At 38.2% G+C, this 132,905-nt stretch overlaps 2 protein-coding genes and 1 non-coding gene across 10 annotated transcripts in view; all 3 read left to right on the top strand.

Moving 5' to 3' along the window:
• Window positions 1-11,799: 11,799 nt before the first annotated feature.
• On the top strand, window positions 11,800-112,750 carry SENP6 (SUMO specific peptidase 6). 5 transcript variants are annotated; one of them, XM_087944493.1, is made up of 24 exons: window positions 11,934-12,658; window positions 37,298-37,391; window positions 54,581-54,644; window positions 55,954-56,093; window positions 60,611-60,706; window positions 64,201-64,221; window positions 70,169-70,239; window positions 71,577-71,722; window positions 72,419-72,776; window positions 73,353-73,582; window positions 78,761-78,922; window positions 79,672-79,705; window positions 83,321-83,506; window positions 84,438-84,664; window positions 93,083-93,165; window positions 93,242-93,358; window positions 94,143-94,265; window positions 95,258-95,350; window positions 96,267-96,691; window positions 100,853-100,956; window positions 107,124-107,212; window positions 109,492-109,560; window positions 109,656-109,806; window positions 110,489-112,750. In XM_087944493.1, exons 1-24 carry the CDS (start codon window positions 12,589-12,591, stop codon window positions 110,687-110,689), a joined length of 3,354 nt encoding a protein of 1,117 aa, XP_087800619.1. In that variant the 5' UTR covers window positions 11,934-12,588; the 3' UTR covers window positions 110,690-112,750. The 5 variants fall into 5 exon arrangements, with proteins under 5 accessions (XP_087800614.1, XP_087800619.1, XP_087800606.1 ...); XM_087944480.1 differs by having other exon boundaries at window positions 93,059-93,165; XM_087944488.1 differs by lacking the exon at window positions 64,201-64,221 and having other exon boundaries at window positions 11,800-12,658; window positions 93,059-93,165.
• On the top strand, window positions 47,265-47,370 carry LOC113410647 (U6 spliceosomal RNA). The gene has a single exon (XR_003370692.1). It is a non-coding gene; the product is annotated as a U6 spliceosomal RNA (small nuclear RNA).
• An 11,116-nt stretch (window positions 112,751-123,866) lies between the features above and the next one.
• MYO6 (myosin VI) overlaps window positions 123,867-132,905 on the top strand; it is a 120,683-nt gene continuing 111,644 nt past the window's right edge. For all 4 annotated transcript variants that reach the window (XM_026665191.2, XM_026665190.2, XM_026665189.2 and 1 more), the window contains exon 1: window positions 123,867-123,985. The gene's annotated coding sequence lies outside the window, so the exon portion shown is untranslated. The remainder of the gene's footprint in view (window positions 123,986-132,905) is intronic.

Here is a 132,905-nt window from a genome sequence, read left to right as displayed (position 1 = left end):
CATTTTGATATGTAGGAGCTTACAGACACCTTTTTAGGTATATGTTAACAGTTTACTAACAGTAGTAGCATTAGTAAAAAAAGCTGATAAAAATATTCAAAATAATATGCATCTAAGACTTTAGACTTTCTATAATGTTTAATTCCAAAACAAAAGCAAAAACAAAAAAGAAAAACAGAATTGATTTATTGTCTTTCTTGGAAGCTAGCCTTTCATCCCTTGTCTACTGCCTGCCATTGGCCTAGTATAATTATTGTCCGTCCCATCTGTCTTCTTATTTTTTCAAACAAATTTTCTAAGTGTTGTAATGGTTTAAAAGCAAAATGTTGCTCAGCTTTCTATCCTATAATGCTCCTGTTATTGTTGTTTGGTCTGGATGAAACAATGGATTTTGTGAGAAACAAGACTTTTAGAATTTGGAAGGTCATAATTTGAGGTTTGAATGATATGGATATTTATGGTATAATAAAGTTAAAATTGAACTGGATTTCAAAAATCACTTTATTAAACTAGCTATGTTGAGAATATGGAATAGATATAAAGTTGTGACTGAAAACTCTTCTATGGATTTCAATTCAAGAAGTATACAGTAGAAAACAAACAGGAGACAAGGATAAATAGTTGAAACATTGGGAATTATTGGAAAAACATTGAGGGAAATTTAAAATTAAATCAAGAGAGCAGTTAATAGCAGACAGATGTAAGATGTCTATTCCCATTAGAGGTATCAAATAGTCTAAATAGGCAAAAAAAAAAATCATGGTATTGTTGAAAGAAATATCTTTCTGGGTTCAGTTCCAAGTGGGGGAAAAAAGACACTGGAAACATGGAGGCTGCTTGGAAGGTTTAATGGTAGACAGGACCACATGGCCTGGAGCTCCAAAGTGAAAGGAAGAGATCAATAAAAAGGGCTGAGGTGCTGAGAGTGCCTGGGTTTTATAACCCCTGTTGGGATTTGAATTTGATTGGTTGTCAAACTCCCATGGGCAACTCTGTAGGCTGTCCTGAGTTCCAGACTTGGTCTAGCCTTGCTGGGTGATTTATGCCCTTAAAAGGGATTTTGACAATTGTTATAGCTTTACCTGGAGATCTTTCTTATGTAAAGTATTCTGGCCCAGGCCTTAATGACCCACCCATTAACAAAGGTGGGGGTGAGATTCTGTTTCTGGGGTGAGATTCTGTTTCTGGGGTGAGTTTCTGCTTCTGAGTTTCTACTCTTTTTAGAGGAAATATTCTGCCTTTTTAATATTTCCTGCTAAAATGTTTAAATTTTTGTGGAATTTGAAACTGAGAAAGAGCAAATTAAAGAATGTATAATAAAATGGGCTATGAATTTTAGTTATATTATACAGATGAACCAATGGGAAAATATGTGGTTAAAATTTAAATTATGATCTTAAACAGAATTTCTATAAAATGATGCATTGTTGATACATGATGCAGAGATGAAAAGATTCAACAGTACCCTCTCTATAGAAGAATGGTAAGTGAAATTGACAAATTGTGCTGAAATGGATAAATTAACTTCTTTGATTACAGAAAAAACATTCTCTACTGTGACTGATAATCTTGACTGGATATTTTGAGTAAAAATAAATAAAATGAACTTGTGATTTATGGATTTGATGATTAGATAGGATTAGAAAAAGTTAAATATTATGATGTAATTGTGCTTATAACTGCTGTGAAGAATATCAGAAGTAACTTCTTCATGTTTTTTCGTTTTATTTTTCTTCAAGTTTTCTTTCATTGCACTTTTTGCTTTCTGTTTCCTTTTGTTTTTTCTTTCTTTCTTAGTTTGCATTAGCGTTCATCTTTTTAAAAACCTTCATTAAAAATGATGTTTTTTCTTAAAAAAACCCCCAATATTGCTGTTATCAGGTAACTATGCTTGGGGGTATAGGTGAGGAAGAAAAGGACAAAAGGGGCATCTACTAATCTACTTTTCTCACTTTGGTGAAGAGGAAATCTGCCAGTTGCAGCATCTTCACAGGACTTTAAATGGCTGTAGAACCTGGGAAAGGGCAAGCAAGGTTTAAATCCCAGAGAGTCCTGCTGTGTGAAGGGGAGGGAAAAGTTAATATATCAATAGTGACCATGCCTGGCCTGCTGTATATTAGAATGTGAAATATTCCTCTGCTCTGCTCTGATAGATATGTTCTTGAAAACCAGCCTCATGTAATTCTACTACCCTTTTCTTTATGTGTGCTTAGAATACCAAGCAAAGCCAAAACCCCCATTTTTTAAAATTCTTGCAACATTTTCAATCTTATTCTTGCTTTTTCCCTTTGCCAGACAAATTTCAAAATTATTGTATTCAGCTCATTAAAAAAAATTCCTATTTTTATAGGGATCGTTTGAAATAAAAAAAGTATCTTCGGCAAAATATTCATTTTTATAGTTGAAATCCTTCCTAACATTGATAATGCATTTCTCCAAATCTGCTTTAATTTGTTGTAGTAGTCTTATATACTAAGTATATTCCCAAGTATTTTACTTTCTTAGTATCTGAAGGTCTAATTTTTTGTCAATTCCTCTGTTTTTCTGTGAGATTTTTAATTAATATGTTTGTTTTACCTTTATTTTCAGTCCCGCAACTTTTCCATATTCTTCTATTTTTCCCATTAACTTAAGACCAGATTCCATTGGCTCTTCTAAAATAAATACTAGATCATCTGCAAATGCCTGTAATTTGTATTTTTCCTTTTTTATTTCCATGCCTTTTATTTCTGGATCTTGTCTGGCATTTCTCGTTAACACTTCCAACAATGATAGTATAAATAGTAATGGGGAGACTAGACATCTCTGTCTTGTGCCTTTTTTATATTAAAATTCTCCATATCGAATTTAAACAATTACTGGTACCTCTTATTGATATCAACAAAAACAAATTTGAGGTTCCCACTTTCCCTATCTATAGTCCTTCACAATTTTAAAAAGTTTTTGTGTACATATCTTCAAAGATAAGCATTTATAGATTATTTCCTATAATGTATTCATTTTAATGGACATATCCTCCTAAGAAAGTCATGCTGTATACATTTTGGATTAGATAATTGCATATCAAGAATCAAATAAATGTGAATACTGAAGGATATCTGAATTTCAATTCTTAAATATATTTGGAAATCTAACAGGCTTTTACCTAACCAAAAATTAAATTACTTTCTTCTCTATAAACAAGGAAAACAATACTGCAGTTAATGACTTTAATCCAACCTATGACAATACAGGTTTACTGTAGCTTATTCTATTATTGTAAGAAGTTATTTCCTTCCTTCAAATGTTATATAAACTACAAGGAAATTGATTATTTTAAATTCAGTATTGTACATTTCATGCCACATAAATTACTTTCTTCTCCATATACAAGTAAAACAATGGTGAAACTATAGTACTTGAAGCCAATCGACTACAATATAAGTTTATTGGGGGTTGTTCTATTATTGTAAAATCGTTCCTTCTTTCAAACATTATATAAACTATAACAAGGAGTACTTGTTCAAAATACAAACTGTACATTTGATATTTCCCTCAAAAAATCCAGGCTATTAAACATATGTATGTATGTATGTATGTACCGTGTTTCTCCAACAATACGGCCTCCACCAGTAGGAAGACCCAGCATGTTTTCTAGGCATAAAATCAAATTAAGCCCCTCCCCCCAAATTTAGGCCTAGTTTAAAACATGCAAAATAGGGGGAAAGGTGGGGGGACTTGCCATTTGGAGTGCCGTTGGAGCTGCCACCGCCGTTTGGAGTGCCGTTGGAGCTGCTGCCGCCGTTTGGAGCTGCCTCTGCCGTTTGGAGCCGCCTCTGCCGTTTGGAGTGCCGTTGGAGCTGCCTCTGCCGTTTGGAGCCGCCGCCGCCATTTGGAGTGCCGCCGTCATGTTTGAAGCTGCCGCTTCCGCGTTTGGAGCACTGCCGCTGTTTGGAGCACCACCGCCACTCCAAACACGCGGCGGCAGCTCCAAACATGGAAGCGGCAGCTCCAAACGTGACGGCGGCACTCCAAATGGCGGCGGCGGCTCCAAACGGCAGAGGCAGCTCCAAACACGGAGCGGAGCTGCCGCCGTTAGGAGCTGCCACCGCCGTTTGGAGTGCCGCCGTCACGTTTGGAGCTGCTGCTTCCGTGTTTGGAGCTGCCGCCGTGTTTTGAGTGGCGGTGGTGCTCCAAACAGCGGCAGTGCTCCAAACGCGGAAGCGGCAGCTTCAAACGGCGGCGGCGGCTCCAAACGGCAGAGGCAGCTCCAAACGGCGGCAGCAGCTCCAACGGCACTCCAAATGGCAGCGGAATGGGCAGAAGGGAAAGCAACAGCGGCAGGTGCCAAAGGTCTTGGGTCTGCAGCAAAGGTGTTTAGTGGGAGTAGGGAGCTCTCTGCGCTTCGCCATGATCGCCCGTTAGGAGCGGCTGGTGGCGAGGCTGCCCACGGGGCACTCTAGATGAGGATGAAAGGGGGGAAATTAAGTTACCCCCAAAAAGACGGCCTAGCTGTTTTTTCGGGGCTCAAAAAAAAATAAGACCCGGCCTTATTATGTGAGAAACACGGTATGTATGTATGTATGTATGTTTGTTTGTTTTCTGAGGTTTTCGCAGGTATTTGTATGTGGATCTTTGGTTATTCAGGTTTTCTCCCGCATAAAATTGGAAGTATCTAGGCGATGTTTCGATGAAGTCTCATTCATCATCTTCAGGCTTGTGTCTTTGGCTTTGTGCTTCTCGGAGTAACGAGATATATTCTATATATACTCCGAGAAGCACAAAGCCAAAGACACAAGCCTGAAGATGATGAATGAGACTTCCGGCGCCTAGATACTTCCAATTTTACGTGGGAGAAAACCCGAATAACCAAAGATCCATACATATATATATCCACACTTTTTCTTTATTGGTAGTTCTCAATTTATGACAATTTAGCCCAGAATTTTGCTCTTAAGTTGCTGTGATCATAAGTCATATGACCAGACTTAATTTTATGTCTGTTTTTATAAATACTGTGGTCATTAAGCAAATCACATGGTCATTATGCAAATCATGTGGTTGTAAATCCAAATCCAACTTATTGAATGGGCTTTTTTTCACAAAACATGATCATGTGACTTTGGGATGCTGTAACTGATCATTAAGGTGATCTGGTTGCCATGAACTTGAAATGTGATCACATGAGCATGGGTGTGGTATTGTAGTTGTAACTTCAAGGACAGGTCATAAGTAATGTTTTTTTTTTAGTTTGCTGTAACTTTGAACTGTTGTTAAATTACCACTAATTGGGCAAGAACTACCTGTATTCTTGTAATTTCTGGATAGGATAGAATAGATTGAGAAAAAGTAACTCACCAAATACAACTCCATGTTAACTACAAAACTCATGACACGAAAATCCATGGTTAATCTACTTCAAATAAATGTGATATTTGTATAATTGATAAAAGTATGCTTTTAGGAAATTGTTTATGCTTACCTAATTATTCCTTCTTTCACATTAATGTATTGTTCTGTTCCAAACTCAGATTAGTTACCGTATTTGCCGGCGTATAAGATGACTTTTTTGCCCTGAAAAACATGCCTCCAATTGGGGGGGTCGTCTTATATGCCGGGTCATCTTATACGCCGGCAAATAGTAATTGGGAAGCACTGCGGCTGCCCGCGGCTGAGGCACTTTTGCGCACCATGGAAAGCGATCCCGTGAAGCCGAAAGGAGCAGCCAGCCTTCTCCCAGCTCCCAAGGAAAGCAGGCTCGCACCGCCCGGGCTCCGCTGAGGTATCCGGCTGGGGCTGTCAGAAGTTGTTACCGCTGGCGCGGCTCCGCGCGGCTCCAGTCCCGCGTTGCCTCGGGAAGGGAAAGGCAAAACCAGGAGCCGCTGCTGCCATTGCAAAGTGCCGCCGCGGCTCTTCCTTTTGCCTTTCCTTCCCGAGGCAATGCGGGACTGGAGCGCGCGGAGCCGCGCCAGCGGTAACAACTCTGACAGCCCCAGCCGGATACCTCAGCGGAGCCCGGGCGGTGCGAGCCTCGTTCCTTGGGAGCTGGGAGAAGGCTGGCTGCTCCTTTCGGCTTCACGGGATTGCTTTCCACGGTGCACAAAAGTGCCTCAAAAAAAAAAAAAAAGTGCAAAAGTGGAAGGCGTGCGGAAGAGGGGGCGAGTATATAACAAACTATATTTTGAGTGGAAATGTTGGGGGGTCGTCTTATACGCCGGGTCGTCTTATACGCCGGCATATACGGTATATTCAGATCACATCATTGTTATACAAAGTGCAAATATTTAAAATTACAAACATTCTTTTCTTCAGGGTGTAGTCTTGAAAGCTAGATATTTTAATATTCTCTTGATTGTGCTGCATTTTGTCTCTATTAGTTTGGGATGTGAGCCGGGGCGTTGGAGTCCAGTACAAAATAAAATTATATGGCTATATTTAGTTGGACCAAAGATTCCATTGGAACTTCATTTACTAGATTATTCCATTCGACAAATATTACTTTAAATCTAAGTTCTACCATTGATTTCCTAACATTTAGTTAAAAAATAGAACCCTTAGTCCTAATCCATTTATTTGCCATTTGGTCAATCGATTTTGTATTTGTGAAAACCAACAGATTACCATAGCAATCTGACCACAAGCAGTAATATTCAAATAAACTAAGAACAATTAAAGATAGATAAATATCCTAATGTTCTGCACAGGTTATATATTTTAATTTATTCCTGAGATCTATCTAGCAAATTTCTGCAGATTAAAATTTACAGCTAATTCAACCTGAAATATTATTTTATGCCTATCATTTCAGGAAAATACTGATCAGTGTATCTAACTTACGGATTTGATATTCAAAATGCAACATCAATTTATATATGTTTTTCTTATATAGTATCTCCCTAATGGAAATACATTATTTCTCAAATTAATTTTGTTCTAAAAAAATAATTTGTCTTTATAAATGTTCAAATTCTTTGTTATGTGTAAACTTACGTTTTGATTAGGAAATGAACAAAATTTTTCTTTCTCCCTTTTTTTGCACATAAAAAACATGTTCTTTGAAATTTGCATCATCATCATCATCGTGTAGCTTGGCCAAAGCCAAAATACTGTGCAAGTTGTAGTGCAAATTAGAATGCATTACTCTTATTTACTTAACACATACTTCTGAGAAAACATTTCTAAATGTGTAATTATACCATATATATAGCTCAAAAATTGAAATAACATCTAAATCTCTATTGCCGTGATGGTGGCACGCAGAGCCATTTGTACGGGCACGTGAGCCCCAGCCAAACCTACCTGCATTACGCGTGTGTGTGCCTCCCAGCTGATTTTTGGCCTGTTTGAGGCCTTGTTTGGCCTCCCAGAGGCTTGAGGGAAGTCTCTGCAGCCTTTGGAGTCTGAAAAACAGGTATTTCCTGTTTTGGAAATACCAGAAGTGATGAAGTGGGCCTGGGAGGCCGAAAAAGGCCTCAAACGGGCTGAAAATCAGCTGGGAGGCACGTGCATCTGCAGTGCAGGTAAGGAAGTGGCAGGGGGATATTGCGTGTGCATGTGCAGAGAGGGTGGGGTGCATTGTATTGTGGGTGCCGGCACGTGCACGCTTTCGGCACACCACAACAAAAAGGTTCGCCATCACTGATCTATTGTGTCTTTCAGGACATTTTATAAACTTTTGGTATCAGTTACTTAATATCACCTAGATCAGGGGTCCCCAACCGCCGGGCCGCAGACTGGTACCGGGCCGCGGAACAAGCCTTACCGGGCCGCTGGTTGCTGGGCGCCGCCATCTTTTTTGGTAAAAAAGCAATTTTTCGTCAAAAAGATGGCAGCGCCAGCGCTTCGTGAGCTTTTCCGGGTAGAAAGCCATTTCTACCCGAAAAAGCTCACCGGAAGCGCTGGCGCTGCCATTTTTTTTGACGAAAAAAATCGCTTCCGGTGACGTCACCGGAAGTGATTTTTCGTAAAAAAAAAATGGCGGCGCCCAGCTGACGCCGGAACCGGGCCGCGGCGCCCAGCTGACGCCGGAACCGGGCCGCGGCGTCGAAAAGGTTGGGGATCCCTGACCTAGATGAAAGAACAATGAAGATACACAAACTCATTTAGTTGCTGTAATTTTTCTTCATTTATATATAATTTGCAATTATTCACATTATTTTTCTGCCAAACATAACTACCTTTATTTTTGGTACATTAATTTTTCAAATCCATACTTACTAAAGAAATCTTAGGAAGGACTGGCCTTAATGGAGCAAGCAGTTAAAAGTGGCAGTGTGGAATGTTTACACTTTCAGACTTGCAAAATTGATATCAGCCCTTCCAGGTAGACAGGAAACATGACTAGATGAACTAATTCTTCTTCATTTTAAGACTATACTAACAGAATCTATTTTTTTCTCCCTCTGACGGTTAAGCCACTGCAAAGTTCTCTTGTCCAACTGTTTCCTAGGCAGCATCTCTTCCCCTTGACCCCCAAAATCATCCACACATCAGAACATCAGAACTGAAGAAGCTTCTTGGATGAGAAGCAAAACATCTTTAAGGAAAAACAAAATAATTCCAGTTGCCTCTTGAAAAAGCACCTTTGGGACAACCATGACCTGGATGGTTGAGAATCTCCATAGACATCCACATATTCCATTACAGATATATAGTTGGATATCTGTTCTGATGATATCCTACTCTATTAGCAGTGATGGCTAACCTTTTCGGCACTGAGCGCCCAAAGCGTGTGTGAAGTTGCGCATACCTACACAAACCCCCAAAATGCAACGAGTGCACATCCCCTGCACATGTGCCCCACGTGTCCCCCCAGCAAATACACCCTGTGTATGCGTGCATGTCCCCGCGCATGTGCGCAGGTCCCCCCGCATGCTCCCCATCCCCTGCACATGCACAACAGAGACCCAGCTGCCAGTTGGCTGGCAGCAGCACGCTTGCATGCTTGGGCTTGCACGGCATAGCTGAGCTGGGGCAACAGCTTGCGTGCCTGCAGAGAGGGCTCGGCATGCCACCTCTGGCACGCATGCCATAGGTTCACCATCTGGCTCTATGGTAATGGATGAGCTCACCCAGCAGCCTCATGTAATGTTAAATAGGAAAGCACTGAACATTGTGGTAGCCCACATAATAGGGGCAGAGGATGGGACATTTCCCCCCCAATCACCACCTATTGGAATCGATTCTAGAGGAAGGAGGCAAATCAGCACAACACTGTGCTGCCAATTCCCAATCCTCTCAACTGATCTAGGATACCATGGTTGATGGTATTGAAAGCTACCAAGAGGATGGATGCACAATGCCATCTCGCTCGTATCAGAGGTCAAAAATCCACCCCATATCCAGGTCTGAATCTTTACTGAAAAGGTTTAGATAACTGACTTTCCCCACAGTCCTCAAAGTCTGTTGCGTAACCACCCTTTCAACTACCTTTCCCAAAAAGGAGAGATAAGGTACTGGGTGAAAATTGTCCAACACGGTGGTTTCAGAGATGGCTTCTTGAGCAGAAGCGAATCAGGGCACAACCTTAATCAAAGAATTAACTACTGCTAGAACCCATACACACATACATGCACACACAAATATGTACTGTATATAGCATACATGGAGACCTATTTGTGTTTTCCATAAGAATTCTGGATGGCACATTGAAATTCTGGGACAAATTGTGTTGAAAATATTGCTGCAAGTACCTAATTTGCAAATGTCAGGTGCAGGAGAATGTGCAAATTATTGAACCATTGCACCAGTTTTTCACATAAGATTTTGCTTAACTTTTTATGAAGATTAGAGCCATACATGAGAAGAATGCTAAATGACTAGGCACTTAAAAAAGTGAGATGTGAGATCAGATACTTAATGTAAGATGAATAATGAAAAGAGTGAGAGAACACAAGAAAGCTCATCTTTGCTTCACTAATTATAGCAAGACCTTTAATTATGTCATTTAGTCCAAAATATGGAATGTATTAAACCTAATACCGGTAGGTATGCTGTACTACTACTATGCCTCTTCCTTTTTCTGATCATGGAAATCTGTTCTAAAAATTGAATTTACAAGTATACTGTTGTTTTGAATATTGAAGACAAGTATATTGTTTTCATATTTATTTAACTAATGTAGCCAATAGAAGAAAGGCAACATCAGAAGTGAATTTGGAGAGCAAAACGTTAACAATTTGAGATGAGCAGGGAATACCTCTACATTAGTCAAAAATAAAAAATAATTAGTCAAAAATAAAAATGAATTAAAAATAGAAATTGAAAAAAATCTTGGTTAATGTTAAATATCAAAAAGGCAAGTATGTTGAAAAAGAAAATAGGTTAAACCTAAGGAGGAAGAAGTCTAACTGTAACAAATTAGACAAGATTATGAATGGCAAGGACAGTTAAATGATAATAAATATTGGTGTGGCTAGTCTTTCCAGTTTCCTGTGATAGTATGGCTATGAAACTGAGATACAAAAATAGTAGCCTTCAAGTGATGGGTTTGGAAATGGTTAGTCACAGCACTTTGGGCTGCAAAGTGAACCTGAAACAAATAAAGTTTGACTTTTCTCTTGAGAATAATGATCAGTAACATAAACTCATATATTCTGAATGAGATACTAGAAAAAGCACTAGAAAAAAATATTATGCTTAGGAAGGTTGAAAATAAGAGAGAATGAATAAAAGAGATTTTGAGACTGTCCTTGGAAATTATTACCCAGGCAAGAAAAGATAGGGATGATGAGCATTATTTTTGCCATTATCAGTAATATGAAACTTCCTTGAGAGTACATAAGTATCTATGCAGGGATTCTGAAGAAGAAGAAAAAACATCGCTACTATGTACTCATACTGCATTACTACATATGATTATTTGGTTCCTGTACTATTATTTTTGGAATTTTCTAGTAATCTTAGCTTTTTCTTTGGCTAGTTGGGATATAAAGTTTGTTTTGCTTATGAACATTTTGTTTTTATGTTTTAAATTGAAATAAATTATATTGGAAAATCAATATATACAAAGTTCCCAAATAAAATTTACAAGCCCTATGGTATAACTAAATAAAAAGTAGCAACAATTAGGGCCCTTGCTGACTATATTTAACGTTGAATTTCAGGATTATTTTACTTATTTACTTTTGTAACTCCTATTAAGTGTGGTCATACTCAACTACAGTCAGCTGCCAAAAACAAATAAATAATGTCTCTAAACCAATCCAACTGCTTATAAGGTTGATCACACAACCAACGTATAAATAGGAGGGAATTAAAAAGAGATACGGCTTTTAAAGATATAATAGAAATGCCAAATGTTTTCCAGAGTTTGAATTTAATAAGTAAGGGATAGCAGGTGTTGGAATACCATGGGCCCACTGTGGTAAGTTAAGATCCCCCAAAATGTCTGGTAAGGTAAGTTGAAAGATACTGATAATGCAGCAACAATTACACTGAAATCACCCCAAAATTAGGATTCATGTACCTCAGGGTCAATTATGGCATGTGTTGGTCATTACATTTGAAACTCAGCAATTTCCTTTACATATATATCATATTTTTACATATCTATTGTCAGAAAACACACCAACACTTTCCTTTGGAGGACAAGGAAAACGTTAAGCTATCCAATATATTCATGGTAAAAATCATAATTCACAGTTGGATTTTTTTTTTTTACAAAAAGTATCCCTGATCCTAATGACTTGAGAAGGGGGCTTAAAAAACATTTTAACATTATTTAAACATCTTTAAATAATTTCGAAGTCAACGACCCCAACTTTCTCTCATTCCCTTCGGGGGCTTTCTCTGGAGCTGAGGGAGGGCAAGAAGGCAGCCGAACAACCAGGGACACTCGTGCAACTGCGGCCATTTTAAACATGGGTGCGAGGTGGGGCGGGAAAGGGGTTGGCAGAAGTGTTGGGTTCGTTGTCAAAATAGCTACACCTTCTTTTTCTGTGGGGCTGGCCTCTGGGAAGAGCGAGCCCCCCAAAAGGCCGGCAAACAGGCTGTGGTGGGTCGCGTACTGATCGCCGGGGCTTGATCTCGGGGCACCGCCGGGGGATTGAGGGGAACGCCGCAAGGAGGGGGAAGCGTTGGCCGCCGTACAGCCGCCACAGCCCACAGCCGGGAGGGGGGAAGGGTGGTGGCGGCGGCGGCGAGGAGCAGTCTGGCTCGGTTGGGTTCATTCGTTCTTACCGCCCCGCCTTTAGGTGGCAGGCAGCGCAGCGGCCAGAGCGAGCCCGCCGGCGGGACTGCAGAGGCCTTTTCTTCTTCCCGCCTGCCGCAAGCGGCCGAGAAGTTGCTGCTGCTTCTGTTGCCGAACACAATAAAGGGAGGCGGGTGAAAAGAAAGCAGCCGGCAACGTTTCCCTTTCGCGCTTCGTAGGCCCGACCCGGCTGAGGGGCCCTTGAATAGCCATCCCCCATCACACCCGGCGCCTCCAAGCCAGTCGCTGGGAAGTCGGCCGGAGGAGGCAAGGAGGCGGCGGCGGGCGCAGGCCGAAGGGAGAGGCCTAGTGTGTGCCGTACCCTGCACCTCTGAGACGGCGCCTGGGCCAGACCGAGGCGGGGGGGCGAAAGGCTGGTCGGCGCGATGGTGTGAAACGAAAGCAACGCCTGAGCGAAGATGGCCGGTGGTGGCGGCGTCGGCGGCGGTAGAAACGTAGGGAGTATCCAGCAGTCGGGTTTTCTCGAGGGTAAGTGGATTTCGGTGGCAGAGAACCGCGGGTGGGGGGAGGTTGGAAGCCGAAGCCAATTTCCGCGAAAAGAAGCCTTTTCCCTGTGGATTGAGGGCGTCCTACTTCCGAGTAAACCTATCTCGAAAGGCGGCTCGGGAAGGTAGCAGCTGGATCCTTCGCGTTTGGTTTCCACGAGTGGGGATTTTATATCCTATAGGTTCGGGAAGTCTTATGGGAGTGAGGTAAAAGAGGAGCAGGAGCGGTTTACTCTACTTTTTTTCTTTTTATAAAATCCGAACAAAAGCAAGAGGAGAAACCTGCATGCTGGGAGGGGAGCGGTGTTAGGAGGATGGCTGGCAAAGGTTAATATTTCGATAAGAGATGAAGCTAATTGAGTAAGACTTTTGTGTGGTAGTCTTCATTATGGCAGCTGCTGGCACCCCTTTTACTTTATTTTCCTTTTGCCCCAAAAAGAAGGTTTTCCTTTTCTGCATTAATTGTTTTAACGATATCTTGAAGATACTGAGGCAGAAAAATCAGCTGATAGAAAATGCTGATGTGAGAATTACTATACCTGGTTTATATGGTTACTCTTCCCCTCAATTTATGTGCTTCTTTTCCATATCTTGCTGGATATCAGTTGGTAAAAAAACAGTTTACAGTGCTATCATAGATACCTTTGCTACCAAGTAATGGCTTATTCTAGGAAGGTGGGCATGCCTTTACTACCTTAATTGAACATCCATATTAGAAGAAATACTAACTCCAGGCCAACTCAGAAGTCACAAAAATGGGTGGGCTTTCATCTTTTTTATATATTCTGGTTAGAACAAAATATGAAAAGTACCTTCCAAAGTTAAGCATAAAATGCCAGAATAATAAATTCCACTTGGTAATTATATTTTCTTTGATGACTTAAATAGCTTAATATACTGCTTTTCTCTTCAAAAATAATTCAGTGTTTTTTTTATTTATAAAAGAGATTCTAAGAATATTTTTTAGGTGTGTGTTTAATTTTGAGAGTAGGATACATTCATATGTTGAATGTGCTGTCTAACATTGATAATTTTACTTTCAGTGTGTATCCATGAAATGAGATAATAAGGTTTCATACCAGCTCTTCAAATTCTATGAGGAAGAATGATATGAAGGCAGAGTCATATGTTAGTTACTTCTTTGGATTTCTGTGGAAATGTACTGGATTTATTATCAGAGCAAAGATTAAAGATTATCTTTTTCCTATTATGACTATATGTTGAATAGCATATATGTATACATAATTCAGCAGCAGTGCTTACAGTCATCAATGCATTTCCTACCTGCTTTTTATACCTAAAAAGGAAAACATGAAGCATTCCTGAAATTTAGTGGTATAGGGGTTGTAGCAGTGCAGTGACAGAAAATGACACTGCACTATCAAAGCATGCTGAAACAAAAGGAATACATTGACAGTTGTCTTGTTTGGAAAGTTGTATACATGAAACAGTTTTTTGTGGTTTGACAGTTTTTGCCGCATCATAGTAATAAACTCTTCACAAATGTTTGTGAAATATAAATGGCTATAATGTCGTATGAAGTTGTTTCATAAATAGTGGTTTCTCAGGCATAGAAGCCCCTATGCAGTTTAGTCTCAAATTGCTATTAATAAGTATATTTTAGTGTGCTATCTCAGTACAACCACAGGGGTGTAGTCCACATTAACTAGTATCCCACTTAACATGTCAGATAGATTTGTAATCAATATTGAACCATTTATTTCATTTTTATTAATACATTAGTAATAATTATAAAATATTAGCATTGTTTTGGAACTTCTCACAAGTAGATAAATGTGTTTGTATATAAATGTGTAGATACGTGAATTATTGCTTGGATTGCAGGATTATTTCATTCAGCTTGCTATTTAAATCAAATATGGGGGTAAAATTCTCTGCAATAGCATGGAAAACAAGGCTATTTTGACCCTGAAGGGCAATATTTCCTAAATATTATTTTCCTATATTAACATTTGAATTGCATGTATAATAGTTTGATTCAGAACAATGATTTCAGAACAATTATGGCTAGTGTACCTCCTATTTTTGTTGCATAATTTAATCCAGGTATTCCAAGCTTCATTTTCCATCAAGATTTTAGAAGCCACTTGGTTCTTATTTTAATATATTATCTTTCTAATCAGTTTGCAGTCTATAACTATCCTCAGGAGCTAGATAATTTAAGACTGAACTGGGCCAACAGAGAATAAGGAACAAGGAAGAAGCATTGAATTATTGGAATATACTGAGAGGGCAAGATGAACAGGATAGGGGTGTCTTCATTGATGTCAGAGAATAACCATGGTATGAAATAAAACAACAGCAGTGACATTTGTAATTTTGAATAGGTATCATAGATTGCTACGGCGACAGTCACAGAAAGACTACCATAAAAAGGAGGAAACACAAAATGGCTGTTGTAGGTGAATGGCTAGTTTACAGTAGAATAGCAAAATCTACATAGGGCAAATAGAAAGTGGCTCTTTTAATAGACAATCATGGCTTATATGGGGTCACCTTCAAATATAATCAAATTAATACATGATGTGTATGACTTTGTGCAGTTTCTATACTGATTTTTAAAACATTTTAATGAAAAATTAAATATTCTGTATTGGTATGATAAAGATAGTTAACATATCAAAGCAGAATTTGCACCAAATCAATATCAAATAGAAAAATGAAGCTTGGACCATTCCTTGCTGCTATAATTTGAGTATTGTATTCTACATGTTACTTATGTTCATTACACCACAAGCAGGAGCTTGTTATATTAAACTTATTAATGATACATTGATCTCATGTTGTTATATCTCTAGAACAGGGGTCACCAACCTTTTGGACCTCAGGGACCACCAAACTCATAATTTTTGATCCCAGGGACTACTAACTGGTTCTGTGGGCATGGCCTAATTTGTGGGTGTGTCTTGGTGGTCATGTGACTGGCTGGGCATGACTTGTATGTAAAATATAAATATTTATATAAATATTGAATTTTTTATTAAAAAAGAGCAACTTTTACCCAAAATCAGGCAAAGCAGGCAGGCAGGCAGATTGAGTTGCTCACATAATCACAGATTCATTCAGAAATCTATCTGCCATTGGCTAGCTCAATCTGTCACATAAAATTTGCTTGCAAGCAAACTCACAAAATTAACTCACAACACACCATGTATGTAAATATTGAATTTTTTATAAAAAAGAGCAATTTTTACCCAAAATCAGGCAAAGCAGGCAGATTGAGTTGCTCACAGAATCATTCAGTGATCTATCTATCTGCCATCGGCTAGCTCAGTCTCTCAAATTTGCTTGCTGTGAGTCTGCACTGAATTTGCTTACAAGCAAACCTTCAGTCCGAAGGGAGGTTTGGCAGAGCCAAAGATTTAAACTTTCTAAAGACTAGCTAGAAAGCAAGAAATCCAACCATTTCCGGCTTCCTAGCTAATCTAAATCTCCTGGCACAGCAGAACAGATGATGGTTGGAAAAAGGAAAAATAGCAATTTTAGCAGTCAAGTTTTCCGGGTAAGTGAGTGGGAGGGGAGCGTTCCTGCGGGCCATGTGGGCAGCGCAGCCTTGTATTTCTGTGCAGCTTGGATTAATTGCTTTGTGGGGGTGCTCTGGGGGTGAGATTTCTCTGCGGCCCACCAAAATTTTCTCAACGCCCACCGGTGGGCCGCGTTTTTTAAATCGATTGTTGTATATAATTGCAATCAGTTTATGCTAATCTCTTTATCTTTCTAATGTTTTCCAGATAGGTTGTAGCCACATTTATTTACCTACCGGTATATATTTATATATCATCCCAGTTGAATAATAGTTAAATATTTATCAGCATGATCAATGGCTGCAAGATGGGAGAGATAGTATTCATTCACAATACAAAATTGAGAAAAAGCAACTTCATGGAACTGTTGGGAATTGTATGAATACATTCTGATTGTGGCTATGATACATTATGTATCATGTTCATGTTTACTAGTCAACATGTATTGCATGAACCTAGACCCGTGATGGCGAACCTATGGCACGTGTGCCACAGGTGGCATGCAAAGCCATTTGTGCCGGCACACAAGCTGCAGGCAAACTTACCTCACTGCGCATGTGCGTGCCTCACAGCTGATTTTTGCCCGGTTTGAGGCCTTTTTTGGCTCCCCAAAGGCTTGAGGAAGGCTTCTGCAGGCTTTGCAGGCCAAAAACTAGCCCCATTTCATCACTTCCTATTTTTCCGGAAATACCGGAAGTGATGAAACGGGCCTAGTTTTCAGCCTGCAGAAGCCTTCCTCAAGCCTCTGGGAAGCTGAAAAAGGCCTCAAACTGGCCGAAAATCAGCTGTGAGGCTCAGTGCAGGTAAGAGGGCAGTGGGGGGGGGATTGCGCGCCCATGCGTAGGGGTGTGGGGGGCGTACATTGCCTTCTCGGTGCTGGCACGCGAGTGTGAGCATGCAAGCACATGCACAATTTTTGGCACAGGCGCCCAAAAAGGTTAGCCACCACTGACCTAGACACTAGTTTGAAAAAAATAGTAGATTTGCTACTTTTATATACACTGCTCAAAAAAATAAAGGGAACACAAAAATAAGACATCCTAGATCTGAATGAATGAAATATTCTTATTAAATACTTTGTTCATTACATAGTTGAATGTGCTGACAACAAAATCACACAAAAATTATCAATGGAAATCAAATTTAGCAACCCATGGAGGTCTGGATTTGGAGTTACACTCAAAATTAAAGTGGAAAAAACACTACAAGCTGATCCAACTTTGATGTAATGTCCTTAAAACAAGTCAAAATGAGGCTCAGTAGTGTGTGTGGCCTCCACGTGCCTGTATGACCTCCCTACAATGCCTGGGCATGCTCCTGATGAGGTGGCGGATGGTCTCCTGAGGGATCTCCTCCCACACCTGGACTAAAGCATCCCACAACTCCTGGACAGTCTGTGGTACAACGTGGCATTGGTGGATGGAGCGAAACATGATGTCCCAGATGTGCTCAATTGGATTCAGGTCTGGGGAACGGGTGGGCCAGTCCATAGCATCAATGCCTTCGTCTTGCAGGAACTGCTGACACACTCCAGCCACATGAGGTCTAGCATTGTCTTGCATTAGGAGGAACCCAGGGCCAACCGCACCAGCATATGGTCTCACAAGGGGTCTGAGGATCTCATCTCGGTACCTAATGGCAGTCAGGCTACCTCTGGAGAGCACATGAAGGGCTGTGCGGCCCCCTAAAGAATGCCACCCCACACCATTACTGACCCACTGCCAAACCGGTCATGCTGGAGGATGTTGCAGGCAGCAGAACATTCTCCATGGCGTCTCCAGACCTTGTCACACCTGTCACATGTGCTCAGTATGAACCTGCTTTCATCTGAAGAGCACAGGGCACCAGTGGCGAATTTGCCAATCTTGGTGTTCTCTGGCAAATGCCAAACGTCCTGCACGGTGTTGGGCTGGAAGCACAACCCCCACCTGTGGACATCAGGCCCTCATACCACCCTCATGGAGTCTGTTTCTGACTGTTTGAGCAGCCACATGCACATTTGTGGCCCGCTGGAGGTCATTTTGCAGGGCTCTGGCAGTGCTCCTCCTGTCCCTCCTTGCACAAAGGCGGAGGTAGCGGTCCTGATGCTGGGTTGTTGCCCTCCTACGGCCTCTTCCACATCTCCTGATGTACTGGCCTGTCTCCTGGTAGCGCTTCCATGCTCTGGACACTAAGCTGACAGACACAGCAAACCTTGCCACAGCTCGCATTGATGTGCCATCCTGGATGAGCTGCACTACCTGAGCCACTTGTGTGGGTTGTAGACCCCGTCTTATGCTACCAGTAGAATAAAAGCACTGCCAGCATTCAAAAGTGACTAAACCATCAGCCAGAAAGCATAGGAACTGAGAAGTGGTCTTTGGTCACCACCTGCAGATCCACTCCTTTATTGGGGATGTCTTGCTAACTGCCTATGCTTTCCACCTGTTGTCTATTCCATTTGCACATTTCACCTGTTGTCTATTCCATTTGTGAAATTGATTGTCAATCAGTGTTGCTACCTAAGTGGACAGTTTGATTTCACAGAAGTGTGATTGACTTGGAGTTACATTGTGTTGTTTAAGTGTTCCCTTTATTTTTTTGATCAGTGTATAAATCTGAACAATTCTGGCATTATTCAACAAACTGGAATCCTTCCCAATTTGAAAATAAAGGTAAGTTGATACTTCAAGATTTGTCAAAATGTGTCAAGTCAGGAATATCAGGTAACTGACTAACCACTTAGAAACGAGAATGTTGGAATATTATTTAGATTCAACAAAGTTTTTTCTTAGTTTCTAAATAATATAAATAAATAACAGGAACAATTTTTCTAAAATCTTTGTTTTGGGCAGTGAGCAAGAACAGAATACATGATAAATAAAACAAATAAGTAGGAAAAAATAAAAGCAATATCCTTGTTAATGTATTGTTTTTTAAGCATAAAACTTATTTTGGAAGCGTTTTATTTTGCTTGAAAAAGAATTTGAAGTTGCATTTGTATATTTAGTTTTTCTGATAACGCATTCCTTTATTGGGAAGAAAAAACTATATTTGTGGACAATGTTGAAGTAAGTTAAAGTTGAGTAATCATTTCAATGCTGGGTGACCTTGTTCCTGTTTAGTGGTATCATTGGCAGACATAACAATTTACTGTAGTCTTCCTTTAAAATTGTGGTGGAAGAGATTGGTTTTTGATACTGCCTCATCATCAGAATTAAAAACAAGTTAATAAGATAGGAGTGGAGGAATAGAATGAAGTCTTTTCATCATCTATGTGATCATTTTGCTCACTTCATCAAAACAAGAATTATATTTAGAAAAGCAAGGCTCTGGAAATCTCAATGAAGTAGCTGTGGATAATATGCATATTTGATTATGTGGAATCCCAACAGTTGGTAGTGGTAGGTTGATTGGATTTATTTTTTGCATTTTTTTCTTCCTTTGTCTCTATACCTCAGTTTCTCCCTTCCCCAACTATCTTACTTTTTGGAGAACTGCCCTTTCACTTTGAAAACTATATACTTCTGTTCCATACACTTCTGCTATGAAGCAGTGCTGATACACTTTGGGCCAATTCCAAAGAGAACTTATAATATTCTCATTCAGTAATTTATTTCAGATTGAATTTAAAATATTTATATTAGCATTTATTTTCTAACAAGTTTTCAGTTTTGTTAACTCAACAGCGAACTAAAACTTTGGATTCGTCAATATGAGAATCCCAATAATAGAAAGGAGGCCTGTTTTATTAAAATTCATAAGAGATTATAAAAAAACTTTAATTTTGAATTAGCATGGAAGCAATTCACAAAATTATTTAGTAACTTTAAATCAGAATTTAAAATGAAAAACGGCTAGTATGTTTTTTGGCCCTTTCTATTTTTAAGATTGAACAGAATTGATAGTAAAAGTCAAAACTTAGGTTCCATTAGGTCTCAATTTTAGAGACCCAGTTTAGGATAAGGTAAAGGATAAGGCACCAGGCTAGAAATCAAGAGACTGAACTCTAATTCTGCCATAGGTACAACCCCACTCACTCTCACCCCTAAGGAGTCAGTGGCAAACTATTTCTGAAATCTTGCCAAGAAAAACTGTAGGGACTTGTGCTTAAAAAACAAACACACTGTGAACAACTATTTTTTTTCTGGAAAAAAGGGGAAATCCCATTGTTAATACTGTACAGAGTTGTATGAAAAAATAAGTCAGTCAAATTAAACCTAACGTGTTTTTTTAGAAATGTAAATAATGCTTATGTGAAATTGTTCACAGATCCACATGAAGAAGAAAAAGGGTAATATGGCAGAGAAGTTTGAAGCCCCTTTCATTCAGTTCTTTGTAACACTAATAACTGCTTCCATATATTTATTATAGGCAGCTGAAAAATCTTTGTACGGTATTTCTATTTGCCCCCACTCTTTGCAGAACTCATCAAATTCAAAAATACCCTTAGATCTATTTTTGTGCACGTCATGTTTGAGATTTGTCCAAGATTTTGAATACTTAAATCTGAGGTTTGTGAAGGACATTTCAAAATCTTTGTCTTTATAAGTATTTAATAGTTCATTTGGAGATAAATTTCAGATCATTGCATTGCTAAAATTCACAGTTTCCTTTCAGGTTTAATTTCTGTAGTGACATGAAAAAAATGCAGAAGCAAGAAGAGAAAGATTCTTAGCTTCATACAAGAAACATTGGAGGCTTTTTTTCTGCCAAAGAAGTTGTTGCAAAGTAGCAACTGGAAGGGTGTCAAACTTCTGCACTTGCCATGTTGTATGATATGTATAACCAGATAATTGGCTATTTCTGTTTATCCTCTACTAAATTGTTGCTTGTAATAAAGTATTCATATAAGTAAAACCTGTGGTATTTTTCCATAGTAGGCATCCTCATCCAACGTGCATAGGACAATAAGATTGTGAAATTGAGTACTGTAAACTAAATAGGAATTGGTTTTATTCTAATATTTATTCATAAGAACACAAACAAAAGTACTAAAAGCAAAGACAACTTGTAAAAGAAAAACGAATTTTAAAATAAGAATGTTATCAAAACAATAAGGTGGGGCTAAAAAAAGTTCTTAGTCTTGCATTAATTCTTTCATTTTAAAGGAGTATATAATTGCATATGTGCATATTTTATGTAGACAGCCTTTATTTTAATATTTTTCAACAACTACTTAAAACTGTTGTGGCAGTGTGATGGATTAGTTCTTAGAATCCCTGTGCACTATTTAAAAGCCAATAGAAGAAAATATATGTAGTTCAGGGTTGAACTATGCAGTCTCTGGTGTTTTCTGAGCTTGCTTGTTTGTTTGCAGAAATTTTATTACCCAACTAGGTAATATACTAATGAGTGTGGGGCTTGTTCCTTGTTTACATTCAATAGTGGGCTTTTCCTTGGTAGTCTTGATTGAGATATTCTTTTCTGCTTGATGGTTTGCCTGGAGTGTATTACCTGCTTATTTGGGTATTGGTTATTAGAGGGGATGTATTCTGGTCTTTTTGTTTCTTTCTTAATTTCCTTTTTATTGTTCCTTTTGATAGTGTCTAAATATGGTTTATTTCTATGTATCTATTGATGTCTGATTTGTCTGAATGCCGAGCTTTCAAGGAATCCCTTAGTGGTTTTGGATTTAGCTTGATCTACAGATGCACAGTTTCCTCGTTGAAATTTGGTTGAGTCTGTTCATGTGTTGTGAAATTAAGGATCATGTTTACTGATTGCTAATTCATATTCATCAATGTGCTCTGCTATGATAGTTTTCTGCCTCTCTGTTCTATGTTATGGTTATTGCTATCCTTATACTGTATGTTGTTGAAACTCCTAGTTTTTCTTCATTTTTCTTCTTCACTTGTGGGTTTACTCAAGATGTTTTGAGGGTTTAAACTAGTTTGTATGGTGCAATGATGGTGCTTGGTTGTTTATGAGATTTAGATATATAGCATTGTTATCCCTTTCTTACCTTCTATTGTTATGCTGTGGTGAGTTGAGTGATCAGACATTTTTAAAAGTTGCATGGGTATCCATTCTGTTGGGAGAAGTTGTGTGGGTGATCTGTTTCCTTTTTCTGTTGTTCCAGGTTGCTGCACTGAGTTTGAACTTGTCTGAATAACATTCTTATACAGCTCCTTTTGTGGGAAGTTGGGTTGTTATTTTGGTAGTGGAGCATTTGGTTAGTGTGGGATGTTTTTTTCTGCAGCAATCCGGAACATTGGGGTTCACAGTTATTGAAGGCATTCCACAGATACAGTGTTTTGACCCCCAACTCAACTTGCCTTCCAAAAGCTTCTAAAAAAGGAGTTTTTCCAGGGGGTATACGTGGGTTGATGCCAGATGCTATTTGAAAAGTATATTTGTATATTTTTTTCTATTAGCTTTTATATTTTAACTTTTTATTGTCATTACTGATTGTTATGAGATGCTAAGCATTACATATGATTGAAACAGGATATATATGTGAATGATAAGTAAATAAAATGGAGAAATACTAATTTTTGTTACCCATATTTTCAGTCAATATTAGTAACAAATATCTAAGCACATACTTCCAGTTGTATTTGATGTTTGTTTTTTTTGCTAGTATTTCTCTAAACCTTTTTTTTTTTGTATTTTACTTCATTTAGTACAGGGGTGTGAAACTCAAGGCCCGAGAGCCAGATCTGGCCCATGGGGTGCTTAGATCTGGCCTGTGGGGCCGACCTGGAAACAGTGAAGGACCGGCCCACAGTGCCTCTGCCAGCAAAAACAAAGCTCTCAAGGGTTGCGCGTGGCCCTCGCCAGATCCATTTTTACAAGAGTCCATCATAGCCAAAAATGGAACTCACAAGGCTGCACATCGACCTCATGAGCTCCGTTTTCACTGGCAGAGGGTTGCAGGAAGCCGTCACAGCCAGGAATGGAGCTCCGGAGCCCGTTTTCTCTGGTAGAGCACTCGGGCCACCACAGGTGCCCCCAGCACAAGTGACATCGAGCTGGTCACGCCCACCTCGGCCTTCTGAGGTCAAACACAACCCTGATTTGGAACTCAACGAAATCTTGTTTGATACCCGATTTAATACAATGCTATGTGCAGTGAATATGATTTTGGCATATTGTTTGTGTACAGAATATAATGGATGACAGTGAAATAGATGCTGCCTTGCACCATTCAAAGTATACTTTGTTCTCCGTAGAACTGCTGCGAGCATCCAGAGAGTGGGAGGTGCTTCAGTCCTTCCTTCTCACAGGCTGAGTTATAATTGAAGAACGCTCCTCCTTCCTCCACGTGGCTCCTCCATGCGTTCTCCCAGTTTTCACTCAGCCTTCGAGAAAGCAGGCAGCGATCTCTTGTTCCTTGGCCGTTTTTCAGAGTTTTTTGCTTCTAAGTGTTCAGGTTTGCCTTTATTCCTTTCCTCCTTGTCCCTGCGTTGATAGTGTGCTCTTAAATTTAATTGGTGAGGCGTTTTTTTGCCTGTAGGAAGGGGTTTAAGGGCTCGGAGCTTTACTTCGCCCCCCCCACCCCTCTTCTCTTTCTCTGCATTTCCGAGCGTGCCTTTATCCAGCCGCTTGTCTCCGTGCCTTGATTTATTGCACTATTATCATTCCCCCCCCTAGAACGCTTTAGAGGAAGCAACGCTTCCTCTCCCAGCCCTGGCTTTTCGTTGTTCCTGATTGCCTGGTAAGCGAATAGGGCTGGTGCGCCTCTGATTGCCTCGCGTCGTGCCGGGCGGCCATTTTGGAACCGCCTCGTGGCCGGCGCCATTTTGTTTTATTTTAAATAATATTTTTTCCTGGCTGTGTGTAATTTTTGTTTTTTGGATTTAAGCTGTGTGGATTGAGGCCCTAAGCGGGACCGTCAGGCCGCGTGGAGCCCCCTTTTTTTATTGGAGGACACTGTGGTTCCGGCCCTGCTGTCTTTCCTTTAGAGGTTTTTTTTTCTTGTTGGCTTTTTCTGTCTGTATCAATCAGCTTGTTCAGAGGCGCGGGCACGTACTTCCCATTGTGTTGGGAGGATGCCTAAAGAGGCCTACCTATTATACTTTTTTTGCTTCCCTTATTTTTTGGCCTCTGCGTTCATTCGGCTCATTTGGATTTGTATTTAATAAATTTTATTATTATTTTCTCCTTGTGCCTATTTGGCCCTGTCCTTGGGCCCCGCCCTTAAAAAAAAAAAAAAAAGAGAAAGATATTATTATTAGTTATTTTATAATATATTCCAGCAAGCTTTTGTGTAGATATTTTTGGATAGTTTTCTCCTTGTGTTTTTTAGTACTTGGTGTTTTAAAAAACAAATTCAAACAAACAAACAAACAAACAAACAAACAAATAAATAAATAAATAAATAAATAAATAAATAAATAAATAAATAAATAAATAAATAAATAATAAATAAAAAATAAAAAATAAAAAATAAAAAAAAATAATAAAAATTTTTTATTCAAAGGGGGACGTGATCTGATTTGGGAAAACCGGTTTGCGTTTGTAAGCCGAACTCCTAGGCGTGCCAACCGCCATATTTGTTGTAAGGTTTTTTTCCTTGATACCATGGCAGAGAACAATCCAACTGGCTCTTCCCTGAAGGCCAAATCGAAGACGCACTATCTTCGTAAGAGGGACAAGGACTCCTCCAGTGCTTCCCAAAAGGACGCCTTAAGGCGTCACAAAGCTCTGGAAAAGGAGTTCAGTAAACGATCTAAAGAACTGCACACTATAACTACCCCACCTTCTACCTCTGCCCATCCCCCTCCCCTGCCGAGTCGTTCTTCCCCCTCCAGGTGCAGTACATCCACCCGGAGCCGCCAGCCATCCCGTACTCCAGAGGCGACCTTCACGCCAACCGCTGCAGGTCTTCGCCCTGAGGAGCCGCGTCAACCATCATCCCTGATAGTATCAGGGAATGGATGCAATTTGCTATCCGTCAGGGTATAGCTGATGGAATGCAGCAGCTATCCAGACCTGGTTCTCGAGGGAGGACTTCCGACGTTGAATCTTTATCTGGTCGATCTCTCTCCGGGCAGGCGCCCCAGCAGGGTCAGGTACCTTCTCATACGGATGCCCCATCCCCAGGAGGGGAGGAGCCTCAGGAGGTCTCGCAGGAACAGGAGGAAATGGGCTTTGAGCCCTTCGGGGAGGAGGAAGGCTCTGAGAGGGGTCCTCGCAGTATTCTGATTTCCTTCTCGGGGACCCTATGGAGGGGGAAATGTCAGAGGACGAGGGCATTTCTCCCGAACAACCGACGGTTGTGGGCCTCTTTAAACCCCAGTTATTTAAGTCCTTATTATTTAAGGCTAAGAATAGCTCAGGCCTGGCCTCTCAATCTCCTTCTGATCCACCGCCATCGACTTCGGAGGATCCAGATGACCTCATGTTCAGGCAACCGATTGTGGAAGCAGAAGTTATTCCGGCCCCCAATCTTCTCAGACTTGGTTGCGAGGCAGTTGGCCTCGGTGGGTCCTACACCCGCCCCCTCTAGTCAGGATAAGAGGATGTTTAATCTGGACCCAGCATTCTCTTCTATGTTAGACACCCCGGAGGTAGACGATCCAATTGTGAGGCTGACCTCCTCTTCCAACCCTACGGATGCGTTGGAGGCGCTGAAGCCAGAGGACAAGCGGGCGGAGATGGCTCTTCGGCGAGCTCACCAGTCCGATGCCTGGGCCATCAGGTCGGCCACGGCCACCTCCTTTTTTACCCGTTCCTCCATCAAGTGGCTCAGGCAGCTCAAGCAGCATACCCCCCCGACTAATACCAGGGCCCATCAGGATATTGCAAAAATCACAGCAGCGGCGGAGTTCGCGGCTGATGCCACCTTTCATTCGGTTAAGTTCGCTTCACGGGCCATCTCCTCCCATGTTACAGCTAGGAGATTACTTTGGCTTCGGCATTGGCAGGCCGATGTTAAAAATAAATCCAAGTTGGCTTCAGCCCCCTTGGCAGAAGGGAAGCTGTTCGGGCCTGCCCTTGAACCCTTGCTTTTGGAAACTCGAAATAAGAAGAAGTTTCTTCCTTCGCTTTTTCGCAGGCAGGAGTCTAGAGGGTCCCAGCCCTTTCGGAGGGGCTCCTTGCGCCCCCATACCAGTCGTCATTCTCCCCTAGATTCCAGGGTTCCCCGTCGTTTCGGTCATCCTACCACGACCGAGGTGATACAGGAGACAGGAGCCGAAGAGGAGGCAGCTTTAGGAGACCCTTTAGAGGCTCCGGTCACAGGGCCTCCCGCCGGCCCAGATAGGGCCTCAGACCTTCTCCCCATAGGCGGTCGTCTCAGGCATTTTGCAGACCTCTGGGAGAGGTCCACTTCGGATGCCTGGGTGAGGAGTTCCGTGCGTTTTGGACTCGTTCTACAATTCCTCTCCCCCTGAACATTTCAGGATTTCACCTGTCTCTAGGGATCCTACAAAGCGGGCTCTTATGGATTCCGCCATTAAACATCTGGCTGACATTAGGGCCATCCAACCTGTCCCATCCTCTCAACGAGGAAGAGGTTTTTATTCTCTCTTGTTCTTGGTGCCTAAACATTCAGGGGTTGGAGACCTATTTTAGATCTCAAGCGACTTAATCGCTTTGTCAGGCGCCAGAAGTTCAAGATGCAGACTCTACAGTCTATTTTACAGGGTATCAGGGAAGGGGACTGGCTCACGTCAGTTGACCTGTCGGAAGCATACCTCCATATTCCCATTCATCCCTCATACTCAAAGTATTTGAGATTCTGTTATAATAACCAACATTTCCAGTATGTGGCCCTCCTTTCGGCCTTGTTTCAGCCCCGAGGTCTTTCACGAAGGTGCTGGCAGCTCTGGCGGCCCATCTTAGACAAGTTCCCATCCGCATCCATTGTTACCTCGACGATATCCTTATCGTATCCCCTTCCCGACAGCAGGCCGAGAGGGATACTAGTGTTACCCTTTCAGTGCTACAAGATCACGGGTTTTTAGTGAATTGGGAGAAGAGCCAACTTAGCCCTTCCACCCGCATAGCTCACCTAGGAGCTGTAATTGACTCTGTTAAGGGTAAGGTCTTCCTCTCCCAGGAGAGGCTTCATAGTATTCATACTGCTATCCGGACTATCAGGCGAACTGGTAAAGCGTCCTTGCTCAGTTTATCCAAGCTTCTGGGGAAACTTGTTTCCTGCATTTCTATTATCCCATGGGCTCGTTTGCATTCCAGATCCTTGCAGTGGTTCCTTCTGCCGTACCAGCGCTCGGGAAGGAGCACATCAAGTCGAGTGGTAAGGATACCTCCAAGGGTTCTCTCATCCCTTCTTTGGTGGACTCGACCTTCTACCAACAGAGGTCATCTATTCAAGGAGCCCCAAAGGGTCACTCTTACGACAGACGCAAGCCTTTCCGGATGGGGGGGCCCATCTGCAGTCTCTGTCAGCCCAGGGAGTTTGGTCTCCTTCGGAACGACGACACAACATCAACTGGTTGGAGCTTCATGCGGTATACCTAGCCCTGCGAGCTTTCGCTCCTCAGGTGAGAAGGCACCACATTCTGGTCCTTACGGACAACACCACCACCAAAGCCCATATCAACCGTCAGGGAGGCACCCACTCCATCATCCTCATGAGAGAAGCCGAACGACTCTGTCGGTGGGCAGAGACGCATCTTTCCTCCATCAGGGCAGAGCACATTTCCGGGGTCTCCAACGTCCAGGCAGACTGGCTGAGCAGGGCCACGTTGGACCTAGCAGAGTGGCGCCTGCATCCGCGGTTGTTCAGGGAAGCAGCAGACAGGTTCGGGTCTCCTCTGGTAGACCTCTTTGCCTCGCCGCTCAACATGCAGACACCAAGGTTCTTCTCTCGGTTCCCTTCCCACGGGGCAGAGAACCACGACGCCCTGCGTTGCCCGTGGCCTCCCGGCCTCCTGTACGCCTTCCCTCCGCTTCCGCTGATCCCCAGGGTAATTCGGAAGTTGCTGTTCGAGAGGGCGGAGATCCTACTAGTGGCCCCATATTGGCCCAGGAGGCCGTGGTTTGCGGATCTTCACGGTCTATCGGTGGTTCCGCCGTGGAGGATCCCGCTGGACCAGATCTCCTGTCACAGGGACCTCTGCTTCATCCAGAACCACAGTGGCTGCAGCTAGCCGTCTGGAGGTTGAGCGGGAAACGATGATTGAAGAAGGCTTGTCTACCCAGGTCATAGATACCATTCTGGCTGCCAGGAGGCCTTCCACTACTCGAATTTATGATTCAACTTGGAACAGCTTCTGTAAGTGGTGCCGAAAATCCTCTGTCAATCCTCGCTCTCCTTCTATAGCACAAATTCTAGCCTTTTTACAGGATGGCCTAAATGAAGGTCTCTCTCCCAACACGTTGAGAAGACAGGTCGCGGCCCTCTCAACGGTGGTGGCTGGCGGCTCCTTCAGCTCTCTTTCCCACCACCCTCGCATTAAGGCCTTTTTAAAAGGGGCTTCTAATTTGCGCTCGCCAGTAGTGCATAGATATCCAACATGGGACCTTAACAAAGTTCTCCTGGCCTTGACTAGGCCTCCCTTTGAACCTCTCAGGGAGGTACCACTCCAGTTTCTCACCTTTAAGGTGGTCTTTCTTGTAGCGATCACCTCAGCTAGAAGGATATCTGAAATTGCAGCTCTATCCGTGAGGAAGGACTTGTGCATTTTTCATTCTGATCGAGTTGTCTTGAGACCAGACCCCTCCTTTTACCAAAAATCAATTCTGCTTTTCACAGGGCGCAGGAGTTGGTCCTACCTAATTTTTGTCCAAAGCCTCTGCATGATAGGGAGAGGCAATGGCACACCCTCGATGTTCGAAGGGCATTGCGTATTTACATATGTCGCACGCAATTCATCAGGAGATCGGAGTCCCTGTTTTTGTCATTTCAGCCTAAAACGCTGGGTCAAAGGTACCACCATCCACGGTAGGCCGGTGGATTAGGCGACCATTTCCAAGGCCTATTCAGTTCAAGCTCTTCCAATCCCCAGTGGGATAACGGCTCATTCCACCAGGAGCGCAGCTACATCAATAGCTTGGGCTACTCAAGCCTCGCTTCTTGACATTTGCCGGGCGGCCACTTGGGCCTCTCCGTCACCTTTCATACGCCACTATAAGATTGACACTTTCGCCCGGCTGAAGCGTCCTTTGGCAGGCGAGTCCTACAGCAAGTGGTTGGGGATCCTAAGGAGATTCCGATCCAGACGGAGTCCGCCCGTAGGACAAACATGCTTTGGTATGTCCCACTCTCTGGATGCTCGCAGCAGTTCTACGGAGAATGGGCGTTGGTTCTTACCTGATACGCCTCTTCTCGTGGAACTGCGAGAGCATCCAGCCCCACCCTTCTTGGTCCGTCTGGTAGGGAATTCTGTTTTTCGGCCAATGATCGTTATTGTATATACTTGAGTTGTTTACTAGTTCAGTTAGAGGATTGTGGTTGTCCTCTCGTCTTCGTGAAACTGGGAGAACGCATGGAGGAGCCACGTGGAGGAAGGAGGAGCGTTCTTCAATTATAACTCAGCCTGTGAGAAGGAAGGACTGAAGCACCTCCCACTCTCTGGATGCTCTACGCAGTTCCACGAGAAGAGGCGTATCAGGTAAGAACCAACGCCCATTTAATGTATATTTGTAAAAGGATACAATAATTGGTGTACTATATTCCTGAGGACATCATTTTTCTATTGGGTGCTAAAATGGCATATAATAAGCTGTCTATTTTTCAAGCATTTTGTGCAATAGTATTAATTTATTAAATTTATTGGCTACCCATCTTAGCATTGGATAACTCTGGGAAATTTACAATATTAAAAGGATAAAAATATACAAAATGGGTGTTGGTACCTACCTGATACGCCCGTTCTCGTCGAGCTGCGTAGAGCATCCAGATAGTGGGAGGTGCTCCAGTCTTCACTCTAACAGGCTGAGCTATAATTGAGGAACGCTCCTCCTCCTCCACGTGACTCCTCCATGCGTTCCCCCAGTTTTACGAAGACGAGAAGACAACAGCTATCCTCTCATGTCAACTATATTACAAGACTCAACTCTGAACTATATACATCATTGGCCGAAACAGGATTCCCCCCCCCCCAGACGGACCAATTAGGGTGGGGCTGGATGCTCTACGCAGCTCGACGAGAACGGGCGTATCAGGTAGGTACCAACGCCCATTCTCCGTGGAGCTGCTGCGAGCATCCAGATAGTGGGACATACCAAAGCCTGGCTTGTCCTACGGGAGGAACTCCGTCTGGTCCGGAATCACCTCTGGATCGTTTGCCACCTGTTGAAGGACTCGCCTGCCAAAGGAAGCCTCAGCTGAGGCGTAAACATCAATTTTATAGTGGCGTATGAATGGAGATGGAGACGCCCAGGTAGCTGCTCGACATATGTCCTGAATTGACGCCTGAGTAGCCCAGGCAGCCGAGGTGGCCGCACTCCTTGTAGAGTGAGCGGTAATGCCACTAGGGACAGGAAGAGCCTGTGCTATATAGGCCTTGGATATAGTAGCCCTAATCCAACGGCCAACAGTAGACGGGGAAACCTTGCAACCCAGCGTCTTTGGCTGAAAAGACAGGAATAAGGATTCTGATTTTCTGATTGATTGAGTACGGTAGATGTAAATACGAAGAGCCCTTCGCACATCAAGAGTGTGCCACTGCCTTTCCCTTTCTCGAGAAGGCTTGGGGCAAAAATTAGGTAGGATCAATTCCTGGGATCTGTGAAAGGCCGAGTTGATTTTAGGTATAAAGGCGGGGTCTGGTCTCAGGACCACCCGATCAGCGTGGAAGACGCATAAGTCCTTTCTCACAGATAGAGCTGCTATTTCAGATATCCTTCTTGCTGATGTTATCGCCACCAGGAACACCACTTTGAGTGTGAGGAACTGAAGTGGCGCCTCCCTGAGAGGCTCGAAGGGAGGTTTAGTTAATGCCATAAGAACTTTATTAAGATCCCAGGTAGGATATCTGTGGATCACCGGAGGGTGCAGATTGGAAGCCCCTCTATGCGAGGGTGGTGGGAGAGTGAGCCAGAAGAGCTGCTAGTGATCACCGTGGACAGGGCTGCGACCTGCCTTCTCAGAGTGTTGGGGAAAAGACCCCTATCTAGCCCGGCCTGTAGGAAGGCTAGGAGTTGGGCGATTGAAGGCGAGAGCGGATCCACGGACGACTTACGGCACCACTGACAAAAGATATTCCAGGTTGCGTCATAAATGCGAGTAGTCGAAGGCCGCCTTGCTGCCAAGATGGTATTGATGACCTGGGCCGACAAACCCTCATCCTTTAATCTTTCCCGCTCAACCTCCAGACGGCTAGCTGAAGCCACTGCGGGTCTGGATGCTGAAGAGGACCCTGGGACAGAGAGATCCTGTCGAGGGGGATCCTCCACGGTGGGGCCACTGATAGATTGCGAAGATCCGCAAACCACGGTCTCCTGGGCCAAAACGGGGCTATCAGGAGGACCTCCGCCTGTTCGAGGATCAATTTCTGAATCACCCTGGGTATCAGCGGGAGGGGTGGGAAGGCGTATAGAAGCCCGGTGGGCCAGGGGCAACGCAGGGCATCGTGGTTCTCTGCACCGTCGGCAGGATAACGAGAGAAGAACCTCGGTGTCTGGGCGTTGAGAGGAGATGCGAACAGGTCCACCACGGGCTGACCGAATCTCACTGCTGCCTCCCTGAACAAGGAGGGGTGCAGGCGCCATTCCGATTGGTCCAGCTTGGCCCTGCTTAGCCAGTCTGCTTGGACGTTCGAGACCCCCAAGATGTTCTCTGCCCTGATGGATAAGAGATGTCTTTCTGTCCATCGACAGATTCGCTCGGCCTCTCTCATGAGACGAATGGAATGAGTGCCCCCTTGACGGTTGATGTGGGCCTTGGTGGTAGTGTTGTCTGTTAAAACCAGAATGTGACGGCCTCGTACCTGAGGGAGGAAGGCACGTAGAGCCAGATATACTGCATGCAGCTCCAGCCAGTTGATGCTGCAGCGTCGCTCGGTTGTTGACCAAGTTCCCTGGGCTGAAAACGACTGCATGTGAGCTCCCCATCCGTAAAGGCTGGCGTCTGTTGTGAGAGTGACCCTGTGGGGCTCCTTGAAGAGATGGCCTCGGTTGGTAGACGGTCTTGTCCACCAGAGAAGCGAGGCGAGAACCCTTGGGGGGACCTTCACCACGAGACCACTGCAGGGATCTGGAATGTAAACGTGCCCAGGGAATAATTGATATACAGGAGACCAACTTTCCAAGCAGCTTGGATAGGTTTAGTAACGAAGCCCTTTTATTTTGCCTGATTGTCTTGGTAGCTTTTTGTATACTGGTGAATCTCCCTTGAACCGAATCAATTACAGCTTCTAGATGCGCTATACGGGTGGAAGGATTAAGCTGGCTCTTTTCCCAGTTAACGAGGAATCCGTGAGCCTGAAGCACTGAGAGGGTAATCTTAGTGTCACTCTCAGCCTGATGTCGGGTAGGAGACAGAATAAGGATATCGTCAAGGTAGCAGTGAATGCGAATAGGGAAGTGTCTAAGGTGCGCTGCCAGGGCCGCCAACACCTTGGTAAAGGTCCTCGGGGCCGAGGCAAGACCGAAAGGAAGGGCTACGTACTGGAAATGTTGATTGTTATAGCAAAATCTCAGATACTTGGAATACGAGGGGTGAATGGGTACATGGAGATAAGCCTCAGAGAGATCGATGGAAGTGAGCCAGTCTCCCTTCCTAGTACCCTGTAAGATAGACTGAAGTGTGTGCATCTTGAATTTGTGATGAACAACATAGCGATTGAGCCTCTTTAGATCTAAAATGGGTCTCCAACCCCGGAATGCTTCGGGACCTGAAAGAGGAGGGAATAAAACCCCCTCCCCGCTGTGACAAGGGTACAGGCTGGATGGCCTTGATATTGGAAAGATGAGTGATAGCGGCCGCCATGAGAGCCCGCTTAGTCGGGTTCCTGGAAAGGGGAGAAACCATAAAGTGCTCCGGAGGAGGCGATTGAAACTGAAGAGGGAGACCAAACCTTACAGTATCCCTAACCCAGGAATCAGACGTGGATAAGTCCCACTGGTCGGCAAAGTACTTAAGGCGACCGCCAATGGGATAAGAAGTTGAAGGGCTACCTGGGACGGCGGGGAGCTTTATTCCCAGCGCCCCGGAATGGTCTCCTGTAGGAGCCTCCCCTTCTATTTCTATCCCCCGAGTCGCTCCGGTCCTGATAGGCTGACCGGAACATCGGGGAGCCCTGATACCTGGGGGTGAAGGCCGGTGGAAAGGAAGATCGAAAGGAGCCCCTCCGAAAGGACTGAGACCCTCTAGACTCTTGCCTTCGAAAAAGAGATGGAAGGAACTTCTTATTCCGGCTCTCCATCAGCAACGGATCAAGTGTTAGGCCAAACAATTTTCCCCCTGACAAAGGAGCTGAGGCTAATTTGGCTTTGTTCTTGACATCGGCCTGCCAGTGCCGAAGCCATAGTAACCTACGTGCAGAGACGTGCGAGGAGATGGCCCTAGCGGAAAATTTTACGGAATGAAAAGTGGCATCGGCCGCGAACTCTGCTGCGGCCGTTAGTTTCGCAATGTCCTGATGTGCCCTAGTGTTTGAAGGGGGGACATGCTGTCTTAACTGTCTGAGCCACCTGATAGAAGCTCGGGTGAAGAATGATGCGGCTGTGGCCGACCGGATGGCCCAAGCATCTGACTGGTGCGTTCGCCGTAAAGCCATCTCAGCTCGCTTATCCTCCGGCTTCAGCGCTTCTAAAGCGTCAGTGGGGTTGGATGAGGATGCTAACCTCACTATTGGATCATCTACCTCCGGAGTGTTTAGCATGTTAGAAAACTCCGAATCGAGATTGATCAACCTCTTGTCTTGACTAAAGGGAGCAGGAGGGGGGCCCGCAGAGGCCCATTGTCTAGCGACCAAATCGGAAAAAATTGGGGGAGTTGGAACGACCTCGGTTTCGATGACTGGCTGTCTGAAAACTGAGTCTTCTGGTCCCCCCGGGATCGCCGGTGATGGTTCAGAAGGAGCCTGGGGAGTCAGGCCCGAGACATTCTTTGCCTTGAATAACAAGGACTTAAACAAGTGAGGCTTAAATAAGCCTACGAATACTGGCTGGTCAGGGGAAATGCCCTCGTCCTCGGACATCTCCCCTTCCATGGGGTCTACCTCGAAGAATGGTTCTGAATACTGGATCGACCCCCTGTCTGAACCTTCCTCTTCCCTGAAGGGTTCAAACCCCATTTCTTCCTCTTCCTGGCTCACCTCCCCTTCTAGGAAGGGGGCTTCCACTTGGGAAGGTACCTGACCGTGATGTGATGGCGGTCTGGAGAGAGATCTTCCGGACATCGACTCAACCTCGGGTGCCATCGTTTGGGATCCAGTTTTGGACAACTGTTGCATGCCCTCTGCTATTCCTTGTTTGATAGCCAGCTGCATCCACTCTCTAATGCTGTCCGGAATAATGGATGAGGATGGGTTTTCTGGATGCAAGCCTGCAGCGGTTGGTGTGAAAGTCGCTTCAGGCCGGGTGGTCTGGAGGCTTTGAGCGGGAGAACTGCGCCTAGAAACAGAAGGTTGTTCTGGCAAAGGAAGAGGGTGAGTAGAAGTAGAGGGGGTAGGGGGGGCTGGTGGTACAGACTGAGATTCCCTAGAGCAGTGATCCCCAACCTTTTTTATGCCGCGGCCCGGTACCGGCATCAGCTGGGCGCCGCCATCTTTTTTTGATGAAAAAGTGCTTCCGGTGACCTCACCGGAAGCACTTTTTCATAAAAAGATGGCGTGTGCGCTCGGTGAGCTTTTCCGGGTAGAAATGGCTTTCTACCCGGAAAAGCTCACCGGAAGCGCTGGCGCTTGGAAACGGCAGGCACCAGAGTGAGGGGGATGGGGGGGCGAAAGGGCCCTAAACCCCCCAATCTCCCCCTGAGGGGCAAAAATAAACGACCCCTTCTATATCCCAGACAATCCAAATGCGCAGGGACCGGAGGAAACAAGGAAAAAATCAAACCTGAACAATATTAATGAGAAATCCCAATTCGGCCAAGGAGCGAAGTGTTAAAGCTGCCTGTCTCTGCGAGGCTGAGCTAAAACTGGGGGAACGCATGGAGGAGGAGGAGCGTTCCTCAATTATAGCTCAGCCTGTTAGAGTGAAGACTGGAGCACCTCCCACTATCTGGATGCTCGCAGTAGCTCCACGGAGAACATATATACAATATGAAGAAAATTGGCTAAAAGATGGGAAGGGAGGCAGGGAAGGGAATAGGATGAGTAGGGGGGGTAAGTGGGATCTATTATTTATCTATATTTGTCATTTAAATTCAATTTAAATTTAAATTTAAATTCACATGGCAGAATGGGGAGATAAGAAAAATGCTTCTTGTATTCAGCTATTGGCTATCCAACTGACTTATCCACTCCCCTTCTAGCATTTAGTGGGTGGTGCTTGAATATGCCTCTTGAATTAAGGCAGCAATGGCACCTCAGGAGAGGTTGTGAAAGAATTATGCTAGAAATCGTAGAAGCAGGTTATTGTTGAAGCAATATGGAGAAAAAGAAGAAAGAGGGATGAGGCACATCAGAAGCACTGTCAAAAGTTGGATGGAGCTTTTCACTCCCTTTGTGTATGTAGGCTTCTGTGGCATTCCCAGACAAAGAAGGAACACCCTGATAGCGCTTCCACTTTGCCTGTGCAGTGTATTTTTTTTTAATTGTGACTTATGTATTTTTTTATTGTAACCTCTTCAGCCGTATGTTGTCTGCTAACCATTTCCTAAGAGCAGTGGTGGGATTCAATTTTTTTTACTACTGGTTCTGTGGGCGAGGCTTGGTGGGCATGGCCATGTGACTGGGTGGGTGTGGCTTTTTTTTTTTTTTTTTTGCTTTTTTGCTGCCCCCACCTATTTTTGGGAGCTTCCTAGCCTCAGAGGAGCCTCAGGGGGGCGTTTTTGCTCCCCAAAGGCTCCTCTGAGGCTCAGGAAGGAAAAAAACAGCATGGGATGTGCATGCAGCATCCCTCCAAGTTCCGTTTTGGGAGCTTCCTAGCCTCAGAGGAGCCTCTGGGGGGGCATTTCCCTAAGAGGTAATGAGATGTTTTAATTATTTATTTTTTTCAGACTGCAATAGGAACAGAATTCAGAAAAGAACTAATTACACTTCAGATTTCATTTACACCAATGAAAGTGGGGAATGTACTATAATGGGAATTTTAAGTACCACACTCTAGTAGATGTGATTGATGTCTATTCCTGTTCGTATTTCTGTTAAGTTTCTTCCTCATTCCATTTGAAGTCAAAGTACAAATAGTGTTCACAACTAATGCAGTAAGGAACATTCATTTTTACGGAGTCAGAAGCAACCCTTTGCCACAGTTAGTGAATTTATGATAAGGCTATACATGAACAGTATTTTTGCTAAATCCTGCAAGTATTTGTTTTCAATAAATTTCTGACTACTGAGTGGGAATATGGTGCACTCATTTTTGGAATGTTGTTATATTTGCTGGCTAACCTACTTTGAAATCATCATTGTGCTCTTCAACTTTATAGGACAGCACTGTATTTAAAATAAAAATATGAAGTAAACTACTACAGCAATATTAAAAAATAAATGAACTTGTGTATAAACATTGCCTAGCTTATCAATTTCACCATGAGAACACAATTTGAGTCTTCAGAACTTCATATGGATTTTTCATGGTCCCCCAGAATTCCTCCAGATGATAACACATACACACATTTCCTTTAGTAGTAAACAACATCAAGCAAAAGGAAAAAAAAAAAAAAACAGAAAAAGAGAGAAATACAGTATACATATCCACTTTCCATTGTGATATTTTCAATCAAAGCTTACTTATAATGCTTTTTAGTAAAATAAAAAGTGTAGATTAGAATACTAACCTTAGTTGGATCCATGCTATTTTTATTTTATACTCATGCTATTTTATGGAATGGTACAAACTATATAGAGACTGCCTTACAAGCCTGCATCCCACTATTAGGAAATACATACATTAAGTGCATCTGAACTGCATTTAAATTTAGTTTGGTTTTGTCTACTCCTTTCCCCCAGATTGAATGAACCTAAATTATACTGTGGATTGTTCATTATTAAAATTACTTTATTTTATATATAGATATATATTTATGAGTTTCTTGGAACCAGAACTGATCCTAACTTATTTCTTTTCAGCTTTGGATAAATCACAGTCCAAACGGGATGGAGGTTTTAAAAATAGCTGGAGCTATGATCATTCAGAAGAAAGTGAAGGAGATACAGAGAAAGAGTAAGGCTATTTACTCTCGGCTATTGAAAAATATATAGTAACAGAAGCCTTGAATAATAATTCATTAGTAATAATAAAATATTCTCGTTCTGATTTTCTTACACACAATTTAAATAAAGAGAAATTAGATTATTTTTATATACTATGCAGTACATTTTCAGTCTAATCTTTTTCAAAATATGCTGTTTTTTATTCCAAATATAGGTATAAATTAACATTTAACATTCCTAAAATTTATAATAGAGGTATGAATGAATTAAGGACTGTACTTAATTTAGATTTTAAAAATGACATTCCCATTTTAGAAATACTGCAGAAATAATATTTCCAATTGTTCATTTTGTGCCTTCTACATTTTATTTATGAATGTTTGAAAACTATAGACCAGGTAGAAACATCATCAAATGAATGCTATCTAAATTTACTGGAAAGGTGTTTTTTCCCTTTTTGCCTACACATACAATATAAATTAACAAATATTGCCATGGTTATAAAGTTTGAGATTCAATTAAGAAAGGCGTGATCAATTGAATTGTCTTAAAACCATAAGTTCATTTTCTGTAATTAGATTTATATGGGACTGAATTGCGTTTTATTTTTATTTTTTAAATTGTATTGATTTAGAATAGAGGAACAGATTAACACACTTTTCCTAATAAGTAGACTGGTGTGATAACAATTACTAATACTTTAAATGTTTAATAAAATAGACTAACAGTTTTGTTACTGGAAACCAAAGGGAGATAGTGGCATCTTCAGGGAAATTGTAGTTGTAGGTACCAAAACTTAACCAGATGAATTGTGTGTTTGTTTGTGCACGTGCAATCATTTGAAAAGTCATGATTAAAGCTATTCCCATGTGATGAAGCTCTGCTCTTTTATATGTGAAATACATGTAAAAAAAAGGGGGGGGGGCTTTTATTCTCATGGTCATGGCTGCCATTTTGATGTTTTTTTGCCATTCTCTGCAGATGCCCTTGACTTTCTTTGCCAAAACCCTTGAAAGGCTCAGGCTACTCAATAGTCATGAAATGTTTACTGCTTGTCTGTGTTTCTGCATATTTAGGGAGCGGAGCAATATGTAAAATTCTCCAGATGAGCTGTTCAGAGCATCCATTGAATGATTGGGATGATAGGCTGGGAGGTTGAGAGGACGCTCCTCCTCCATGGGACTCCTCCCTAGCATCCCCAGTTTTTGGTCAGCCTTCGTGGATAGAGGCAGCTTAATTTCCTTTCCCTTGGCCGGAACAGCAAAGGCTTCAAAAAAGAGACAAAAAAAGGTTTGCTTTTAAACTCTAAACAAATCCTTTAAGGCTTTTAGTTTCAATGAGTCAAGCAGCTCCCTACAGCATATAACTTGAGCCGAGGAAGCTCACCATAGCCCCCAGGGCGATCGGAGGCAATAACGCCTCAGCCGCATGGCTAACAACTCACATTTCTTAGCCTGTACCATTAGGACCTTTTCAAGCCGAGCTGCTGCGATCGCCACCGCCCGCGCTCGATGGGAGCAGCTCCATTTTAAAAGGGTCCGAGGCTTCTCTCTCTCCCCTGGGAACACTGTCTGAGGTGGGGGCATCAACGGCCATCTGCCCCACCGTGCCTTTTTATTCAGGGGGAACTCTGCAGTATTGACTCCCCACAAGGCGCGCAATTGCTGCTGAGCCGATTTAACTCATTACGCGCCTAAAGAGATAACGGCCGGCACCATTGCAGACTCACTATCCGCATGGTAGTGATCTTCATTTTATTTCTGGAACTGTGAGAGGCTTTTCTTCCCCCAAGCAGGGGCTCCTTCCTGGAACCCAGGGGAAATCACCCTAATGTATGTATGTATGTATGTATGTATGTATGTATGTATGTATGTATGTATGTATATAGATATTCAGATATAATTATTTTATTTTGGACCCTTATTCATTAAGGAGGAAACTGTTGGCTTATGCCCTCACAGAATTAAACAGCAGCACCACAGCGAGCACCAAGGCCTGTGTCCGCCTGTGCAGGAAGCTGTTGCAGGCCTACATCTTTTTTTTTTTTTTTTTTATAAAAGTTTTATTGATTTTAACAACAAATAAAAACACATAAAACATAAAACATAACATAAGAACATCATCATTCTTCATAAATTTACAGACAGTGTATCGGTTGGTTTATCACTCCTTTTTGTGCATCTATTTCATAGTCATCATAATAATTATGTTACATAATAACTCATATTATCAATCAACAATTATATATCCTAATATCCTTATTAAACAATCATTTGACTATAATTTAACTAATTCATGCTTAAGCGAGATAACTATAATTTAGTTAATTTATAACAAATCGTAAAATCATACCAAATCTATCTTAATATAATATTCTAAAAATATTATCAAAACCAAAATATATATATATATTCTATTATTATATTGTTTTATCTAACCATTGATAAAAAAGATCCCAAACTTCATAGAATTGTTTATCTTCTTGTTCTCTAATTTCAAATGTCAATCTACTCATTTCAGCACATTCCAATATTTTCTTGATAATTTCTTCCTCTAATGGTATTTTCTCACTCTTCCAATTTCTAGCAAATACAATCCTAGCCGCTGTTAACACATTTACAATCAAATACTTTAAGTTTTTATCAAATGTATCAGGTAAGATTCCCAATAGAAAAATCTCTGGTTTCAAATCTATATGTTTTTTTGTCATTTCTTCCAACCATATGCGAATTCTAGTCCAGTATTTCCTGGCCTCCTCACAAGTCCACCACATATGGTAATATGAGCCAGGGATCTGATGACATTTCCAACACTTTTCGGATTTATTCTTGAACATTCTTGCTATTCTTGTCGGGGGAAAATGCCACCTGTAAAACATCTTATACAAATTTTCTTTATATGCTACTGACATTGTCATTTTATAATTTTGAGACCACAATTTTTGCCATTTTTCTAAATCAATCCCATATCCAAAGTTCTTCCCCCAAACAATCATTGTTTCTTTGACTTGTTCTTCCTCTAATTTAATTTCCAACAAATAACTATATAGTTTTTTAATCACTTTTTCATCAGCACCTGTCAAAATCCCATCTAAATCAGTCAATTTATCATAAAATCCTTCTGTTTTAGAATCTTTAAGATACCTTGAGTGTATTTGCGCATATGAAAACCAATTCATCTTTATATCTTGTTCTTCTAGCTTTTGCATCGTTTTAAGTTCACCCTTTTCATCCAGTATTTCCCCATATCTAACTGTTTGTTCCTTCTTATAAATTATAGGATAGGAAAAAGCTTCAATAGTTGATAACCAAACTGGAATTTTCAAATAACATTGTTTCTTAATTTTCTCCCAATTCAACCATAACGATTCCCGTATATAGTGCCTTCTGAAATAACCCTGCGATTTAGTTCCCTTATACCATAAAAAGCATGCCAACCCAATAATAAATCATGTCCTTCCAATGCCAGTAATCTAGACTTTCTTAACGTTATCCATTCTTTAACCCACATTAAATTTGCAGCTTGATAATACAACTCCCAATTAGGAAGGCCAAATCCTCCTCTAATTCTAGCATCCTGTAAAAGTTTTAGTTTTATTCTCGCTTTCTTACCTTGCCATATATACTTCAACACCATTTTATTTAATTCATCAAAATAGTCTTTACCAAGCCTAATTGGTATTGTTTGAAACAAATATAAAATTCTGGGTAAAATATTCATTTTAATTATTGAGATTCTACCTATCAAAGATAATTGTAGATTTTCCCATTTTTTCAAGTCAGATGCTATCTGCTGTTTAAGTTTAATATAATTATTCTCTTTCAGTGTAGTACATCTTGACGTCAAAATTATCCCCAAGTATTTAACTTTATTCGTAACTTGAATTTTCAATAAGTCTGCCAACTCTTCTCTTTGCCTTAATAACATATTTTTGTCAGAATCTTTGTTTTGTCTTTATTTATTTTCAAGCCAGCCATCTCACCATACGTCTCTATCTTTTCCAGTAGTTTTAAAGCTGTCTCTAGAGGGTCTTCCAGAATAAAGACCAAATCGTCCGCAAAGGCTTGCAATTTAAATTCCTCCTTTTTAACTTTCATTCCTTTTATATTTGTATCCTCTCTAATATTTCTATTTAATACTTCCAAAGTCAATACAAATAACAAAGGGGATAGTGGACATCCTTGTCTTGTGCCTTTTTAATATTGATAGAGTCTGTAAATTCTCCATCTATCATCACTTTTGCTGTTTGCTTATAATATATAGCTTCTATTGCTTGAATAAATTTTCTAGCAAAACCCATCTGTTCCAATAATAATAACATAAATCTCCAATTCACATTATCAAATGCCTTTTGAGCATCTAAAAATATCAAAGCCATTTGCTTTTCAGGGTGTGCCTCATAATATTCCAAAGTGTCCAAAATTACTCTCATGTTGTCTTTAATTTGTCTCTTTGGTAGAAATCCATTCTGATCAGAATGAATAAAATTATTTAAGTATTTTTTTAAGCCTTTCTGCCAAAATTGAAGCAAATATTTTATAATCTGCATTCAATAAAGAAATAGGTCTATAATTCTTAATTTGTGATGGGTCAGTCCCTTCTTTTGGAATAAGCGTAATATAAGCTTCTGACCATGTTTTAGGTATTTTCTTATTTATCATAACTTCATTCATAATTTCTAACATTGAAATGCTCAATGATTCTTGTAATGTTTTATAAAATTCTGCCGGAAACCATCTGGTCCTGGTGCTTTCCCCTTATTCTGTCTATTAAGTGCTTCAGTTAATTCCATCATTGTTATAGGATTTTCCAACATTTTCCCAGTTTCATCAGATATCTTGGGTAGGTTGGCATTTTGTAAATACTGTTTAATTTTCCCCTCATCAAAATCCTCCTGCTTATATAATTGCGCATAAAAATCTCGAATAATTCTCTTTTTCTCCTTATTACCATGACAGACTAGACCCTGTTCATCCATTAACTGTGGTATTCTCCTTGATTCTTTCTCTTTTCTCAGTTTGTATGCTAACCATCTACCTGGCCTGTTTGCATCCTCAAAATAGTTCTGTTTAGCACTTCTAATTTTTTGCGCCAATTCTTCTTTCTCTGTTTGATCCATTTTATGTTTAATTATATCCATTTTAAATTTAATATCTTTTTCTGTGGCATTCTCTGTAATTCTTTTTCCAATTTTTTATAATCATCTTCTAAAGTTTTAATCATTTGCCTCTTTCTAATATTTTTTTTCTTTGTGTATTCCATTATCAATCCTCTTGCATATGCCTTCATTGTGTCCCAAACATTCTGTATTGAAGTATCTTCTTTTCTGTTTTCATTAAAAAAGAAGGCCAGTTCTTTTTCCATCCACTGTGTAAAATCTTTTTCCTTTAAAATAGTATTATTTAATGTCCATCTAGATCTTCTTTTTTGTCCTTTCCATTTAATTGTCATTGGGTTATGATCTGCCCATGTACTTGTTTCAATATTTATTTCTTGAATATTAGATAATAATTCTGTTGACGTCCACATCATATCTATTCTGGACCATGATGAATGTCTATTCGAATAGAAAGTATATTGTTGAGTTTTAGTATTTCTTTCTCTCCATATATCTTTTAGATTTAATTCCTCTATCATTTCAAAAAAAGATTTAGGGAGGATCTTCCTATTTTGTCGTGTTATTTTTGCTGTGTAGTCCAATTCATTGTCTACAATTCCATTAAAATCTCCCATTATAAATATATTAGCGTAGTCCAATTCAATTATTTTCATATGTAATTTTTATAGAATCTTTTTGTTTATCATTGGAGCATAGATTGCAACCAAAAGTATCTTTGTATTGTTATCCATTATTTCAACCATTAGTACTCTTCCATCTTCATCAGTATAAATCAATTTTGCTGAAATGGTTTCTTTAATATACAATACCACTCCTCTTTTCTTACACTGGGCCAAAGAAGTAAAAATTTTCCCTATTTTTGGTCGCACCAATAATTGTTGATGTTGTTTTTTAATGTGTACTTCTTGTAAGCAAATTATATCAAATTTTAATTTCTCTATTTTATGAAAAGTTTTCCTTCTTTTAGTAGCTGAATTCAGTCCATTTATATTCAAAGAAATCAATTTTTTTTCCTCCATAGTTATGATTTATATTTAGGTCTAACGGCTCTCGTTGATCTTACTTCACGTTGTTCTTTAGTCTCCACTTGTCCACCTACTGCGCCTTCTTCTTTTCCCATCTCTATTTGGTCCTCTTGAAATTCAGTTAAGGTAGTCTCTTCTTCTATCTCTGTTTCTCTTCTTTTAAAAAATTCCTTATAAAACGATTCTGCTTCATCAATTGAGCCAATTCTGTATCTCTGTTCTTTCCATGTAACCATTAATCCTTCTGGAATCAACCATCTGTAATTCACCTCCTTTTCCAATAATACTTTAGTCAGGAAACGATATTCTCTCCTCATCTCTCTAATTTTTCTGGGTACTTGTTTTAAAACCCCAATCTCTTTATCTCCATATTTCAATGTCTTCTCTCTTGCCGCTTGTAATATCTGTGTTCTGATAGATTTTTTAGTAAATCTAACATGAACTTCTCTTGGTAACTTATTCCTCGATGCATATCTTGTAAAAAACTCGGTATATCTCATCTATTCCATCCATCATTTTTTCCTCTGTTATTTCCAAAAGCTCCAGCCAAGATTTCTATCATTACTGCAGCAAGATCTTGTCCTTTTTCTTCCTCTATATTTTGAAATCTGAGGTAATATTCTGATCTATCCATCTCCCACTTCACCATCTCATTCTTGTTTTGTTCAAGCGTTGTCACTCTGTCATCAATATTTCCAATTTTCTCATCTCTTTGATTGTCTTTCTCTTCTAGTTTTTGCAATTTCTCATCTCTTTGATTGTCTTTCTCTTCCATTTTTTGCAGTCTCTCATCATACTTCGCCATCATCTGTTGGATATTTTCAATTTTTTGTTCAATACTCCCCATCCTTTGTTCAATACTCATTTTAAGTTCTTGAATTCCTTGCATAACCGTCGTTAGATCCGTTTGTCCTTTATCTTGCTTCGCCATTGTTGAAATATTCTGAGGCTTTCCCTTTAGAGAAAAAAAAAATGAAAAATAATAATAATAGTAATAAGCAAAAGTGTACAAATATTACAAAATACTATAGGGTTAAGGAGGAGGGATAAAAGCTAACAACAAGTAAAGCAAAAATCACACTGCGTTTTATTTAAACATCCAAGGCTCTTATTATGGCTTCTCCACAGGTTTCAAAGCCAAGCTTCAAACATTCAGTTGATTGTAGAAATCCCAAAGAGACACCTGTGAAAACATTCTCCAGAGTTCCTCTCTCTATCTTATCAACTCAGTGTCCTTGGGAGAGAGTTTCTCACAGTTCTCTCAACTTCAAGTAAAGTATTTTCAAGCCTCTAGTTGGCAGTGTTGCAGAGTTACAAAGTTTCTCAACTCCACTCCCCCTTCTTCCTCCCCCCCCAAAAAAACCAATAGAAAAAGAAAATATGTATATATATATGTGTATATTTAAAAAAAGAAAAAAATTACTAAAGGAAGCCTCTATTAAAAATATAAACAGTCAAAAAGGAAAGGTAATTATAGAAAAAAACAAAAAAACAAAACCAGTCTGGTTACAATTACTAATCACAATAGAAGTTCGCTAGAAAAAAAAAAAAGTAAAAAGCCAAGCCTCATTTTGACATCTCCTAAAAAATCGCCACTAAGTCCATCTTATCAAATTCTGTCAAAAATCTTACAGATTCCTTCTTCTTCTAGGGTGTCCTTATCCCAAATAAAAATAAATAAATCTCACCAGCCGATACACTTTCTCTTTCTTTCTTCTCTTCCTTTCGGAGCTGTCCCTGCTTCAGCAGCTTAATGGCTGCCTCTCCGCCGATGGTAAAGGGGCTTCTTCTGGATCCACCAGGGACTTGCGGTGTCCCTGTGATCAACAGAACGCGCCCCTTACTATCACCGTCTCTACGGGACGGTTTAGGTCCGTTGGGACCGACCAGGGGCGAAGATATCAGCTGTAATTTCGGAGCCCCGAAATTACAGCTGTAACGCGGCGACGTGGCTCCGCCTTCTCCCAGGCCTACATCTTATTTCAACAATTCTTCCTTTCTAGGCCTATGAGGTGTTCCAAATTTGGCTAATTCAGAAATAATAATATTAATAACAAAATAATACGATAATAATAGGAACAAGAATAAGAATACAATATTCTTACATAAGATTATACAAAACTGGGGAGCATTGTTTTAGGGTTCTCTGGCCATTGCTGGTTCAGGCCCCTGGGCATGCCAACCGCCCAATGTTTCAGCCTCATTAACAGTAAAATCTAATAGGCGGTCACAATGGCAAGCAGCAGTAGCTCAAGAGCCATGTCAAATTCTCCAAACAAATTGAAGCATTCTAAGGGTACCTCCTAAGCAGCATAAAAAGATGCTAACAAGCTCCATAGGGTACTAGAAAAGCACATGAAGAAGTTCATGTGGGAGGCTGAAGAAAGCTATCAAACCTCATATCCCACCAGGCCTACTTCGGCTACAATCCCTCTCTGCAACCACCCCTGGATCTGTCTGTGTAATCCAGACGCAGTGCAGCTGCACAAGATCAGGTAGCCCATCTAGATTAGTACAAGTGACACGAAGGGCCTCTGTGGCCACATTGCTCCAACAGCGGCCGGATTCCGTCAAGATACCGGAAAAGATCCCCGCATAGATGAGACCATGGATGGAATTAACGATACGCCAAGGTATCGCTGCGGGGGTGCAGCATACTGCTCTGGCCAACAACAGAGCGCTCCTTCCGATTGGAATTCCCTATGAATCCAGTCACTAAGCAGGACAGAGCATCTTTACCCTCAGGTTTCTCTCCACAGGAGATTCTGTAGTTTCAGATATACCCCCGCAGGGTATATAGAAGGAGCAAGGGCTGTTGATCGGGTGGAGCCAGAGGACACAGAGTTCTCCTGCTCAAATTCTCAAATTCTAGTTAGATTCGCATCGGCTCACAATAAAATGTGGTGGTTGATGCTACATCTTGACGACTAAAACAATGCCGACGTCATTTTGTTTATAAGAATTCCATGGAATTATCTATTGAGAGGCTACTTCCCCTCACAAGGATCTCTCCATGAGGGTCCACGGGACATTTACGCTGATTGGGGACCTCTTTCTGAGGTTGAATATCGGGCTTCATTTTTAAGTTGGCAGCCCTCACAGAATATAGCAGCACAGTAACAGTGAGTGCCAAGGCCTGTGTCTGCCTGGGCAGGAAGCTGTTGAAGGCCAGTGACTGCAGGATCACCCAGTTGCAATATAGGTCCTGAAAGGTGTTCTCTATTTGGCTTCACAATTTGATTCCATATTCAGTCATCTAATTATGAGTTTGGTAACAGCACAACAATTTATGTTAGTAGCTGTGCACAGATATAACAAAAATATTATCAATAATAACATTAAGGATATTAATATGAATAACAATATAATAATAACAAATTGAATTTACCAAAAAAAGGGGGGGGGGATCAAATATCAAGAGGATTCCTTGCCTCTGTTCACAGCAGGCCTCTGGACCAGTCAACGGTCCATTAATATCACATACATATATAGGTATATAGATATCTCACCTTGTGGGCTTTAGGTCAGAATCTACAAGGACAACCAAAAATACCCACAGAGGACAATAAACCAACTCAAAGTAGGTCAAAATGTCCCAGAGAGACCTCTAAGGCTGCAGAAAAGGATGCCAAGAGATGCCAAAATGCCTTAGATAAGCATATTATTTAAAAAAATGCATGAGGGAGGTTGAACAGAAGTCTCAGTCCTCTTCCCCAGCCAGGGCGGTCCCAGTTCCAGAGTGCTCCTTCGGTAGCACATATACTAACATTGGAACGATACAGAGAAGATTAGCATGGCCCCTGCGCAAGGATGACACGCAAATTCATGAAGCGTTCCATATTTCACCTTGCCTCCATCCCTGGATCTCTCAATGCCATCCAGGAGAGCCTCAGAGGGACAGGTTCAACCCAGGCCTTCAGCAACGCTACTTGCCTGACAGACAGTTGCGGGACCACACTAGAATACCTCCTCCCAGAGGATATCCCTGACAAATTGAAGGCCTGGAGGGACATGGCGACTTGAAGGGGCATCGCAGCCGGGGTACAGCAGAAGTTGATGGCTAGGCAGCCTCCACAATCTGACCTTGATTCTCTCTTGAGTCATTTACTATGCAGAACGGACCTTCATTACCAAGAGGTACCTCCTTCAGAGGAGTATTATATAATCCAGTTACACATTCACATGATGTACAGGATCAGGGAGAACTAGAGACCAGATGGAACAGGTTGAGGAAGGGTCTACTTACAACAGTGACCAAAATCTGTCAGAGGTAGATCACCTAAAAAAGGGGGACATGTCAGACATTGAAGGCATTAAGCCAGACCAACCGACCTTTGGGTCTGTTTTGCCCTCAGACTCTTTTCAAGTCTCTGTTGTTTCAAGGCAAAAACTACTGCCCATCTTGATATTCCATTCCCCTCGCCCAACAATCATTACTGTAAGGGGGGGTCAGACAATTTAATCTTCTCCCACACCAATAATGTAAGAGGAAGTCATAACTGTCCCACAGAGGTTCTCGGACCTCGTCCAGAAACAAAGGGTCTCTTCAGTGGTGTATTCCCCTCTTACAGGATATGATAGAAAAATTTTAATTTGGTTTTCTGATTTCTCATCACCATGGTAGTAGATAAAGCAATGGCAGTTATCGTCATCCTCTGCAATTCCAACTGAAGCGGAAGAGGCTCTCAAGTTAAAAGATATACAGGGTCGAGTTGTCTCCATGTAGGGCATGTCAATCTGATGTGGGGGCCATAAGAGCGGCATTGGCCACATCCTTTTTTTTTTTTTTTTTACTAGATTGTCTCTCAGGTAACTCTGGCATCTGAGGGAGATTATCTCAAATTCCAATATCAGGGCGCACAAGGATGCCGTAAAGCTCATAGAGGCTGCAAAATTTTCTGCGGATGCTAAATTCAACTCTATTCAATTATCTGCTCAAGCCAGGGCATCTCAGGTTACTGCTCACCTACTGCTATGGCTCAGACATTGGCAAGCAGTTATCACACAAATAATGGAAGCTTACTTCCTCCCCAATATCAGGAGATAATTTGGTTGGTGCTGCCCTTGACCCATTTCTGATAGAGACAAGAAGCAGAAATAAGTTCCTGTCTTCATAAACCCCAAAATAGTCCTTCCCAGCTTTTTGGAGGGTTTCCTTTGTTCGCTCTACCAGGGACCTTTCTCTCCAGAACCTTTGCATTACTCTCCAGGGATCCTGTTAAAGGGAGCATGATATTGTTTATTTATTGGAGATCTAGGCAACCCGACTTATGGCACCGGATCAGCAGGGGCAATTTTAGTTTTAAAACTACTTAATTGGTCGCTAGTTTATAGGAGGCTTAAGATGAGTATACTGAACTCCATACTTCTGAGCTTCAGAAGGGGCGACTTTCTACCCTCCATTGACTTAATGGAGGCCTATCCCCACATTCCAATTAGATCCTCACATTGCAAACCTCTTAGTTTTTGTTATAACACTCAACATTTTGAATACGTTGCACTGTCCTTCGGGTTGTCATCTGCCCAAGGTTCTTACGAAGGTTCTGACAGTTCTGGCTGTCCATCTCAGGTGAACACCTGTTAGACGGCAGTGTTACTTAGATGACATTTTGTTATTATCTTGTTCATATAAACAGGCAAAAGGGGAGGCCTTAGCATCGGTCATCACCTGGAGAGATTTGCAGTCCATTTCTCATCACCCACCTATATGCAAGCTTCTTGCGTGGGGCTACAAACTTACGGCCTCCTGTAGTGAATTGATATTACACGTGGGACCTTAACAAGGTCCTTACCACACTCAAGAAAACTCCGTTTGACCCCCTGTAGACCATGAGTCTCCATTTCTAACGTACAAGGTGGTTCTCTTGGTTGCCATTACATCGGCTAGTCTCATCTTGGATCTAGTAGCCTTGTCAGTTAGACAGGAACTCTGTATTTTTCACACAAACAGAGTGGTTCTTAGTCCAGATCCATCTTTCACCCATAGATAAATTTGGGTTTCCACAGACCATAGGAACCGATACTCTCGTATGTTTGTCTGAGACCGACATAAAATCTGGCACAACAATGGCACAGTCTAGATGTAAGGCGAGCTCTCTGCATATATTTCAACTGCACGTGTGTTAGGAAATGGACGTTTTCTTTTCAACCACCCACCATTGGGTGCAAGACCTCTTCTTCAATGATCAGTAGGTGGCTGAGAGCACAATTACTAAGTCCTACGAGACACAGTCTCTTCCTGTACCCAGGGGCATCACTGCTCATTCGACCTGGAACGCTGCGATGTTGACAACATGGGCCACAAGCGCCAATAGAGGAAATTTACAAGGTGACAACATGGGCCTCACCATCGCCTTTTATTTAGAAACTATTAGAATGATGTCTTCACCTCTGTGAAGGCTGCCTTTGACAGGAGAGTGTTACAAAGGGTCCATAGGGACCAAGAAAAAGGGGAATCCGAACCAGACTGAAGCCCTCCCATAGGACAAGCCAAGCTTTGGTATGCCCAATCAATGGATGCTCTGAACAGCTCATCTGGAGAAGGGGCGTTGGTACTTACCTGACACTCCCTTTCTCTGTGAGCTGTGATCCCCACCCTTATTCGTTTGGTGGGATGCTATTCCGGCCAAGTATTAGAAAGGGTGAAGGAGAAGAAATACTTCATCATTTTGACTTTGTCAAAACGGGGGACGCTAGGGAGGAGTCCCATGGAAGAGGAGGAGCATCCTCTCAATTAAAGCCGAGCCTATCAGATGAGTGACAGAAGCATCATCCCAATCAATCAGTGGATGCTCTTCACAGCTCACAGAGGAAGGACCTGTCACCACGCCCTTCACAACACAATAAACTATGATTTACTTTTTCAATATTAATAGCATTATAGGGACAGCATCTTTTGAACTCTATTATACAGGTAGTCCTTGGTTAAGAACTGGAATTGGGACTGGAATTTCTGTTGCTTAGCATTGCAGGTGTGAAGGGTGACATCATGTGACCACATTGCTTACAAATGGCAATTCTGACTGTCCCCATTGCTATCATTAAACGAGGATTGCAAATTATTAAGTGAGAACATCCTCAGGACTTCCTGACAACTTCTAGCAAGCAAAGTCAATGAGGAAGCCACAGGAAGTTGCAAGTTTTGAGCAGCTTGCAAATAGACCAGTGGGCAGATAAGCGGCTGCCCCTGGTTAGGGAAAACTTAGCTGGACAGCGCTGGCGGTGCTAAGTGACAGGGTGCTCTGGTGCCCAAATAAATCTTTGCCATCTTCTGCTCTGATGACAAGCACTGCCTGGTGCTTTGTGAGGCAGCTGCTGACTGAGCATGGCCTTCCTGAGGCCTTGTAATATAGGTAGTCCTTGACTTACGACCACAATTGAGCCCAGGTTCTGTTGCTAAGTAAGACAGTTGTTAAATGAATCTTGTCCATTTTACAACCTTTCTTGCCATAGTTGTTAAGCGAACCACCGCCATTTTTAAGTTAGTAACACGGTTGTAAGGTGAATCTAGCTTCCCCATTGACTTTGCATGTCAGAAATTCGCAAAAGATGATCCCATTACCCCAGGACAATATAACTGTCATAAATATGAAACAATTACCAAGCATTTGAACTTTGATCATCTGACTATGAGGATGCTGCATTAGACATAAGTGTGAAAAAAGAATCATGTCACTTTTTCAGTGCTGTTGTAACTTTGAACTGTCACTGAATGAATGGTTGTAAGTTGAGGACTACCTATACCTTATGATTATGAGACAGATGTGTGGCAAGGAGCCACCTTATGAAAGGCCAGGCCAGGTGCACCTTGTCAGTACCAGGAAGAAGATGACAGTGGTAGTGGCTAAAAGAGAAGAGAATGGGGGTGGGGTGTTTGAGTTGAATAGCACCCTGAGATTGTAAATGCAGAATTTTAATCATGTGAGTGCAGAGCTGCTGCTGCTGTGGCCTTAATTTTAAGCTCCAGGCATAACTTCAAATAGTCATTAAGCAAGGACTACCTGTATAGCATATTTGATGGCAATGCATTTTATGGTTTTTCAAAATATTCTGTATTTACTTAAATGCAAATTATTAACTGCTACCTGAGGAACTGTCTCAGCCCAAAGGGTTTGGCCAGCCGCACATTTTCCGATAGAAGGGACATGCTGCAGATTCTTTCTGTCATGGAATTCTGTCTGGTGGAGTTCAGAGAACAGCCTTTTCTGCCATGGTTCCTGTCCTCTGGGCATTGTGCTCCTGTGATCATGGAACTTTGATTTTTGTTATTAATTCCTGTACTAATTACTCTATATTTTTTCTTTAATATAATAAAATGCTGCTGTCATACCCCTGCAAAAAAAAATCGGGATCAATGCCAATCTCACCAATCTTTTAGATCCCCTATTTTTTAAAAAAATGATTTGGGTTTCACAAAGCAATCCTTTGTTTTTAAAACCATGTATTTGCAACTAAATTCAACAGTATTCAGCTAAACATATATCTACACTATATATACATGCAGTGTTTGTATACATACGTACATGCATACATATCCCTGCATGCCTTTGGGTAGCTTGTACTTTAAAAGCAAGAACAGTAAAAAAAAAATCAAGAAACAGATTATAGAAAAGAAAAAAAACCTAAGCCTAGCAACATTTCTACAGATAGTCCTCCATAACTACAATTGGGATTGGAATCTCAGTCATTGACTGAGATGGGCATTAATGAGACGGCCGTGTGACTGCTTTGCTCAGTCCCAGCACTCTCAGTTGCAGTTGATAAGTGATGATCTCTGGGGTTGTTAAGTGGATGGAGCAAAAGAGTTGCCTGCTTAAGTATTTTAGCTCCATGTGAAATTAAAATTCTCTTATCAGGCAACTCTTTCACTCTCAAACTTTCTATAACTCACTGAAGAGTCTTCACCTCTTGTTGGTTCCCTCCACTTGCAACCTTCCCTGACAGCTTTTCAATTGACTTTGGAATTTGATTTTAGAATTTCGGAATTGGTTTTGGCATCTTGAATTGTCTACATAAGCCCTTTAGCAACCTGTGCAGGTCACAAAGTCACATGACACAACATGTCCCTCACTACCTACGTTGCTGTAGTCTGGACCTCTTATAGCCTCCAATTGCACTTCAAGATTGCACATAGCAGTCACAAGGTGCATGTCAAACAGTCATAACTGTGAACTGGCTGCCAAGCACCTAAAATGAGGTCACGTGACCATTGTGAGGGGACATTTTATTATGGCCAGAATTGCTTTGTGGGCCACAAGCATCCTTTCTGAGGCTGTTGTAACAGTTGCTGATGGCCGGTCGTAAGTCAAGGACTACATGTGCTGAACTTCAGCAGGTACCCTATGTCTACCTGGAAGAACAGTTTGATGTTCCAGAAACATTTGGAACATCATTAAGGTGGTAACCATACTGATTTATGGGGGAAATAATAATATATAGGGCAGATGCGGGGACAGAGAAAACTTGTTTCCTAGATGTCAACAAATAATGATGTTTAACAGAGGGGATCAGGAGCGTGCCCATTCTCCCCAATCATATTGGGTGGGCACAAACAATGGGAGATAGATAGTTCCTCAAATCACTAAGTTCTATGCCATAATATCCTTTATAGATAATAATGAGCATCTGGAATTGTCCCTATATGTCCCTAGCAACTAGTACAGGTCATAGAGCAATGGAATCACATAGCATAACAGACCATGTCCGTCACTACCTGCATTGCCATATTCTGGATCTGTTATAGCCTCTAAATGCTCTTCAAAGGCAGCTTGTTACTAATGCATATTAACACGTGATGTAGGAACTCCAGGGGTTCATACTTTTTCCAGGGTAAAGCTGCTTATTAGTAGAATAGAAGTAAGTGTAATATAAGAATAGCTTAAACACTCACTGAATGTTAGTTTATCTGGTACCTTATCAGTGAAAGCTATGAGATATTGTAGCAAAAACACACATATAGAAACACAGTTATTCTGACATGCTGTATTTGAGAGTGACATAAAGAGTTGGGCTAGTTGGAAATGTGACAATCTATTTAAAATACTGTACAGGCCAAATCCCTTTCTTAGGATTATACAGTACCAGATTGGTCAAAACCTTATTGATTCATTCTGATCACTTTTAACTACTTCTTTTCTCTGGCCATGCTTGCAAACCATATGAAGGTAGAATTCAGTTACGATTTTGATATAACAGGTACGTTTCTTCACAGAAACAATTATAAATTAAATGTATGTATGTATGTATGTATGTATGTATGTATGTATGTATGTATGTATGTATGTATGTATTTGAATGAACTGTTTTGCTCCCTGGATGCTTCCTCAAGATTTTAGCTGAACTTGCTATCTTAGGGCTATGGCTTTGCATCATGCTGGCCTAATGAGAACAGTGATTTCAGCATTCTCCTTACCCAGGTAGCTCATATGGTTGCACATTTCTTTTTCTCAGGTCACTAGGAGGGCCTGCTTTTTTCCCTTCCCTCCCTGCTGTTGCTTCCTTATGTTTTGCTCTAAAGCAGCTTTCAGTTTTTGGATTGCATTGATTAATTTATTGCTGTGAAGTAATTTTAAAGCGGTATGGTGTAGAGTTAAAGCACTGGGCTGGAAACTGGGAAGAACTCATTCTAGCATTGATATTGACTTACATTGGAAATCAGGTAGGTGCCAGTCACACACACTCTGCCCTTGGACAACGACAATTGCAGAAGATCCCCCTCCCAACACTGAGTTTTATTGAAAGACTACAATACAGCAACAATGTTAGACTTGTCAAATAAGTAAGAAAGAGAAATAAAGATTTGGGAGGATATTATATACATTACAGTTTTGAAGTCTCCAATGCTAAAATGTTGAATGTTATGAGTCCTATTTTTGAAATAAAATTCTATATAAACTTAATCTTTAAATAAAATAGTGCTGTTAGCCTAGAGAAAAAAATCAAATGAAAATATTCTTTGAAATGTGAACATTTTGTAACAATTGTTGAAACCTGATTTTGTTCTCTTAATCTATAAGTCAGTTGATCAAAATTTAAATTATTTTTCCTCTTATGTAGTGAAGCCAATTTGTTGATATTTGATGAAAGCGATGAAACTTGCAGTCCCAATGGTGAAATAAAAGTGAGTATATAAAATATAATGTACATTTATTCACTGTACAAATGCCCTGTCACATGAAAGCCTACATCTATTTACTCCAAGCTAATTGTGATGTAATCTTTGACTTGCCACCTTAATTAATGACGAAAAACTCTCTATTTTCTTTGGAAATTAAGAAACAGTTACTATGTTTGTTTACAATGGTATATATGCTTGTGTTGTGGAATAGATAATGTCAAGAAATCAGTAATTCATTGTCTTATCAAAAATGCCAGATCACTTGACAATTTATTTGCATATAGTACTAGCTCATAACATAGCTTATTTTGATTTCAGTGAAAATTATTGATAATATGTGAATATATCCAATGTATTTGTAGATGGTAGCTTGTTATTATTTTTACTTTTCACGCCAACCTAAACATTAACTAAATTTGTGGATTTATTTTTTTATTAATTTCTCAAATACAGATAGTCCTCGACTTACAACCATTTGTTTAGTTACTGTTCAAAGTTACAATGACACTGAAAAAAGTGACATGACATTTTTCATGCTTATGATAGCAATAGCACTTAGATTTATATACCGGTTTATAATACTTTCCAGCTCTCTCTAAGCAGTTTTACAGAGTCAGCCTATTGCCCCCAACAATCTGAGTCCTCATTTTACCCACCTTGGAAGGATGGAAGGCTGAGTCAATCTTGCGCCTGGTGAGATTTGCCACATTGCAGCCTGGAGTCTGCAGAAGTAGCCTGCAGTACTGCACTTTAACCACTGCACCACTGTGGCTCATATCGATCATTGTAGCATCCCCATTGTCACGTGATCAATATTCAGGCACTTGGCAACTGGTATTTATATTTATGATGGTTGCAGTGTCCTGGAATCATGTGGTCCCCATTTGCAACCTTCTGACCAGCGGTTAATGGGAAAGCTAGATTTATTTCACCGTGTTTCTAATTTAACAACTGAAGTGATTCACTTAACAATTGTGACAAGAAAGGTTGTAACTGGGACAAAACTCATTTAAAAACTGTCTCGCTTGCAACAGGAATTTTGGACTCAATTGTGATTGTAACTCGAGGGCTACTTATGTGCAGTAGTCAACTCTTTACCCCCAATTTCCTGGCCAGCATACAATTTCTTTAAAATACAAGATGTAAAAAGTATTCCATTTGGAAACTTTTAATCCTACTATTTGACCAAGAACTTCCAGTTTGGGGACATTTGAGACAGTGTGAAAAGGCCTGAAAATGTTTTAGTATATGAAAGCTTGACTGAAGTATAATTTCGTATTTTGATATGATGGTTTATGTTGTTTTATTTCAGCCATGTCGCCATCGCTTAGGTTTTGTAGCCAGAAATGATGCCTTAAGGACATACAGCAGACGAAACAAAAGTGACACTCTTGGAAATTTAAAAAGCATCACAACTGGACTTAACGTATCGGGGAGCAGCAAGAAAATATGGTGTAGTGCTTTTCAGATGATCTCAAAATTGTTTAATTTGTGGTGTATGTCTGGAGGAAATGTTAGTTATGAGAGTGCTGCTAACACTGTTCAGCTGTTTCTACTTTGCTGATGTATTTTAAACAAGTATAAAAACACATCTATTATAATATTCAAATATTATCCAAATTATCCAAAGATACTGGCAACAGAAGATATATTCACAGGCAGTTCTTTTGATAACAGTGCAGACATCATTGGGTACACTGTAAGCTTTAGTTGGAAAGTGGAAATTTTTCTCTCTTGATTTTTTAATAGCACAAATAGTGCACTCCTATCTGTTCATTCTGTTTCTGTAAAGTTATGTGACATTTTTAGATATAGTTATATATTTCAATATCTATCTTCTGTTGCCAGTATCTTTAGTTGCTATGTGGAGTTGTATGATGAAAAATCACAGTATGCAAGGGACAAAGTTAGACTTAATCTATTCTAGACTATCTGTTTCAATAGTATTATGCTACACTAATTGCTTTTGGTGTGCTTTTAAATAAGAGTTATGGCCACATTTTTCTAACAATGGAATATATATTACAGGTTTGATGCCTGCTTTCCAGAAAATGTTGACCTAGGCCATTGTTGCATCTTTTTTTTAATTCCAAGAGCATTGTTTTTTAAACTTTGTAGCATGGCCTATGCCAATTCTTATGAAAATAAAAACACTATTTTGTTCTCTTTCCCTTCCAACCAGAACAGCCACAATCTTGCTCGTGCTCTGGTTGAAGGAGAAAGAGGACAAGTTTTCAAAATGCTATCTAACAAATGAGTTAATGTATAATTTATTTTTCTTGAATTTAATAAACTTTAAAACTTTATATTAATTGTTGCAGTGTACCATTGTGTATTGGCTTTAAATATTTGAGCTAAAAAAATCAGGCTTCGTAAATACTATATAGATGTAAATATTTAAAAGCAATTGTTCCTTGCTTAATGCTATTTAAATTTGAACAAAAATCAGTTGCATTGAAAATTTTTGATAAAATATATTTTAGGATTCCCCCAAAATTATAGATAGACAGAATACTTTATTGGCCAAGTGTGATTGGACACACAAGGAATTTGTCGGTGTAAATACTCTCAGTATACATAAAGAAAAGGTACATTTGTTAAGAATCAAGAATCGTAATGTACAACACTTAATGGTAGTCATAGGGTTAAATCAACAATAAAATCATACTAGGAAACAGTCAAGTGGGAGGGGATGGGTGATAAGGAGTGGTGAGAAGATTAACTAATAGTAGTGTACACTTTGTAAATAGTTGAACAATGTTGAGGGAGTGATGGCTTTTGGGGAAAAACTGTTCTTGTGTCTAGTTGTTCTGGTGTGCGGTGCTCTATAGTGTCGTTTTGAGGGTAGGAGTTGAAACAGTTTATGTCTGGGATGTGAGGGGTCTGTAAATATTTTCACAGCCCTCTTTTTGACTCGTGCAGTATACAGGTCCTCGATGGAAGGGAGGTTAGTAGTAATTGTTTTTTCTGCAGTCCTAATTATCCTCTGAAGTCTGTGTCTGTCCTGTTGGGTTGCAGAACCAAACCAGACAGTTATAGAGGTGCAGATGATAGACTCAATAATTCCTCTGTAGAACTGTATCAGCAGCTCCTTGGGCAGTTTGAGCTTTCTGAGTTGGTGCAGAAAGAACATTCTTTGTTGTGCTTTTTTGATGATGTTTTTGATGTTAGGTGTCCATTTTAGGTCATGTGATATAGTAGAACCTAGAAATTTGAAGGTCTCTACTGTTGATACTGTGTTATCTAGTATTGTAAGAGGTGGTAATATAGAAGGGTTTCTTCCCACCATTTCTACCATCATTTCTATAGTTTTGGGTGTGTTCAGTTCCAGATTGTTCCGGTTACACCACGAGGCAAGTTGTATGATCTCCTGTCCGTATGTAGATTCATCGTTGTCTCGAATGAGACCAATCACTGTTGTGTCATAAGCAAACTTCAGTATTTTAACAGATGGATCGTTTGAGATGCAGTCATTGGTATATAGGGAGAAGAGAAGTGGAGAAAGCACACAGCCTTGGGGGGGGGGGCTGTTCTGATTGTACAGGTATCGGATGTGATTCCGCCTAGCTTCACCTGCTGCTTCCTGACTGTTAGGAAGCTTATGATCCACTTATAAGTGTGTTCAGTTACTGCTAGTTGGTTTAATTTACTTAGAAGAGTGTCTGGAATGATGGTATTGAATGCTGAACTGAAGTCTACAAAGAGGACCCTTGCGTAGGTATTTGGAGATTCAAGGTTTTGTAGGATGTAATACAGAGTCATGTTAACAGCATCATCTGTTGATCTGTTTGCTCGGTATGCAAACTGCATGGGATCTAACAGTGGATCCGTGATGGTTTTCAGGTGGCACAGCACAAGCCTTTCAAAGATTTTCATAACTACAGATGTTAGAGCAACTGGTTTGTAGTCATTCAGTTCCTTGATGGAGGGCTTCTTTGGCACTGGGATGATGGTAGAACATTTGAAGCAGGAAGGAACATAGCACATCTCTAATGATCTGTTGAAGATTCAGGTGAAGATGGGGGCCAATTGGTCAGCACAGACTTTTAAGCAAGAAGGAGTTACCGTATTTGCCGGCGTATAAGACGACTTTTTTGCCCCGAAAAACATGCCTCCAAGTGGGGGGGTCGTCTTATACACCGGTATATCCACTGCCGGCTTTCGGATGCTTGTTGGACGCAGCGAAGGCGCCTCTGGCTTCCCAGATCCCCTGCGTCGCTTCCGCTTCATCCCGCTCGCCTCGCTCCGCCCGAGGCTGCAGCCTTCCTGCTCTTCCCATGGCCCCTGGCACTCCGCCCTGCCGCTGCAGCCCCGGGGATTTCTGGAGGGCGTTTCCGGTGGTGGTGGGGGGTCGTCTTATACGCCGGGTCGTCTTATACGCCGGCAAATACGGTATCTTGTCTGGCCCTGGTGCTTTTCCTGGCTTCTGTCTGTATAATAGATCTTGCACTTCTTTTTCTGTAATCACTGGAGGTTGTATATGTAATATATTGACAATAGCCTATTTCAGAATTACCCTGTCTTATCTCTATGTTTTTGGGGGCTATCTCCTATTTTAATATTGCCATTAAATGGTTCTCCATTCACGTACTGTTAGCATATTTGTGCCCATAGCATTTATATCTTACCAGTTCCTCTTTTCCTTCAATTGCCTCAGAAAAAGGATTTGCAAACTTTATCTTACATAGGAACACTATATATAGAGAATGTTGGAATGAAATGGAATGATGCATTTCCTTCCAAACCATGCCATAAATGTCTTCTCAAATTATGCCAATTTGGTAGTAGTTCTGTGGTTTCTGCAAACAATTAAATTGTTCTGGATCAATACAAAATTCTCTGGTTTGATAAATTTGGCACATCCCTACTTCATTATATTGATTTCATCAGTAGAGTCTCCTCCTGTGGTCATCGTTATAGCTTACATTCACCAATCGTGTTTAAAATCCTAACAGATTTTTATGTCTTTACCTTCTACACTTCAAAAGAAAAGAAATTCTGCCCTGGAAATCTTTACTAATTGAAAATTAAAACCAAATTATAGCTTTAGTATTTTCCTTGTACTGTGAAATTAAGCAGTTAGTTTTATATATTCTTCAAGTGAACAAGATGAATTCAAATAGTTTGATTTTTGGATGTTTTTGGGGGAGGATCTGCAAATGTTGTCTTTCAAGTTATGATCAAGATGGAAAAACAGTATCAATAAAAATCATACCCAGTAAAAATTGTATAATTAGTACCACAGCTACACAACTCTTTTGTTTTTACCATTTTTAATTTCCTTTGCCCATTTCCCCAGAATATTTCCTAACATATTTGCTGTGATCATCATCACCAAAATTATTAACTAGATTTTTGAAATGGACAAATTTGTTCTAATACTAGATTTTATTTTTTCTTTTAATTTTTTTACTTACTGTTTTAAAGAAAAAGAAGCAAAACTAAAAAATGGTTCAGAAATATTTATAAGGATTCCTGTACAGATAATGCTTAGCATTTCTTTGATTAAAAATTAATCTTGGAAAACATTGTTGCATTTAACTTCATTAAATAGTTTTAATAGTGTAAGTAAGAATTTAAATCTCTGGGTTTAGTGCTCAAATGTCCAATAATACTGAATTTCCAATTGTTATTTAGTTATTAAGAATGAATTTATGAAACAGGTTGTTATTTTGTGTGTGAGTGTGTGTTGAGAGAGAATAAAACACTGACACTGCAACTTTTTAAAGAAGCTTTTTCATCCTACTATACTAGCAGTAGAACATCAGGATCTTTCATATTTCTTTTACTGGCTGCCAGTTGCTACAAATTAAGCACTTAAGCAATAGCTATGATTAGACAGTGTTGTGGAAGCTTTGATTCATTCATTCATTTAGAGAATAAAATGACTGAAAACTATTTAAAACTATTTCGGTCCTGTTGTGAATAATAATAATAATACTTTTTCTGTTTTATTATTATGTTTGCAGTGTAAATGCTGAAAATATATCCTGTTCAGATTCAGAAGGACAAGTCAGACATTTTTGTCCTCACACACAAACACGAGTAAAAACAGCAGCACAAAAGTAAGTTCTAAAAGTCATAGACCGCCAGTCTGACTTTACTAGGTTTGTCTTTTGTGTAATTTATACTCAGTATTTAAATATAATTTGCTATTCATAGAATCAGAGACTTAGAAGGGGTATTTGAGGTCATCTAGGTCAACCCTCCCCCGCACTCAATGCAGGATGGATTACAGTATCTATGATACATGATAATCCAGCCTTTGTTTGAAAACCTTAACTAAAGAGAAGTAACCACTTCATATGGAAATCTATTCCTCTTGCTGAAAGCTGATTTTTTTGGGTAAAAGTGTGTAGAGATTCTCAGTCATCCAGGTTATGGTTGTCCCAAAGGTGCTTTTTCAGGAGGCAACTGGACTTCCTTTTTTTCTTTTGAAGAAGTTTCGCTTCTCATCCAAAAAGCTTCTTCAGTTCTGACTAGATAGTGGGAATGGAAGGATTTATATTCCTTGCAGACAGCTGGTAATCGGCATCCTTTTATTCAGAGGGTCATTGAAGCACTTGGAGGTTTATCTGTGTCCTCGGGGTCATCTGAGTGATGCTCCTGGTTCCTGTAGTCTGCAGTTTTTCCTCTGGAAATCCATTCCTACTCCCACATCATTCAAAGGATGTTCATCCCAAATTGTATAGCTAAACATCTGTAGAGATTCTCAGTCATCCAGGTCATGGCTGTCCCAAAGGTTTTGGGATACCCAAAGGTGCTTGGGATATAAATCCTTCCATTCCCCATTATTCTATCACAGATGAAGAAGCTTCTTGGATGAGAAGTAAAATGTCTTCAGAAGAAAAACAAGTCTAGTTGCCTCCTGAAAAAGCACCTTTGGGACATCTTTTGGGGTAATTTCTTCTAATGTCTGATTTGATCCTATTTCCTTAATAGTAATAATAATCTGTTGATAATAGTCCTGTCCTCTTGGGCAATGCAGAACTTAAAGAATTGAGTCAGCCTTTCAGATATTTGAACACTGATATCAGGTTTCCCTTCAGTTATTTCTCTCTAGACTAAATGTGCTAGTTTAGTATAGTGATACCACCTGTTACTGCACTCCAGTTTGTGGAAGAACTATTGATGAGCAATGTTCAGTAAGCCATGTATCCACTTAGAATTCATCTGACTGGCCTTCCCTTTAACCAGCTTGTTAATGAGAATGCCATGAAGTTCTTTGTCTGATGCTTTGTTGAAAATAAGATACATTATGTCTGCAGCACCACTACAGTCTGCTATGGAACTTACTTGATCGAAAATGAGAAAAGATTAGTCCAGCAAGGTTTATGTATGATACGTATGAATTACTGAATTCTATCTATAAAATAATCTCTTTGGAATTTTCTTTGTTATTGATGTCGGACAGACAGATCTGTAGTTTCTTGGCTCAGTTGTTCTCCTTTTTTTAAAAAAAAGGGATAAATGCACCTTCCAGTTATTCTGGATTTATTAAAGATAGTGTACTATATCAGGATTTACCTGAAGTTATCAGCAAGTTTAGTTATTATCCTAAAATTTATTTCCTTTGAACTGGAAGATTTAAATTTATTCAAGATTGACAAGTATCTCTGAATATATTTCTATCTCAGAGTTCCATCTTTCATCCTGTTCTTCATGATTTCTCAATAGGGTAGGATATATACTCTCTAGTCAGAAGCCAAAATACTAGTTAATCTGCCTTCCTTTTGGTCTCTTTACATTTTTCCTTCTTAACTGAGCAACTGATATATTCTTGTATCCTTTTTGAATGTTGAGTATATCTGAAGAAGGCTTTCTTCTTTATGATTTTAAGCTTTGTTTGCCAGGTTCCACTGATTCTGAGCTGTAGCTTTCCTCTTTAAAGTTCTGTGCTAGCTGTTTGTGTTGATTTTAGTAACATTTCTTTCATCTATATATAGCCATTTTGTTTGTTTGATTCAGCTCTTCATTAAGTTCTTCGGGTATCCATGTTGGCTCCATTAATTTGACATTTAAATTATTTTCAGTTGTGCTTTTAGTATCTCTTTTTTGGGGGGGAACTTTCCTTTTTCCATTAGCTTCTCCTGCTATTATACTTTCATTGTTCACGTATCACCCAATACAGTACTATAGAGGCTTTAATTGTTGAAGTATTCAGAATTCCTAACCTGTGGAATTTAAAGTTGTTGAATAATCCTGGACAACTTTAGTACTTTAACTTTTCCTTGCAACAAAAAATAGTTTTGAAAATTCTATCTTATACTATGTCTGATATTGGTTTCTAATCTTTTTGCTTTTACCTGTCGAGCTCTATAATATATTCATTCTAATTTTGATCTTCTCAAAAATAGTGTTTATGTTTGTTGGTTGAAGTCTGACTTTAAAGATTTGTATTTTTTACGGCTTTATATGTGAACTTGAAGTTGTAACATGCTGTATGGCCTACAGCTTGTTCAAGAATGTGGTTTTGAAATTGTTTTCCATTTGTATGTTTTTGAATGTTTGTGAATCTTTATGAAAGTTATTTCCAGTTTTTAATGTTATAATAGGGACACAGTGATGGCATTTTGATTTGTGGCAGATTGCTATTTCATGACTAGACATGTGTTTAATATAGGAGTTACTTTTCTAAAATTTGTTTGGCGATTTTATTTTCAGCCTTGTTTGTAATTTGGCAGTATTAGAAAAGAATGCATCAAGAACCATACTCATGTCCTACTGTAAGCTTCAGAGAATCCTTTAATGTGATCCAACAGAGTTTTTCTTACACATATAAAGAAAAAAGTATGTTTTCCACTATCACTATTAAAGATATCTTAGCTTGTTTGGCTTATGTTGGTAGTTTCTTTAAAATACTTCATTTTTAAAAATAAATATATATGTATGAATGAACAACTTTCAGTTATTTTGTCTATATATTGCAGACCCATTCCAGTGGATGAGATTGCACTTGGTGGCAGAGAACAGATTATATATTTTTTTCTTGTAATAAAGCAGAATTTTAGGGGAGATAGTTACAAGGACAGAAGAATAGGACAAAATAGTGTTGGAATAAGATTGTGTTCTTTTTCCTTTTTTATTAATCAGCCACCAGTTAAAAATCTCATGTCTAAAGGTTTTTGCTCACTGCAAAAAAATTAGCTTTGAAGGATGGCTTATTATCCCTACCTACCAGCCTTTTCCTGGAAGTTTGCATTAGGCTTTCTGCTTTAAGATCAGTGGAGTGCTTTTAAAGAATGTGTTATACTCTTCTGTTTTAATCTAGCTTTATGCAGGAGGAGCTGGTAACTCCAAATTTGCTCATTGCAGCAGGTCATTTAATTTACTCCTTCAAATGAGTCAATCAGGTGATCATGAGACAATCAGGTGATAACTGCATCTGGTTGTGGTTTAGGTTTAAATTCCCTTATTTAAACATGTAAGTTTAGTGCTACTTAATGAAGGTTCTGTATTTGATTTAAATGTTACAATATAGGTTTCTAAAAGCACATTTTAAAGAACTCATATTGAAGGGCTTTGTATCTTACAATATTTCTCTCTTTCATATTTTAAGCAATCGGGATCTAAAAGAAAGGTAAGCACAAGGTGAAATGGACATGATAATGAGAATACTGTAGAAATATTATTTTCTAGCACTATTGAATGGATTTTTCTTACCTCGGATAGTAAATGAGACAGGATTATCAACCAATATCAGCTCTGATTACATTTACTATTCATAACTTTAAGTTGTTTAGGCTTCTGGCTTATTTTGAATAAGCAAGTGTGCCAGTGCACACCATTTCACATGTCCCATTTTACTGCTTTTAGTCAAAGCATATTAGGAATTTGAAATTAAGAATAAATGTTGCCTTTAGATTCTGCCTTGATATGGAAAATATAGATGGTGACTCCAACTTGGCACAAAATTTGGTGAATTAGTTATGATCTGAAGGACATATGACATTGGAAGTAAGAAATAATCTTTAATGTGATGGAGATGCTTATAATTTAGAATCATAATCATTTAAAGGTTTAGATAGTTGGTAAAAGTGTACTTCAGCAGGACAAAATGACTTCCAAAGTTTGGTAGGTTTGTGGTTTGGTAGGCACTGGAGCATCCGGGGGGGGACCAGTGCAGCCTTAAACTTCTGTTGATGCCCCCCAGACTTCTTGATCTATTTGCTCTTTTTTAAAGATCCTTTTCTTTAATTAAATAAATTGCAACGTGTCATATTGCAAACCATCTTCAATTAGCCTCTTATCATCATGTTTCTTCAGCCATGTAATTGTAGCCAACAAAGAGCTCACTGGTAGAATATTTTAGGGGCTGGTTAGTTTTCTGGTAAAGTGTCCTGATTACCTAATTAAGTTTTGGATAAAGAGATGTTTTGTGGTAATACTATTTCCTTAATATCATCAGACTATTAATTATTTTTTACCAGCTTCTGGTAGCTCATTACAATGACTAATAGTGTGGTCCTATCTTGTCAGCAGTAATAACAAAGTTTAGAGGTTAGTTCTGAAGTATTCATCTTACTTAATTCTTTACCTTAAAAAATGGTGTCACTGCTAAAGCTCCTAGATACCTGAAAACCTCTATTTTCGTACATTAATTTACATTAATTAAGTTACTAATTTTGTAACATAGTCTGGCTCACATTACAAAATGTGTTTGCTGTTATATAAATGTGACATTTTTCAAACTATATTATTAATTTTATTTCAATTTACCTGAAAGGAATATTTTGATTCCCCTTTTATGAGCTTCTTCACATCAATTATGATAAAGATTTTAGAATAAAGTTTTAAATGTATTGGTTTAGGTTGGACATTTCACAAACAATGTATTTGATTTTATATGAATATGCATTTTCCCATGCCAAGTTTGAGAATGTATCCTATCATTTGCTGTGGATATTGGAAATGCTGTGGATATTAAAATAAGCTTCTGAATAAGTGTTAAAATGTTATGATATTTATGTAATTGCTTACCAAGCACATCTAAATTATATTAAAATAACCAAAATATCTTTACAATTCCCAAGGCATATTGCAACTTTTGAGCGCCCCTAATATTTGGAAATTGAGAGTTGGAAAATTTGACATGCCCTAATTTGTTTGTAGGGGACAATAATGTACAGTACACATTTGGAAAAGTACTGTATGATCTCAAGCAGAAATTATTTCCATCACTGGCTTATAATGGAGTAGCATGGTGGATCAGTGGTTAAGGCATTGGGCTTGTTGGCTGGAAAGCTGGCAACCCAGGTTCGAGACAGTGCCATCCAATGAGTGAGCTCCTATCCTCGCCAAAGCTCCTGCCAACCTAGCAGTTTGAAAGCATGCAAATGCAGGTAGATAAATAGGTACCACTTGAGTGTGATGTTATGCTGGTAGCATGGCTACGGAAATGTCTTTGGACAGCACAGGCTCAATGGACTTGAAACAGAGATGAACACAGCCCTCTATAGTTGGCAATGACTAGAGGAATAAAATCCACAGGAGTTCTTTACCTTTTTTTTACTGGCTTATATTAAAAAAATACTATCACTGCCACCCATAGTAAAGATTAGATATAATGACAGATAAATTAAAGATTATGAAATAATATTACTCTGAGAAGCATACCTAGAAAAGAATAACATTTTAAATAGAAACTACAATGATACTTTCAAATATCGATAAAGTAGACTCTTCCACAGTTCATGTCATACTGAAGACCAGAATATCTCTGCCAATTGCGCGATAAAAATCTTAGATCAGTTTTTCCTGCTTTGCTAAATTATATTGATTATGCTATTCTTCCTAGTCAATCTTCTTTTTAATAGGGCATTCAAAATAACCATGGGGATTCATAGTAAGCATAGCTCTCCTAAATGTACTAGAATATGAATACACATTGACCACATTTTACTTTCGTGCACTATTTGTACTACAGTGTCTGCTCTTTATGTAAAATCTGGCCAATATATATTCATGTTTTAGTGTCTTTAGGAGAGCTACAGATATACATACATACATACATACATACATACATACATACATACATTCTTAAGTTTTTGCGGGTACTTACATGTATGGTATTCAGCTTTGTTCGATATATATATATATATATATATATATATATATGTATGTATGTATGTATGTATGTATGTATGTATGTATGCATACAACCACATACATACAAACACACACATATATATGAATGATTGTAGTGTCAGCCCTTTGGGAGGTGTGGTAGCTCAGCAGTTAACGATGTTGAATTTGACTGGAAAGCTGACAGCCTGGGTTCCAGAACCAAGCACCATGTAATAAAGTGTGCTCCCATTACTTGCTCCAGCTCCTGCCCATCTAGCAGTTTGAAGGCATGGAAATCAAGTAGATAAATAGGCACCACTTTGGTGGGAAGCTAATGGCATTTTGTGCATCTTGGTGAACAGTCATGCTGGCCACATGATCATGAAAATGTCTTCTGAGAATGCTGGCTCCCTTGGCTAACAAATGGAGATGAGCACAGCCCCCTAGAGTTGGTACAGGGAACATGACTGGACCGGAGAACCCTTTACTGTTTTGTCAGCTCTTTGAGTGGGAAATAAATTCTGGAAGAACTATTGGAACTCTGAGAAATAGGGATTCTCTGTTCCCTCATATTATACCAAAGATAATCTAGGTGAGGTAATCTTGAGTTTCTTTCAGCCCCCTTCTCTCATTCTGGGCCATATGAGTGTTTTGTTTAATGGCTATTGAATTTCTTCTTGAAGTCTATCTCCATACTTCCTTACAACTAGGAATGAACCATAAAGAACTCAAACCCTATATGCTTCATCCTTCAGTACAGTGCAGTAAGATTGGAAGCTTCACTCTTTTTTAACTTAAGTGCAATTGATTAAGCATTCTGTGTTAAATTCAACAACCATGGCTTAACCCACTATCCTTTGTTTGTTTGAGATGACAAACATAATCATAGGAAATAGTAATATACTATTGACATGTAAGGGCTAGAAGCATTGCATTATAACTTCTTATAGCCATTGAATATGTCACAATAATTGTGGGGAGGGAACTTAAGTCTCTCTTTTTTGGATATTTGAAAAGTGATAGATGTTAGCCACAGAGAACCGTATTCTTCTTTAGTCTGCAGTGAAGTATCTTAAGTCTTTGCAAGTGTCATTTTTAATATACTCTTCAATTTTTTAAAATTTTCCTAAAGTTAAGCAAAATGTAACTGTCAGATATGCAGTAGACTTGCCCATTATTTGTGAAGAATAGGTACATAGAATTTCATTTGTTGCATCTTTAAAATGATATAACTGTCTAGTATATGAAATGTATTTGCAAAGTGTCATAGATTAATGATAAAGCAGAAGTTTATGGTGAACTACTTTAAATGAGCAGTTTTTTTAAAAATAGTTACCCATTTATTTTTCATATATTTATCAAACTGATTAATAAACATTATCAAGTAGCTGACATAAATCCATGATGCATAGAGAAAAGAGTTTTTTTAAAGGAAGATAGGCAGAAAATATACATCGTTTTATTCACCATACATCTAAAGTATTGCCTGCAATAAGTCTATTGCAATTGAGATAAAATATAAAGTTTATCAAAATTCAATAGAGTAGTGGTTCCTGCCATCTAAAGTTATTTTTAATTGTTGGGCAATTATTATTTTATCTGCTAAAATTAAATAAATAATAAGCTGGTTATTTTTAAGATTTATATTTGTCCTATAGATAAGAGTGGCAAGTGAGCATTTAGTTCTATGTTTAGTATTCATGGTTATTTCTCCAAAATTTTATACTTATAAGGAATATAAGTATAACAGTGAATCTTAGATAGCTAAAGAATATAACATGCAGTATCAACTTTCTGTTCCATTTTATCCTAAAATATGTGCTTTGCACCTAGTAATATCTTAATAAAGAGAGTCTTATTCATGTACAACAATATGCTAAATTGCTGAGAATTCAGGCTTTATAGATAGTGATCAATCTGTGCGTCAGTTCTATAAGATTATTTCTATTGAAATTTTTATTCTGGGAGACATAGCTAAACCAACCAGAAAGACTTACATTGTGGTTTATTCAGCATTTCCTCCAAATTGTTCTCTTGACAAACCAGAAATTTAAACAGCAGTTGTTCTTAGCGTTTGGTTCCTTGCTACTTTAGAACAGGTTAGAAAATCTAGTTCAATCATGTACTGGACAAGGCAGATAGAAGCTTTCTGGTTTTATTAAGTTTGGCATGCTGACAGAAGGGATAGTTAGGCAATAAAATGTCTGATTTGTTTTAAAAGTTAAAATTCATAATAGCTCAGGTGATTATGGACAAACTGACTGCCAGAAATTAAAATATAAATAGCGAAAGAAACCTTGTAATTTGAGGATGTAATCTTTCTCCCTCTCCCCCCCCCCTCCATTATCTATTGTAACATAAGATTCTGTTTACTATTTCAAGTATCTTAGTGCATTTCACTCAATCAGAATTTTTTTCTGAAGAGATAGTTATTGCACTGCTGCAAACTTTTTGTTTCTATTGATATCTTTAAAATGTCAACATCTTATTTTATGGGTATTTTCACATTAATTGCATAATGAGAGTTCGTGTCCCCCCGAAATATGGAAATAATATGCTTTTCTCCTCACACAAAAGAATTTATCAGAACAGTGGCAATAACTACATACTTATTTTATAAAGCTGACTGATAGAACCCATTGATTAGGAACAGCATTTATGTTGTGATTGAAAGTCAAAGATAATAAATATTATTAGGAACTTTCTATTTCATAGCCTTTTGTTTTACAGGTAGTCCTTGACATAAGATCATCATTAAGCCTACAATTTTGGTCATAAGTCACGAAGGTCATAAAGCAGCTCACCATGTAGCTTCACATGATTTTATAACCTTTTTTGCAGTGGTTAAGAGAACATGGCAGTCGTTAAGTCAATCAGTTGTAGATGCAGACCATTTGCCAAGTGTCCAAAATGTGTTCATGTGACTGGGAGTGGGGGAAGGGCACATGTCAGAGGTCATAAGTCATAGTTTTTGGGATTGTCATAAATTTGAACAGTTGCTAATGGACTGGTTGTAGGTCAAGGGCTACCTGTATACCTACCAACGAATGGCATTTAAATGCCTAGATATAGCATTTAATAATCAAGTGGACAATCTTAGTGGCTAAAATCACCTTTATATTCTTTTAGAAGCTTAAAAGGGCATAGGATAGATGTAAATGAGTGAGGGATTTTGTGTATGTGTATTGGTGTTTACTGTGATAAGCTTTTCTGTGATTCTTACTTTAAATTGGTAGACATTCAACAAATTTCAGCATGGTCAGACAATTTAGTGGGAGTCAAAAATAAAAGGTTCAGAAGTTTCCCACAACCTTTTGGCCACTATTTGGAAACGTGTAGGTTTTAATACTCTAGGTTTCTACAATGTAAAATATAAACACATTTTAACATTTTGTTGACTTAATGTGTTTTAAATATAGTTGCAAATTTTCTGAATACAACTTTTTACTGACTTTTCCTAGGAAAGAATACCCCCATAATATTCCAAAGGTGGATAACAATTGCAATAAATGGTCTCAGCTTCAGGAGATGAGTATGTTTTTTTAATTAAATATTTAAATGATTTAATTGTATAATTTATATAAGAAGAAATAAATACATGTTTGGTCTTTTCAGTAGAAACAGTTACAAAAGAAGAAAAGTCTTGTTCTGTTTATTCTTTAAAAACTACTTTTATATTTATTTTTTCCCTTTTCCTTTGTTTTATTACTCTTTGGTAAGAAGAAACCTTTCACGTTTTATTTAAGGAGAGGATTAATAGGGCTGTAAATTGTATTTTTAACTGGTGATATGAAAATTTCAATTTATAACTGTGTTTTGAAGTGGGAAAACAAATTTCTTTCCAACTATCCAGTAGCAGGAATTATATTTATATTGCTTTGTTTGTCTCCATTCTCTTGAGTACTTTACCATTGTGTTGTTACACTTATTTTTTTTTCTTAAAGAATTTGTCTGTCTCAGATTTTGACTTACTTACCCTGATTATTTAATACATTGAAGTCAACAGTCTGTAGGTTATGGTCTATATTTAGAAAAAAGTACCGTATTTATCGGCGTATAACATGCACAGGCGTATAACACGCATCTTCATTTTAAGAGGGAAATTTCACCCCCACTCCCACCCCACGCGCGCGCTTCAATCCACAGTGTCCCATTCTGCCTGCCTGCCTGCCTGCCTTAGTTTCTGGTTGTTTGGGAGCAGCTTCGGCTGAGAATAATAACTATTCGCCTCTTTTACTCAGCCGAAGCTGTTCCGATTCAACCATTAACGAAGGCAGGCAGGCAGGCAGAACGGAGCACTGCGGGCGGGCGGGCGGGCGGACGGGGTGGGGGAGAAAGGCGACAGGAAAAGCCCCCCCCCCCGCTTCTTTTGAAGCAGTTTCTTCCTGTGCTGGTGGAGGAGCGAGAGAGCGACTGAGAGAGCTGACCCAGAGAGAAGGACAGGCTTCGGTTGCTTCCTCCCTCCCCTTCTTTCATTTGTGTCCTTGATCCCCGATCCCAGCAGCATTCACCGAAGGCTTCTTAACATTATATCGGCGTATAACACGCATACATCATTTGCCCCCTATTTTCAGGGGGAAAAAAGTGCGTGTTATACGCCGATAAATACGGTAGGTCTTTATGTTGGTATATCAATTTTCATTTGAAATTTCAGCTACACGCTGCTTAGTGTGAGAAGCAGTGGTTTTGAATGAATAGCTTTCCCCCCCCTTGAATTATCATAGGGCACAGGTGCTTGGACAGAAGCAATTAATAACTATTTTTTCTTCATCCTGATGAAAAGCAAAAGAGTAAACTACAGTTGCTGTTCTACAGTGAAGATATTTGGTGGTGATTAGTAACGATCTCCCTCTTTTTTATTTTTTTTAGAAAGAGTGATGGAGAGCAGAGATGAGTCTGGTTCAGAATCAGAGTCAGGAATTACAAGGAGGGTACAACAGAAACGGCAATGCAGTATATATCAGGCTGATTTGCTTCCATCTCCTGCCACCAAAACTAATGCAACCCACATAGAGGTGGGTTAAAAATTTTATTTTTCCTTACTTGCTGTTAAAGTCAGGAAATGACATTATTAAAAGGGTAAAACCACAGTTCAAAGCTTTGGTTATGAAATCTTTTATAATTGTCACAATTTGGCTGCATATCCCTTTGCTAATATTGTTGTTGTAACAGTTTGCTTTTTTTAAATCTAAAATTATTTTCTTTTACACAGACTCCATTAGAAAATAAACTAGATATTTCAGTATTAATTGTAAGGTTGTAAAGTAGTGAACTTGCTGAATTATTGCTCTTACTGCATAAACAGGTGGTAAATATTTTAAAACATTGTTTTTCAACAAATCTGTGATTAAATATTTGAAGTGATGTTCAGTGGATATTCTTAAGAAATGAGCAGGTAAGCAGCAAGAAGATTTTTGAAATCAGATAAAAAGTAAAAGACCTAAAAGCTGTGATGCTAAAAGTAAAGTGTTAAAATATAGGGGGAGAGACTTGGAAGAAAAATGTCAGGGACAAAAACCTGACAAAAAGCAAAAGAACAGTTGAATTAGCTGGTAATTTAAATTAGATAGTAACTTATGACTGGAGCTTAATTCTATTTTTTTTAAAAAAACAGATCTATGAATCTATATACAAGTTGTATTCAACAACTGTTGCATTTATTCATAATAGGATTTTAAAATACACACAAAAACATCTTTTTTTAACCCTAGGGCTTGGATAGTTACTCCATAATTTGCCCACACATTGGAAAAACAAATGAAAGTGAGACTGAACACCAACTTTCTGGAGTTTTTAGAGGCTTGCAAAGACAATCCATGCAAACCATGCCTTTACATGATAATTTGGCACGAGAATCAATACATGACAGTTCAACAGAGCAACATTCTTTAAGCACAGGATTAAATGCAAGAAAGTTTTATGGATCATCTACTGGTACAGTTTCTACAGACCTCATGGTGAAGCGCAGCATAGGCACAGTTATGTTACGTCCAAATGGAAAAGTGGGTTCTAAAATGACTGGACATTTGCGGCAGAAGACTACAACAGCATCTGAGCTAAATGATCCAAGTATGTCTTTTTTTTAAAAAAAAATTAAAGCTAGGTAAAAATTAAATTCACTATTTTGAAGAGGAAATATATCACTAGAATTATTTAATAGTCTTGGAATATGTTCTGAAGGTCTCTGATGCAGCAGAGTTCTATGTATATAGAATTAGGGAGTTCTATGTGTATTTAGTGCTTTCATAGAGACGACCTAGGAAACGCACATTTAGTTCTAAAATAGAAAAAGCAGGCTATAAATGTTATGATGTTTGCTTTAACATACCCTAGAGCACAGCAGAATATTTATGTATTCTTTTAAAGTTATATAAAATACAAATTGCATTTGTATCTTAGATTCCTACATATGAATAGCATGGCCTGCCTGTTGTAGCTTTCAGCTCTTGCTTTTGAGATCAGCCAATGCTGGTCAGGTACGAGGACACAGCTAGAATTTTATCTTGTTCTAAATAGACACTTCTTTCCTATCTTAAACTTCTTATTTAGAATTTGATAGTAAACTTTAGGTGTAATGATAATTTTAAAAGTTCATATTTTAATTATCATAAAATATAAACATCAGGTAAATGCTTTTGTTTTCAGTTGTGCTCTCCAGTGATGATGAAGAAGATCAGATTGGTGTCACAAACAGAATGGAGAGCATATCGCCACGCCCAGCAGATTCAGCCTGTTCCTCTCCTGCACCTTCCACAGGAAAAGTGGAAGCAGCCCTGAAGGAAAATACTTGTGAACTAGAACAAAGGCTAACTGGCATTGCAGCAGAAACGGAATCTACAGTAGCATTACCAAGAAAAGCAAGAATGAAAGACCAGGTAGCTCTTCCATATGCAGGGTGAAATGAATATGTAAGCTTATTAACGATTTCTCTGTGTAAGTGGAAACTTTGGATAGTGACAGCATACATATACATCATGTTAATTTAATGGGAAAAAAGTCCTGTCCATCAGTGATTCTGAATATAGGAAGAAAGTGCTTGCTTCTTTAGGAATGGAATTCAAGAGTCAAATGTACATTTATTCTTATAATCTATATCTAATTATCTTTCAATAGGATTACTGCACAGCTATCTTTTTTTGGTATCTATTAGATAATTTACCAGATATGCATATTGGCTCCATAAAACACAAAGTGAAGAATTGCACAGTAACTTGCTAGGCTTTGTGAAAAATATCAGGTTTCCCAAACAATATTTTTGAAATTTGAAAGATGTAAAAAAAAACACACTATTAAATTCAGTATTGAAGATCAAGTGTAGGCACCACTATAAACACAAAGAAATGAAATCTCATTGAATATGAATGAGTCTGTTGAGACTGTAAACACAAAGAAATGAAATCTCATTGGATATGAATGAGTCTGTTGATGTAATTAAAGCTGTTAGTTGGACTGGGACATTAGTTAAAACTTGCCTCAGTAGAATGAGAACCACTTTTCTGTACTGCTTTCCATGTTAAATTTGATTGTTGAAATTGCAGGAACTGTGTAAGAAGAATGAAATCAAAGACCAACAACTACATCGTTTTCAAAGATGGAACACTTAAATTGGCCAAAGAGGATATTATCTCCATGTGGGCCATCACTTCCATGTTGCTACTATTCCTGTAGAATTAAAAACATGGAAAACAGCCCAAGGGAGTGGTTGTAACAGTTTTGCTGATAAGTGTAAATCAGTTTCAGGAGATAAATTGAATCCACAAGGAAAAGCATCCTTAAATTAAAATACATTGAAAATTGTCCCAATTAAGAGCACTTCACTGTAAGGATTTCATGGTGGGGATTTTTGTTTTTTAGTTTGAGCATCACGGCAAGAATTGGACAAACAAAGACAAAAATGCACCATGAACAGGCTCCTTGAGTGCTGTCAAGGGGGACAACTTTCACGGTATGTTAATCTAAAGACTTAATAGTCATGGCAGCAGCTCTTTGTAGGGTATTCTAAGTTATGAACTTGTTTAAAAACATGCAAATATGCTTTACAGCAATCCACTAGGTAAAATGAATCAAAACAATATATTTATAAAATCCACACAGTGTTAGACACAAATGCCATAATCTCTCATCTATTGTATATGAATAATTTAGTGGCCAACACTGTAGAGTTGATACAAAATGAAATGAAAATAGAACCTGGAAGTTTCAAATACAATGTTGTTGTGTGGAATTAAGAATCCAAATTAAACAGAGTAGGTTCTAAATAAACATCAATATTGCTACAATGGCCTTCTATTTCCACTTTCTAAGCCTTGAACTTGGCTTTTTTAAAAGGTGTACATGGGAGGGGAGGGAGGTATGTGATTCAAAACAAGTCTCTTGTTAAAATCAATGAGACTGTTTCAGAATCGTTGTTTTTAACTTTGGTTCAATGCTTCTAAAATATACTGTATTGCTTCTAATGTTGCACTTTTAGAACTGTTTTGGCACTGGTTTTATGTTTTGTCAGCTTGTATATTTTATATCTTTAGTTCCGATAGATGTACATGTGTAGGATATTTTTTATGATAGTATTCCTTATTCTTCTCACTCTGATGTATCTCATACGTAAGATCTGCATGTGCCACTTTTTATGAAACTCTTACCTGTGTCAGTTTAGATGGAATGTACGAGTTCTTCATTTTGAATACAGAGAATCTTTTGTGAATGATGGCTTATACATAACAATGCTTCCTGACTATTAATGTTTAGGATGATACAGTGGGGAGATACCATCTTTCCCTTAAGAAAAGAAGTAAGGCACAAGAGTCCAGAATGGAACTGTACCCAAAACAAACAATGCCTTAAGGGCACCGTACATTCCTGCACATTGACTCATCAGTGCACCCAAATACTTATGAGATTTTAGCATTCATGTAAGAATTTTGTGAGATTTTGGGTTCTTTTTATGCTTTAGAATCTTAAAAGATTTTCTAAAGCCTCATAAGGTTTGGGTCATTGTTTTATTTTTAAAAACCTTTTAGGTTTAAATTAATAAGTGTGAGTAAGTTGTAATACTCTAGTACTAAGTACTAGAGTATTAAGGAGAGTTTATGTCCAAGATAGCATGTTGACAAATCTAGTTTTAAAATCCTAACACATGCTGGCCGGGGAATTCTGGGGGTTGAAGTTCACAAATCTTTTTTTTTTTTTTTTGTAAATTTTATTTGAGTTTTCACAAAGAGAAAAAAAATACAAATAAAACATCTTTTTTGAAAGCAGCATAATCCCAGGTTACATTTCTTCGTACAGACACAAATTCAGGTTCATGCTCATTTTTATATACTATTCCATATGTTATTACTATTTTACATTTTCTGCATAGCTTCTCCCATCTTTTAATTTTCTCAATTTTATTTTAATTATCTCATCTCAATTCAAATCATTATATTTATATTTTTTGTCTGTCCTGTTTCAATTATCTATTATCTTTTCTCATTAAACAAAATTTCTCCTGTAATTACTGATTGGAGTATGACGCCTTTATATCTTTTCCCTAAAGTTGTAACATTCAATATAATACATAACTTCCATTCGGATTCTGCTTGGTACATTCTTAAAATACACACTATATTCTTAAAAACAGAAAAAATATATATAAATGTATGTAATTAAAACAACATTCCATTCCAATTCAATTCTATCATTAATATTAATATTCATTAAAGTCTTAACATCTTTAACATTACTTTTCAATTAAATATCATACTTCTATGGGAACAATTATAAGCTTTCCATAATTAATTCCCCCCCCCCTTCACTTATATTTTATAAAATATTAACTAATTAAAATGTTCCCGCTCCTTCCTAATTCAATTTTCTCATTTATTTTATTTCACTTACTTTATTCACAAACATTTCACTAAATTACACTAACTATTTTATCCCTCATTTTAATCATACGTTGTTTCCAATTTTCTGGAAGTTATTGTTATTACTAATATAACAATACAATCTTATGTAACTTTACAGAATCCCTTTTTCAGTTAGATTTTCACCCATTATCTCTAAATAGGTCCTGTTTCTCTATATCTTGCTCCGGTCCTTTGTAACTTCTTTTCTTTTCCTTCTTCCCTCTCTTCTCTCTCCCCTTTTTACCCCCTTGTCTCTCTACCTCTATTTCTCTCTTCTGTATGCCCCTTTTCTGTTGCTTTCCAGTATTATACTTATTTTTCGAATTATTTTTCTTTTCTTTGGTTGTTTTTTTAAGTCTTAAATTCTCCATTCTCTTTCCCCCCTTTCCTTTTTCTTCCCCCACATAGAATTACTTGTTCATTAAAGATGGCTTCTTCTTTGTCCCAGTCTTCTTGTTTTGCAGTCTTTTCTTGTTGTTTCTCATAGTTCCAAATCTCCATTTCTAAGAATTGAAAAACGAAGCCAAAAGAACCCTTCCCTTCTTGTGCATCTTCTTTGTACTTTTTAAGTTCCATTTTCAATTCATCCAGAAGTGGTGCCATTGTATAAATTTTTAAACAACCACCCGATTGATTTTAATCATTCAAATATAATAACCAAAAATCCAAAGATCACCAAATACACGCAAACTGTTTCTTTTTTGCTCTTTTTTTTTCACTTTCTCTTCGTGGGGTTACTATTTAGTTGCAAAGTTTCACTTAAAATGTATCTTTTAGAAGTCTTGTTGAAGTTTTACTTTAGATTCTTTTTAATTCCAGGCAGTCTCCTCCCTCTTCCAGATCCTGCCCTTATTCTTTTTCTCTCCCTTCCTGCTTATGAAAAAGAAAGTTTTTAATGTCCAGAAATCTTTATTATCCCTTTGGCATTTTGTTTTATTTTCAGCTTAATTGCCTATTGATGTCAAAGCGGATTTTTCCGATTTCTTATTTAAGTCTCTTAGTTGTCAGTATAGGGAAGAAGAGAGAAGAAAAAAAAGAAGCCAAACCTTTCCCTTTTCACTTTCCTTCGCTGCTTCCGACTCTTCTTTGGGAGCGATGTTATTTTTTGTAAGTTTAAATTCCAGGGTACCTTGGTTGTTGCTTTTATAATTTAACCCAGTCAGCCAAAACTTTCACTTCTTATCCTCCTCCTCCACATTCTTTTCCGGTCGAGTTCTTCTTTGTGGTGGCCATTTCTGACCACCGCTGCAACCGCCTTCGGGAAAGGGAGTAATGGCCAGATGAGGAGGAGAGATGCGGCTCTCCTGCTGGCAGTCTCCCTTCTCTTCACCACCTCTACGGGGTGGCTTAGCCCCGAAACCAGCCGGCTCGGGGCGCTCCAGCGGTGAGCCCAGACAGAAACCGTGCACAATCGCGGATTTCTGTCTGTCGCCGAAGCCCTTCAAACCGGAAGTCCGAAGTTCACAAATCTTAAAGCTGCCAAGGTTGCGAAACGCTGCCTAGCAAACACAGCCTAGAATGGTTACTGAATGATTTTATCTCTAATTATAGGCCTATTATATCATTCTAGTAATCAAGAGAAATTATATTGGTGACATCACCTTCTGGAGATGTCACATGATGATCTAAGAAAGGGATTTTCAGTCTTTTATCTTCTGGATTGCTCTTCTGGAGCAATCTTCTTTCTACCCAGATGAAGGCCTGTTGATGCTATGTTTTGACATCTGTTGAATGATACATTTATTTGCTTAGGGCTCTTTGTAATAAAGACTTGTTGCACAAACATCAGAAACACATTACAAGAAAAGGTTATCACTATACCTTTATCTTTATCCCTTTCTTATGACTTTAGAGTCATCCCGCTTTGTCTTGCAATTACTGATGTAGAAAATATCTTTAAATAAATTATGTGTATGATATGGAAGCAGTTAATTCAAATTCAGAAGAGTTGCATGCAGAATCCCATCCCAAATTTGTATACGAAGTGTGCCACTGACATACTTTTAATATTTACATTGTTTGCACAAATATTCTGTTAAAAAAAAGTTTCACTTTGAATATTTTGGCCAGTTTTCAGTAATTCTGAAACATAGCCCATATGTTTTAAATGCATGTTATAATTGTTATTTTTCATAAATTAAGATGGTGATATTAATTATTTTACAGTTTGGCAACATTGTATCCAATGTAAAGCGTCGAAAAGTTTCCCCCCAAGAAACTGTGACTGATATTCCTTCAAAATATCAGAACTCCTACGAAAGTGTCATATTACACTGTCGGAGTATAAGAATAGGAACTCTGCGAAAAATGGTGGTGGATCCTGTAATTGTAAGTAAAGTAACAGATTTGTCAATTCTGTTTTATAGTGGTAGTAAATCTAAAGATGTAGTTAAAAATAATTGAAATTAGCATGGAGCTTTGAGAATGTTAAGGAGTAGTCAGATGTGATCGAATTATACTTTAGAGTTATGCACATAATATAAAATGTTTCTATTTGTTTTGCACATAGAGCAAACAGGTTGTCTCTCATACATTCTGTCACTATTCTGGGCTAGTCAGTTTTTAAACTGAATAAGATCCATTATTGTTTTCCTGTTCTGGGTTCTATTAGTCCAGAATCTGGAGCAGATCCTAAAATTTTAGATGTAGCAAGTACCAGGTTTTTGGACCTGCAGGGAGATTAGATGGCGACAAAAAGAATAGAAGTAAAACTCTGCTGCCATCCTGTGATTTCTGTATAGCTAACTATATTCTTGAGAGTTAGGAGTTAAAGATGTTAATATATTTTTAAACTGTTCCAAAAATATCAAATCCTTCAATCTGTGAAGAAGTTTGAATATATTGAATTGGGACTGTTACCAAAAAAGTGATTATGTACTCATGGAAGAATGCCTATGTCCCAAATTATGAAAAAAAAAAATGATTAACAAAATTCAGCAAGTCTCAGTCTTTGCACTGAAGCAGACATAGGACAGTACATTTCTGTATGGTCTAGGTTTAATTCATTGTGAATAATTTCAAACTATGCGTTGTTAATGTGAACATATACCTGTAGTAATATAAATTTTCTTTTCCAGTTTTGTTTAGACTATATTAAGATACGTTTGGAAGGTTAGTATTTTTCTTTTCCTCTTATGACTTTTCTACATATTGTTGGATGTGTTTCTTTTTATGTGTTTATTCTGGTGGGATAAAATACTTAATATGCCGGTATACATAACCAAGCAGGAATGACTTCTTTATATATAGCGCAGTAAACACCAAAGCAAATTCAAACATTTGAAATACATTTTTAGGATATTAATAGACCAACCAAAGACAATAAATGAAATGATTTTCATAGATACTAGCAATAATTTCCAGTATTTAATGTTCAAAGTACAGTACCAATATTTAGGTAGTGGAAGAAATAAACTGTATGGGTGTTATCTTTTGAATTTTAAAAAATATATTAAATAATAATGAGGGTGTTGGATGGCCATATAAATTTGTTCAATAAATAAAGTAATTTATATTTCTTATATTTTAAGCCACCTGTCATTTTATGGATATGCAAAACAATAATTCAGGTTCCACAAAATACCTTTTGAAGCACATAAAAATCATTATCGTGTTCATACTATAAAAATATATACATTGAAACTAATGTAGTCTCCTTTATTAATGCATAAGTGCAACCTAATCCTATGCTTTTCATTAGAAATGAGATACCGTATTTATCGGCGTATAACACGCACAGGCGTATAACACGCATCTTCATTTTAAGAGGGAAATTTCAGGAAAGCGCCCGTTTCACCCCCACTCCCACCCCCCGCGCGCGCTTCAATCCACAGTGTCCCATTCTGCCTGCCTGCCTGCCTTAGTTTCTGGTTGTTTGGGAGCAGCTTCGGCTAAGAATAATAACTATTCGCCTCTTTTACTCAGCCGAAGCTGTTCCGATTCAACCATTAACGAAGGCAGGCAGGCAGGCAGAACGGAGCACTGCGGGCGGGCGGGCGGGCGGGCGGGGTGGGGGTGGGGGAGAAACGGGCGCTTCAGGGAAGCCCCCCCCCCCCGCTTCTTTGAAGCAGTTTCTTCCTGTGCTGGTGGAGGAGCGAGAGAGCGACTGAGAGAGCTGACCCAGAGAGAAGGACAGGCTTCGGTTGCTTCCTCCCTCCCCTTCTTTCATTTGTGTCCTTGATCCCCGATCCCAGCAGCATTCACCGAAGGCTTCTTAACATTATATCGGCGTATAACACGCATACATCATTTGCCCCCTATTTTCAGGGGGAAAAAAGTGCGTGTTATACGCCGATAAATACGGTACATGCTGCTTCTTTTGGTGAAAATACAGGTGAAACTCAAAAAGTTAGAATATCATGCAAAAGTTCATTTATTTCAGTAATGCAAGTTAAAAGGTGAACCTAATATATGAGATAGACTCATTACCTGCAAAGCAAGATAGTTCAAGCCGTGATTTGTCATAATTGTGATGATTATGGCTTACAGTTCATGAAAACCCCAAATCCACAATCTCAGAAAATTAGAATATTGTGAAAAGGTTCAATATTCTAGGCTCAAAGTGTCCCACTCTAATCAGCTAATTAAGCCATAACACCTGCAAAGGGTTCCTGAGCCTTAAAATGGTCTCTCAGTCAGGTTCAGTAGGAATCACAATCATGGGAAAGACTGCTGACCTGACAGTTGTGCAGAAAACCATCATTGACACCTTCCATAAGGAGGGAAAGCCTCAAAAGGTAATTGCAAAAGAAGTTGGATGTTCCCAAAGTGCTGTATCAAAGCACATTAATAGAAAGTTATGCGGAAGGGAAAAGTGTGGAAGAAAAAGGTGCACAAGCAGGGATGACCGCAGCCTGGAGAGGATTGTCAGGAAAAGGCCATTCAAAAGTGTTGGGGACTTTCACAAGGAGTGGACTGAGGCTGGAGTCAGTGCATCAGGAGCCACCACACACAGACGGATCCTGGACATGGGATTCAAATGTCGTATTCCTCTTGTCAAGCCACTCCTGAACAACAAACAACGTCAGAAGCATCTTACCTGAGCTAAAGAAAAAAGGAACTGGTCTGTTGCTCAGTGGTCCAAAGTCCTCTTTTCTGATGAGAGCAACTTTTGCATCTCATTTGGAAATCAAGGACCCAGAGTCTGGAGGAAGAATGGAGAGGCACACACTGCAAGATGCTTGAAGTCCAGTGTGAAGTTTCCACAGTCTGTGTTGATTTGGGGAGCCATGTCATCTGCTGGTGTTGGTCTACTGTGCTTCATTAAGTCCAGGGTCAACACAGCCGTCCACCAGGAGATTTTGGAGCACTTCATGCTTCCTTCCGCAGACGAGCTTTATGGGGATGCTGACTTCATTTTCCAGCAAGACTTGGCACCTGCCCATACTGCCAAAAGCACCAAAACCTGGTTCAATGACTGTGGGATTACTGTGCTTGATTGGCCAGCAAACTCGCCTGACCTGAACCCCATGGAGAATCTATGGGGCATTGCCAAGAGAAAGATGAGAGACATGAGACCGAACAATGCAGAAGAGCTGAAGGCCGCTATTGAAGCATCCTGGTCTTCCATAACACCTCAGCAGTGCCACAGGCTGATAGTTTCCATGCCACGCCATATTGAGACAGTAATTGCTGCAGAAGAGGCCCAAACGAAGTACTGAGTACATATTCATGCTTACACTTTTCAGAGGTCCGATATTGTTCTATGTACAATCCTTGTTTTATTGATTGCATGTAATATTCTAATTTTCTGAGATTGTGGATTTGGGGTTTTCATGAGCTGTAAGCCATAATCATCTCAATTACGACAAATCATGGCTTGAGCTACCTTGCTTTGCATGTAATGAGGCTATCTCATATATTAGTTTCACCTTTTAAGTTGCATTACAGAAATAAATGAACTTTTGCACGATATTCTAATTTTTCGAGTTTCACCTGTAGAATCTCAGAGCTATAGCTTTAGAGGCCATACTATATAGCCTCTTTTTAGGCAGAGGAGTTGGTTCATAGAGGTATGAGCAAAGAAGAAATATTCTAGGGAGAAAAATTAGGCATTTGCAGTTGTGAATTCTTTCTCCTAGCTAACCTCCCCCAAAATTGGGCCCTAAAGCTATTCCAGAGTAGTATGTGATGTGAAATGAGAGACTCAGCTGCTTCTCCTTTTATGTTGATAATTTTCTATCGAAGCTCTTGTTTCCTGCTAAACATACTGCCTAGCATTATATTAGTAGATTGCTCCTTCTATATTTGGACTTTCGTTGTGAGTTCCTACAGAATATCACTTTGGAATAAATTTGAAAAAATGCCCACTTCCCATTCTGTTCATAGAACAGGTTTTAATTTGATACCTTCCAAAGTTCAGTCTCTTAAGTTGTTAAAGCTTTGAAGTTAACTTCAGAAAATAATGGTGTTTTTTTTCCTCACAATGTAATATTGGATGGACCAAAAAATTGTATCATTGTAAGTTGACTTTTGTTTTGTTTTTTATAATCTTTGAAATAACAATATTCCTTCTGTATTTACCTTATGTTTTTTTTCTATTTCATTTAAAAAGTTGCCAGGCAAAAACTCAAATGTGTTTGACTAGGAAATACTTTATCAGTAGCACATTTAGTGGGTACAAATACAGACTTTTCCTTGGATGTTACTTGTTTATTCTGATAATAGTTTGCTATTATTTTGAATGAGTATTAATGAAATTTTGATGGAATATTTTTTATTTTTTAGAGTCAGAAAATGATACTAGAGATATTAATTTAAAAACTTCTGAACTTACTAAGTGCGAATGGTGTAGTGTACGCAAATTGCCAGTGGTTTTCTTGCAAACTGTACCTGCTGCCTGCCAAAGTTTAAGATCACATCTGAAGATGAATAGGGAAAAAGATAATGTCTGGTATGATTGTAAAGGAGCAAGTAAGTAAATGTTTTTATGATATCCTTTTTTTAGAATTATGAGCAGACTAGAATATGGTAAACTAGATTAGTTTTCATGCTGTTTTCTGAAAATATATATTTAATACAAGGTTTGTCGTCTCTTTGTGATTCATAAATGTGGGTTGTGCATTTTTGCAGAGCCATTTGGAATTTTCTCAAGTCAATAAAATCCTTGGCAATAATCCTTATATTTACATGTGCTTTGTAGATAATGCCACATTAGGCATTATCATGCTGAATAACTTTATTTTTTACTATCATGGCAACAGCACCTTTGGAATCTAAATTTTTAGACTTCTACACTATTTCTCCTTTTTGCTAATGCCAATAATAATTCATTTCTTTGGGTTAATGGTAAAGCATATATACTATTTTTCCATTCTTAGTAGAGATTCTTACTTTTGAATAATAAAATAGTCTGATGATGTAAACTATTTTGGCAAGAGCCTAGTAAAAACAAACTAAACTATTCTACTTAAAAAGAGCATTTGTGAATTCAGCATTCTAAAACTTGCAAAAGTTAAATGCATTTTCAATGGAACAACATTAGATTAAGAACGATTGTCTTTTAAGATTATTTTTCATCCAGCAGTAATTCATTTCAGAGATATTTGAATACAATGTAAATGCGTTTGTGGATATGTTGTATTCACCCCAGAATGCCCTTTTGCTAAATAAATTAGATGATCAACACACAAATATTATGTTCAAAACACACTGATGAATATATCATTGGTTCCAACATGTAGCCTCTTCATGTGGAGATTCCTTAATATATTGTTCAAGGCCTCTTGTAATTATCTATTTCTATAGAACAACATGTAAACCTGAAAGAGAATTTTGATTATAATATTACATTTATAATAAATTCATGGGCTTTTAACATAACATTTTTTCTTTTTTTTTATAGATCCAGAAGAACAATATATCATTTTAATTTTTGAGACAAGTCTTGATCCTCATGCAAATACAATATTTGAAAAAATAATAACTGAAATTGGTATCAGGAACAACATTTCTGAATTTTTTGTGAAAATTACTTTTGAAGAAGCAAACAATAGACTTGTGGCATTTACAAAATCATTTGAAGATACTTCTAAAGGAAGCGTTGGTCCTAAAGAAAGCAAAACAAAACATGTAACTTTTTAAAAATTATTATTCTTTCCATTATTTTATACGTTATATTGTCTAAAATATTCCATTAATGAAAACACAAATCTGTTTTTAGATTATGTATAGACTGAAAAGATGTAAAATATTTTATTGTAAAGACTAAGGTTTTTATTATACAGATTTAAAACCTAGAAAAGTCTAAAAGAGCCAGTCTATCACAGGAGAGAAGTATTCACACCACACTTTGTTATGTCAGTGTTCTAAGTAACAACTTCCAAAGAAATAAACTCTGAGAATATCATCTTCCCAAAGATCCACTTTATTAGAGATGTCATATTGGCACATCTGGGGAAAACCCGAATCTGAAAGTTCCAGGTTTTCGCTAACCCAAAGAAAATCCAAAATCCAACCCCTGCACCCAAACGTCCATCACATGGTCCAATCCTCACTTCATTCCAACTGGAGACTTTCCCCAGTCACTCGCCTCCAGATACAGGGTAACATGTCCTTGACTTTCCGAGAATGGAATGTTGTTGTGTCTAATCTTCCACTGCTCCTTGAAATCCCCTCCCCAATTCCCAGGCACTGAGTGTGGCAGCTCAAAGAAAAATGGCTTCAAAGCTGACATGTTTCTCCTCTGTTTCTTTTATTTCTTTTACTGGTACCTGTAAAATGCTAGTAATACAAGGTTGTTTTTCCTGCCTGGTTTCTGTTTAGGTGTGTGGGCTTGTGTGTTTTAGTTTGCTGAAGAATTATTTTTTATCTATAGATAGGGTTGCTACTGTTGTTTTGTACTGTTTGTGGGATTGGTTAGATTTTTTAAATCTCATCTTTATTATATTTCTAAGTAACTCAAAGTGATAAACATGCACAATATTTTTCCCTCCTCCCGTTTTCCTCATAATATCAGCCCTATGAGGTGGGTTAGGCTGGAAAAGAGTGACTGGCCCAAGGTCACCCAGCCAGTTTTCATGCTTCAGGCAGGAATAGAACTCAGTGTCTTGGTTTCTAGGCTAGCACCCTAACCGGATGTGATGCATTTTTTTTTCTTATTTGTGTTCCTATTTTTGTTCATGCAGGTTATTATGGGGGTGCTCATGTTTTCATTTTAATATTTTATCTGTATTTTTGTTTTCTGATTTTGTTTTGGTGGTTATTTGGGAGGAGGGGTATATATTGTGCTTATTTGCCTGTCCTAGTATCCTAAGTGCATTTGTAGAATTTGAGGGCAGTGAAGCTGGGTATTTAAGGAGTGTGTGCATAGATGTGCATGTGTCCACATACACACATTTTCTGTTTTCAAGATAGTTTTTATTGTGTTTTATGCTACTTTTCTGAAGTCCGTTTGGCATTTGGAAGTAGATTTTCAGCTCTGCTTTATATTTGAGGAGGAACTGCTAGGAGGGAGTTTGGAAGGGAAAAGAAGTTAAACTTGAGGAATGGTTCTGTTGATGGCTGGTATTGTGAATTAATGGGAGGTTTGCTATGTCACATAAACCAAGATTTAGGATTCAGACATAATGATTGCAATTCACACAGTTCACCAAGTCTCTATGGAGAAAGACTCAGTCTTTTCCCACATCAGAAATGGGGTTAAGGACAGTGGCGTCCATTACAAATCATAATTATATTAAAAGTTATGTGTATGGTGATAGCATCATCACATTCTGCAATTATACACTTGATTCACCATGTGTCATTTTAGAACTTCCACACGAAGTCCCATATTAAGTGGCTATCACTAGACTGCCAAATTTTTCAACTGCCACCCCCCTTTTTAAAGTTTTCTGATATAATATAATATAGAGAACTGTGGTAATATAACCTATTGATCATTTTATCATTTTCTGTAAGGCCTTTGTATAACTAGCAGTAAGTCTAGGAGATGTGGGCATTCTTGGTGGGGGTAGGAGTATCTTTGCTCAGAGTGCCTCATTCTGTTTTGATTCTGCCAGTTTAGAAGGAATAGGAAAATGGGTGAAAGTTCAAGGTACAAGATACACAGTTGTGCTTTCTCATGGGACTTTCCAAACTTTCCCATGAGACTTTCCGTGGCTGTATGATCTCACCCTAGCAAGGTAACATCTGGGACTTTCCAAGATTGTGTGTTCTCATGCTGGTGAAGTAATCTCCTGTTGAGGTCATTGTTTTCTGAATATGCATACTGTATATTTTGCTTGTGTTTTTCTCAATAAATACTGCTACCTGAGTTCTCTCAGGGTTGGCATTTTTCTCAGAGACAGTTCCCTGTGTCTCATTTCAATGTCAAACCACCATAAATGGTGACCCGACGTGATAGCTTGAAAGCTATACGTTTCCGCATCCTATACTCATCGTCGCGATGACGCCGACTGGGCCCTCATCTTCTTCGCTGGACGAAGATAGATTCTTTTCGTGAGTATGGGGAGATCTCTGAAGGCTCAGAAAGAGCACATCAGGGAATTGAGAGGGATCATTGGGAATAGTTTTGGGTTTGGAATTGGCAGTAGGGGTTGTGCTGTAGGAAAGAAAGAAATTGAGGACTTATTACAGTATGTTTGGAAAAATATTAAGTCATATCCGGAGGGAGGTAGTATTAAAGTAGAGTCCTGAAAAGATAGGGGAAATTTTTGCGAGGAACCCCGTGCCCCTTCTTCAATTTTGTTAACCTGGAGAGTGATTATGGATGCATTAGCTACTTATGAACAACCGCTCCTATCACCCCGAAGAAGGTTTGCCGCTTTACCATGCATGCGATGCGTTTGTTGCCAGCTGACGGCACCTCCAGATAAATCTGGGGACTGTCGGGCGCTAGCAATACTTTTGTCAGAGGATAAGAGTTTACCTTTAAGGGTTCAGGTGGAGCAGACTGAAATTGGCTATTGAAAGACAAATTGATAATCAATTCGCCCAGAAAGAGTTGCTTTTAAGTTAGCAGTAGAACAAGCTAACACAGATTGCAAAAAGATTTTAAATCCACTGGTAGCAAGTGGGGAGCGAGAATCGCAGATTTGATTAATGCATGTAGAAAGGTTGGAGTCAGTCTTTTAACATGGAAACTTTAGCTCTGGCTTTACAAACAGGACATGCTCACAAGGGGAATTGTTTCAATTGTGGGAAGCCTGGACATTTTAAAGCGCAATGTCGGGCTCCTGGAGGAGGTCAAAGTCAGCAGAATAAGAGATCAATGGGACAGGGTGTTCGTCCTAAATCAGTGTGCCCGAAATGTAAGAAAGGATACCATTGGGCAAATCAGTGCAGACTTCATTCGGAGGAAAAAACTAGGAAGCAGGGATCAGGGCATTCTCCCTACTCTAAAGAGTGAAGTAATGTCCGAAGGGTTGGAACCACCAGAGAGAGGTACAGCTACTAAAGGTTCAGCAGGAATTGATCTTCCATTAGCCGAGGATTTGGAATTGGGGTTTCCGCATGTAGTTTGTTTGGGCTCAGCGGATTTCTATGGTCCGTTGCCTCCGGCTTCTGTGGGTCTTCTTCTTCCTAGATCATCGGCTCATAGGCGTCAATTGTTTGTGGTTCCTGGGGTTATTGATTCGGATTATGAGGGTCAGATCAAAATTCAGGTTCACTCACCTGTCCCTCAATCTTTGAAAAAAGGGGATTGTTTTGCACAGCTTATAGTTTTGCCATCTATGTCTTTGGGAGAGTCAGATGGAATTTGTCAGGGTGGATTTGGATCTATGGATAGGTTTAAGGAGTCTAGTGTGTTTTCTATTATGCAAGGTATTAGGCAAAATGACAAACCAAAATTAACTCTTTTGGTTGAAGGCAAAAAGTTTACTGGAGTGCTGGACACTGGAGCAGATGTCTCTGTGATCAGTGAAAGTGAGTGGCCTAGGAGTGGCCGACAGATCCTACACCGTCTGTCGAGGAGTCGGAGGACTTCAAGACTGACGGGTTAGTAGGAAGATTCTTAGAGTTAAAACACAGCAGGAGGAGCTGTTGCATTTGTCCAGCCCGATTGTTCTGCGCCTTCACGTTAACTTGTGGGGCAGAGATTTGATGCAACAGTTTGATACAAGGGTTGTCATTCATGATGACTGAACACCCACCTGTGGAGTTATTAAAATTACAACTACTCCAACAGGAGCCAGTGTGGATAGACCAATGGCCTTTGACTAGTGAGAAATTAGTTCATTTACATGAATTGGTTCAACAACAATTAGAAAAAGGACATATAGTGCCTACCACTAGTCCTTATAATTCTCCAGTTTTTGTTATCAAAAGAAATCTGGAAAATACAGATTTTTACATGATCTGAGGAGTATAAATTCTATATTAAAGCCAATGGGTCCACTTCAGTGTGGAACGCCTAATCCTAATTTAATACCTGATGGATGGAATATAAGAGTGTTAGATTTGCAAGATGCTTTCTTCTCCATTCCTTGCACCCTGAAGATGTAGATTTGTTTGCTTTTACTATTTTGAGTATAAATCAGGGGCAGCCCGCTAAGCGATATGCATGGACTGTCCTTCCGCAGGGAATGTTAAATAGTCCTACAATGTGTCAAATGTTTGTGGATTGGGCTTTACAACCTTTTCGGAGTAAATTCCCGGATTGGAAGGTTTATCATTATATGGATGATATTTTGATAGCTGCTAATATTTCTGATGATGCCATGAATTCTGCTGTCATTCTTTTAACTGCTATACTAAAGGAGAAAGGCCTAATAGTTAGTCCTGAAAATTGCAAAAAGAATATCCTTTTGCCTATTTAGGTCATAAATTATTCCTGAGTCACATTACACCCCTGAAATTGGAATTTGTTCTTCCTAATCCTTTAACCTTAGTGGGTTTACAACAATTTTTGGGTCTTATAAATTGGATCAGACCGTATTTGGGTTTAACTACTCTTCAATTAAGTCCTTTGTTTCAAGCTTTGGCATAGTGCTAAACAAGCATCTGACATAATAACCTTAAATGAAGAACAAAAGGGATTTTGTCATTGATTGAACAAGTTTTAAGCCATAGATGGACAGATAGATGTTTGTTAGATTGTCCATTATCAGTGATTTTAATCTCAGAACGAAGGGCTACCGCATTGATAGTTCAGGTAAAAGAAAAACTGCTTTAAGGATTCTGGAATGGATTCATTTGTCTCATACACCATCGAAATCCATAAATTGTATCACAGAACAGCTTGCTGATATTTTTAATCGTGCTCGTCAGCGCTGCAAGGCTATTGCTGGTATGGAACCAGTAACATGTTATGTTCCTTTTGCTTTAGCTACCTGGGAACAGATGATTTGCAATAGTGAGTTTTTGCAGGTTTTGGTACATTCCTGGCCAGGGAAATTTTCTTGTCATCCTCCAGCCGATCCTAGGCTATCTTTGTATAAATCAGTCAGAATTAATTTAGCAAGTCTTTTTGTAACTCAGCCTATATCAGATGCTCCTACAGTTTTTACTGATGGAGGGAAAGTTTTGGTGCTTGTGTTTGGAAAGATAAATCTGGAATTTGGCATACAAAAGTGACTTCAGAGCAGAAGTCTGCCCAGCAAGCAGAACTTGCTGCTGTAGTTTTGGCTTTTCAAAATTTTCACAATCAGGATTTTAATTTAATAGTGGATTCATTGTATGTGTATAATTTGTTACCCTTTGTAGCAGGTTCTTATTTGTCTCCTGGAATATCACCTGATATTTTAAGATTGCTTTTGCTGTTACAAGGATGTTTGGAGCAGTGTGTGAATGTGTGTTTTGTTGCTCACATTCGTAGTCATAGTAATTTGCCTGGAATTTTATCACAAGGTAATGCCAAAGCTGACAGTGCTGTAACTTCAGTCCTCACTGTCCAGCCATGGGACAGTCATAGTTATTTTCATCAAAACGCTAAAGCATTGGCACAGCAATTTAAACTTACTACTGCAGAAGCTGCTGCCATAATTCAACAATGTCCAACTTGTTCAAAGCAGGCACGAATATCCCTATGGGAGTTAACCCCAGAGGGTTGAAACCTTCAATGATTTGGCAAATGGATGTTACTCAATATCCATCATTTGCGCCCTGGAAGTATATACATGTGACTGTGGATACTTACTCAAGACCATGTTAACTAAATTAAATAAAAAGGAGGGAAGCTCCTGGGGCTTCCGGCGATTCAAGATCAATTAAATCTAGCTTTATATACTTTAAATTTTTAAATTTGTCTGGTAACCCCCTGCGGCGCGGCCAGCAGGCATTTTTCTTCTCCTTCTACAGATGCGGTGAGACCTCGGGTGTTGGTGCGGTTCCTTCCGGATCCGGCATGGGTTCCTGCTGAGCTGATAACGTGGGGACGTGGTTATGCAGCAGTTGAATATCTTGGTCAAATTCGTTGGGTTCCTGGTCGGTGTGTTCGGCCTGATCATTCGCAGGCACCTGTGAAGGAAGTTTCGGAGGAGCAGGATGGCGCATCTGTGGTTCCTGATCCTGTTGATTCTGCCTAATCTGTCCTGGGCTGCTCGGTGCGGAGAGAGCAGCGACAGCATGTTCAGCGTGCCGGAGATTTGGGCGATGATTTGTGGACAGATAATAATTACATTAAAGATTTGCGCACAACTGCCAAAAACTTGAACATCACCAATTGTTGGTTGTGTATGCACCTTCCTGGGAGAGTGGGAGAAGGACTGACTCTACATGGAGTTCCATTTAATCGGTCTACTTTGCAGACCGGAAAGCATAACATTTCATATGCCATGAACTTCACAGTCAAGGTGAAGACTGCACTGCAGTCTCCAGCACATTTATGTTTCCAAAACATTACAAACTCACAATTCTTGGGGAATCATAGTGTCTGCAATTACACTATTAAGTGGACAAATGGTTCAGAGAACAACATAATTTGGGTAAATGGGAAAAATGAGTCTGACGCATTTGGCCAGTATCAATATCTAGACATGAAACAGCTGATGCAAGCGGCAAGTCAACAAGGTTATGTACAGTTGGAAGGGTTTTGGTTTTATGTGGACTGTGGGCATATCAACAAATCCCTGCAAATTGGTCAGGGACATGTACTTTGGGGTTTGTCATTCCGGTTATCTATAAGTTAGATACATTACCTCCTGAGGTTCGGATCCGAAATCGTCGGAATTGGATTCGGTCTAACCATGGGAGGTAATCTGTGGACACAAATTTCTCGAGGTCTTATCCGCCTTTGGGAATTGCTATGAACTATAGAGATATTCATATTTTAAATAATTTTACTGTTGCTATGTTTAATGATACTATAAAGAATATTAAGATGATTAATGTAGAAATGTCTGAAATTCGTACAGTTACTTTGCAAAATCGATATGCTTTAGATATTATGTTAGCTGCTCAAGGAGGAGTTTGTGCTTTAATTCATTCACATTGTTGTGTTTTTATACATAATTATGAGCCAAACATTACAAAAACTGTTCAGGACATGGAAGATCGTATTGCTCAGCATCAATCTGGAGCTGATGGGTTTAATGCATCATTCTGGGACAGTCTGTGGTCCTGGCTTCCTGATGGATCATGGTTTCGCTCCTTATTGCAAGGGGTTGTTATTATTATTGCTATATGTATCTTATTATGTTGTTTTATTCAATGTATTCCTAATCTATTACAAATGTGTACCTCAGTCTTCCGGCGTGAAGGATCAGGTCATGAGGGAACTGTGTACTATGCCACTAAAACACACCCCTATCTTTGAATAAATAAAAAAGGAGGGAATGTGGTAATATAACCTATTGATCATTTTATCATTTTCTGTAAGGCCTTTGTATAACTAGCAGTAAGTCTAGGAGATGTGGGCATTCTTGGTGGGGGTAGGAGTATCTTTGCTCAGAGTGCCTCATTCTGTTTTGATTCTGCCAGTTTAGAAGGAATAGGAAAATGGGTGAAAGTTCAAGGTACAAGATACACAGTTGTGCTTTCTCATGGGACTTTCCAAACTTTCCCATGAGACTTTCCGTGGCTGTATGATCTCACCCTAGCAAGGTAACATCTGGGACTTTCCAAGATTGTGTGTTCTCATGCTGGTGAAGTAATCTCCTGTTGAGGTCATTGTTTTCTGAATATGCATACTGTATATTTTGCTTGTGTTTTTTCTCAATAAATACTGCTACCTGAGTTCTCTCAGGGTTGGCATTTTTCTCAGAGACAGTTCCCTGTGTCTCATTTCAATGTCAAACCACCATAGAGAACTGTTTTAAACAGATTAGGATTGTTAGGTAGATTTGGAGAGTGAGTGAAGTGAGTAAGGGAGTGAGGAGCACATGCTTTATAAACAATAGTACATAAAGCTGAAAATGAAGCTGGGAATAGAGTCTGAAGTGATATCCAAATGATCCACTGTTGTTATAATTTATTTTATTGTATTTCAATAATTCATTAAGAAAAATAAAAGATGTGTAATATTGTTTCTTTGTCAGCAAGGTTTTAAATAAGTTATGACAATTGTTTGTTAATTTTCTTAAGGTTGTCTCTGATTCTAAAATGCAGATACAAAATGCAACACAGTTCCAGTTCTTTGAGGATGATGAAAGTGTAGAGCCACATACTGTCTTCATTGGTCCTATAGAAAAGTAAGAGTTAGTTCTACTTTTTGTAATTTCTTAATATTATATGACTTCAGCTTACTTGATATTTGTTTTTTTGCAGGTTGATAGTTTATCCGCCTCCTCCAGCAAAAGGGGGTATATCTGTGACCAATGAAGATCTTCATTGTTTAAATGAAGGAGAATTTTTAAATGACGTAATAATTGATTTTTATCTAAAGTAAGTTATATAGTGTCCATTTCATGTAGATAAATATATTGAGAAACCCCTTAAATATTAAAATCCAACATTCTCAGCTAAGTAAAACCCTTGTTAGAACTAATCAAAATCACACAGAAGAGGGTTTAAGGTTTTGAGTTCTCCATAACTCTTTATCTGGCACAATATTAAATGAATAAACAAATAGGTGAGAATGGGTATTTAAAAATGAAATACGGTGATCCGGCCATGTCAGAAGCCTCTCATTAGTCCTAAAACGAAGTTTTAACTTTTTTGCATATCTTTTGATTAGTGATTTTATAATTTATGCACAGTGTTTCGAATGATTACTTTCCCATACTCTGAAAAAGCAAAATATTAGCTCTCCGTTTGTCTCTTACCACAGTTGATATATTAAGCTTTTTCGGCATTGTTAGTGTAAAGACAAGGATTTGGGTTTGTTCCCTTGAAAAAACATTATTTTAAATATCCCCCCACCCAATGTATCATGATATTATTGTGGCTGAATAATAATTCAAGAAGCAAATCATGTTTGAGATTTATTAAACTAATATTGGAAATATGTTCTGAAACTTCTTTCAAAGTTTCACTGTATTTGGATTCAGTAATGTTACCACTTCAGAGGCCATGGTCTGGTTGGAACGCAGAGGCAAAATAGTTCAGATTGTTCAAATAACAGATTTGAACTATTACTTTTAAAAACATTTAAAGCAAATTGCAGTTTGTGGTATTAGTTTTTAACTTTGTGCCAAATATGTTGTGTATTCCCTGTTTCAAAATAAAGGTATCTGGTGCTAGAAAGGTTAAAAAAAGAAGATGCAGATAGGATTCATGTGTTCAGTTCCTTTTTTTACAAACGCCTTAATCAAAGAGAGAGAAGGAACCTTCAAGAAACTTCAAAGCTCACGTAAGTCTAGCTGAAAGATATTTGTAAAATTTCAGTTAGACAAACTTTGTCTAACAGAAAACCAGGTAGTCCGCGACTTATGACCACAATTGAGCCCAAAATTTCTGTTAAATGAGATGTTTGTTAAATGACTTTTGCCCCATTTTACAGCCTTTCTTGCCACAGTTAAGTGAATCACTGCAATTGTTAGTAACAGGCTTAGTAATTGAATCTGGCTTCCCCATTGCCTTTGCTTGTCAGAAGGTCGCAAAAAGTGATCACATGACCTCCTGGGATACTGCAACCATCATAAATATGAACCAGTTGCCAAGCATCTGAATTTTGATCATATGATCATGGGATTGCTAAAATGGTTATAAGTGTGAAAAATAGTCATGAGTCACATTTTTCAGTGCCGTTGTAACTTCAATCACTAAACAAACTGTTGTAAGTCGAAGACTACCTGTAATTATTTATGTAAAACCAATTCATGCAATTCAGTATGTTTTTGATTTGATGTTGGGATCCAATAACTACTAGGGATTCTACGGTAGGTTAGAAAACGTGCTTAAATGAGTTCCTATATGGAAGATGGAATATTGAATCAATCAATCAAATGCAAGTCTTGGTTGAGCTGGGAGAAACTGAAGGACTTCAGGTTCTTGAGGTTTATATATAAAATGCTAAACTAGATTGTAACAGATCATTATACAGCATCTGATGATTTATTTAATATAAATTGAGTAATATAGAAATGAACATAGCTATCGATAAATGAAGGATACCAATCATATGCTATAGCTACCATGCATACTTTGACAAATTATTTCCAACTTTCATATCTAAATATACTTTTTGAAGTATATAGTATCCATACTCTTTTTGAAGTATGGATACTATTAAAATATAGTAATTAATAAATTATCATCAGAGATAGAAAAATCATACTTAATTCCTGAAATATCTTCTGAAAAATTATAAACACACTTCATTTCCTGTTCATTTGTTCACAGAATTCAGCAGAAACGGCACGGTCGAGTAAAAACATGGACACGACACGTTGATATCTTTGAAAAAGATTTTATTTTTGTTCCTCTTAATGAAGCGTAAGTAGAGTAATATGTAGAGCATCAGAATTTCGTTTATATTGGTAGAATCCACACATTTCATATTATTTCTTTTAATAGTAATTATATATTGAGCATAATATATGAAAATAACTAAAAACATACTTAAGATTAATTTATATAATGGGTGTGTAAGGTAAATTATAAAACATGGTTTACAAAACACAGTTGTGTTCAGAACCAAACATACACATTCTGATGTAATATGGTGTATATGCCACTGGGACCTATGATGGAAAGATCCTCAAAAGCTCTAGCTCTTTTGATACTTTGCCTTTTGGTTTGCTACCCTTTGCTCTAAGCATTCACAGGCTTCCCCGCCTCTTCTTTCACATACAAAAAGGGAATTTTTAATACACACACTGATTGTTATGTCTCGCAGATAATCTCTAAAAGCAACAATAGTGTTGATTGCCCTTGAGGAACTTGTGAAGCAGCATCCCACTGTGTACAGGGGGAAAAATAAATTTTTCCTGCTCTTTTCCATTTCAAATTTGAGGGGGGCGGTAGAATGAGGTACAGTGACATGCCTCAATATACCTGACAGCTGTTCTAAACACCTTTGTAGCAAGAAGTAAACCATATTCCTTTCTCTTCCAGTTCTTAATAGGAAGACATTAAAGGAGATACATGCTCTAATTCTATTCTCGGGGACTGATTCATGATTAGAGAACAAAATATATCTGAATAGGCAGGCCTTATTTGCTGGCCTCCCATTTTAGTTCTAAAGTTAGAGCAAGACAGATGAACATGTGGTTTTTTGTTTGATGTTGTGTTGAAATGTATCATATCAGGAAGAAGAGATAGGGTAGCATTGTGAAAATGTATTGGATACTGTTAGAACATATTATGAAGATAACTTTTAAATTCCTTTGTTGTTCTTTTTCACTTGCAGTGCCCACTGGTTCCTGGCTGTCATCTGTTTTCCAGGTTTAGAAAAACCAATATATGAGGCTAATCCGTATTACCAAGAAAATGTATCTACACAGATTAAATCTTCCTCTTTAAATCAAGATAGAAGTGCTTCATCTCCTGTATGCGCTGAAATGGATCCATTACAGCAGTCTCCTCTAACAAGGAAATTGTTCTGCAAGAAACATTTTGCAGAATTAACGGACACAAACACAGATTCGGAGGAGAATGAACCATTATACTGCAAAAGAAACTCTTTTGAGAAAAGTGGCTTTAAAAAATTAAATCATTTGAACAGCACTGTAGAAGAATTCAGGACTATGGAACCCATATGTCCTAAACATGATCTTAAAACTTCAGAGGCAAATGGAATGCAAAATGAACATAAAATTCATATCCAAGCTAGTGGTATGTAGTCTTGCCTATTCAATTTTGTTTTAGTAGCAGGAATTTTAAAAAGTACAAAAATGTTGTACTTTAGGAACAGATTGATCAACTGTAATTTAGAGCAGGGGTCGCCGACCTTTTGGACCTCAGGAACCACCAAACTCGTAATTTTAAATCCCAGGGAGTGCTAACTGGTTCTGTGGGCGTGGCCTAATTTGTGGGTGTGGCTTGGTGGTCATGTGATTGGCTGGGCATGGCTTGTATGTGAATATTATAAATATTTATATAAATATTTAATTTTTTATTAAAAAAGAGCAACTTTTACCCAAAATCAGGCAAAGCAGGCAGGCAGATTGAGTTGCTCACAGAATCACAGATTCATTCAGTGATCTATCTATCTGCCATCGGCTAGCTCAGTCTGTCACATAAAATTTGCTTGCAAACTCATAGAATTTGCTAGCAAGCAAACTCACAAAATTAACTCACAACACACCATGTATGTAAATATTGAATTTTGTATAAAAAAGAGCAACTTTTACCCAAAAGCAGGCAAAGCAGGCAGGCAGATTGAGTTGCTCACAGAATCATTCAGTGATCTATCTGCCATTGGCTAGCTCAATCTCAAATTTACTTGCCTTGAGTCTGCACTGAATAATAGAACCTTCAGTCCTAAGGGAGGTTCAGATGTGCTTAAAAGCAGAGCCCAAGATCTAAAGCTAGCTAGAAAGCAACAAATCCAACCATTTTCTGCTTCCTAGCTAATCTAAATCTCCCAGCACAGCAGAACACCTGATGGTCGGAAAAAGGAAAAATAGCAATTTAGCAGGCAAGTGTGCTGGGTAAGGAGTGGGCAGGGAGGGTTCCTGCGGGCCATGTGGGTGGTGCAACCTTGTGTTTCTGCGCAGCCTGGATTAATTGCTTTGGGTGTGTGTGCTCTGGGGGTGAGGTTTCTCTGCGGCCCACCAAAATTTTCTCACGGCACACCAGTAGGCCACAGCCCACTGGTTGGAGACCACTGATTTAGAGCATAATATTTAGATTATAGATTAGGCACATGGGGATGTACATATAATGGCATTTCATGAACAAACCACTATAATAATAATACTTTATTTGCGGTCACAGACCAAAACACAAGTACAACAAAAGAAAAACATGGGAAAATTAATCATGAACAATTGGTCACCACTTGACTAAGGGGAATTACAGCGTTCTCCTCTGATGGTTACAGCTCTTAAAAAAAAATGGAAACCTGAGAAGTGATATATATGAGGAGCCATCCCCTAGACTGTATACGAACAAATTACTAACATTGGGTCTAAAAGGGTCTGTTTCAAGGAGAGACAGTAACTTAGATCTGTCTGTGTTATACATAGGGCAATATAAAAGGACATGCTCAACTGTTTCAACCTCTATAATGTTGAAGTGTGCTTAAGTCAGAAATTATCAAAATAGTTTGTTTTCCTACAGGTAGATTTATATATTTAAAATTATTTTAGGTTACCTTTATAAGCAATGTTCAGGTCAACCTCATGTTGGATTCTAGGTACAGAAGATCCAAAGCTTCTGAGATAGCACGATTGAGAGGACTTCCACCTGACAATGCCTAGAAAACCAGTTGTGAATTAGAGTAAATATTTAGTCCATATTCAATTTCACAAAGTGGCCAGCTGGATGCACCTTAAGTTTAAGGACTGTTGCTCCCCATCAACTAGTATTTAAGAAATGCTGATTATGATCTAAGAAGCAGCAAATAGTTGTCAGCATTACCAGCCACTTATCATCTGATTTTCAATGAATTGATTTGCTTTTAAAAGCATCCATAGTGCATAATAGTATTTCAACTGTTAGCAGTAAATCCTGTAAGTTTCACTATGGGCTGTATATAAACATCTGTTCTTCTGTTGGTTCCAAATTTACTTGCATTTAACTTCAGTGGGTGATCTCAAGTTCCAGTATTGCGGAGAGACAAAAGTTTCTTTCTGTGTTACCTATGTTATGCATACTTTTATATGATTATCAACTATCTTCAATCCTTTTTTGTTCCAGGCTAAATAAGACTCCATTGCTGCAATCTTTTTTCACAACAGAGCTGTTCTAACTGCCTAAATTTCTTGATTGCCTTGTTGCATATTTTCTAGCTGTGAAATATCTTTCTTAAGCTTCAAAGACTGCTCCAAGTGCAATCTCACAATAGATTTGTATAAGATCACTATATCAACAGTTTTGTTTTCATTTTCCTTCTAATAATTTTAAGTATTCAGTTTACCATTTTTATTGTAGCACATTGGATGGATATTTCCACTGAATTGTTCCCAGGAACTCTAATACCCCTTTCATCTAATCTTTCTCCTGAAAAATCTGTTCTGTGTCCTTAGTAACAAGAAAATAAATTTTCTTACTATTTCCCTTTCTTCCTTTAGTATATCTTTAGCACTTTTTGACATCCAGTGGCCTCCATGTTCAATTTCCGTTTCCAAATGCATTTCAACTTTTCATTGTTGCCTTAATTTCATTTGTCATGTACAAGGGTTTTGTTTTGTGTATTTTGCATCCTTTATCAGTTCTTTGCATATTATTTGGCTTTCCTCATTTTAGCAACATTTTCTGTTTTTTTTTTTAAGAAAGTCTTTTAAAAGATCTCTGAATTGCTCATCCTATTGTAGCATTATTCTAGACTTGGTGATATTTTTCTGATCTGAACAGATAGTAACTTATTTAAGCAAGATTAAACAAATATGGAAGATAAGGATAGTAAGGATATTAATATCCAAGATGTGTTAGGGTCTATTCTTAATTTGAGGTCTGTATTTTACCTTAGTTTCTCTTTAAGAGTTTTGAATAACGTCCAGTGATTGCAAAAAAGAATTGGCCTTTTTTACATTTGCTTTGATCTATTTTTTAAAAAAGTATGTATGACCACCCATATGACATGTGACTTTTTTAAACCTTAGTTTTTTGCAGTAAAAGTTACTGCTGTTTTTTAGGTAAATTGTCTACTTGCATCGATGTTTCCAGTTGGTTCAGGCTTCCTTGGAATGTCATCTTTCTGTCTCAAGAGCCATGTGCTTTATGATTACTGAAATATTTTGTGGGATGGGATAGTACTGTCCTTCCCAGTGACTTTTGTCACCAATCTCTCCCATCTTTCCCAACTTCGCCAGTTCTGTTACCTTGGCCATAGGGAATAAACCTGCTTTCTAAGAGCCAGGAAGTCATTGCATCATGTATGACTTCTGTCCAGAGTCTGTCCAGAATTGTATAAATCAATAAAAGTTCACAAAATAGCCTTGCAGATGACTATGCATAGAGGGTTTTATTAGGATTTATTTTGAGAGATAATCAGTTTTCTTAATGCATCAGGAAGAGAGAGAGTCTAAAATCTTGACCAACTTGCTTACTGCCAAACTTGTATGGAACCTTAATTTGTTAGTCTGTTTCATTGCAATGTATAATAAAATATATGGCAACATATGGAAGAAAAGTAAAAGCTGATTAGTCTTCATCAATATATGATCATGATCTTGATATATCCTCTTTGGGGCTTGGGTGTGTCTAGTGTGACGTGGAGGCTTCTAGATACAAGTAGGGCTTGTGTAGGCCAAGGGTTTTCCAGTTTTCACATTATAGGTAATAAGAGTTATAAACAGTCAAACCATTCCTGAAATTCCAGACGTCAATTAAAAGGTATACTTGTTCATATGGAAAATGTGGAAAATTTTCTCACAGTAAATAATCAGAATTCTTTTCACAAGAAGACAGGCTGCTGCTGTGATCTTTCACGTATTGAACTATTATTCTGTGCCGTTTTCACCATTTAATGTACTGTAGTTAGTAGTGATAATAATACCTCTTTTTTGAGAATTTGTTTTCTTGAAATATGGAACATTAAGGATGGAATTTATAATTGAAGCTGCAGCCTGCTAGCCACTTACATGGGTGTTAATTGCCATAAATTGCAAGAATCCAGGTTCCCAATAGTTATGGGTAAGGTTGCTGATGGTAATGGTTAATGAGGAAGTTTAAATTTGTCAAAACAAAACTAAATCCTTTTTAAGAACAATGATTTATGCTAAAATAAGTACTATTCCTTTGGAGATTTAGCCTTTTTGGCCTAGTTAATATAACATTTCTTTATGTTCTTTTCTTTATATTGTTTGTTAATCTTCATGGTTAATACAGATGGTTTACAGAAAATCAGGCTAAACTATAGCGAAAAATCTGCTGACAGCAATAAACTAAATGAAGATGAGCTCATAGATTTTTCAGAAGACCAAGATAACCAGGTAAAACATCTAAAACAACATGGTTAGGTAACTATATTTTGTACACAGAAAAAACTTTTCCAACAATGTTTTAAAAATAGTGAAAACAAGTAGAATGAGTGTAGTAATCATTCTTTGAACAAATTGTTAAAATGATTATGATTATTATGATTATTTTAAAATATTGTTTGTTATGGGATAATTTGGGTTGAGATGATTTCAGTTGTGAATTTGAGAGATGTACACCAGGACGTTAAACAATAGTAATTGGCTGGGTTAAAAAGCAGTAATTGGCTGGGTTCAATTATGTTACTAAGCCATAAGATGGTTTGTTTGTTTTGGAGTTACTGTGTTGAATATAGCCATATTAGATAGCTGTACATAATTTTTTGCCTAAATTTGTCACTGGAAAACATTATGCATTGAAGTCAGGAACCAAGTTTACATGGAACAGTTGTGTACATATAGAACACATGTTAGTGTACAAAGATGGAAGAAATTATTAAGAATCCATTGTTTTGAAAAGGCAGGAGAAAGCTTAGGATTTAAACTTTGGTCTGACAGAGACACACATACAATAATGGGAGGGAGGGATGGAGAGAGAGAGACCAAGACTGAGACTGAGACCAGAAAGAGAGACATTAGACAAAGAGATTTGAATGTAAAGTAGGCTGATCATCTTTTTAAAAACTACAATAAAATTGTCTTATCAACATAATGTATTTAATGTATTTTGTTACTAGTAAGTTGCAGTATATCAAGTTTAAGGGTGGTGGTGGGGGTACACCGATGAGTCTTGTATGAAATCTCAAAAGAAGGCAGTACAGGTGGTCCTCAGTGTTGGATCATTTGTTTTAGGACTGTTCAAAGTTATGATGGTGCTGAAAAAAGTGACGTATGAAGGGACCTTGCAATTAAAACTATTGCAGCTTCCCATGGTCACATGATCAAAATTTGGGCACTTGGTAACTGACGTGTGCTGCAGTGTCCCATTTGCAACCTTCCTAGCGGACTTCCAACAAGTAAACTCAATAGGGAAGCCAGATTTGCTTAATGACCATTTGATTCACTTCATGACCATGCACAAAAGTCATGAAATCGGACACGACTTACTTGGCAGCCCCATCACTTAGTGACTGAAGTATCAGTCCCAATTGTGCTAATAAGTCAAGGGCTATCTGTAATAAACCATGGTAAAACAATGCCAGCAAGGCATTCGATAAAGTCAGCAAGGCATTCGATAAAGTAGACCACAACCTACTTCTTAGTAAGCTTGAAAAAAGTGGAATAGATAGCACCACCACTAGATGGATTTGCAACTGGCTGGCAAACCGTACTCAACGAGTAGTCCTCAATGGGTCTAAGTCTACATGGAGGGAAGTAAGCAGTGGGGTGCCACAAGGTTCCGTCTTAGGCCCAGTACTCTTCAATATCTTTATTAACGACTTAGATGAGGGAATAAGAAGGAGAACTTACCAAAGTTGCAGATGATACTAAGCTGGCAGGAATAGCTAACACCCAAGAAGATAGGCTCAAGATCCAGATGGACCTTGACAGATTAGAACACTGAGCCATATCTAATAAAATGAAATTCAATGTAGAGAAAAGTAAAGTCCTACACTTAGGCAAGAAAAACCAAAAGTACATATATAGACTGGGTGAAACCAGACTCAATAGCAGTAACTGTGAGAGGGATCTTGGAGTCTTAGTGGACAATCAGCTAAATATGGGCCAGCAGTGTGCAGCAGCCGCCGCCAGAAAAGCTAATGCAATCCTAAGTTGTATTAACAGAGGGATACAGTCAAGATCAAGGGAAGTACTAATACCACTCTATAAAGCCTTAGTAAGACCACACCTAGAGTACTGCATCCAGTTTTGGTCATCACATTATAAAAAAGATGTTGAGACTCTAGAAATAGTACAGAGAAGAGCAACCAGGATCATTAGGGGACTGGAGACTAAAACATACAAGGAACAATTGCAGGAACTGGGCTTGGCTAGTCTAGTAAAGAGAAGGACCAGGGGAGACATGATAGCAGTCTTCCAGTATTTGAGGGGATGCCACAGAGAGGAAGGGGTCAAGCTATTTTCTAAAGCTTCTATAGGCCAGACAAGGAATAATGGATGGAGACTGAACACGGAGATATTTAACCTGGAAATAAGGAGAAACTTTCTGACAGAACAATCAACCAATGGAACAGCTTGCCCTCGGAAGTTGTGGGAACGCCATCAGTTGAGACTTTCAAGAAGAGATTGGACTGCCATTTGTCAGAAATGGTGTAGGGTCTCCCGCTTGGGCTAGATGACCTACAAGGTCCGTTCCAACTCTGATTATCTGTATCTAAGCTCTAAATTAGCAAACAGGTGCTTTGATCACTGTTTTGAAATAAGTAGCAAGATAACAATTGATATTGTGTCGCATTTTGTTTTATACAGTTCATTGGTGGAAATGTAAGGGTTTTGTGTGTGTGTGCACACACAAGCACATGCAAGCAGGCTTAGAATTTTTTACTCTATCTCGGCTATGTGTTCATTAAAAATATTGCAGTCTTCTCTAATTTCGTTTCTGGATGGCACTTTCATAATCCTTTTCCCAGTACTATCCACTAGAAGGCAAGCTTTACCCATTTTTCTGATCACAAAAAGTGGGAATCCATGTTTCATTAGTGTATTTCCATAAAGACAGACTACACAGTTATTGCTATCAAGAGGAAGTTAGGGTTACTTGTAAAGTTTTATTTTATTACATTTCTTCAAGTTTGCTAGGTGTGATTTTCTTTTCATTCATGTAGGCTATTGACTATTACTCTTGGGTAGCAGCTGCCTTGTTCATATCAGTTTTTACAAAGATACAAAGAAAAGGAAATTTCTGCTTCTTATTCTTTGAAGAAGCCTCCACAATACAGGTTTAGGCATATCCTATACAGCAAAGAAGTGATGAAGTAAAGGCAATATGGCCTCAATCTTCAAAAAGACAGCAAGTATCTCAGATTCCTTTGGCTTGGTATCTTTTCAGTAAATGTAGCAGTCATTTTTGCATATATTTCCCAAACGCAGCCAGAAAGTAGATGTTACCTTTGGCTAAACTGTATTCACCATTTACGGTTTTTTAACCATATGGCTAACCAGAGAATTTCTGCAAAATTAACCACCTTTTAAAAATTATTTGAATTTACATTCCCCGCCCCCCCCATAGTTATGTAATGATGTCTTACTGCAATGTTATGTGTTAATAGATATCTCAGCTGCTCAGTTTTATCTGCAAGATTAATTATAATAATGTACAAGATAGTGGCAGTAATAGCCCAAAGGCTTTTTGGATTTAGCTGTAGTCTGGTGTTGTATGCTTAAATTAAATATTTGGAAAAGAAATTGAGTTGTTAGAACTTTGAATTCATTTTCTCAGTTGTCTTTCTCACAGCTTAGTTTGCTTATAAAAAATGTTTCAGTAATTATACAAAGTTTCATTCTGCATTGCCAAAGTCTACAAATCAAAATGTATTATACTACTGTCTGCTTTGACCCTTTTAATTTAAAGTGGTTAAGAAATCAAATTTTGTTTCAATATTAATTGTTTTAAATATCAGAGTTTATTTTGGAAACTCAGAATTGAAATCAAAAAGTGCTTCAGTATCCTGGATAGAAAGTCATAATTGTTTGACTTTCAGTTTTTTAAATCATGTACTTTTTAAAATGAAATTCAATAATAGCTAGTTAGATAATGAAATTTCAAGTCCTTGTAGTTTGAAACGTCAGATCTTTTTTAAAAAAATCAATGCAGTAAAAATAAAACCCAGCTACCACCTTACACAAATGAAAGCAGAAGGCCAGATCCACCTATAATTATATTTGTAGGCTGGAAATTGTGTTTTTAAAGTCACCCAGATCATCAGTTTTTGTCAGTTTGCAAAAAAAAAAAAAAAAGCTTAAATATGATCTCTGCAACTAGATATACCCTGGTTGTTTTTCTATGTGATCTTATCTAATACTCTTCATTACGTACAGGTTTTTAGAATTAGGTTATGTTTTAAGGATGTGCACAAAATAAAAAAAAATGTTTTTGATTTCAGTTTGGGGCCTAATAATTTGAGAAAATATTTTGAGTTAACAGTATTATAGTGAAAAAAAATCTGTAGTAGCCTCTGTTTTCTATTTTCTTCAGAACAGAATTAAAAACCTTTTGGGAGTTGTGACCTCGGTAAACAGGGGGATGTGCAGCTAGTTACTCCTAATTCTTTTTACTCTAGGTTCACAAGAGTAGTAGTAGTCCATGCTGACTATTAATCAATTGCATATTTGATGAAGGGCTTGATTTTAAACAAATAAATAAAAGAATAAAATAAAAGAAACAATGGGAAAACATTTCATCTTGATCAAGTTTTCTTTTTGGCTTTTTCAGATCATTTATTCAATAAAGCAACTTTTTTTTCTATGCTGATGCTTTTGTTAGCACATAGATGTAGCTGGTAGCAACAAAAGAATCGAATAAAAGTCTGCCACTGCTTTTTTGATTGCATAAATAATGTTATTCATGCTGTCAAACAACAGCAGCAGCTTTTTATTTGTTTAATGTTTACAAGAGAACAAATATGGCCAGCATGTACTCACACCCAAAGCTAAAAAAAAAAAAATAACAACAACCCCTATCCCAAACCACCAGAAAATACTTCTCAAATGAATGCTATTTCCCCCAAAGCAAAAGTTTGTCTGGTTTGGTTTTTATGAGGCATATAGCTGTAACCATCTTTTTTCCTCCCAGTAATTTTCCCCCAGCATCATCTGAACCAATCTAAACTAACAGCAGTTAACTAGGAGCAACCATTGTCCTGGCTAGAATGGAAACTGACTGAAAAGGGGCAACTCCGTCATAAGTCATGAAATAGCTATTGGGATGTTCCAAATAATACTATTCAAAGCAGCTGCATTTTGTTTCATGCTTGGATGATAACAGCAAATTTGGTTTTACCCTTGATTCCCCCACCTGTCAAACCATCAATTTCATAGTTGGATTGTTTCAAGACAATCCGTGGCCCTGCTGTTCTGCATTATATTGATCATGTTAATTTCTACAACCAAATGGGCTGACTGATGAAATAAGTGTGCAATGTTGACTTATATCCAGTGTTTTAATTAGAAAGAGTCATTCTTCTGAAAGGAAGAAATCAATTTTTGAGCTAGTGCAAGAATTATTTTATAATAATCATATTTATGTGCACCTCCAAACGATAGATGTAAGCCACCCAGAATTGTTTTGGAATTGGGTATCCTCCAAGTCCAAATAATTAAAAGAAATAATAGATATTTGTATGAGCCAAAGGCAAATTCAGATGCTTTTTGCCACTGTAATTGGGGAGAAAATAAGAAGTGGCTGTGGTGTTGCATGCATGCCTTCTAACTGCTGAAAAAGAGTGAAATATTGTTGGAATCTGGGGTGTCCTTAAGATTTTACAAGATTGTAAAATTAATACTGTACTATGATATCATTTTTAAATTAGAGTTTAATCATGTATATGAAGAACTATGCATTTTGATAAACACTGATTTCAGGGTTAGTTTTCAATGCGTAAACTGTTATGTCCCCAAAGACTTCTTTAAATTGCTCGGTAGAATCCTATGTGTATTGGGAGATGGCATTTGAGCAGAGTGTTTGAATACCTTAAATGAACTTTTGGCTTTTAAAAAAAACATCAAAAAGCGAAAACATTTTTTAAAAATAGCTGTTTTTAGTAATGAAATAATTATTTCCATGGTAAGAAATTAATTATGGAAATTAAATATTGGTCAATTTTTGATGACTTATTGTTACAGTTATTAATAGTATTAAGAAAAGGTAGAAGATGATAAATATGTTGGGATACTTTTATGTTAATTAATAATGCTTCAATGTAGCTTTTTGAAAAATGGAGGATAAGCAGATGCCAGGCTTGCAGAATCTACTTTATTTGTATTAGCAACTTGAGATTCTTCTCCCAGAGCAGATGGAAAAGACATATATTTCTGATCACCCCAAACTTTTTAAATCTCAAAGGTATATTTGAAGGGTAGAATAGTTCAACATTTAATTGCTACTGTTGATAAAGTTTGAGGAAACTGAATTTCTGCCTATGTACTCCAGATCATGTAGTAGATCCCTATTTTTCTCATAATTCTGATTTTGGACATTATATTAAAATAGTTTTTTTTCCTAGGAGAATAGTAGCGATGATGATGGTCTTGCTGATGATAACTGTAATTCAGAATTAGGACAATGGCATCTAAAGCCGACCATATGCAAACAGTAAGTTTTAAAGTAAGATATTTATAACTTGTATACACTTCACATAAGCTATAAAGATGAAATGCCATCTTAAAAACCATTAAAATTTTTGCTCCCAAACTGCTCCATCATTTTTAAAATTCTTTCTAATTTACTTCTGTATTACAGGTAGTCCTTACGGCCAAAATGTATGTTGCTAAGTGAGACATTTGTTAAGTGAATCACTGCAGTTGTCAAGTTAGTATTACAGTTGATAATTGAATCTGGCTCCCCCATTGACTTTGCTTGTCAGAAGGTTACAAAAGTTGATCATATAGCCCTGGAACCGTCATAAGTATGAGTCAGTTGCCAAGCACCTGAATTTTAATTTTGTGATCATGGGGATGCAGCAATGGTCGCAAATGTGAAAAATGGTCATAAATCACTATTTTCAGTGCCATTGTAACTTCAAATGGTCACTAAATGAACTGTTGCAAGTAGAGGACTACCTGTATTGTTAGCTTTCAAAGTCTTTTTTGGAATACTAGTCTGAAGGGGAAACTGGACCAACTATTTGTTCCATCTGTTTTTCTTAACAGAAAACCTTCACTAAAATTTGTGCTTCAGTAGAGAAGCCTGGATCCAACTGTAATCTTCTGAGGAAGAATAATCTAAGTTCTCTGGCAACTTTGATTAGCTGTGTCCATTGTAAATACATTCTTCATCAAATTGAGCTAAATTCAGAAAACAGACATAATTGATAATTATTATTTGATAAGATGTGAATTATGTTTATCTTGAGAGTAGTAGAATAAGAGACTATTATGTCTTTAAGATAGACCTTGGCCCAAGTAGATTCTGAGAGATGGTTGTTCAGTATCTTACTCTCTGGCTGACATCTAAGAATGACTGGTCCATGGATTATTAGATCAGATGCCAACTTTTCTTTAAAAAGGGGAAGATTCTTTAAATATGCCAACATTTTACCTCAAATCTGTTTATGTTGCTTTTCTTTTCTTCCATTCAATTGTGATTGATTCTCAAAAACTACTTGGACAAGTCTCTGCAGTTTCCTTGGCAAGGTTTTTCAGAAGAGGTCTGCCATTGTTTTTTTCCTAGAACTGAGAAAATGATTTGCCTAAGGTGACCCAGCTGGCCTTGTGTCTAAACTAAAACTCACTAAACTCACAGTCTCCTGTTTTCCAGCCTGGTGCCTTAACTACTATATCAAACTGGCTCTCTCTTTCATGTTTTTTATGTTGTAATCAGTGTCTTAATTTTTTTTTGTAATGGGAAGTTTGAATTATCATTAGAATTGCCTCCTTATATCCAAGAAGTTCCCTGACTGAGAAAAGAAGAATAATGCTGTTAAAGTTTTGAATAGATCAAAAATAATTGGGTGTAGAACAGAGAATATTTCTGAAGTCTTATTTTTCCAGATTCCATTTAGTGAAATTATATAGGTTCTATAATTTGCAAGTTAAAATTGCATCTGTCCTCTTGGAATAATGTGGAAAAACAATTTATTCCTTTGTCGGTATTATTTCATATCACAGCTTTGGATATTTTTAAAATGGCTTAAAGAAGTGCCTCAGAATTGGGGTTGTAGCGAGTAGCAGCATCTCTCTGCTACTTAGTAAAATACCTGTATCTTTTTTACAGGTTTCCTTGTAAGTCTGAATAAAGATATTCCTACTTGAAGAATTGTATTAGACATATTTCAATCAAGCAACTTATTTAAGCAGCCATGTGTTTAATTTTTTCAGTCTTACAAAAGTTCCACAAGAATTGTTTTCAAACATACATAGCCCAGTCTGTAGTACTGTTCTAAACATTAATTTTGAAGTATTATATAGAATACAGGCTAAGAGACTGACTCGTAATATTGAACTATTTTTTTTCCTTTGTGAAGAGCTTAATAAATAGTCATAAGGTCTCTTGCTGTATAGGGAAGAATGTTAAATGTAGCTTTTAAAAAATGTTCAAATATCACTGAACAAATTTTTTAAAAAGTGTTTTTAAACTCTCACAGGTTGCAAAAATGTGTAGTTTTTCGGAGCTACTTTAAGTGTACCCATTTTTGTTCTATTTGGACCTATTTTTATAACAAAGGTTCCTACTCAGTATTGAATATAATCAAAGGCTAAATCTAATTATAGATCACCATGCAATTTTTGTAGACGTGATATTTGGATGAAAACAAAATTGAGTACCATACTTTATTCATAATATGAACAGAAAAGGGTTCTTCATATCTGTAACCAAAATGATTTAATGTGACAGTATAGCAAAGAAGTGAAAACATACTGTATCTTTTTTAGGCCATGCATTCTGCTCATGGATTCACTAAGAGGCCCTTCCCGATCAAATGTTGTCAGAACACTAAGGGAGTAAGTAATTAGTCTCTATAATATTAAAATATCTTTCATGTTGGAATAATCAATACAAATGGTCTTCTCGTGCTTGTTTTATTTGTGTGTTGCAGGTATTTGGAAGTGGAATGGGAAGTAAGGAAAGGGAGCAGACGAAGTTTCTCTAAAGATGTCATGAAAGGCTCGAACCCCAAAGTGCCACAACAGAACAATTTCAGTGATTGCGGAGTTTATGTTTTACAGTATGTGGAGAGCTTTTTTGAGGTAAATGTTATGTTAGGGTTTTTGTTCTAACAAAAAGGGTTTTAAAAAAAAAATAAGTTGGTTAATTTGGTTTCAATATTTCATTTGTTTTACATAATTTATATCTTACATTGTTTTAAAAATGGCAAGTAATTGTTAAAATTACACACACACATATGCATAGTTAGCACAGTATAAACTGTGAATAAAATAAATACATAATGTCTGCCCACACAAAGAGTTTTGGTTTATTAATAGTGATTTTGTAATATTTAAATAATAGAACTGTACAAATGCATTATTCGATTCATTCCCTATTTGTTTCATGCTTTGCCTATTGCTTCTGAAGAAGGCAAAATATGTTTGGGGGTGTGGAGTGTCTTAAAAGTTTGTTTTCTAGAATTGAGCTCATAAAAGGGAGAAAGGGTAAAATATTATCTTAGCTGTAGCTATGTGGGAAGACTTCTTAGTAGTCTTGATTGTTGAGTAAGACTATTATGAAATACTGATGATGGATAGAGCTGAATCCACAGAAAGGCGCCATCATTGAAACTTTATAAATGTGCATGAAGGATTGGAAAAAGTTTCAAATGTAACATTGTCAAGATTTTTAACTCCTAATGTTGTAATACTTTGTACAATGTTATTATGCAGAAATTCCATGTAGGTGCTATTGTAAATCTATCTGTTTGGTTTCTCCTAGACTCCTATTCTAAGCTTTGAACTACCAATGAATCTAACAGACTGGTTTCCACGTCCAAGAATGAAAACAAAACGAGAAGAAATAAAAAACATAATCCTGAATCTACAAGAACAACAAAACAAAGAAAAGAAGGGGCAGAAAGACAGTAATCTAACAGAGAAATATTTTCAGGAAAGAACAGAACAATTTATCAGCAACTGAATCTTTTGTCATTTGTTAGCCATACATCAAATTTTTTTTTAAAAAAAGGGAAAAAAGCACCCTGAAATTTACTTGTCTACCAAAACAATGGACTTCTAGTATTATCAGTAAGTAAACTTACTGTTGAGGGCATAAATCCAGTTCCCCCAATGTACTAAGTAGCATAATCTGTATATATGTTGATTAGGCCAACTTTTTCCAACCTTTCTAATTATGTTTTTCACTACTTAGGAAACCTTTGTTATGTGTTTCTGTTTATAGAACTTAATAGCAAATTCTAGACACAAAACAAATAAAATATTTATAGGATAAATTGGTTAATTTTTTCTGTGTTAAGTAAAATTATCATTGAATATTTCCCAGTAAGACTTCTATATTGCATGGGGAATGCTTATGTAGAAAGGTAATCAAATTCATATTTTAATTTACAATTGCCATTACAAGATGTTCTGCTTCAGAAATGTGCAAAAAAAAAATTAAGAATGTGTCTAAATGCATTGTGTTTCTAAGGTGAATGGTTTGCATTTAAAATCCAAGTGCAGGCAATACAATATTCAGCAACAAATGCTTCAGATACTGGGAGAAGTAACTTCACAAGTACTTGGGAAATGCTGCTTTCTGATTGCAAGTGTTGCTCAAGCAGTGTTTAATGGAGTTTCAAAGGTTGGTTTGAGTAGTTCTGTTAGATCCTCCTTTATTATTTTATGTGGTTCCTGAATGTTGTTTAAATGTATTTTCACAATCCTTTCATTATAAAATTGTATTTTTTGTAAATGTAGCAGCAAATTGCCCACCTTAAATTTTCTGCCAGAATTCTGAATGTTGCATTCATGTGTGCTTTATCTATCTGAACCTTTTTTAATGTATGAGTACTATTTTTTGTAATGCACAGAAAAACCAAAATATTGCTAGATGTCATTGCTTGCTTCTTACTTAACTAGAAGTCTCTAATAATTCTAAGTCATCTTGTTGGCATTATTTCCATGATGTAATTTGATTTTTAAATTGTGTAAAAAAACAATAGCCTTCTTCTACCCTTATAAAAATCCAAAAGGAAGCAACTAGGTCCTACTACATTTTAAAAAATACAAGATATTGCCCTCGCATAAGGGAACTGAAACACTTTTGCAAATATATTTGTTGAATAATGCCTTTGTTAAAAAGAAATTCTTCTTGTTGGGAAGGAGAATGCCTTTGATGTAATAAATGAAAAATATTGTAGATGAAACAGGCAATATTGCCATTGCAACAAACAATCCTTTTCACCCTTTTCACAGTAGAACATTCTATGTAGAAAATATTATATTTGCACCCAATTTTTACTATTATTATGTTGGTGGCACCTACACAATAGTCATATTTTGTACATGATCAGAGATTGCTTTGCCAAAGAAAAATTCTGAAGAATAGATCGCTTTGGTCTGCTGCCCTGCATTTACTTTGTTTAAATCCTATAGACTTCAGTGTAACAATAATAGGATTGTAACTTAGTGGCAAAGCTTTCCATAAATTATTTTTAATAGATGCACAATAGTAGGGCTCTCATAACACTATCAGTATTAAAACAAATGAATTACGTTAATTTGTTCCCTCAAATTAACGTAAAATCAATTCTTGGTATTAGAAAAGAAAGACAAACATTTATTCTACATTTTCCAGTCTATGTCTAAAATTTGTCCGAGTAGCAATAGAAAAGAGAAACAAGAATAAACAAGGGGTTGACAACAAATGTAATTTACTTTTTTTTTTTTTTTAGTGTTACTTGAACACATTGTAGAGAAACTTTACATAGCAAAATGCACATTCTCGTGCAAGATTATTTGTTGCAATATTTGGATTTATATGAAATTAGATTTTGCTTTTGTTTTTATTAGGTTGTGGCCTATCCTAGTTTTTATTTGTTTGGTTCTGTTCCTGAGAATGGCCTGGAGCTTGTATTCCTTTTCAAGATGTGAAGAATGCAATGTTTCTCTCTTAATATTATGGTAAAGGATCATTTGTGCAGCAAGCTGATAAACATGTTGACAAAGATTTATTTTTTTAATAAAACATGGAAAACAATGGAAATGACCATGAGTATTTGTAATACATATTGTTTAGGTATATATAGGTGTGTTCTTAATAACAGTATTTAAAAATAACTTGTCCATTGGAGATGAATAAGCACCTAATTTCAGGTATTACCGGTAGTTAGATTGTTCTAGAGCTCTGTCTTTCTCATTTTAAAATTTACCTAAGGAAGAATACATTCATTATACAGTACTTACATTTATAAAAGATAAATTTAAATTTAAAAATATTGGGCTGTTTTTCTCCCCCGAATACCTTCAGATTTCATTTCTCCATCTTCCCTTTTTTGCAATCTTATACAAGCTTATTTGGGAGAAAGGTTTGTTAAATATTAGTAAGCCTTATTTCTGAATAAATTCATTCGATTGCATTCTTGCTTAAAAGTTACTGTATATGTTTTTATGATGGTGCAAGGGCACAATTCAGTTCACTATAAGGAATATGAATAAATGAATGTTTAGACAATGATATCAAGTGGCAGGCTAATTAGATAATATCTTGTATAAGTTTTCATGTTGGATAGAATAGCAGTCAAGAATTCTTATTAACGTTTTAGGTTACTTAGCATGAAAAATGTATGACTCTCTGGTAAACATTTGCTGGCAGCAGATGCAGAGATGACATTTAATATTCCCTTGTGGTATTCTTTAATTTTCTTACTGAGGGATTGCTAGCTGAAATGAACAGGATATTAAGGGAATGTTCTAAATCTAGAATATGTTATCCCAGCGTACCAGTTTATTTTTTCTTATTTAGATGTCATCTTATTTAGATGTTTACCTAAGAGTTCATTCTTTTCAAAGGAGAAAAAATTACTGCAAATGGATAAAATAACATCCTGTCTTGTAAAAGTTGCCTTTAGTGATGTATAAAAAGACTTAAACAATATTTCCAGTATTTTCTGTTTCAGTATCTAATTCCATATTTTTCATTTTCCATATTCATTTACTACTGGGATTTTGCAAGCTGAATGTTGTTGCTTCGTTCTCTAAAGATTATCCATTAAAGCATAGGGGGAGGGAATAATGTGATACATGTTATTTTAAAATTTTCCATTTCAAATACATAGTTTGAAGTCTCGAATCTAGTTGTAGATGTGTGGAGGAAATTGACCCTATACTAATTTATTTCTTTCATACCTGCTTGCTTCTGTTGTGCAGTCAGTTTTGAGATAAGAAGCGTATAAAGAATGTCATGCTTACATAATGAAACAGTATAATCCAATAATATTCTTATTCCTATTTTTACAGATGATCACCAAAATGAAGCTTTTATTTTACTCATCTGTGACTTCCCATGGTTGAGTTGGTTTTACACTGTGCTTTAGCAATTCTTCAAGCAAAATACTAGCTTTTTTTCCCCAGGAAATCTAATTTTATTGAATTGCTAATTTTGCTGCATTGCTCTTCTCCAGCAGGAAAGATCAGGAACTATATTTCACTCCTGCATTTTTTCTGCAGTTAAATCTTTACTAGAAAGAAACATTCTCTTTCATTATACATGTTGCTTGTGATTTTTATCAATCAGCATGTTTATTGCTAATGATTTTGAAAAAGCTATATACTCTTTCCTACCAGTTTTGTCTTGTTCTAAGGTTGGTGTTTACACATCCATTTTTAAAGTACATTTCAACAAAATAGAATTGACTTTCTTCAGTCATGCTTTCAAGTTACGACGTCTGCTAGTTTAGCAGTATGAATTTTTACTTGGTTAAATCTTGTCAAGCATTCTCAGCACGTGTAGGATTTCATCCTATTTTTCTTCTTCTTAGGGCTAGAACCAATAGTGATCTCAAACTCAATTTTTATATATTAAATGCTTGACATGCAATTATGTAAACATGGACTTTCTACTACAATTTTAGGAACTCCATTCAAATAGTAGATTGGAGAATATAAAGTCCTCCCATTCCTCTATTTCACATGGTCATGAATGTGTCATCAGATCAAGATTTATAGTGGTCATTATTATCCTGATACAAAGCCAAGAAATATCAGTTCCTCTTTCCAGAGAACGTGGAAGGAAAGCTGTATTGCTCAATGGTAGCCAGAAATGAGAAATCTGATAGCACATTTTATTGGAAAGGCATATACTTTTGTAGGCTGCTGTTAATTTTATCAGAAGTACACCATAGCTATTTTAATGTAAAATTTAAACTGGGATGAGACAGAAAGAGGAAGAAAGATGCAGGTGAAAGTTTTAAAAAGGACAGATTGCAACCATCCTACCCATTAGCAACTGCAGTATGTAAAGCAATTGTCCTTGAACATGCTCTTCTCAATTTGTATCCTGCTATAATCACAAGATCTCAGTAGTTCACAAAAGTATGAATACACAAGTATAAAAATAAAAACATAATTAAACCCCAAATATAGTGCAAGCTTTAGGCCACAAAACTTTGGAAGCAGATAACTCAATGGTAGCTCATTCTAGAAAGCTATTTCCAGGTTTTGGGCCTCCTGACCTAAAGTCAGCTGCTTCTCTTGACATTGATTAAAATAATGGTCCAACTCTACTGGAGAGATGCAGTCTTGCTGGTGAACCAAAATCGTAAAGGACTTTATAGTTAAAACCATCACTTTAACTTGCTCCTAAAGGTAATAGGAATCAAATTTGGGACCCACAAAGTGAATTTAATATGTGTCCAATGATCCATACTCATAACTGCTCATGATGTTTTATATTAATTGAAGCCTCCAGTCCATTTTTAAGGGGTTCCAGATAGAACATTTGCAATAGTTGGAAAAAGTGTTGCCACAAAATACTGTCCTTTCCAGATAAATGGGGCATGACCCAAAGAAGCCAGGGGTGGGATTCTACCAGTTCGCACCTATTCGCTAGAACCGGTTGTTAACATTCTAAGCAGTTTGGAGAACTGGTTGTTAGAAGAAATTACTGGCCTAATCCTGTAAGGAAGGCAGGAAGGAAACATTCTGGTGTTACTTACAGAAACCGCCTCTCCGTTAACCCTTATTACATTCTTGGCAGGACTAGACTTCCTGTCTCAGGAACCTCTCTGGAGTTTTCTTTCCCTCTTTTGCTGATACTTTGCTTGTGTGGAGTGACCATTCAAAGTTACAATGGCACTGAAAAAAGTGACTTATGACCATTTTTCACACTTACGACTGTTGCAGCATCCCCACAGTCATGAGAGGCCAGGCAAGGAGATGCGTGCCTCGATGTGAGTGATATTGAGTTGGCCACGCCCAGCCAATAACATGACTGCCAAGCCACGCCCACCAACTAAGCCACTCCCACAGAGCCAGTTGTTAAAACATTTGAATCCCACCCCTGAAAGAAGCCTCTAAGAAAATCTCAATGAGAAAACTAAAAATGTGGAAACTTCAAGTAATACAGTGTGTGACGAAGAGAGGCAAATCCTAAAGAATTTAATCACAGATCAAATTTGAAATGCAAAAGTTTGTTGCAAGACCAGCTCTAAATAATTAAAGGAGCACTTAAAATACAAATGGGCATGTCATACACATGCCTGGCAAACAGTTAAAAGATACAACATTCTGGTAGCCCTATAAATTCAGAAGCCCACAAAGTTGAGCCCCTTAAGATAATGTTTTTTAAATTGAGATGGTGCCACTGCCAAGATCCATATATTTCGGTAGGGTTGCCTATATTAATGATATTCAGTATCATGGGAACATGGGTACAGAAGTCAAACAATTTAAGAAACACTGCAGTACGAGATGCAGAATCGAAAAATGGAAAAACCTTTGTCCCAGTTGAGACACTAAAGTGTCTTAACTTCCGACCTGTGGGCTGGATGTGTCGCATGCTGGCCAAGCCCCGGTTTAGCGAAGGGGAAAAAAGTCCCGATACATCACCTGAGTTTGACACTCCTGCACCAAAGCAACACAATATACACAATACATGTATCTTGACATTATTTGCATCTGTTGATGTTGCTTCATGCTATGAATCTACATACATGAATGCTGTGATTGAAGTATATTCATTACTTGCACTTTCAAAGCAGTATGCATGCCTTTCACATTTTTTTCAACAGAAATCTTAGCAGTTACTTTGCCAGTGTTACATAAAGCTACATCCTATCTTTCCTCCACAATACGTTCCAAGTAGGTAAAAGAGACATACAACAGCATCCTTCCAAAACGGGCACAAGAAGTTTGGGGACCATTTTGCCACCTCCTTTCAGTCCATATGACTGAATAGGTGGGCCATATAGCCTTTCATTGGGACAGTATATCTATCTATCTATCTATCTATCATCTATCTATCTATCTATCTATCTATCTATCTATCTATCTATCTATCTATCTATCTATCTATCTATCTATCTAATCTATCTATCTTACAATAGAAGGTGTAAAATGATACATTAAACCTTTCAAGAGTTGAAAATTTCATCTGTGTTCATGTTCAGACATCACCGATCATGCTCCTGAAGCTCTTAGAAACCATTTTCAAATTACACCAGGAAGAAGACAGTCCATTTTGCAGTTTTTTCCTGCCCGACAAAGCAGATTGTAGGTGGTTGGACTTTTCAGGATAGAAGGACTTTTCAGGGTGAAAGACTTCGGTGGGAAATGATTTAGCAAAAATATTTTATTGTCTGCCACATGCTTTCTGCTGCTGCAGGGATACTAGCTGGATGTCACCCAGATCTATTTGGAATAAGGAAACATATCTTCCTTGTTTTAAGAAAGTTTCTTGTTCTTATAAAAAATTCATTTTTAAAATTTGACCTTATGCCACCATACTTTGCCTGTTGATATCAGGAAGAAGCAATAAGGTGGAAATCTAAAGTTTTTTATAGTTAGAGGAATAATGTATCACAGACATTTAGTGGAATTCCTTAATATTTGCTAATTGAATAGGTAAATGAGTTCTTACTCATTTTCTGTGATGGAAAAAAGGAAGGGATAGAAATGTATTCAGGTTATTAGTCTAGTCTTAACTGTTCTTCAAAGTTTTTTTCCCCTTGCCAACACATGGGGGCCAGTGTGGACCAGAACATGCTTTATTGCTAGCACAAGCAAAAGTAGAGCTGAATTAATGTGTTCTTTTTTTGGCTCTTTCTTTGGACAGCATTAACTGCCAAAAGCCTCTTTAGTATCCTTTTGATTTATTTATATTCCTGCCAGCTCATGTTAGGCTCCACTGAATAAATGAAAACTAATTTTAAGGTTGCTTTTGTTAAAGGAAAAGAAAAGGTGTGCAGATGTAGAAATCATTTAATGAACCCTGCAAATGTTATTTTAAGCTGGAGAATCTAATGCTTTATGATTTCTTAAAGATCAGATCTCGAGTACAGACACAACATACAGGGAGGAGAGGTTTAGGTCTTGGAAATGCTGCCAACGCACTCATCAATGGATGAGCGTAGACTTGGCTTCCACTGTCCAGGATGTTCTTCCTGGGTGGCAGAGCCTGCATTATTCCCAAAAAGTGGAGGGCAAGAAAAAAGGAAAATTTGCTTGGCCTGGTCAGAATGAAGTCCCACAAAAAAACTCTTATTTTCCTGGCAATCAAATAAATCTAATTGCTAGAATGCAACCCCCCACATACCCCACCCTGGTCCCCACCCCTGGCTAGCCCCAATGAAGTGACAAGGAAATAAGCAGGTCACCGAAGACCCAAGTTAAAAATAAACATGGGTGCAGCCAAGACAAGTAGTTAACTGTAATCATCTCTAGAAGAATCCTTTGGGCTCTTCCTCATACCCATGTCACGCTTCAAGAATTAAGTAGGCCTGGCCTACTGTTGTCACCTTGTCCCAAATGCTCCTTTGAAACTTGAAGAAAATGAAATGCCTGAAGTGAAACTCCAGAGATGAAAGGACAAACTTTATAGGGTGTCTCTGGTTTTAGAGCGGCAGTATAAATGATATTACCTCTATGGTGACTGGAAAAGTGCCATCTGAGGGGGAGGCATTGTTTTAAGCCTTTCTGTCCCTGGACAAAGAGATCCCAAAAGCCCTTTCTCCACAATGACTGAGGAATGTGCATGTCAGCTGTGTAACTGAAAAGGTTATGTGCCAAGATGGAAAGGAAATAAACTTGTTCAGGGCTTTGAACAACACAGGAAATTCTGGATTGAGCAGTCTGGATTGATCACCCTCCCAGCTGCCCTGTACTACAGGATTAACCACCTACTTGGATCTGCTTCCTTTTTCTTCTCTCACCCCAGTAAATATTTACATTGCATATTTATTTATTGTTTTTATACATTAGTTTCTTTTTGTACTCTGCCCAGAGTCACTTCTTGTGAATGGCCATATAAATGTGATAACTAAATAAATGAAGTATTTGACAATCTATTACCCTGCTCACAAAGGTGAATGAGGCGGCCTATCTGTCATGCTGAACTGAAAAAACAATAAATGGTGGTAGCGAACATTCACTCAAACAACCCCCCCCCCAATATTTTGGGGAACAAAGAAACACTATATATATATAGTGATATTTTAAGTCTCAACTAGCCAAGTACTACATATCCGTAGAAGCTGCTCACAATTTATGTGTATTGTTGGCTTCCTTCATTTCAATATTTATCCAACAGTTCTGAAGAAAAGCATTTATAATGTAATATATAAATTTACTAGATCATATACTAGATAAACATTTATCAGGTGCTTTCTTTGTTCCTGTTTCTGTGTGTCACACAGGTAGTCCTTGACTTGCAATCAGTTGCACAGCGACTGTTTGAAGTTACTACAACCTCTTCCCCTCTCCCCCCTGAATTTTTTTTTTGCCAGTTTCCAGCGTTTGTTTCCAGTTTTTGGTTAAAAACTATCCATTGGATAAATTGACCATGCTATTTGCTTAATGACTACTGCAAAAAACGTCATAAAATCAGTTCTGTTATGTGATATTCCACTTTACGTCCACAATGATTTAGGACTGTAATTCTAGGCTCAGTTATGGTCATAAGTCTCATAAGAATTACTTAGGATGTACTAAAAATTAAAACTTTTGGAACACTATGTACAGTGTCAGATTTAGATAATACAGCCTATATTGACTGCACTGAGCAAAAGCCAGATATTATAAAAGAACCTAATTAAATTGGCATTTTGGGGGGTATAAAATGAGGCATGAGAGCCAGTTTGATTTTGTGGTTAGTTTCATGTTAAGGCGACTGAGTTCTGGTTCTGTTTTAGGTACAAAACCAGCTAGATGTTCTCGGCCAGTCACTTCTCTCAGCCCGAGGAGCCACAGGTTCATAAATCTGGAATATGCTTTGATAACATTTAATTTTTCCCCTTCATAATGATTGGAATTAGTGATTAAGTGCTGCCAGAAGGAGCTTCATAGCAGTTTCTTTCTTCAAAATAGAATTGGCCAGTTTAGGCAATTGTTGATTCTGCTTGCATTCTCCCCAGTCTGGTTTCTTTTTGTCATTTCTCCCAAATTTCAGCCTTCTGTCTCTCCTCAATAAAATCTTACTTTAGTAAGCTTTTTCCTTTGTGCATGTAATTCCAATATGTAAGTAACAGTGGTGTTAAAGCAATTACCAACCTCTTTTTTTTTTTTCCATTTTCACCAAAGGAAAGACTTTTCAATTGAGAAAGGATGATGATTTTGATGGTGTTATTTTTCCACACAAAACCACCTGCATTCTTGCGCTGCAGGAAAGAGTGTTTTTTTGAACTGGTTATGCAGAATGCTGTGATCTGTTGTTTCTCTCTTAACTGTAGTGTCCTAGATATATGTTTATGGAATGTAACATAAAAGTTAGAACATATAAGTTGATGTGTTACTCTCAGGCATTATTACTAAGTAATGAACCTCATACCTCAAAACTACCTGAAGCATTAACTGCCCTTGGAGTAAAAGAATGACACTCGGAAATAATAAAGTACTCCAGAATATTTGTAAACTCCAACTGGTACAAAATGTGGCTACATGGATAATAAATTGTGTTATATGACATATCTGACACTACTCCTCTCTGAGCTGCACTGGCTGCTGGTATGTTTTAAGGTGTTTTAAAGCCCTACAAGGTGTAGGACTGGGTTACCTGAAGGACTTGTCTTTTTTAAAAAGATTCTATCGGTCCAATCCAATTAAACTGGCCACACTGCAGATCCATCATCCAGAGTGCTGACTGGCGAGAAGATGGGCTTTCTTTGCTGTAGCCCCTGCCTTATGGAATATTCTCTCTTGGGAGATTAAAATGGCCCCAACTTTTTGGCTTCTTGCAAAGCTATGAAAACCTGATTATGTGCCCAAGCCTTGGACTCAGAATGTATGAAGGACCTCTTTTATTTGGCTTTACTATTAGTTGCTTAATCATGTTTTTTATTGTTTTAATGTGTTTTAAATTGTTTTATAATTTTAGACTTGTTAAGCCACTCAGGAGTCACCATTGAACAGCTATGGATAAATAAATACATAATATACCATGACCCTGCTTCCCACAAAACAGGATGTAGAGAGTTTTAGGCTAAGGAGAACAAATAAACTTCAAGACCATTATTAGAGTGGGTGTTACTTATTTAGGGGCTGCACATAGGGAAAAAGAATTGGGTACTCTATCCCATACCTTAGCCAACTCTGGAATAATAGACTAGGAAAGGTTTGGGTGCTCCCATTTGTTTTCAAATCAGCTGGGATTAATATTCAATTTAATAATGTGTTCTCATGATACAGTATCCCACTGTTTATTTACTTGTCATTTAACCATTTGATCTCTATTAAATAAATTAGGAGGTAGGGAGACATTCTGTTCAATACTGTAGAAATTGACCAGCCTAAGTCTGTGCATCTTTTGGACTGGAGGTCCCGTCAGGTTTAAGTCTGGCTGGGGTCCCGTTGGAGTACGCCTTGTTTCCCTAATTCTTGCAGTAACAATTTCCTGCCGCTCCTTTGAAACTATACACAGAAATTTATTTTATTTTATTTTATTTGGTTTGTCAATTGCTTACAAGATCATAGGTATAAGTAAAAACATAGTTATGAATACATGGATACATATAAGAAAAATAAAAGAAACAATAGGACAGGGATGGTAGGCACGTTGGTGCGCTTATGCATGCCCCCTACAGACCTCTTAGTGAGGTCAATAGTAGAAAGTCTAAGGTTAAAGTTTTGGGGGTTTGGGGAAGAAACCAGAGTCAGGTAGAGTATTCCAGACATTGACCACTCTGTTGCTGAAGTCGTATTTCCTGCAATCAAGTTTGGTGCGGTTAACCTTGAGGTTGTATCTGTTGTTTGCTCTTGTATTGTTATGGTTGAAGCTGAAGTATTCATTGACAGGTAGGACATTGCAATGTATGATTTTATATACTATACTTAGATCGGACCGAAGGCGGTGTAGTTCTAGGTTTTCTAGGTCTAGAATTTCAAGTCTGGTGGCATAAGGTATTCTGCAACGAGTAGAGGAGTGGAGAACTCTTCTTGTGAAATATTTCTGGACTTTCTCAACTGTGTTAATATCAGATACGTAATGTGGGTTCCAGACTGATGAGCTGTATTCAAGTATTGCTCTAGCAAATGTTTTGTATGCTCTAGTTAGTAGTGTAATATTACCAGAGAAAAAGCTACGCAAGATTAGGTTAACAATCCTTGGGTTAGATTTCTCCAAACCGAAGGAAGCCAAAGCAAGCCAGCTTCTTCTTAGCATTTCTCTGTCCCTTTTTAAGGGACAGAATAACACAGTTGGAAGGGACCTTGTAAGTCATCTAGTCCACCCCCACCCCCACTCAAACAGGAGACTCTACCTATACCATTTCTGACAGATGGCAGTCCACAATCATGATGGTTGCATTATGATCATGATTTATCGCTTGTTGCTTTGTGTGTACATTGAGAACTTCTGAACCGGAGATAAATTCCTTGTGTGTCGGATCAGACTTGGCCAAGAAAGAATTCTATTTCAATTACGATGTAACTTAGTATTTGCACGCCCATGGAGACAAAAGGGACCGAAGTGGTGGTGAAATAGCCGCGCGGCTCAGCTGGCTTCGCATTTATTTTTTCTCCACAATGAAACTATCTGAAACGCGGTCTGTAGAATTCCTGCAAAAAGGGGAAAATGGAGTGAGAGTTCAGGCGGCGTCTTAGAAGTCATAAAAGTCTTACAATCACAAGGCTGGAAGGGACCTCCGAGGTCTTCTAGTCCAATCCTCTGCAATACCAGCCCGGGCAAATGAATGTCTAATCTATTCTTGAAAATGAGAATTAAAATCTTTAGGAGCAGGAGGAGGGAGGGACACACACAAGAAAACCTAGAACTATGCCGCCTTCGGTCCGATATAAGTATAGTATATAAAATCATATGTTGCAATGTCCTACCTGTCAATGAATACTTCAGCTTCAGTCATAACAATACAAGAGCACACAATAGATACAAACTCAAGGTTAATCGCACCAAACTTGATTGCAGGAAATACGACTTCTGCATTTTTCTTCTATTTTTCTTCTATGTACCCATTTCATGTACCCATTTCATATATACATAACTATGTATATACTTATACCTATTATCTTGTAAGCGATTGACAAATCAAAATAAATAAAATAAAATAAAATAAAAAATAAATATTGACCTCACCCCTTTCCTAAGAGGTCTGTAAGGGGTGTGTGCATAAGCGCACCAATGTGCCTACCGTCCCTGTCCTATTGTTTATTTTATATATATTTTTATTTTTCTTATATGTATCCATGTATTCATAACTATGTTTTTACTTATACCTATTATCTTGTAAGCAATTGACAACTAAAAATAAAGAAAAATAAAATAAAATAAGTTACCCTTACAAACTCTCACATTTTTCACGTCCTCAGAGCAAGGCCGACGGTAGCCAAGCGACTGCGCATGCTCTGCCCGGCAACCATCCCATGCTTCCCCCCCGCCTTTCTTCCAGCGTTTGCTCTGTCCAGATTTTTTCACTGCGTGCGCATCAGCAGTCCAACCACAGGGTTTAAGAGAGAGAGGGAAAAAAGGGCGGGTGAGGAAGGGGCGCGTGGAGCGTTAAACTTCGCTCCTCTGACTGCGCATGCCCAGCAATCCTCGTTATTTAGTCCTGACCGAGAGTAAAACCAGCCGGCTCTCGCTCGGTGCTTCCCTCTCCCCACCCCCGCTCCCCTCCCTCGCCGTCTTCCGTGAGGTCAGAGGAAACTCCGCCCAATGCAAGCCGGCCTCAGGCTCTGGAGACCGCGAGGGCGGAGTTAAGAGAAAGCTCAGAGCCGCGCAGCGCCGGAGTTGAGGCGGCATCAGCTGAGGACGGAGCGACGGTCGTGGCAGGTAAAACTTTTGGGGTAGCCGGGCGGGAGCACCCCCGCTGTCTCTTTTGCCCCGACCGACCCGCCGGCGCTTCTTGCCTTTCGTTCCCTGTTTTGCATCCCGACTTTTTTTTTTTCCCCACCTCTTTCCCGGGTGACTCGTTTCACCCGGTCTCTTCGCTGCTTTTGGTTCTTCTTCGGACCTTTTCCTGGATGCTTCCCCCTCGGTATTGCCCCGAGGGATTTGGGTTTACTATTCGGACAGGTGGAGGTTGGGGAATTCCTCCCCCCCCCCCCAAAAAAAAAAAGTTTAAGGAGGTCTTCTAAAAATCCTCGAAGAAGTTTATGTTTGGTTTTTAGTCGCGGCGCTTTTCAGGATAAGATGAGACTTTTAAGTTTCTTCTTATCCTGAAGAGATTGGACAACCATTTGTCTGAAATGGTATATAGGGTCTCCTGCTTGGGGGGGGGGGAGGGGGGTTGGGCTAGAAGACCTCCAAGGTCCCTTCCAGCTCTATTCTGATTCGTGATACGAAGGATCCCCTAGAAAGGGGCATTCATCTTCAAAAGCATTTGTAGCCTAGCCAGCGTATTATTATTTTTTTGTATACTCGAAGGTATGGACGAGTGTTATTTGTTGACCCTCGAGGTGTGTCGGTTAAATACTGTAAAATAAATGGCTTTTTATTCTCTGTTTTCAATATTCCCCAACGTGGTGCTCTTTAGATATGTAGAGTATAAGTTCCTCTCTTTATTCAAGGTGTTGGGTGGGAATGATGGAAGTTGCAGTTCAATACATACGGGAAAATAGCAGGTCCAAGAAAGTGACGCACAGAGATATACGAATGTTATATATGATTATAGAAGCCAAGGGTGTTAAGTATTGAAAAATAATGACTCACCTTTATGATTTAAATGGAGTATTTGTTCTGTGTAGGGAAGTGATTGGGCTGGGAGAGGTTGCAAAACTTTTTAAACGCAGAGGAAAAAGTTGAAGTTCTTTCTGTAATTTCCAATTCTTCCCTCCGTTTGCTTCCTTGAAGTAATAAGGTAAGGGAGACATCTAAGATAGGGAAGAATCAATTAATCTTACCAACTAACTAGTATTTGCAATTGAGATGGAGATATTTTTTTTAATGTTTTGTCATGTCGCTGTGTCCAGGATTAGGTGCTCCTTAAGTTTAAACTCTTGCAAAATATTAAAAAGAGTTTCAGCATGAGGAGCCAAACCTATTCAAAGGTTATTTCTTCATAGGGATAGTACCTCACCTGTTTATTCCCTAAACCAACATGCCACTTGAGAACAAATTCAGAATATGCTGATTAGTGTGTAACTTGTGTTGCTGGTGTTAGAAGAAAAATCCTGAGCCTTGACCAAAGGCAGAACACAGAAAAAGAAAGAGGAAATGCTTTGGGATTTATTGCAGTCAGGAAAAAGGTAGGCTTTCTTATCTTTGTGCCAGTAGAGAACAGACTTTCTCAAAATATTTAGAAATAGATGCACAGAACGAATGGTGCTTCCCCCCCCCCCCCTTTGCTCATGCACCTGCTTAATATAGTCTATCTGCTGGAATTAAAAGGCAAAGTACCATGGTCCCTTGAAGAATATGTTCTAAGGTGTGATTGACAGAATAAACTTGACAAGTTTCGGGATGGCATGGCTCCACAGAGAGCAGTTTTCCCTCTTGAGATGGGGAGTTGAAGCTTTCCTGGTGTCTTTTGAACATCAGAAGATAAGATTTTGTCAGCTCTGTCACAGGAAGAAGAGTGGGATTCAAATGTGAATGGAATGGGTATGTTGTTGTTTGGGAAAGATTGTTGTTTATCTGAACACCAGGCTCACTTTGAGCTTATTCATTTCTAACTTTGATCTGTTAAGATGAAAATGTCATATACATACATCTGCATACTTCCTTGTCTCCTCTGTTCTATGTGTAGGAGATAAAATAGTGAGCTTGACCAGATATTTTGATGACCTGAGGAATTTAACTGAAAAACTCCCCATCAAAGGAGTAATTTATAATATATTGAATATCACATCAAGAACTTTCCCCCTTTGAAGGGTCTCATGAATGGAGTGGAGATTTAATGCATGGGAGAATGCTTCAAAACAAAATGAGCAACCCTGACTCCAAGTTGGTGTTGATATATCAAGACATAAGCTTGGCTTTGGCATAGTGTGTGATTCTTTGTGAATCCAGTGAGTTGTGATTTATTGCTGAAGAAGCACTACAATGATTAAAATTTAGTTTCATCTGTTAACCACACCCTGCCTGCATAGGTGTTGATCAATAAGCCAATGTATTTTGAAGGTGCCAATTTGGAAAAGGCTGAAATATGAGGTCTTTACAGAACAATTGCAATTTATTGTATTGCACACAGTTGACAAAATGAGAAACAGCAGGAGAAAATTCTGAAAATGTACATTAAACTGCAAAGATAATTTTGAATTGGATTAAGGAAGAAAAATAACTGATAATTATCTTAAACTTGTAATGTTTATAAAATTAACCATGTAATTATTTTGAGTTGTTGATATTAACAGTTTAGTCCAGTTTATATAATTCTGATTTCCAAAATTGATGGGATTTGTGCGTGTGCAATTTTGATTTACATATAGAAATTGAAGCTTCTTAACATAGCAATAAAGTTCTTGTATTTTCTGTGGCCAAATCACTCTGTTAATGTTGTTGTCTTTAAATTCCCATACCCCTTATACCAAATTATTTAGTTTTCAATTAGGTAATTTTAAAATTATTTATACCGTAAATAAAATGTGAATGTGAAATGTTGTCTTGGAGTTAAAGAAGTAGGAAACCAGTTCTCTATCTCTCAAAGGTAACAGGATTGATTTTTTTTGAACATCTGTTATCCACCTGTTCTCCATATTCCATGTGATATCCTAGGGTAGCTTTCTCCATTGTGATATATTCATACTATCTTGGATGATGATATATTAAATTTATATGTCATCCAACTTTGAATGTGCTATTTGGAAATTTTGGAACCTCCATATATTTTCCTTATCTGGAAGGCATCTGGTTGGGAAAGGCTGCTTTTTATATTTATAGACATTGCATGTAGTCTTCCCTTGCTTTTTTAAGTGTTTAGATACAAGTCTTGTATTCTGAATGTATGCACAGGGATCCCAAAAGGCTCTGAATGCAAGAAGCACACCTGTTGCTGTAAAAAACTTGCATGCAGAGTTCTCCCTAGAGATACAGGTCCCAGCAAGCAGGTCCCAGCGGGAAAATGACTGGGAATTGCTTTTCTCTTTTGGATAGAAGAAAATAAACAACCGCCACCAAAATGTTGCATTCATTGATTTAGAAGATGAAATATTGTTCAGTTTTTAACCACAGCTTCAACATCTGATCTCTAAATTTGCAATTCATACACCAGGAAAGAAAGAGAAAAAAGAAAAGGCCGTTTCTGAAAAGTGAGATAATTTCTCACACAGCTCATGAAATCATTAAGTTGTAAAATGATCCGTGAACCTGATCTGAAATTCAGGAGAGTACAAAGGTTGACATCTGAATGAAGTCTTCTTGTGCTGCAAGTATAACACATTAACAGGCCTTTGAAAAGTGATACTTTGCTGTCCAATCTACTTTATGGAACAAAAGATCTCCCAACTGCAGAACACTGTTATAAATTCTTGATGGCTATTTGAACGTCTGGTGGATCTCTCTCTCTCACACACACACACTTTTATAGAGTTGCACCTTTTTTAATCACAATTCCTAAAATGGATTTTTAAAAAATAGTAGAGGTGTCTGTATTGGGAAGTGAAGCAGTGGAAACAATGGAAGAGATGATAAACTGTTTCAGTTGCTACTTTCTCTCTAGGTTGAGATTAGGGAAAAATATTGTAAACCTTTTTTAAAGAACATATAATTAGTGCTTTAAGACAAAGAGTTGCTGATTTAATATTCTTGATGTATGAGTCCTTTCACAACAGAATCTATGAAGTGGCTTAGTTGTTAGCTTATTTCATTCTGTATTTTAGTTTGTTACATGAAAAACCACAACACTCTCTTGTTGCTGAATATCCAAGAGGCCAAACCAGTAACTGTAAAAGTTCAAAAACAACACAATTGAAAAGCCTTAGTGACCTTTTTCGATTTCCACAGGGAATGAATTATTTTGAAATATGTTTTGCTTAGAACTGAACGGTTAAGTAACTTTCTTATGAAAGTTATTTAAGTTTCTCATTTTGTCTACACCTTGGAGGGAACTTTGTTCCGTACATATTGGCTGTAAAGTTTCACTGAACTTCAGGAAGACAGTAATTTGGATCCATCTTTACTTGTACTTATCATAAAATGCATCCAACCAGAATTTAAAGATTGCTTTTATATGTGCTAAGCTATAATATCATTCAATTCGTTCAGGTTTGTAGGACTGTGTAACCCCAGCCATGGTAGCTTGTTAACAATCTTTTATGACTTAGCATTTCTGATCTTTTTCAAATGTGCCTTATTTAGCAAGTTATGGTTAACTAAACTGACTTAACAGAAATGTTACTATGTAAATTGTGCTTAACACAGAGAGATATGCACTGGAGAGTCTTGCTACTGACTAATAAGGTCGAGAAAAAGCAGCAAAAAACTTAGGAGGTAAGCAGAAACTATCCCAATCTGTAAAAATAGAAGGACATATCTATGTACATTCATAAACCTAATCTGAAGTCTGGGAATCAAGCAGAATCAAAATCACTAATTTGCTTAACACTTTGCTTAACAACCACAATTGGGACCAGCAACTATGTTTCTAAGCAATACGGCTGTTAAATGAGACATCACATGACCACAACTGATTTACAACCCCACTTCCGGCATCATAATTAGGCTTGACACAATGTGATCATGACTTTCTATTTTATTGTCAGCTTCTCCATTGACTCTGCTTGTCAGAAGCTGGTTATGAAGCATGGAAATGGTGATGGTGTGACTGTGGAATGCTGTGATGGTTGTGAAGTGCCCAAATCTTGATCACATGACTATGAGGATATTGCAACAGTCGTGTGAGTTAGTTGTAAGTTGTGAGCTGATTTCATAATTTTGGTCACTAAACAGAGCAGTTGTAGAGTGAGGATTACCTTTCCCTCCCTGAGAATTTGTTTTGGATAACGTGTTAACAGAAAGATGATCAGAGCAAAATCTGATAATCCTTACCAACCCTTATCAAAGTGATGGCACGGAAGTGTCTGCTCTGCTCACTGGATTCTGTGTTGTTATAATGTTGGCTTTTATTTGTGGTGGAGAAGGCTCTTGCGTATTTTTTGGACAGCAAAGGTGACCAGCGTAACACCAGATATGCCACTGGAAGGCAAAAATCACAAAACTGGGTCTCACTTATTTTGGCCATGTCATGCACAGGAATTCACAGGAGAAAGCAGTTATGCTTGGAAGTGTTAGCAGTAAACGGAAACCATGTCACCAAAGAACATGATATGATGGCTGGATACCATTAAAGTTGACATCAACAAAAGCCATAGAAAAACTCAAAGAAGTAGTGCAAGATGGGAAGATGTGGATAGACCTGGTTCATAGACTCTCCAAGAGTCGGACAAGACAGAATGGATAATATCGTCACCATCATAATGTTGACTATAGGTGTTTCCATTCTTCATCAGAGGCTGGCAGGATGGGATCTGCTCGGACTTCTACTGCTCCCTTCTTCCTTTAATTAAACGGTTTCTGCTTAGGCATAAAAGCATCTACTTTGGCTAACAGCCATTGTTGCCATATCATGGCTCAATGTGTAATTCAGGTCAATCTGTATTATTGTTTTTTTCCCCATCTACAGAACTGATTAAAATGGTGAATCTATAGTGGATGATTTAATATCTCCGTGTTGGATCACTGCCATCCACCCCCCCCTTTTTTTCCTGATAGAAGCTATTCTGTTGTATGTATTGTATACTCCTCCCTTTGCTATTGGTAGATGCTGTCCTAATAATGGAAAACTCCGCTTGGATTTCACCCTAGGCATTATTTGAAAACTGGGATTTAAAGAACAGCTTCTTTAGAAAGGGAAATAGTTTAATTAAGAGCCACGCTCTCTTGCCTCAACCTTTTATCTTTCTTTCCCATTTTTTTTTAAAAGATAGGACGTATTTGGCAGACAAGGTCATGTGGCTATCAAGGGTATCTTTGCAAGCCGGAAATAAAGTTATGGGCACAGGGACAGTGATAAGTTTTGTTTCTATTGAATGAAAGGACTGATAAAAATGTGCTGATGTATGTATAAGAAGGAGGCAACTCTGTTGCAACTCCAAGCCTCTTGGAATGCTTAGCCTTTTAAGTCAGGCAAACTTGTATTTTAATCTCTTGAACAAAATAGCTTCTAAATAGCTTGTAGATGACCCAAAGGTATGCCAAGCTTAACATATTTTAAGACTTTGCTCACTTTTTGTACGTGAAGAATACAGAGCTCATTTTAAAAATTGTTATGTTTTCATTCAGCTCTTTTTTGTTCCAGGTTTGCCTGCATAGAAACTAACTAACCTGGGTTGCTTAGAGGTAATGAAAAAGAATGCCCTTTGCTGCACAATGATCTGCAATTTTGTGCTTGTTTCATTATTAAACACTCTGAAAAATTCATTGGGTTAGATGTTATAGTAAAAAAACAATCATATAAAAAAGGAAAGGTTGAAGAAAATAGAATATAATGTAGCTTCAAATTGGGATTGTACTGGAAAAAAAGATGAAGAGGACTCAGTATTAAGTTTTCAAATAATAATGTGTTTATATGTTAAAACAGTAGACAGATAATTTGTTCTGCTGGTGGTGGAAATCCTCATTCTGATGTAGTTCTTGTAGTTCTTGGCCAGGATCTCTTGGTCTTAAAATAAGTCCAAATTCTACAAGAGATGCCAGATGTTGTCTGCAGTTTATATAATTTCTCCCATGAGCTGTTCAGAGCATCCAGAAGTGGGAGGTGCTTCAGTCTCTTCTGGAAAGGCTGGACTTAAAACGATCTTACTTTGCATGACTTATTTTAAGTTTCTTACACATGGGAGAAAAGGATAACAAAATAGAGTTTATATTGAAATTTTAAACTTTTAACATTTAATAAATGATTGTAAGAGTTGTAAGAATATATTTTTTAGAAGAAATTTGAATGTTATGAGCAGGATCATATTCTGTAGGAATACACAAAGACATTGTAGAGGCGGAAATGGTTTTGGAAAGATATTGTCAATCTTAACCACTTTATTTTCTTCTTTAGAAAAAGATGATTCAGATTTGTGGTCCACTTCAAAAACCAGGGACAAGTGAAACACAAATATGGAGGGAGGAAGGGGGAGGAGAGAAAGAGAGAGAGAGGGAAGAGAGAAAGAGAATTGCTATCAAATATTTCAAAGAATGAATCCTAAAGCATTTCTTTATTCAGATATTCATATATTTAGATATTTGAAATTTTTCTAGGATGATTTTAAGTCAAATTTCCCAAGGGGGGTGGGGGAGGAGGAAAGTTTTGTTTAAAAAAAAAACTTGACTTGCCTCATTTAAGAAGGGTTTACATAATTCTCTTTTTAAGAGCTTACAGTTGACAAAAACTTTATTGAAACAGCACAGCTGCAGACTATTCACCCCTTTGAGCAGCTTGGAAGCATATTGTTTATTTAGGTGCTTTGCATGAACATCATAACCTGGGATTTGATCACTGTTTTTGTGCACTGTCTGCAACAAACTTCCTGTTTGGTGTAAGTGGAAAGGAGTTAATAGTAAATGTGCATCTGGTTGTTAAGTGATATCAACACCAATCTATGGGGATTCACAGTCATCCAGGTCATGATTGTCCCAAAGGTGCTTTATTTCATGAAGCAACTGGACATTCTGGTTTTTCTTTTAAGATGTTTTGCTTCCCATCCAAGAAGCTTTTTCAGCTCTGACTGGATGGTCCTTCCATTCCCCGCCATCCAGTCAGAGCTGAAGAAGCTTTTTGGATGAGAAGCAAAACGTTTTCAAAGAAACACCAGAACGTCCAGTTGCTTCATTAAAAAAAGCACCTTTGGAATCAACGTCAATCACAGTTCTCATTTCTTAAAATTCTTTATTTTTTATTTATTTATTTAATTATTTGATTTGCCAATTGTTTACAAGATAATAAGTATAAGTGTATACATAGTTGTGAATACATGAAATGGGTACATATAAGAAAAATAAAAGAATAAGAGAAACAATAGGACAGGGACGGTAGGCACGTTGGTGCGCTTATGCACGCCCCCTACAGACGTCTTAGGAAAGGGGTGAGGTCAATAGTAGACAGTCTAAGGTTAAAGTTTTTGGGGTTTGGGAAAGAGACTACAGAGTCGGGTAGAGTATTCCAGACATTGACCACTCTATTGCTGAAGTCGTATTTCCTGCAATCAAGTTTGGTGCGGTTTACTTTGAGTTTGTATCTATTGTGTGCTCTTGTGTTGTTATGGTTGAAGCTGAAGTATTCATTGACAGGTAGGACATTGCAATGTATGATTTTATATACCATGCTTAAGTCAGACCGAAGACGGCGTAATTCAAGGTTTTCTAGTTCTAGAATTTCAAGTCTGGTGGCATAAGGTATTCTACAACGAGTAGAAGAGTGGAGAACTCTTCTTGTGAAATATTTCTGGACTTTCTCAATTGTGCTAATATCAGATACATAATGAGGGTTTCAGACTGATGAACTGTATTCAGTATTGGTCTAGCAAATGTTTTGTATGCTCTGGTTAGTAGTGTGATATTACCAGAGAAAAAGCTACGTAGGATTAGGTTAACAACTCTTAATGCCTTTTTGGCTATGTAGTTGCAGTGGGCTCTAGCACTTAGATCATTAGAGGTGAGTATTCCAAGGTCCTTTACAGAGCTTGGGTCATCAACAAGATCTTGACTATTCAGCTTGTATTTTATTTTCTGATTTTTTTGCCAATATGTAAGACAGAGCATTTATTTG

This window comes from Notechis scutatus, chromosome 1, assembly GCF_049901735.1.
Source record: "Notechis scutatus isolate UNSWTSFEM ecotype Mainland chromosome 1, rNotScu1.2, whole genome shotgun sequence".
Taxonomy (NCBI): domain Eukaryota; kingdom Metazoa; phylum Chordata; class Lepidosauria; order Squamata; family Elapidae; genus Notechis; species Notechis scutatus.
This window is presented reverse-complemented; position numbering and strand designations above follow the sequence as displayed.

Bases quoted from the DNA above. Each gene is read 5' to 3' on its own strand.
- SENP6 (XM_087944480.1), top strand. From the start codon at position 12,589: ATGGCCGGTGGTGGCGGCGTCGGCGGCGGTAGAAACGTAGGGAGTATC. The intron at 78,923-79,671 runs GTAAGTAAAGTA...TTTCTTTTCCAG, and splicing joins TGGTGGTGGATCCTGTAATT to TTTTGTTTAGACTATATTAA. The intron at 93,166-93,241 runs GTAAGAGTTAGT...GTTTTTTTGCAG, and splicing joins TTCATTGGTCCTATAGAAAA to GTTGATAGTTTATCCGCCTC.